The 108,917-nt window shown below is 47.5% G+C and overlaps 1 protein-coding gene and 1 long non-coding RNA gene across 9 annotated transcripts; one reads left to right on the top strand and one right to left on the bottom strand.

Moving 5' to 3' along the window:
- Window positions 1-3,850: 3,850 nt before the first annotated feature.
- Window positions 3,851-96,781, top strand: PPFIA1 (PTPRF interacting protein alpha 1). Of its 8 annotated transcripts, none has more exons than XM_059932269.1 (30): window positions 3,851-3,976; window positions 5,233-5,496; window positions 40,358-40,459; window positions 40,982-41,146; window positions 41,579-41,653; window positions 42,010-42,111; window positions 42,334-42,555; window positions 44,918-45,064; window positions 46,476-46,610; window positions 47,505-47,579; window positions 47,956-48,039; window positions 50,133-50,264; window positions 51,474-51,536; window positions 52,614-52,693; window positions 56,373-56,508; window positions 59,360-59,583; window positions 66,775-67,006; window positions 69,125-69,154; window positions 72,086-72,222; window positions 73,035-73,207; window positions 73,616-73,709; window positions 80,659-80,740; window positions 80,833-81,033; window positions 87,537-87,715; window positions 87,814-87,911; window positions 89,635-89,810; window positions 90,530-90,598; window positions 91,822-91,987; window positions 94,570-94,638; window positions 95,307-96,780. In XM_059932269.1, exons 2-29 carry the CDS (start codon window positions 5,233-5,235, stop codon window positions 94,626-94,628), a joined length of 3,702 nt encoding a protein of 1,233 aa, XP_059788252.1. In that variant the 5' UTR covers window positions 3,851-3,976; the 3' UTR covers window positions 94,629-94,638; window positions 95,307-96,780. The 8 variants fall into 8 exon arrangements, with proteins under 8 accessions (XP_059788252.1, XP_059788256.1, XP_059788253.1 ...); XM_059932270.1 differs by having other exon boundaries at window positions 3,852-3,976; window positions 87,540-87,715; window positions 95,307-96,776; XM_059932273.1 differs by lacking the exon at window positions 94,570-94,638 and having other exon boundaries at window positions 95,307-96,781.
- Window positions 93,069-94,811, bottom strand: LOC132371068 (uncharacterized). The gene is made up of 3 exons (XR_009504742.1): window positions 94,526-94,811; window positions 93,923-94,238; window positions 93,069-93,826 (listed from the first exon to the last, which is right to left on the bottom strand). It is a non-coding gene; the product is annotated as an uncharacterized LOC132371068 (long non-coding RNA).
- Window positions 96,782-108,917: the final 12,136 nt, after the last annotated feature.

Here is a 108,917-nt window from a genome sequence, read left to right on the forward strand (position 1 = left end):
AGAAAGCCCTCGCACAGAAACGAAGACCCAACACAGCCATAAATAAATAAATAAATAAAAATTTAAAAAAAAAAAAAAAGAGACCATTCCTTGCTCACAAGCATAGCGAGGAGATCAGCAATTAGGACCCCCCGTTCACTCAAGGCTCTAGTCCCAGCTCTTCCCAAGTTAGCTGGGTGCTGCTGGGCCAAAGCTCTTTGCATCTCTGAGCTTGTTTCCTCCTCTTAAACGGAGAGCCACATCCTCCATCACCCACCCCCAGCTCAGACCTCTCCACCCCACCCCACCCCCGAATAGTATTGTCCCACCACCATTCATTAGGTTGCTTTACATATTCCAGTAGACTTGGGACACACGCAGATCTCTGTGATAGAGGCCAGGCCACATTCTAATCTCACCTCTCCTCCCGGGCCCCTCACCTCTCTAGAAAGGGGAGGTGGCCCAGGCCACGCTCAAGGTTGACAGCTACATCATCTGGAGAGTCAACGCTGGTGGGCACATTTGTGAAAACACAACTCTGGGCGCAGTAAAAAACACTCTACCCCCAACCTGTACTCCCATATTTTATCTAGCCTTTAATAGAAGAACTGGAGGGAAAACATTTCTCACGTTCATTGTTTTCCTGACTGAGCCTCTGAAATATTTTTCAGGTGAATACTTCTGGGAAAGAGTTTAGTTGCGTGATATAGATAACTACATCAAAATGTCATCTTAGCTTCCTGAAAGCAATGTGCCATGGTTTGTTCTTGCCTAGGTTTTACTGAAGTAACATTGGTGGGTTTTTTTCCTCTAATGATAAAAAGAATGCACATTCATGATAAAGTATCTGGAAAGCACAAACTAGCACAAAGAAGAAAGTGAAAACAACCCATTGTCCCCCTCAAAGACAACCCCTGCCAACAGGCTGACATTAAGTCTTTCTAGGAGTATCTCTGTACATACATGTATAGAGAAATGTAAGAAACTAACTGAACTCAGTAACAATGTTTTCACATATAGACATACATGTTTTTCTTTTACAAATTTGAGATTTAAAATTGAATTTCACTTTTCAAAACTATTTCATTTCATGTAAAACTCATTTTATTTAAATTGTATCACTTTGATTAATATCAGTAATATTTAAAAATTTTCAGATACAAGATAATAAATTTTAGATAATACAGACTTCATCTAAACACAAACTTTTCTTTTCTGAATTAGGGCTCACACTCTATATACTTGTGTGTAACTTGGTATTTTTTTAAGTTTCTTTTCCCATTAAAAAAATTAGGTATATATTGATAAAATAGATAACAAGGACCTACCGTATAGCACAGGGGACTATACTCAATCATTTTGTAATAACCTATAAGGGAAAAGAATCTGAAAAAAAATAGATATATATGTATGCATAGCCGAATCACTTTGCTATATACCTGAAACTAACACAACATTGTAAATCAACTGTACTTCAATTTTTTAAACTTAGGACACAATTTACACATTTATGTACAGTTCTGTTAGATTTGACAAATGCATGCGGTCATGTACCTACCACCACAGTCAGGATAAAGAATTTTGCCAGTCATCTAAAATATACCTCTAAAATACGTCATCAAGCTTTCTGTCATTTGCAGTGCAATGATTTAACCAGACATTTTTTTTAAAATTTATTTATTTATTTTTGGCTGTGTTGGGTCTTCGTTTCTGTGCAAGGGCTTTCTCTAGCTGCGGCAAGCGGGGGCCACTCTTCATCGCGGTGCGCGGGCCTCTCACTATCGCGGCCTCTCTTGTCGCGGAGCACAGGCTCAGTAGTTGTGGCTCACGGGCCTAGTTGCTCCGCGGCATATGGGATCTTCCCAGACCAGGGCTCGAACCCGTGTTCCCTGCATTGGCAGGCAGATTCTCAACCACTGCGCCACCAGGGAAGCCCCTAACCAGTCTTTTTTTGTTGGCCATTTGAGGTTGCTTACAATTTTCCCCTTAACTGATGTTGCAATCTGAGGGAATGAAATGGATGCATGAAAATGAGTGAAATCTGGGATTCTCATTTTCCTGCCGCTATACCAAATGGGCTTCTCCCTTCTCTACTTGGAAAACTGCTCATCCTGAGACCCAGCTCAGATGTCATCCCTCTGAGAAGCCCCTGTGATGCCAATTGCAGAGTTGGTTCCTCCTTCCTCTGTGGTCCCAAGGCACCAAGTCACACGCTGTGTATAGGACAGACATTGGAATAGTCTGTTTCTCTTCTCCCCTCCAGGCTGTGAATTGGGGGAAGTTGATGTCTTTCGCAGTCCTGTGTTCTCCAAACCTAGGCCATGCCTGGCTCACAGTGTTCTATAAATGTTCATGAAATGAATGAACATTCTACTCCGTTGAACACAATTTTATTATTGTGCTGATTTTTTAGGAGGCAGGTACTTTCTGAGCATGGCGCCAATATGGGCTGGATGAATTAAGCTGGTACACTTGAGGAGAACTGGATGTTTTCCTCTGCTCCAGACCCTGGATCAGGGATGCAAATTCATATTTACGTGGAGTCATTCAAATATTTATTGAATAAACAAATACGTGGATGAAAGGTGTGGTCCTGGACTTGGGAGGTAAGAAAGCCAATCAGACATAGCACCTGTTCTTGGTGAGCTCACAACTGGGAATCAAGGAATCTACCTTGGAAGGCTTCACTCCCCTCCCCCGCCATGCAGCCTTTACTTAGACTTAGCCAGACAGCGGCCAGTGTCACTTGGCAACAATGCCTGGACATTTTGTTTTGCCAAGAGTTTGTGATCCAGGAGTCAGACCTTGAGTGGGGAGCATCTGCTTTAATTTATTAAAGGTGTATTTATTAATCTCTGCATCTGCAAGATATAGCACAGGACTTGGCACATAGCAGGGGTTTTTAAAAGTCTGAGCAAGGATGAAATACGGATATGAATAAGGATAACAATGTTGAGAAAGATAGAAACGACCACCATTCGCTGAGTACCTCCCCAGCCAGGTCCTTGACTAGGTGCTCCCTACACATCCTGTTTCTTATAACAGCCCTGGGGTAAGTCTGTATCACTCTCCCTTCTTACAAGTGGGTTCCCCCGCGGTGCCCAGGCCCACACCGCAGGGAGAAGTATCTGCTGGAAGTTGAACCAGGTGTGCCTGGCTCCAAAGCCTGCCTTCTCGACACAGCGCCCAGGAGCCTCAACATCAAATGCTGCCCATCTCTGCCTCCCCAGGTACTGCAGGTAAAGGTCGGTAATGGGTCTTGCGTAGAAACCGCGTCCTTCCGAGTCGTGCAAGGACCGGTTCCTAGGAGGCTCCGGAGGCCACACCGCAGGCTCCGACCAGCTGCGAACAGGTGACTTGCACTGGGGCGCGCTCCCGCGTTAAGGTGTGTAGCCGTGACCTTCGGGAAGTGTCGGGCTCAGAACCTGGCACCCAGTAGACGCTCGATAACGACCTTCGGTGTCCTCCGCGGGTGTAAGCGGAGAGTTGGGGGCAGCCCCCCAGGTGGAAGACGCTGCTCGGGACGAGGACCAAAGCCCCGAGCCCAGTGTCGGAAATCTGGAGCGGCGACTCGACCGAGGCTCACCCACCTGGGCGGGGCCGGGGCGGGGCTTCTACTGTATCCAGTCAATCGGCGTCTGGGAGGCGAGCCCGCCCCCCTGAGGAGGCGGTGCTTGCACACTCGGCCGCCCCCGGGCTCCTCCCCCGGGGGAAGGGGCGGGGCGTGCCGGCGGCGCTCGGCGCTGACGCTGCGCCGACGCGCCCGACGTCGGGCACGTTGACGCCGGTGACGCGCAGCCGGGCCCGCTCCTCCTGTGCTCTGCCAGTGTCCGGCCGCGGGCCGGCCTTAGTGACTGGGGGCGGCGGGCCCGGGGCCGCGGGCGCGGGGCGGGCGGCGGGCGCGGGCTGCCTTCGTCGGGCCCCGAGCTCGCCTGGAGCGAGCAGCCGCCCGCGAGCCGCCGCGGAGCCTCCTCGCCCGCTCCCGCCGGCGAGCAAGGTAAGAGATAGGGGGACTGAGGCAGGGTTGGGGCGGAGCGGGGCCCCGGGCGCCGGCGCCCTCCCCGCGGGGGCCGCGCGGCTGGTGAATGTCAGCCCCGGGGGAAGGGTGCGCAGCGGGGCCCGGGGTCGCAGGGGCAGGGGGCGCTGCCCGCGGGACCCCCGGCGAACGGGCTCTCGGGGCCGTGCGCCCCCCCCCCCTCCCTGACCCCAGCGCCAGGTGACCCGCGCCCCCGGTGACCCCAGCGCTGGGCGCGGGGGCGAGGACCTGTGGCCGCAGGAAGTCCCGAGCCAGGCTGGGTTCCCGTGGTGAATCGTTCTCGCCACCCTGGCGTCCGGGCTGCTGCAGCACCGGGTGCGGGTGCGAGCGGGGTAGAGTCGTTGTCACTGTCAGGTGCGTGGTACGCGGTCCTGGGCATCTCCGTCCCGGGGGTCCGCCGAGCCCGGAACACAGGCGGCAGCCTCGGGAACCGGCCCCCTGCCCCTCGTCCCGTCATTATATTTGAGACACTTAGTAGCCTCTCGTAATCTCACCTTTCACTTTTCCTTCCTTACTAGCCGTGTGCGTCTGTCTCGACCTGCTATATTTCCATTGTGGAATTTTTTGGGGGGGGGGGTCTGTTAATTTACGTAAGTTAGGTTGACTGACCAACCATTGCAGCCGTTGAAAAACACCTCTCGCCGCCCTTAAAGAGGCCAGTTCCGTTTATCGCTCACCAAATCCAGCCCAAGAATTCAGGGAGCCGTCAGTCTTTCCTAGGAGCTGACTGCACACATTCCTCCAAGATGCCTGATGGATTTTGTACTTGTCAGTTTTACTGGCTGTATGCTCCTTCTGTGCTTTTCCTGAAAAATGATTGGGTGGCACGTGTTTTGACTTTCTCTCCCCCACCGGGAAATAGAAGGGAAAAAAAAAAGGTTACAGAAGCACACTTGTTTTCAACAGCTAGAAAGTACAGCTTTGCAAAGAAAATGCCACAGGGTTTGTTCTTTATGTGAGGGTAGTCTTCTTTGGTCTTTACCACTTCACTGGACTATTGTCTGTATTAAATGTCTTCATCTTGTGTGTTCTGGGCACTTTGGATATGCATGTGTATGTTTTCCCAGTTTTTTTCTGTACAGAGCATAGCAGTCAGATCTGGGAATAATGAGGCTGTCAGCCTTTCATTTATCAGCTACAGATAGCTATAAGGTTGCAGCTTTGTGGAAGCCTTTATTTTGCACCTGATGACTATGGTCTGGGTCTTTCATTTCAAGATGATGTGCGAGGTGATGCCGACCATCAGTGAAGCAGAAGGCCCCCCAGGAGGAAGTGGGAGCCATGGGTCCAGCTCCCCTTCACAGCCAGATGCAGATTCACATTTTGAACAGTTGATGGTCTCCATGCTGGAAGAGAGGGACCGTCTCCTTGACACTCTGAGAGAGACCCAAGAAACGCTGGCATTAACCCAGGGGAAATTACACGAGGTTGGTCACGAAAGAGATTCCTTGCAGAGGCAGCTCAATACTGCACTTCCACAGGTAAGGGTGATTTTCACCTGAGAGTTTTTTCTAAACGCTTTTTTACGGTGTTGAAATTTTTAGATGTGTATTTTGCGTAATCACTTGTGAAATGGTGGTTCTGTTACTTGCAAGTCCCGTATAGATAAAATTCCTGAGGATTAAACTTCTTAGTGAGAACAAACTCTAGTGTACCATAAAGTTCTGTAAAAACACCTTATTGCTCTGTTCCCCTTTGGGGCGGCAGAAGGAACTGCCTAGATTTGGAAGAGTGTTCCAGAGTTTTTGAAAAAGGGCCATGAAGTAACCAAGCTCTGTGGTGCCTTCCGTTTTGCTGTCTTAAGCTATTCCTTGCCTAAATGTGTATTTCCATGGGTTGTATTATGTATTTCCAATTTCCTAATGAAATTTACTGGACAAATAGGATTGATGTCACAGGAAAAATATTTTTACAGTCCACCTTTCTCAGAACACCGGTGTTTTGTAAATCAAGTTTGTTTTAGGGGATAGAAGACTGAAGATGGATTCCTTTGGAACTTTCTCTTTGGCAGATGAGAATTATAAAGCTTACAGTCACACTGAAGTTTTTCATCTAAGGATATTGTGTTTGGAGCAGTGTTTCAAGGCCTTTTCTTGTGGGGCTGAGTGAGGATCTAATGATAGGAGCAGGGAGAGGGTGTCAGCTAGAAGAGTGTGCGCTGGGGGGCACAGAGCACAGTGCAGTGGGAGATGTGTATGTCACTTGGGTGTTTATGAGCTGTGTAGGTGCCATTTTACCTATTCATAATAGGTGCCTTCATGGTGCTTTCAGGTGGACCTGAATAAGCATGCATTTATTCTCTCAGGATGGGTCTGCAGTGGTAAATTAGTAAATGAATAATTACTAGCCTTAATGCATTTCTGGGCTTTAGTCAATTCTCCTGAAAGATTGATAAGCTAAACGTTTGGATTTCCTTTTTAGCAACAATAATTTGATGTCGGTGCTGTAATGTTCCGTCTTTGTCAATTTGAGAATCATTAAGTTTTTTCTCATTTGAATCTTGTAAATTACCAAGTTTGTTTGGGTCAGATTTTATTACCACAAGCTTAGAAGGATTGGCCAAATTATGTTTTACTGGGATTTTATTGTAGTATTTGTAAATCTTTTCGGTACTTTGGGGTTTTCTTTGTTTTTTTTGTAACTGTATTTGTCTTCTTGTAATTTGAGGTACATACACTGAAGTGTAGTTTTTTGAAAGGATGAGCACGAGGGATGTAACAAGTAAGGGACAGGAGTTTTGTAAAGTCCAGTCTCATGCAGTGGAGGTTGTCACACCAGCCAGTGGGACAGTTGCTCAATGATTTGTTGCTAGCTACTGCTCTGTGTTGTAGCCTGGAAATGCCTTGCTGAGTGGAGAATGTGATGACGTCACCAGCTCACACCACCTGAGCACCTGAGTCCAGCGTTTTAGAAACACAGGAACCATTAAGTAAACACTTTTTGGATCCTTCCCTTTCTTGGCATTAGTCTTCTGTTTCGTGGCTAATTGTGTGACCAGGTAGGCGTGTGAATAAACTCCTGCCAGATTATGTAGGCAAGTAATAGCGTACTTAAAAAAACTTAACTGTAACAGAACATACGTCAGAAAAATTCACAAATCATAAGTGTACATCGCAGTGACTTTTTCATTAAGCGAACACACTCTTGTAACCACTGCCCAGACCAAGAAATAGAACATTACCAGGCTTCCCAGAAGCCCCCTCCCACCCACTCCCAGTAATTGTCTCCCAAAGCTAACTGTGGTCTTGACTTTCTGCCGTTGATTAATTTGGCATGTTTTTGACTTTATGTAAATGAAATAAAGTAATGTGTATATTTTATTTCTTGATTCTTTCATTCAACATTATCTTTGCGAGCTCTCTCCATGTAGATTTGTTCGTTCTCATCTGCTATTTAATAACCCAGTGTATGAATGTACCATAATTTATTCTTCCTATTGTTCATGGGTATCTGGGTTGTTTCTAGTTTTTACAAATGCTGCCCTGAATGTTCTTACTTGCTTTTTGGTACAGATACGTATGCGTTTCTGTTGGGTGTGCTCAAAGGAGTAGCACTGCCAGGTGACGGGGTACGTTCCGCCTTAGTGGGCTCTATCCAAGGTGGTGGTCATGACCACTGTCCTGCCCCCCACAGTGTGCGAGCCGCTGGTTGTTCTGACCCTCGGTATCGCCAGTTCTTTGGTTGTAGCTGTCTGGTGGTGGTGAGCGTTAGGAGCTCAGTGGGGTGGGAACTTGCTCCCTGATGGCCAGTAAACATCCCTGGCGTTTGCTGGCCATTGGCTTACCTTCTTGGATGAAATAATTGTCTTTTGCCCATTTTTTGATTGGGTTGTCTGTTTTGTTTCTTACTGATTTGAAGGAGTTCTTTTTATATATTCTGAGCACATATATGTATGGCAGGTTTTTTTGGGGGGTGTGTTTGCCTTTTCACTTTCTCAGTGGTGTCTTTTAAAAAGCATAGTTTTTTATTTTAATGTACCCCAGGTGATCAATCTTTTCAGTAATATATTTAATGCGCTTTGTGTTCATTGAAAGATATCATCACGAAGTTGCATGAAGATGTTATCCTGTAAAAGCTTTATTGTTTTATCTTTTACATTTAGATCTGTAATCCATCTGAAACTGATTTTTGTTTATTGTGTGAGATAGGGGCCAGGGTTCCTTTTTTTTTTTCCTTTAAGTGTATGGCTATCCAGTTGTAATTTATTAAAAAAAGCATACTTTCCGCAGTGTGCTGCAGTGTCATCTCTGTTGTAAATCAAGTGACCGTAAGCGTATGGGTCTGTTTCTGGACTCCCCTCTGCTCCATTGATCTTTTTGTCTCTTTTGCACAAATGCAACACTATCTAAATTACTGTAGATTTAGTCAGTCTTCATATCTGGTAATTTAAATCCTACACCTGAGTCATTATTCAGTATTACCTTGGCTAATCTTGACCCTTTGCATTTTCAGATAAATTTTAGAATCCACTAGGCTGTCTTTCCCCAGAAAATGTGTTGGGATTTTAATTGAGGTTGAATTTAATTTGTAGACCAGTGTGGGGAGAAATGACGTCTTTTTAATATTGTTCTTGTAATCCATGAACACAGTATATATAGTCCTCCATTTATTTAGATCTTCTTTAATTTGTCTTAAAATTTTAGTTTTCTGTATGTCTTATGCATGTTTAATTAGATATCTCATATTTTTGATGCCGTTATAAATTACTAGTATGTAGAGATAGAATTAATTTTTCTGTATTCACTTGCTAAATCCATTTATTTCTAGTAATAATTCTTGTATTTTCTATGTATACACAATTATGTCTGCAGATAAGTTTCTTTTTTTTTCTTTCCAGTTGCTATAACCCTTTTTCTTTTTCTTGCCTTATGGTACTGGCTAGGTTCTCCAGTACAGTGGTGAACAGAAGTAATGAGAATAAATATCCTTGTCTCATTCCCAGTATCAGAGGAAAAGCTTTCACTATTTCACCATTACATATGATATTTACTGTAGCTTTTCTTTAATTTTTTTAAATATTTATTTATTTTACTTATTTATTTATTTATTTTGGCTACTTTGAGTCTTCGTTGTTGCGTGTGGGCTTTCTCTAGTTGTGGTGAGCAGGGCCTACTCTTCAATGCGGGCTTCTCACTGCAGTGGCTTCTCTTGTTGTGGAGCACAGGCTCCTGGCGCACGGGCTTCAGTAGTTGTGGCACGCGGGCTCAGTAGTTGTGGCTTGTGGGCTCTAGAGCGCAGGCTCAGTAGTTGTGGTGCATGGGCTTAGTTGCTCCATGGCATGTGAGATCTTCCCGGACCAGGGCTTGAACCCGTGTCCCCTGCATTGGCAGGTGGATTCTTAACCACTGTGCCACCAGGGAAGCCCTACTGTGGCTTTTTTGTAGATATTTTAATCAAAATATGAAAATTTGCCTCTATTCTTAGTTTGCTAAGAGTTTTTTTAAATCATGAATTAAAATTATTACATTAAATTTTCTTAAGTATGTTTTCTGCAAATTTTAAAACAATCAAGTGATTTTTCTTCTTTTTTTTAAAATTAATTTATTTATTTTTGGCTGCTTTGGGTCTTAGTTGCTGCATGCGGGCTTTCTCTAGTTGTGGGGAGCAGGGGCTACTCTTTGTTGTGGTGCGTGGGCTTCTCACTGCGGTGGCTTTTCTTGTTGCGGAGCATGGGCTCTAGGTGCACGGACTTCAGTAGTTGTGGCTCACAGGCTCAGTAGTTGTGGCTCGCAGGCTCTAGAGCACAGGCTCCGTAGTTGTGGCACGGGGGCTTCAGTAGTTGTAGCGCACAGGCTCCACAACATGTGGGATCTTCCCAGACCAGGGTTCGAACCCGTGTCCCCTGCATTGGCAGGCGGATTCTTAACCACTGCGCCACTAGGGAAGCCCCAAGTGATTTTTCTTTTATGCGATGGTTTAACTTTTTAAAAAATTTTGTGATTCTAGAATAATCCCAACCTGATCTTGATGTATTCTCCTTTCGTTGGATTTTATTTGTTAATATTTTGTTTAAGATTATTGCATCTGTATTCAAGATCTGTAATTTTACTTTCTTATGCTTCTTGTCCTTGCTGGGTTTTGGTATCAAGGTTATGCTAGTCTCATAAAACAAGGTGTAAAGTGTTCCTTTTTTACCCCTGGAAGAGTTCCTGTGAGATTGGTGTTTTCTTTCTTAGATTTTTGGAAGAATTGATTGGCAAAACCAGCTGGTGTAGAATTTTCATTATGGGATGGCTTTTAATTTCAGATTTAATTTTTTACATGGAGATAGAATTTTTCTGATTTTATATGTCTTCTTGTGTCTGTTTAGGTAAAACATTTTCCCCCTGCTAGGAATTTATTCAGGCCACCCAAACTTTCCAATTAGTAAGTGTAAAGTGGTTCATAATATCCCCTTTTAAAAATCCTTGATACTGGTAATTTGTGCTTTGTCTCTTTTTCTTAATCAGTCTCTCTAGGGGTTTATCAATTTTATCAGTCCTTTCAAAGAACCAACTTTTGGCTTTATTTATTTATTTATTTTAATTTCATATTTGTTTTCTATTTCCTTATTTTCTGCTCCTTTTCTTCCATCTGCTTTGTGTTTCGTTTGCTATTCTTTTTTCTGGTTTCTTGGGATAGATGCTTAATTGATTTTTAGCCTTCTTTCTTTTCCAGTATATGTGTTTCAGGCTATAAGTTACCCTCTAAACACCATTAGCTGCATCCCACAAATTTGAATAAGCCAGATTTTCATTTATCTTTTATGTAAAAGTATTTTCCAATTTTCATTGTGGTTTTTAAAAGTATTATTTATAAAGTTTTTAAAGAAGTATGTCGTTTAACTTCCCAATGTTTGGGGAGGTTTTTCTAGTTATCTTTTTGTTGACTTCTAGCTTAATTCCGTGAAGATCCCTATCTTAGTCTTTTTGGGCTGCTGTTATAAAATACCATAGACTAGCTGACTTATAAACAATAGAAATTTATTTCTCATAGTACTGGAGGCTGGGAAGTCCCAAGATCAAGGTGCCGGCAGATTCCATGTTTGGTGAGTCCTGTTTCCTGGTTCCTAGATGTCCAGCTTCTTCTCACTGTCCTCACCTGGCAGAAGGGGGCAAGGGAGCTCATTGCACTTAGGACCTAATCCCTCCCAGAGTCCGTGCCTCCTAATACCATCACCTTGGGGGGGGATGAGTTTTGAAGGGGCATAAACTGTCTATGTACTGCAATCCCTAAAGATACCCTGCATTATTTCAGTCCTTTGAAATGAGTTGAGCTTTCCTAATGGCCCAATACACATTCATTTTGTTAAGTGTTCCTTGGGCACTTGAAAGCAGTGCGTATCAGCGGGAATGCAGTATTCTGTGTGTATCAGTTAGATCAGGTTTGTTAATCATGTAATTCAGATTCTGGTAGCCACATTAAATAAAGTAGAAATAGGTGAAATTAATTTTAATATATTTTATTTAACACAGATATCCAAAATATTATCATTTCAGTGTGTAATCAACATGAAAAAAACTAATGAAATATTTTACGCTCTTTTTTTCATACTAAGTCTTTAAAATCCGCTGTGCGTTTCCTGCTTGTAGCACATCTCAGTGTGGAATAGCCACGCTTCAAGTATCACTGCCTCATAGCTGCACGTGACAGCATACTGGGCAGCCCCCTTCTACTGAGAGATGCATCTTAACTCTTTTTTTTTTTAATTAATTAATTTATTTATTTATTTTTGGCTGTGTTGGGTCTTCGTTTCTGTGCGAGGGCTTTCTCTAGTTGTGGCAAGCGGGGGCCACTCTTCATCGCGGTGCGCAGGCCTCTCACTGTTGCGGCCTCTCTTGTTGCGGAGCACAGGCTCCAAACTTGCAGGCTCAGTAGTTAGTAGTGGCTCACGGGCCCAGTTGCTCCGCGGCATGTGGGATCCTCCCAGACCAGGGCTCGAACCTATGTCCCCTGCATTGGCAGGCAGATTCTCAACCACTGTGCCACCAGGGAAGCCCTGAGAGATGCATCTTAAAGGCTCCCACTGTGATGATGAATTTGGCTGTTTCTCCTTTTCTACTTCTATCCGTTTTTATGTATTGATATTTTGAGATTATGTTATTAGGTGCATTCAGATTAGCATTCTCCTCGCTAGATTGAACTTGTATCATTATGAAATGTTCCTTTTTATCTCTAGTAACGCTTCTTCAGACACTATTTGACAGTGATATCTGCCACATCAGTTTCCTGTTAGTGTTTGCCTGGGTATCTTTTCCTTTCGCCTGATTGTGATCTTATATCTTAACGTGTACCTCTGTGAATAGTGTATAGTTTTTATTTTAATCAGTTTGACAGTTTTTATCTTTTAATTAGAGTATTTGCTCTATTTAAATGTAATTGCAATATTTCAGCTTATAGGTACAGTGTTACTATTTGTGTTCTGTTTGTCCCACCTATTCTGTGTCCTTTCTCTCTTGCCTTCTTTGAGAAGTATGAAGTGTTTTTAACTCGATGTTCCTGTGTCAGTTGTCAGATATACACTCGCAGACACAGGGTGTGTTTTACAGTTCAGCCTAGGTTCGTGCCTGCCTTTACTGCCCCCTTGACACTGCTGTTTTCTTTGACACTCAAACTGCCCTGAACGCCCTCCCACCTCCTGTGCCACTGCTATCATACTTTAAAATTTTAGATATATTTTTGGCATCATCATCATTGTTTTGTACAGTTAATATTGTGATTTATTCTCATAGTTACCCTTTTTGTTGCTTTTCACTTGTATTTTCATATTTCTGTCAGAGACTTCTTTTTCTCAAAGAACTGCTTTAATATTTTTTTAGTTCATGTCTGTGGGTAATGAGTTGTCTCATTTTCATTTGCCTGAAAAGTCTTTATTTTGCCTTCACTTTTTTTTATATACATTTATTTATTTATATTTGGCTGTGTTGGGTCTTCATTGCTGCACGCGGGCTTTCTCTAGTTGTGGCGAGCAGGGGCTTCTCTTTGTTGTGGTGCGCGGGCTTCTCATTGCAGCGGCTTTTCTTGTTGCAGAGCACGGGCTCTAGGCGTGCGGGCTTCAGCAGTTGTGGCACACGGACTCAGTAGTTGTGGTTCATGGCAAGTTGTGGCTTAGTTGCTCCGCGGCATGTGGGATCTTCCCAGACCAGGGCTCGAACCCGTGTCCCCTGCTTTGGCAGGCGGATTCTTAACCACCGCACTGCCAGGGGAGACCCTGTACATTAGATCTTTTTAACAGTGTCCTGTGGTGTTTTTTGCGCTCCTTGGATATACTTTTTTTCCTCTAACTTCTATTTTTTTTTTAAACGAATCCATCCTTCAGTTCATTGATCCTCTCTTCAGCTGTGTCCGATTTGATGTTAAGCCTATAGATTGAGTTCTTAAATTCAATCACTGTTATTTTCAATTTCTAGAATCCGTTTTGATTCTTGGAAAATTTTCCTTTTGTCAAGTATATTTTTGAACAGTTGAAGTTTGCAGCTGATAACTGTAGTGTATGGGTCCCCTCCGGATCTGTTTCTATTTCTGTTCTTTTTTCTCTTGGTTCTATTTGTTGTTATGCCCGTTTTTGTTTTTTTAGTTGAGTGTTGGACATTATGTATGAAAAACCATAGAGGTTCTGGGTGATGCTGTCTTCCTTCAGAGTTTCCTCTGCCGCAGACCCAGAGTAGGGTCACAGCTCTCAGTTCAGTCGGGGACTGAGTGACTGGAGGCTGGGAGTCCTTGGAAGCCTCCGTCTCAGCTGCCTTCACCCACCTTCCCACCCACCCCAGGGTGGAGCCCTTCAGGGTCTCCATCTGGAAGCTTCCCACGGCCCCTCCTTGGCAGGTCCAGAGCCCGGTTTTTGTCTCCTGAGCACCATGAGGTTACTGCAACTCAGCTGCTCAGCCAGTTTGTGCAGAGTGTTGGGCTCATTTTTTGTGCCTCCCTTTTCTCAGGGAGCTTAGTCGCTAAAGTCCTGGCTGACTTGTCAGGCCTGTACTAGAATTTTTGTCTTCCCAGCCTATGGAACTGTCCAGAGCTCTGTTAGCTAGTACCCTCTGCTTGACTTTTCACTGCGTTTTCTTCCCAGAGCCAGCATGGTCAGATGCCCCGAGGGAAGGAGCGCCCCTCTCAGTCTCCCGCTCCCTCACTGGGCTTCCCTTTTCTTTGGAGTCTTGGACCCTCCAGTTTTGGCTGCCTCAGTACCTCTTTGATGCCTTCAGACAGACTTTAAAAATGTATTTTATTTAGCTTTTCTAGTTCTTGGCGGGCTGACCTACAAGCTGCTCACATACATAACTGGAAGTGGGGGAAAACTGGTGTGTTCTCGCCATCTGAAGCAACACGTAATAGTAAATATATTTGAGCATCTTTATTTGATGCAGGAGAACAAGAACCACTGGTCCTTGCTTAGTCCCCACTATGCCGTTTCTAATCAGAATCCCCAGGTTGCCCATGCTCGGCCACTTGAACTCGGAAAGAGGATGGAGCAAGCGGCCCACGCCCCCTGGAGACGGAGGACCTGCACTCTGGCTCCTCTCGCGGCCGTTGTCCCAGCCCCGCACTGGTCTCCCCTCTTCCCCTTGCCCTGTGCCAGCCTGGCGGTGATGGCGGGCTGGCGGTGGCAGAGGAGAAGGCTGAGGAGGTGGGAGGGGTTATGTGACCTTCGTTCTGTGAGTTGATCACATGTGGGTTTTCTTTTTCAGTGTTTAAAAAAATTACTGCTTTTAGTCTTCCTTCCAGTTTCATTTTAAAGTTGAAAATGAAGATTTTATTCTTAAAGTTGAGTGCAGTGATTTTACAGTCTTTTTGGAAGCAACAGTTGAGATTTTAAAAAGACATCTCAGAGAACTCGAATATATAGAACCGAGAAAAGAGAATGTGTTCAGGTTGAATTGTGGGCAGGACCCCAAGCTGTGCCGCTGTGTCTCCCAGAGTCTGCTGATTCCTGAGACGGGTGGATATAGGACTCCAAACGCCCGAAGGACCAGGGTCCTAAAATCACCACTTAGTCTGCCTGTGTCGGGAGTGATAGTTGTCGCAGCAGAGGTTTGGGCTGAGCGGGGAGCAGTGTAGGCTGTGCCGGGGGATCGGAGCGCAAGGAGGGTGGACGTGGAGCCCGGCCAGGAGGGTGAGGGGATGGGAGACGATGCGGGACAGAGGAAGGGGTGACACCTGGTGGGGTCTGAGGGGCTGTGGCTCTCAAGGCTCGGGCGGGGGTGCTCCTGAACGTCTGCGACGCACCCGTCACAGCACCAGTTATCTGGCGACCAAGGGCCGAGGTCGAGAGGCTCTGGTGGGAAGAATCCCCAGCCTGTCTCAAGTACCGCTGCGTTCACAGCGGGGTCCAGCGCTCCACTGGGGGTTCACTGTCAGTGCCCTTAGCAAGGTTGGGTCAGCACTGCTGAGCCTAAGTGAGCGAGTCAGTTAGGGAGAACTGACCTCAGAATCAGAGTGAGGTGAAATTAGCTCAGTGACTCCTCATCCAGGGCAGGTTCTAGGGATGCCCTTGACTTTAGGTGGGGCCCTTCCAGTGAGCGTCACTGGCGGCTTTTTTAGTAGGAGGAGGTGGCAAAACCCCTCTCAGAAGACCATGGGTATTTCTAGTGTTTTTGGTTTCTGAAACAGTTAATGCTGTTCAGTACTACTTTGAAACAGTGCCCTTTCAAAGTAGTGTTTGAGCACGGGCGCCTTCCCTCTCCGGCACACGCTCGCCGCACCGCTGAGCAGAGCCATCCGGTCTCCGTGGAGCCCTTGTGACTGAGTTGGTTCCGGGTTCTGGGCTCCTGGGAGACTGGCAGAGGCAGAGCTATCCAGCCATTTCGTCTCGAGATAGCGGTCATAGTGGTCATAGTGGTCATAGTGGTGAGAGTGGGATAGGGGTGATAGTGGGATAGGGGTGATAGTGGTCATAGTGGTCATAGCGATGATAGTGGGATAGTGGTCATAGTGGGGTAGTGGTGATAGTGGTCATAGTGGGGATAGTGGGATAGTGGTCATAGTGGTGATAGTGGTGATAGTTTTGGCCTCAGTGGGGAAGGATTGACACCATCTGGTTGAAGGTTGTAAGAGGTCTTGCTGGTGCTGCGTGGAGGATGGGTGGGGTGGGGCCAGAAGGGATGGGGAAGAAACCACTGGCGGAGGAGTCATTGGGGTACATGGGTTAAGCTGTAGAGTCAGTACTCTAGGCAAAAGTTTTAAACCCCTTAACATCACCCATCTTACAAAGCACAGAACAATGTATGTAATATTTTAATGAAGTATACATACTGCTTATGTGTATAATGTATACACTAATATTTTCAAATATTCACTGAGCGCCTGTTCTGTGTCAGGCACTGTTCTAGGTGCTGAATACTCAGTATGTGGGAAGGGTCACGTGGCCCAAGATCTCTTTATCTGTTCAAAGAGAAATAGAATGAAAGACTCTGTGTAGTTCAGTTTGACCAAGTTTGATGCGTGGACAGAACCGCAGCAGAAGCAGCGGCCGATGCTGGGTGTCTGCACAGGAGGACTCGGCCCGGCGGCTTTCCTCACGTTTCCACGACCCTCTGCCCTCCCCACTCTACTGCTTGAGCTCACACATCCTCACCTGGCACACCTCCATTTGGGTGGACTTTGGGCCTCTTGAATTCAGCATGGGCCCAAACGAGCTTTTCCCCACGTCTGTCCCTCCTCCTGAGATGGTACAGTTTTCTACCTAGTCAGGTGGTCAGAAAGCAAGGAGACAGCTTGTCTCATCCTCCTAGTCTCCAGGCCCTGTAGGAGGCACCTTTCCTGTCTCTCGGAGGCCGCCTCTGAGGTCCACTGGCGAGATCCGGACCCTCTTCTTCCACCAGGTTGACTCAAGGAGGGGTTGACCCCAGCGACCTCTCTGTCCCCCGCCCCCTCTCTGTCCCGCACCAGCCATACTGGGTTGTAGGTCATTCTTCACAGGAGATGTTTTGTTTTCCTGCAGTTTCTTTGTAAATATGCTGTTCTCTCAGAGAAGAAGGCCCTTCTTCTTACCCTGTCTTCTGCTTGCTAGCTCTTAGTGCTAGCTACTGCTAAGTAATTTGGTAACTAACTCTTGGAGAACCAGTTTTGCCCTGTGTATAAAGATCCTCAAAAATGCTCATATTCTTCTTTTTTTTCCAGATTACTCTTTTATTTATTTATTTTTTAACATGGATTTTGGGGCTAGACAGGTCTGCATTTTACTTCTGACTACAAATTAACTGCCTGCTGTTAGGCCAGTTGCTTATCTCTTTTTTTTTTTTTAATTAAATTTATTTTTTATACAGCGGGTTTTTTTGTGTTTTTTTTTTTTTTGAATTTATTTTTTGTCTGCGTTGGGTCTTCATTGCTGTGCGTGAGCTTTCTCTAGCTGAGGCAAGCTGGGGCTACTCTTTGTTGCGGTGCGCGGGCTTCTCATTGCAGTGGCCTCTCTTGTTGCAGAGCATGGGCTCTAGGCCCGTGGGCTTCAGTAGTTGTGGCTTGCGGGCTCTAGAGCGCAGGCTCAGTAGTTGTGGTGCACGGGCTTAGTTGCTCCGTGGCATGTGAGATCTTCCTGGACCAGGGATCAAACCTGTGTCCCCTGCATTGGCAGGCAGATTCTTATCCACTGCACCACCAGGGAAGCCCAAGGAAATGGTTCTTATCTGGAGGAAACTTATGCATAATGATGTTCACCATAACAACTTTAAATATGATTTACATTTTTTACTGGTTAGAAACTTATAAGAGCAATACACCAGTTAGAAACCATTTTAAAGTATAAATGCTGTGTAGTTCGCATTCCACAGGGGTTTAACGTCTCACTTTACCTCCCAGCCTTACCTCATTTCCCCCACTTTTGCCCTCACTTTGAGAGGGAACGATTTCTGGTGGTCCCGTTCTTGTGGTGGGAGGTGGGCTCACTGGGCTGAGGCGGTGATTTCTTTTTTTTTTTTAAAGTTATATGTTCCTGTTAGGGAATGTAAATTTTTTTTTTTTTTTTTTTTGGCTGTGTTGGGTCTTCGTCTCTGTGCGAGGGCCCTCTCTAGTTGTGGCAAGCGGGGGCCACTCTTCATCGCGGTGCGTGGGCCTCTCATTATCGCGGCCTCTCTTGTTGCGGAGCACAGGCTCCAGACGCGCAGGCTCAGCAGTTGTGACTCACGGGCCTAGTTGCTCTGCGGCATGCGGGATCTTCCCAGACCAGGGCTCGAACCCACGTCCCCTGCATTAGCAGGCAGACTCTCAACCACTGTGCCACCAGGGAAGCCCTGAGGCGGTGATTTCTGACCCCTCTTTGTCTCTCTCTCTGCACTTCCTCCTGCTCCCCAGGGACCTTCCTGGTCACTAGGGGACTTCCTAGGACCTTAGCATCCGTTTGGTGTTCCTGCCAAGTCACTTCTTTCAGTGGAAGTTGCAAAGTGGTGATTTCTCCCGACTCTCGGTCCTCCTTCGTTTATTAATTGACACTCCTCTGTAAAGAGCACCCCTTTTTACTCTCTTTCTCTCTCTGTCACTGTGGACACTGGATTGGTATTTATTCGGTGTATTATAGTCAGTTATCATTATTCCTTAGATGCTTATATTGTCCCCCTTGGATTGGCTCCTGTGGCCTTTGGCAAGGCCCTATTAGTCTTTGAATGTTTCCTTGTTTTCTGGAACAAAAATTTGTCCCAGGCCCACTTTGTGTTTTTCCTGCCTCAGATCTGAAATCATTCCTCTGAGGAGCCCTGGTTCCTTTTCGTGCGGAAGTATTTAGAGATCAGTATCTGGGGTCAGGTGTGCCCGTGTCACAGGGGTTGGCATCTTTTAGCTCCTCCTAGGGAACAGAGCTAGACAAAAACATTCATTTTTTAAAAACCGTGGATTTCATATTGATATTTCCTTAACAAATTAAAATGGAGTCTTTCCCCTTAATTTATTTTATATTTATAATTCTTGTCTTACACTGTTTTGATTTCTAATGATATTAGCATTATTTTCTTTATCCTATGATATACATGAAATATTTTCAACATTTTAATACCATATTATTATAATCATCCTATACTGTATGAAGTTTTATAATTTCTTTGCAATTCTTTTGGGTCTTAGAATAAATAAATGTATCTTAAGAATATATAGTTAGAATAATGGGTTTTAAAGCAATGTGAAGTAACATAACCGCGCAAATAAAATTTGATATACAGTTAAGTTCATTTGTTTCTGTTTATTCTTTTTTTAAAAAAATAAATTTATTTATTTTATTTATTTATTTTTGGCTGCATTGGGTCTTCGTTGCTGCGTGTGGGCTTTCTCTAGTTGCGGGAGCAGGGGCTACTCTTCGTTGCGGTGCACGGGCTTCTCATTGCAGTGGCTTCTCTTGTTGCGGAGCACAGGATCTAGGCACGCGGGCTCCAGTAGTTGTGGCATGTGGGCTCAGTAGTTGTGGCGCATGGGCTTAGTTGCTCTGCGGCATGTGGGATCTTCCCAGACTAGGGCTTGAACCCGTGTCCCCTGCACTGGCAAGCGGATTCTTAACCACTGTGCCACCAGGGAGGTCCCTGTTTATTCTTAATTTTAGGGTTTGCATTTTTCTTTTGGAGTTAATTTTTTTCGAATACATAAAGTATTTACATGGTTCAAAAATCAGAACTATAGGAAAAGGCATTCTCAGAAATCTTTCTTCTCCTGTCTCTGTCCCACCCAACCCTCACAGGTGGGGTGACCGTGCCTCCTGGTTTGCGTGAGATGGTCCTGGGTTTTGCCTGTTATCCTGAGCAGTTAGCAAGTGTTCCCTTTCACTCTCAGAAATGAAGCACAGCTGAAGGTTTGTTGCTTGCTAATGCTAATTAGAGATGTGACAAAATGTTTCCACTTCGTAGGTTTTCCCTGTAGCTGGAAGTGAGCTCTTGGTCCACTTCTGCAGGCTTGGATAGCAGGTCCTTGGCAGGGAAGGTCCACCCAGAGAGTTCTTACGCTTGGCTTGCAGAGTCTCAGTGTTATTCTGAGGGGGAAATTTCATTTTGCTCTGAAAATAAATTTGGGAGCTTAAAGCATATCTTGCATTTCCAAGTTTTTCTGCTTTGCAAATGGGCTAATTACCCCTTCTGCCTGTGTAATTTTAAACCCTTGTCAGTAGTAACATAATCATTGATTTCATGTGGTGGCATGTCAGTATAAAAGTTTAAGTTCTACTTGAGACTAATCGATATTTCCGAGCCATTGATCTCTCTTGAAATCGGAAGGTGCTGATAGAAGCTAGGGCCTGCTCTTCTCCCCACCTTGACAGTCTTTCATGGGGAAACGTGAATGCCAGGTGAGGTCAGGCATCCTCTGTACCCCAAAACAGAAACAGATGTGGCGGGGGAAGAGTATTTCAAATAGTCTGAGTATTAATTTGAATAGTCTGATGTGGTATTTGTTTTCATGCAAATTAAAATCTAAAGGACTTTATTTGTGACTAAGTGTGAAATCCAGTTGAGGCCAAGGGTTAAAGAAGTTCTGTATAGCACTTTGCTGCTTTGTGGCTCAGCTCCTTTCCCTCCACTGCAGACACATGCTGACGGGAGACTGTCAGCACACTGGCGTTTCACCCCTGCACTGTCTGAAGGCATTTTACAAAAAAATAGCGCAGCTCCCTCCTCAAGCCGACAGTGACTTAAACGAAGAGCTTAAAGCAGGCCTGCGGGTGTGCACCGCATCTCTCACTCGCGGGCCTGTCTCCCCGGGTAGATTCCATCCCACGCCTGCCCCACCTTGGACCCCAGGTCAAGGTGCGTGCATCTTCCAGGAAAGCAGTCTGTTAGGCAGAGTCGGCGGACTTGTGGGCCAGCCTTCCTTCCCTGGTTGCTTTTGTCACTTTCCTCAGAGGTGAGCCTTCGGCGTTCTCATCAGTCAGCGAGGGGCCGTAGCTCTTTGTTTTTATTCAGCAGGTGTTAGACTTAGTGCCCCCGTGTGTTAGGCGCTGTCCAGGGGCCGCATGGATGGATGTTCAGGGGGATTAAATGCGATAATAACCAACATGTATTGCCTCTAAGCCTTGTTTTTTTTAAGTGAAGTACAGTTGGTTTACAATGTTGTGTTAGTTGCAGGTGTACAGCAAAATGATTCAGTTATACATATATATATATATATATTCTTTTTCAGATTCTTTTCCCATGTAGGTTATTACAAAATATTGAGTATAGTTCCCTGTGCTGTACTGTAGGTCCTTGTTGGTTATCTATTTTATATATACTAGTGTGTATATGTTAATCCCAAACTGCTAATTTATCCCTCCCCCATCTTCCCCTTTGGTAACCTTAAGTTTGTTTTCTATGTCTGTGGGTCTGTTTCTGTTTTGTATATAAGTTCATTTGTTTCTTTTTTTTCTTTTTTGGGCTGCGCCAAGCAGCCTGTGGGATCTTAGATCCCCGACCAGGGATCGAACCTGTGCCCCCTGCAGTGGGAGCACGGAGTCCTCACCACTGGACCGCCAAGAAATTCCTGTATCATTTTTTTTTAGATTCCATATATAAGCGATATATGATAGCCTCTAAGCCTCTTTATGTGAATTATCTCACTGAAGCCTCATAATGATACTATAGAGTATACGTTATTTATTTATTTTTGGCTGCGTAGGGTCTTCATTGCTGCACGCAGACTTTCTCTAGTTGCGGCGAGCAGGGGCTACTCTTCATTGCAGTGCACAGGCTTCTCACTGCGGTGGCTTCTCTTGTTGCAGAGCATGGGCTCTAGGTGCACAGGCTTCAATAGTTGTGTCATGTGGGCTCAACAGTTGTGGCTCGCAGGCTTAGTTGCTCCGTGGCATGTGGGATCTTCCCGGACCAGGGCTGGAACCCATGTCCCCTGCTTTGGCAGGCGGATTCTTAACCACTGTGCCACCAGGGAAGTCGCCTGTAGAGTATACTTTAAACAGTACTAGAAAGCAGGATGCTATTATGTACCCCATTTTATAGATGAAGAAATTGAGGTTGGGGAGCTCCCCAGAGCCCCGTAGATCACAAGTGGTGGTCAGCGTTTGCACCCAGGCAGTCTGCCTCCAGGGTTCCTCCCTGCAGGAGGAGATGGGGCCGGCAGGATGCCCCCAATGCCCGTGGGGGTGGTCCTGTGAGCGCCAGGGTTTGCTTCTTCAGCAAAGGGTCTCTGTCCCCATCAGCTCTGCCTGTGGGCGGCGGGGTAACCGCCCAGAACGGGAGCCCTCCGGTGGTCCCCACAGCACCTGCCGCTGCCCGCGCCGCTTGGCCCCTGGTGCTCAGCACAGCACCTGTCGCCCTGCAGAGCCTCGTGGAGCGAATACGATGGTTTCCTGACACCGTCAGTTGGTTTCTGTAATGCCCAGAATCTTTAAAGTCATCCGTTCTTAGATGTCTTGTCTAATTCTGCTTCTGACTGTTCTTGCGGCTCTTTCACTTGACGAATCCAGGACGTTTAGAGTTTCTCTTTTGTTCTTCATCACCTTCCCCAGAAGCTCTTGCCCGTAGTGTGTGCCCAGGGGTCTGTGTGTGCTGTGGACGGCGGCCCTGGAGCGCGCGTGTCCCTCAGCCAACTCTCGGCCCCTGGTGAGAGTCACATGCACTGAACTGCGCCAAGTCTGGGTGGATCACTGCAACAGTAAGTGAGGAAAGAGCTGTGGCTTTGGAACGCAACAGATCAGCCGGCAGTTTGCATGTCAGAGTGTGCAAGGCCTGTCTTCTGTTGCTGTCTGTGATGCAGGTAGCTGGGTGGCAGCGTGGCAGAGCCCTGAGACAGCTTCTGATCTGGTTCTGTCACCGGGTCACCTCTTGGAACCTCTGGTCGCATCGCTATAGAATGGGGGGGGGGGGGGACTCGACCCTGTAGTTCACAGCCTTATGGAAAGAAGCCTGTCTCTGGAGGGTCTCCGAGGGGCCGGCTCCCCAGGGAGCACGGTGCCGCCTGGAGCCTCATGTGCCGAGACCCTGCGGCCACACGGGGGTCCGGGGAGGACGGTTGGGAAGCCCTGGGAGCTAGATGATCTCCATGTCCCTTTGGGTACTGTGACTGTCAGTGTTCTGTAGCTCCTGCACAGCCTTTTACTGTAAGTGGGCGGGAAAGCTCAACGTTTGGCTGTGGTTTTCACCGCAGCTGGGGCCGAAGAGTGAGGAGTGATGCTGGGGGCACAGCTGGTCCTGAGCAGACGCTCTGCCCCTCCGGACGTCGGTCTCCCTGGGCCAAGACGGCGTCCTTTAGCCACTCAACGAGAAACATCCTGGTGCATTTGGATGGGATGTGATTCCTACCATGAGTGTAAGAATGGAGGTTTTGTGAGAAGGGCAAGGAATCCAATGATGGGAGGGAAATTGCAAGGACTTTCTTCACTGTATTTGTTTTTGCCTGTGTGGAGGGAGCCGCTTTTTCTTACTGTGTGATTTGGAGGCCATGCTTAACTAAGAGCGTGGGCTCTGGGGCTGGGCCCTCACTCTGCGGCCTGCGCGGAGAGCTGCTTCACAGGCTGCGGTGACGCCACCCTGAGCGCGTCCACGAAGCCCTCCCCAGAGCGCCTGGGCTCCGAGGAGCGCGGGAGGCGGGAGCCGGTGTTCTGCAGAGTAGTATCAGGGAGTGTGGCCGTGATGAGGAGTCCTTTCCTTTCGGATCCCAAAGTTAATAGGGGAAAAAAGGAGGACAGTGAAAAAAAGAAAAGTTCAAACAAAAGTTCAAACAATATAAACTGTAAGATGCACACAGTAACAGTCTCTACCTCCATCCGGTGTGCCCACGGTGTGGGGTGATATCAGAAAGGCAGTGGCGTGTTTAATGCTCATTCACACTTCTCACTGAGGAAAGTGGGTGAAGTTCTGCGTTGAGTAAAATAAGCATGCTACGTTGAGGGGCTTAGTTACAGACTGCCTGGGTGGTCCATGCAGAAAAATAAATGACTGTGCGCACTCTGAGTAGTTCCCAGCGTCTCGGGGAAGGTGGGGGGACCGGCCTGGAGGCCACGAGCCCTGTCCTTCTGTGCGAGGCTCTGGTGAAGCTGCTTGTCTGCAAACTGCACCTGCACTGCCCACGTCATCGCCCGGAGCCTCGGGTGAATGACCACCTCTGGACACTGCTGTTGCTTCCCGTTCGGAGTCTGGGCTCCAGGCCTGTGATTGGTGGGCCTGGGGCTGTTCTGCACTGTCCCCAGATGTGGGAGAGGCCGGGAGAGCAGGTGGCTGGTGCTTCTGCCTCCTCCTGTGGGTCACACACATGCTGTTCCTCAAGGACAGACCACTTCCCAGCCGTAGGAAGGGGGCTCCGAGGCTGGGTGGCTAAAATAGAAGCCATGTGGCAACAGTATGACCATGCGTGTTGACAGTGTAAGAAAGCAGTGCAGGGTTTGCGTAGGTGGCAGACAGCGAAGACTGCCTGGCTGGGATTTTCCCGGACAGTCGCCACGTCCATCTCTCCTCCGCCCCGACCTCCTGCTGGAGAGAGAAAAGAATACAGTAAATAGAGATTGAAATTAGGTGTTCCTCCCGGCAACTCTTCTATTTTATCACAGTCTTTTGTTGTTTTTATTCCTGTTCCTGATTATCTTTACTCCATTTCAAGGAGAAAGTTTCACAAACCAGAAGTGCTTCCTTTTTGGTGTGTGTAGCAGGGTGCCTGAAGATGACCTGAGCGGTAGAGAGGTCCATGGGGGGAAAGGTGGTGGGTGGTTAGAACAAAGGGTTTAAGTTGGAAAGAATGTACATTCCAAGATTGTTTTCTTGTGCAAACCAGAGAAATACTTGGTCCCAAAAAAGTTTAACGATGAATTAAGAGATTGCTTGAAAGCACATTCCTGCTGATAGGTTCTGCGTGCTTTGTACAAACCCTTGAATGTCCGGTGCTTTCCTCTTTGTTTCCCCGCTGTGTTTTCACTATTAATGACTGTTATTAAAGGGGCCGGTGCTGCCAGGAAGTGAGATGTTCTCTGGTGTGCCTGCAAGCGCTCAGGCTCTAGCCTGTTCAGTAAGCGACTTCCAGGCTGGCACCTCATCCCGCTGCCCGAACGGTCGCATTACTCTCAACGGAGAGATGAAGTTCTTTGGTGTTGACTTGGAATGCATGTTTCCTGTGCCTTGAAACACTACTGGTGTTGCTTCAGTTAACTTCATCTTAAGATTCTCTCATTGGAAGTTTTATAGTAATACTACAGAAAAACAATCTGACACACATAATCCTAGTTTAAAGTAACTTTAAAACTTGTCAGTAATGTAGAGGGAGCTCGTGCTCTCGTCTCTGTGTATTTCCTGTGCTCACTGGCAGGTGTCAGGTTCTTTTTTTTTCATGTTCGGAAAACCTCTGTGGAAAGAATTGAGGGAAAGGAAGCACTTGCTACCCAAAGATAGTTGGATAATTACTTTCATTTTATCCTAGTCATGTGCTCGTGACTAGGAAATACATTAAAATCCTAGCCTTCTGCCGCTTTTCTGTAGTCATCGTGCAGACTCGTTCACTTCTGTGGGCTCGGCATCCCCCTTTTGAAGGTGACCGCCACGGTTGTGTCTTCAGCCCCAGGTTCGTGATGCACCTTTCACGCCCCAGCCCCAAGCTTTGTCACATCCTTTAGATGCGACCCAGGCTCTCCTGCTGCATCTCGTATCCAGAGTTGCGCTGTGCTTCCTCCTCGCTCAGCCTTCGCCTCCCAGCCTCCCCTCCCAGCTTTCCCTGCATCGCCTTTCCTTCCGTTCTCACCCTCCAGGACCACTCAGCGCTGTTGCGGTTTTTCTTTCCTAACGTTGTTTTTATTTTCCTCTGTGTCTGGTATCGCTGCTCGGGCCCTTCATGCCTCGAGCCTCCGTGATGCGCCCTCCCCCCTTTCCAGTCCATCCAGCACACCTCACGCGGCTCCCAGGTTCACCTGAACCTTTGCTGTGCGCACGTTTCTGCAGCACCCATCCCTGGCAGCAGAGGCAAAACCTAAACTCGTTGTTTGGCACGCACAGCTCCACGTTCTGGCTTTCTTCAACTTTCCCACAGCATTTCCCTCTATAAATACCCCTTCATTCTAGCCACACCAGTCTTTTTGCTCCCCTTCCCTCACACCTTGGCCTACACAATTCCCTTCTCGTGGAGTCCCTTTCCCGCTCCCTTTTTTCAAAACCCCACCTGTCTCTCGAGGCCGAGGTCAACCCTGTGAGGTCTGTTCTCACACCTCCAGTTCCTACTGGGATTCAGGGTCTGTCCCATCTCAAGGAGAAGATGGCGTCTGATGCCTGGGGCCGGTTTTACTTTTTATTCCTTTTACCTTTTCTTCAGCTTTTAAAAATGTCATCAGCTTGAAGAAAAACAACAGATAAAGTAGTAGGATTGGGTATATATCAAGGTCATTCTTGAGGGGGGCAAAAGAAATCACAGAAAGATATCCTTTTATGTAGCTGCCCTCTTTCTTTCCACGTGGTGATGGTGGTGAAGTTACTGGTTGACTGTAACAGTCCCTTCCTTTTCACTAACTGCTGAGTGATTTTTTTCTTGTCCCCCCCATCTTTCCTTCTCTCCACCCCCCTCCACACCTGTTTCAAGTCTTCGATCCTCTGCTTACTAACATGTGGCCTTGGTTTTGATACTTACTGTGTTATCTTCCCCTGAAGATAACATATCATCTATATTGAGTTCTCAGTCCCAAGCCACTTATTAACCGAGTGACCTTTGCACTTCACTAACCTGCCTGGGCCTGTATTATAATTTGCAAAGTGAGGTAATTATGAGTACCTTACTGGGTGGCTGAGAACAAAATGTGATAAAATATGTGAAAATACTTTGAAAACCATAAAGCAGCAAACAAAAATAGCGCTATTGCCATTAATATTTACATCTCCGTGTACTTAGAATAGCACCTCAGAAATTGCTGGTGTTGTCCAGCTGGTGTTGTCCGGGGCTACTCATCCTTAAGCCTGTGTTTCTATCCTACTAAGCTTACTCGAGCCACAGAGGAACCCTAATAAAGTACCTTCAGTTATGGTTTTGTAGCTGGCCTTTGATTCATTCTCAGGTGTCTTCTTGTTAAATTAGAGGGTAAAACGGTTGTAACAGGGGGCTCTTGTGAGACTGGTTTGCAAGACATGAATACACAGACCCACAAAAGGTTAAGAAGGTTACAAAGTAGTAATATTTGCTGTCAGAGGTAGTATGTTACTGATTTGTTTCCGTACATAGCTATTGCCTGAACACTGGTGTGTTGCCAGACTCTTTGGGGGGCTGGGGTTTCAGTAGTGAGGGGCACGTCTTTCCCCCGAGTAGACTGGGGTCCGTGCAGTGAAGCGGTGGCGGAGGCCTGGGGGAGCCTAAGCGGGAGATGGGTGGTCAAGCCCAGCCCGCGACCCCGTGTTCAGCCTGCGGGAGGGTGTGGGGCTGGGCCGGCAGGTCAGCAGGTGGGGAAGGAGGACGGTGATGGGGGTGTGGCCCTGACACAGTGTGGGGATGGTCCTTAACGCGGGGGTGGGAGGAGAACGGTTGACAAAGGCCTTGAGGGTGTGGCTCCCGGGGAAGTGGTGACCAGGAGCAGAGCTGGTTGTCTGACAGCTTCTGGGGGAGGATGGTGATGGACGGGCAGACTCTGGACGGGCAGAGGGGCGGCCTGCAGGCAGCCGAGGCATTTTGTTGACAATCAACCCTTTATCTGTATCATTTACACCAATCAGCTTTGTGGTCTTCTAGTAGGCAATGTCATTCTTGTTATGAAAACTGCATGACAGAGAATCAAAAGCCTTTTTCAAGTTCATTTGTACTTATTACTTTCAGCCTTAGCTATATGGCCTTAAACACTGCAGCATTTGTGTTTCTTTGACTTGCCAGCAGATTTTCAGGAAATGCTATAAATGTAGCCGTAGATACTCTGAGACTACTCATTCTTAAACTTGTATTTCTATTGACCAGGCAGAGTGGAGCTGCAAGAGGAAACCCCTAATAAAGTACTTTCAGTTATGGTTTTATACCGAGACCTTTGATTCACTCCGAGATATCTGTCTTCCATCTGGTGTATCAGGAAAGCAGCCCGCTCGGTTGTCCCTGGTCTACTGTGTGCTGAGGCTTGAGCTTTCGGTCGCGATCCCCCGTGTCTGTTAAAAGGCGGCCACGATTCCCCATAATTGTTTCTTGAGTTCTTTCAGAGTCACATTGTAGCTTTAGAGCAGAGTCAGGTGCAGTGTTAGCTGACCCTGTTGCGTGTCAGAGAGCTGCTCTTCAGTAGTACCTGCTGGGAATTTGGTGGAAATTTCTCTTCCTGTCGACAGTGCAGTCTCACAGGGCAACAGAGTAGGTTCTGTCTTATAACCCTTTCTTTGCAGTTGTGTTTGCTGATACTGTGAGGGCCCTGGAAGGTGGGGTCCGAAGGCTCCCACACCTAATTTAACACATCGAGGATGTTCTAAGTTAATAAAGGTCATGAAGTAATTTCACAGAGTGCTTAATCACATGTAAAAGAGTTGATTGTGGCTTTTTGGTTTTTTTTTTTTTGCAAAATAGGGGTGCTACTAGGAGCTAATGACAAGCCTGAAATATTCGAAAATTGTGACTAAATCAGAAAAACCAGGAGCACACCATAAGGTTTTTCAGGAGACTTGCTAAGCTGTAAACTGTACGGCAGTTCCCGAGCGGTGCCGAGGAGAGCAGCATGATGTCATCTTACTAGAGGAGTGGAGATGTTCCTCAGGTGTGCTGTCCTTTCTGCAGGAGGGCATTGGCTTCCTTCTCAAATTCAGCGTGCCTCAAACCCTGAGGGCACCCTCCCATCACTCCCAGACATTTCTCTGTCCCATGGTTTTTTGTGTTTTTTTTGGGTTTATTTATTTATTTAATTTATTTATTTATGGCTGTGTTGGGTCTTCGTTTCTGTGCGAGGGCTTTCTCTAGTTGTGGCAAGCGGGGGCCACTCTTCATCGCGGTGCACGGGCCTCTCATTATCGCGGCCTCTCTTGTTGCGGAGCACAGGCTCCAGACGCGCAGGCTTAGTAGTTGTGGCTCACGGGCCTAGTTGCTCCGTGGCATGTGGGATCTTCCCAGACCAGGGCTCGAACCTGTGTCCCCTGCATTGGCAGGCAGATTCTCAACCACTGCGCCACCGGGGAAGCCCCTCTGTCCCATGTTTTGATGGTGCCACCATTGCCAGGAGGCTGCAGCAGGACCACCAGTGGTTCTGGAGCTCAGCTGTGGGAGTGACGGGGCAGTGAGCCACCTGGTGTCCTGCAGCTGGAGTGCGCCGTGTTGCTTTCTTAACGTAGGTGCTCGGGGATGCCCACGTGGTGGTTGGCGTCGGTGATTCCCAAATGGCTCCCCAGAAGGTGCACCACTGTTGTCCCAGCAAAGAGAAGAAAACATAGTTAAAGGATCTCTCAGAAATGTTTTAAGTCCATGTGATGTGACTGTAGGTAGAATATAAGCATATTAGATATACTAACTTAGCATGCAACTAGAATAAGTAGTTTTATCTATTTATTTTCATAAATATGTAGGACTGAGCCTGAGTCAGAGTTGGCTGTTTAATCTGCATTCCTGAAAGTGTATGTTAAAATGGCCAAAAAACTTTTGGCAGTTGTCTTAATGGGAAACTAGGGGGATTGAATTTTACTTGAAATTGCCTTACATTTGGGCATGTATGCTATATATGTAATATTTAAATAAATAATTTGGATATTCAGGTAAATAATCATAGGTTTGCGATTATTTTTACTGTTATATAATAGCATAATATTTTAATTTGCCCTTTATTGCCATGGGGAGGTTAGAAAAGGCAAAGATTCTAAGTGGAGAAATTGTGGTGACATTTGAACAAAATAAATGCTTTAAAAAAATTTTTTTTTGCAAATAATGTTTTATGTTTAAGAAGTAGTAATGCAGTCCTCACCTTGCCCAGGACTGTGAAGGTGACCATGCAGGCTGAACCTGTGCAAGCAGTCTTCATCACCAGTGGACATAAGTATAGTTGTTGTGATCTTTACTTCTTTTTGTCAGGGCATCAAAACCCTGTAAATTATAAAATATACAAAGAGATGTCAAAAGCAGTGAAACTAACATTTCTTTAGTAAGCTGTAATTTATAACATTAGAAACACTGAGAATTAAATTACATAACCCTTTGACCCAGCAGGTCTGTTTCTAGGTGTGTACCTTAGAGCAATACAATAGCTCCTTTTTACAATATTTTAAATTATAATCTGTGCTATCATAAAATTATATCCATTTAAAAATCTACCTGAACACATGATTTTAAGAAATCAGTACAATACCCTAATTGTAATATAAAGTGAATTTTAAAAAACAGTTTACAGTAGAGTATTTTGTTATGTAAATGTTTGGGCACGACTGCACTAGAAGACATAAGTCAGGTGTTTGTGTTCCAGCTAACGGATGTTTCGGTTTAAGAGATGATGATCCGAAGCCATTCTATAGAAAACGATAGGAATGTCAAGATGTATCAGGATAAGTGAAAAACAGACCAATCTCACTTGTATTTGATCCAAGAAAAATAAATAACAGTAACTGAAATAAGGAAAATGTGCCATTCGTGTTACAGATTGTCAGGTGAGAAAATGAGGACGTGTAATAACCTCACAAACAAGCTGAGCCTTCTTTGTAAGAGAAATGTCAGCGTAGTTCCCTGGCCGTGAGAGGGTCGGGGGAGCCAAGGAGCGCTCTGGAGAACGTGTTACCTCTAGCTCACACCAGGTGCCCGGGCTTGCATTCGGTGTCTCACATAGAAAAAGGTTTTGGAGACTTTTATGTGATAGGTGAGAGGGAAGGAGGATATATCCAAAAAAGAAAAATTGACACCGAAGTTTAATAACACCCAGGATGGCGGGACTATAGGAAACATATTTTCACACATTGCTGGCCCGTGAGGAACAATTTAACAGTATATTTTAAAATTATCAATATCCTTTGACTCAGAAATTCTCAGATTATCCCACAGATATATTTGGCACACATGCAAAATGATATATGTGCAGGATTATTTGTTGCCATGTTATTTGTAATAGCAGAAGATTGGAAACACAAACAAATGTCCATCAGCAAGTGAATAAAAAATAAAATTAGGGCTTTTGAATTCATTGGTATATGCAATCATTGCAGCTATAAAAAAGGAAGAGGACATCATGAACTGATACGGAAACATCTTCAGGTTATATCCTTAACTGAAGAAAAGCAAGGGGAAATGGATGTATTTATTGGCATATATATATATATATATATATATATATATATATAATTCTAGATAAGCAAGAAACCCATGACTTTAATTACCTATTGTGTGGAAGAGCAAACTGGGCTGGAAGGGAGACTTTTCTTATGTATACCTTTATTACTGTTTCAAAAATATATATATTTTTTGAAGGTTTGTGTTAAAAAAGCTCTGTCCTAAGCCCCCTTCCATTGCTGCTGCTATTACTGTTTTTTAAGAGTTTGTTACAGCTGAAAAGAAACATCTCTGTGGAAATATGGACTTTACGCTGTTCCTAATGATGGTTTAGACAGTCAAGGTCAGACAGGCAGTTTCTGGTCTCATACTTTGAAGACAGTTGCTTTATGATTCAGTAATGTCTTGGCACATGCATAGATCTATGAAATGAAGTATTTGAAGATGAAAACTGCTTTATACTCTAGTAAGCATGAGTAGTGCTGAAAACCACATAACCGGCTTTATTGGGAAGTTTGAAACATTATATAAATATAAACTGGATGTTAACATACTTCATATTGTGTTCTCATTTTGTTATTTTCCAGTGTTTTAGAACTCAGAAGGTACTCACTCCTATTTGAATGAAGGATTTCTGCCCTTGATTTTTTTGCTTCATTGGTTTGATTCTACCTCAACCCCCAGGCTCAGTTTTTTAAATTTAATTAGAATGTTTTCGCCTGTGATATTTCACTAACATTATACACTTGTTTCTAAAACATATGAAATATGCATTCATACTTATATTTCAGGTTGTTTTGAAATACACATGTGCATTTATTTTTCAGATTGTCTTGACTAATTGTAAGAAATGATGTGTGTTTAAATACTGAAATGCTAATAACAACCAGAAACATTTTGGTTTGCTCTTTAGCAGAAAGATAAAAATATGTGAAGCAAAACTTATAATTACTGTCCATGAGGGAATCCCAATTTTTGCCTAAAAGAAAATACATTCCAGAGAAGAAAGGAGTGATGGCTAAGATAGCTGGATATTTAAATTGGAATTTAGAAACAGAAATGGAACAATTCACTCATTTACATTGTGAAGAAATATGTCTACTGCTTGGTATGCCCACAAACCAAAGTATAAATCCACATAAAAACTTGTGCAGGAATGTTCATAGTAGCATTATTCATGATAGTTAGAAAGCACAAGCAACCCAAATGTCCATTAACCAGTGAATGGATAAACAAAATGTGCTACATCCACATAATGGAATTATTATTGAGGCACAAAAATGAATGAAGCACTTGACACACACTGCAACATGGATGAACCTTGAAAACATTACACTGAGTGAAAGAATCCAGACACAAGAGGATAAATATTGTACAAGTCCGTATGTGTGGAACATCCAGAATAGGCAAGTTCCTAGAGACAGAAAGCAGACTGGTGGCTGCCGGAGGTTGGAGGCAAGGGGTAACTCGGAGTGACTCCTAATGGGTCTGGGTTTCTTTGGGGCAGAGAGGCACGGCAGCCCAGGTGGAGGAGGCGGCGGCAGCGGCCAGTCTAGGAGATCCAAATGTGAGGTCGAATTAGCAGGCCCAGCAGCTGGCAAACATGGAGGAAAAGGAGGGAGGCCACGTGGTCTCCTCTACTCTGGGGGCCAGGAGGAAGATGATGAAGTCCTGGAAGACAGCCGAGTGGAGGTGCATGGGGGGCAGTTGGCCAGTGGCCCAGCGTCGGGGGTGGAAGCCTGACACAGGTCAGACAGGCATGGTGTGTAGGGTGAACAGGGGACCTCGGGCAGAGCCCCAGGAGCACCAGCCGTTATGAGATGAGCAGAGAACAAGGGACCAGGACAAGGGGGAAGAAAGTGGGAAGGAGGGGTCAGATGCTCCCCCGTAGGACGGGTTAGGTGAGCCCTGAAGCTGGACTGGATTCAGTGGAGACCAGGGTGGTGCTGGTGTGTCAGCCAGAGCTCGTTCAGTGAGGCTGGAGGCTGAGGCCGCCTCGCAGTGGTGAGTAGGAGAGCAGGAGAAAGAATTAGAGACTGAGATACGGTGACTTTGGGGGCAAGTATCTGGACAAGTTACGTCCACGTAGGCGGCCTGTATTCTGCTCGTGCCCTGTAGTTTTAACATTGTTTAGAAAGGAAAAAGGAAGTGAAGATTGGCCTTTTTTTTTTTTTTAATAAGTTGGGCTAATGATTTCATTCTTTTTATTTTAATTTTTAAATTTATTATTATTATTTTTTTGGCTGCGCCACATGGCTTGTGGGATCTTAGTTCCCTGACCAGGGATTGAACCCAGGTCCCAGCAGTGAAAGCACTGAGTCCTAACCACTGGACTGTCAGGGAAGTCCCTGGTCTTTTTTTTTTTTTTTTTTTTTTTTTTAAAAACAAAGCGAGTACGTACTTAATTGAAATTAAACAGGAATATAAGTTAAAAAGAAAGACTCATTTCCAGCCCACTTTCCCATCCATAGTGGATAATCTGCATTAGCAGTTTGGTGGGTGTCCATCTATATTTTATATAAGAAATACAAGTTTGTGTTTGCTTTTAACCAAACTGAGATCGCATTGCAATACTGCTGTGCACCATGTTTTGTTAGGTTCACAGTATACAATCTCGATTGCTTAATTGCCAAATGCTAAGTATGAGCATAAATTTTGTCAGTATCTATTCTTAGAAACGAGAAAAAATAAATCAGATATATTGGGACTTTTGAACTGCTTATGCATTTTGCTCTGTTGCTTGCAAATAATCAGTGATTGAAAATCCAGTGCTATTGCATTCACGGCTTTAAATATGGCTAGTGAGTTCATGACTCAGATTTTGCAAAGGTGTAAAGTTTGTCTTTTTTCCTTCTGAGTGTCCCTCTGTCCTTCTTCTCCCATCATTAGGTCGCAATATAAATAGATAGTTATACATAACCTTTCCAAGCATATTTTAATCAACACATTAGAGTTTCAAATATGATTTGCTGATTCATTTTAATGTATAAACTTCTAATTTTCTTTCAGTTCAAAATTTGACATGCTTTTAAACATAAGACTGTGGCAAATATCAATAGCTTCTGTCAGAAGATAAACTAAGTCAGTTCTGCAAGTCAGTTTTACAGGTGTTCATTTTGGTTTGCTAAAAATTAGACCCCATTTCCATTCTTTATTATACTTCGTATCCCTACAGTAAGAGGACATATACTTTTTGCCTCCAGCGAAGCTTTAGTCTTGTTTCAGCAGGTTAGCAAAAATAATGAAACGTAACTTAAAAATAAAACAGAGCTATTGGTGGAGATTATAGAGAATAGAAGATGTAGAACTGTAACACGGATGGTCAGGTAAAGAACACGGGAAGGGGGTCGGGACCACGTGAGGGTAGGAAGTGGCCAGACCCTGCTGCTTCCCACTTCCCTTGGTGTCTGGGAAGAGAGAATGGTCATCGCTTCTAGAACCAAATGTTGCATCTGATCCATAGGACTTACTTTTTTTTTTTAATAAATTGGTTTATTTTTATTTATTTATTTTTGGCTGTGTTGAGTCTTCGTTGCTGCACGTGGGCTTTCTCTAGTTGCGGCGAGCGGGGGCTACTCTTCATTGCAGCGTGCGGGCTTCTCATTGCGGTGGCTTCTCTTGTTGTGGAGCACGGGCTTTAGGCGCGTGGGCTCAGTAGGTGTGGCTTGCGGGCTGTAGAATGCAGGCTCAGCAGTTGTGGCGCACGGACTCAGTAGTTATAGCTCGAGGGCTCTAGAGCGCAGGCTCAGTAGGTGGCACAGGGGCTTAGTTGCTCTGTGGCATGTGGGATCTTCCTGGAGCAGGGCTTGAACCCGTGTCCATTGGCAGGCGGATTCTTAACCACTGCGCCACCAGGAAAGTCTTGATCATGGGCGTTGTTCAGTCATGTCTGGTTCATGTAATCTGATCCTATTATCTAGATCCAGAAATGATAAGTATCGGCATTTTCAAACATTATGTGAAATCAAGTTCTTAAATTGATTTTAGTGGTTGAATGTTATTTTCCCTCGTCTCAGTCCTAGAAAATGTCAAATGGAAATACCAATCTGTATTGTGCAGACTTATATTTTAAACTGAAAATATTCCAGTGATTGTTGTATCTGTTCAGTTTCAAAGAATACTTCAAACTTTAATTACAGTAAATAGAGTGTCACTTTTAACTGGCTTACAGTACTTTTTAAACAAACATTTTTTTCTAAAGAGAAAAAAATTTAGATGCTGACAATTAGGTTCCTATCATGGTAAAAGAGTAGATCGTTTATTGCACATATTTGGGATTTATTCAGGCTCTACTAGTTTTTTCTCCAATGATAATACAAACACAGTGCACATATGAACATGCTTTTGGAATCTTAAACTTTGGAATTTCCTGTCTAATGTTTATCTAAACTCCTAAGTTTAAATTTGCTTTGATACTTTTTCAGTTAAATTCTTTTGAGCAAAGAGAAAGGTTTTTCTTTAAGGAGTAAAAATAATTGTGAAGTTCTGTAAATTTGTTTTCTACCATATTCAAAGCAGTATATCATAGAATGGTTTTAGCTGTTGAATTTATTGTAAGAAACACTTACATGTAGCCAAAATGATGGGAATTAAATATTCTCTTAATAGGTGAATGAAGACAGTTTGGAGCTATTAGGAAAAACTTAAGGAAACTTTGTATGTAAAAGGCATAGGCTTGCTTCTGGTGATGAAAGAGTTAAAGGAAAAGTGAATATGGAAAAAGGCTTGCATATGGAAGTGGGGCTAGATGGTGGTCCCTTCTATTTCCAAGGTGGGTGAATCTGTGAATCGCTAATTCCTCGTAGCCAGCGTGTATTGGAGTTTTCAAGCTCCTCCCACCCCCGCCCCCCCCCCCACAGACTGGCAGTGTGCACTTGTTATGCTTTGATGCCATATTTCATTTAAAGGCAGTGAAATGTATTCATGATAGATAGTAGGACTTTGAAAAATAAAACACCGAAATTCAACCCTGCTGGGGCCACAGGCTGCGACCCTACCACCTTGTTGTGGTCCTTCGCCCTTCCCACGTCTCCCCTGTCGTCTTTACCCACGGAAATTCCGTGGTCCATTATCATCACACTCACACACACACACACACACACACACCACACCCTACCTCACCGTACTCGGAAACCTGCTCCCGTTAAGTCCGTTCCCCGTCCGTGGGTGTCGCTGGCAGCCTGCAGTGGACCCAGGTGCCCACGGTCATGGTACTGGTGTCCGACCCCCTCTCTGCTCAGTGGCTACTTGGTGCCCTCCCCTCCTCCCCTCCCCAGTGCACCACATGCACCCTTCCACTCAATGCAAAGGCATCTGTTTTCTCAGAGAGATTGGAAGAAATTAGAAGAGGACTTGCAGAAATTCCCACCACACATCTCCCTGTGTGTCTGGATCTGTGCCTACGTATTCGACTGCCTTTCCCTTGACTGGGTGAGCTGGGCGCCCCGGGAAAGGCACCCTCTGCACGGGCCCAGCTGACTGATCTGGTCTCGGCTGCTCGGGTGGTGGCCATTGGCTCCCACCTCTCCCCTGGCTTCTGGCCGTCAGCATGCGAGCCCCCCGTCCCCTCCTGCGGCAGGGCTTTCTTGACCCCGGGTGTCCTTTAACCCCTGCCCTATTTCCCTTCTGCTCTGAACTCAGAGTCCCTCAGAAGAATGAGTGTGTGCTCACTGCCGTCCTCCTCCTCCTCCTCCTCCTCCCATCCTCTGTTGCCCTCTGTCCAGCCAGGCTGTCGGCCCTGCCAGGGCTCCCGACCTGCTCTGGTCGTGGTCACCGCTGGCCTCCATTTCAGCAGACCCACCCACCAGGGGCCGGTCAGATGACTCCCGCTCCCAGCAGCTGCTGACCCTGGTGACCACTGCTTCCGGAGCACCGGGCTCCGAGGTGTTCCCCTTCCCTCCTGGCCCTCCCCGGCCACCCTTGCTGACGCCTCTCGTTTCCCAGCCGTCCAGCGTTAGCTTCTCACAGGGCTCAAGCCTCATCGTATATCGCCCACACTCAGTGCCTTGTTGGTCCGCGTGGAATGAGATCCCTCTCCCACCTCGGCCAGCATCCCCGAGAGGTCCAGACCAGGAGGTGCAGCTCCGCCTGAAAGCCTTAGAACCTCTCCCGTTAAGCTCGTCCGAAACTAAGCTTTTAGACCGCCCTTCAAAGCCTGCTCTTCCCGTAGACTTTCCCTTCTCAGAGAATGGGGCCTGCATCCTTCCCTCGCTCCTGCCAGAATCCTTGGAATCGTCCTGGACCCTTCTTTCTCTCCGACTTGTTGGATCTGTCAGCAAATCCTGCTGGCTCTACTCTCCAGCGCGCCCTGCCCCCCAGCCCCCCGCGGTGTGCTCACTCGCCTGGCCCTTCCTGCACTGTCCCAACGCCAGGCTGCCTCCCCACATCTGGCCTCACCCTCTTACAGGCTCTTCTGAACACAGCATCCAGAGGACCCTTTGGAAGCTGATGACGGCCACAGCAGGGGGCACGTGGGATCCTTGCATTTCGCCCTGAGAATTCTTTTATGTTCTGCGTCTCTCTAGTCTTGGTCTCGGGTCAGACCCTCGCTTCTCCCCGGGGTTCTTGCTGTGGCCTCAGCTGGTTTTTCACTCTTTTAACCTGCTCCAGCCCAGCTTCGGCCCTGCTCCCGGGGACCTTTGTTTACCCGGCAAACCCATTTTGAGCACATCCTTTGTGTCAGGCACTGCCTGGAACTTTGAGCAGTCTTGCCCCTTCCCTGTTCAGGGCCCTCAAAGTCTGTACATAGACAGCTCCCAGAGCCTTCAGGATGAAGCACAGACGCCTTACGGGGTGCGCAGGACCTTCACAGTCTAGCCTCTGCCCACCTCCAGCCTCACCTTACTCCTGCCTGCGGATGCCCTTCTCCACCTCCAGTGCCTGTACTTTCGTGACGAGGCTCTTGCCAGCTGGACAGCTGGGTCCTGCTTGCCACTCAGTGCAGGCGCCATCCCGGCAGCCAGCCTGTGGACACGTGCGCCCACCTCCCATCCGAGGTGGCTTCCACTCTGCTCCACGGTGGCCTGGGGGACTCTCATGCAGAGCACGGACCGCACGGGGGTCGTTGCTCGCTTGCCTGTCTGTTCTGTAGGAGCGCCCGGGTGGCGGTCAGGCTCGCCTCCTGGTGTTCAGCCAGACTAGGTGCGCAGCCATTTCTCGGATGCGTTGTGACTTCCAGTTAGGATGGCAGCATAAACTCATGCTTTGACATATCTCTTCTCCAGACCCAGCAGTGAAAAGATAAATTTAAACAGAGAAACATGAACCAGAAAATATGGCCAGGCCCCCAAAAAAGAAAAATACCCTTAAGGATAGAAATGGGATACCCAGTGTGGGGAGCTTGAGCTGGCTTGATGCCCTGGCCTGCGGTGCTCCAGGCCCTGAGCTGGTGGGGGCACAGGAGACATGGCTCCCGTGGGTTACGGTGATAGGAACCAAAGTGTTGAGGCGAATTAGAACTAGATTCAGACTCACTTTCTGAAGCTGGGATTGGCCTCAGTGTAAAGAGGCCAACTGCCCTCTATACATTGGGGCTTTATAGGAAGTTGTGGGCCCGGGGAGGGTAGAAAGCAATACCTGGAAGGCACGGCCCTGTCTGGTGGTTGGTTCTCTAAGAGGATCTGCACTGTAATGGAAACAGGCGGCAGGGGCGCTCGGTCACCATGGAAACGTAGTTCTGGCCTGAGGCCTTGGGAGGCTCAGAGGGGCAACCACAGGACCCTAGGCTGGGTGGGGGGAGGTCGGCACCAACAACATCACCTCCTACTCGAGGGGAGCTGGAACCCAGGTCCCACAACACGAAGATCTCACACTGAGAGACCCTCCCAGAGCCAGCTCCTTACGCAGCCGTGCCTTTACTCCAGCTGAGATTCGCGGATGGGGCCTGGCAAAACTGTCAAAGAAGTGTGCTTCAGATGCTTCAGACCTGAGCTAACATCCATGAAAAGCAACTAGAAATCATAAGACAAGAAGAGACAAAAATGAAACAAGAGCAGGAGGGCCTGGCCAAAAAACAATTTGAAATCTAGTCAGTGAAAAAAATGTTAGGACGATAAACTTTGGACTGGACATAATCAAAGACAGATTTAGTGAATTGGCATTTTCTTCATGAAACTGACTCAGATTGCAGTGCAAAGGGGGACGGTGTGATCAAAGAAAAATCCAGGGCCCTGAATTCAGACGAGCTTAGCGCCAGCCCTGCCTTTGACCCTCACGTGTAGTAACTGCCTCTCAGCCTAGGCTAGTCTGAGTCAGGCTTTCTCTCACCTGTAGCAGGAAGAGTGTTTCTCAGACAGGATCTTAGTAATTAGAAGGAAACCTCTCCCTGATGTTAGGCATTAGATGATCTGACAGTCAGCTAGTTATTTACCAGAGGAATCAGCTATTCAGTATAATTAACATGGGCACATCTGAAAGAAATCTCAGAAACTCAGGAAGGGAAACGAGCTTGCTGGGAGGACATGGAGAGGAGACATAGTCCACGTGGCTGCCCCACCCTCCCTGCTTCCCAGCCGTAAAGCCCAGTGCCGATGCTGCCGGCCAGGTCTCTGAAGATGTATCTTCAGAATCTTTGTCAGGTTTGAAGACACATTGGATTATTTCTCTCCAGCGTTACTGGGATGTCTTCGTGTTTGCAGGTCTGCGCTGAAGTACTGAAGTAAAGAGTTGTTCACATTCTGTAGCTGATTGATGCTCTCAGGAGCAGCCTTGTCTCCAGAGAGCACCGTGTATACGTGTGTGTGCGGGCGCACCTGTGTAAATTGTGGTAAAATATATATGACATAAATTTACCATTTTAACCAGTTTATTGACTGGCTGGATGACTTCAGTGGGGTCAGGCTAACAGACTGGCCTTGGGGTACTGTTAGCCTTTTTTCCGGGGGACACTCCAAAGCCTGGTGGCCTTCTAGACCTTTTTTATTTACTCTCCCCAGTGGTTCTAGGTCACATGTCTGTGAGTCATTTAAAAATATCTTTATCCACTTTGGTATTAGGATTTATGTTCAGGAAAATATCTTGGACTTCCCTGGATCTTGAGAAGGCAGGCTTGGATTCCCTTCCCCGCCGTGTGCGTGCCAGGGTCAGGGGTGGAGGGGTGAAGGTTGGTCTGAGTTACGGTGTTCTGTGTGGTCTTGGGCTGGTCGGTGGACCCCTCGTTCTCTGGAGGGTCAGAGAGGTCCCGCTTATCTTAGGGCGGGAGTTGCCTTTGTGTGAAGCCTGGAGAGGCTTGATGGGAGTTGGTCTTTAGAGACTCTCTCTCGCTCTCTTTTGTATTTATATTTATGTCTATTTACTTATTTAACTGTTTTCTAGGAGTTTGCAGCACTTACTAAAGAACTAAATGTATGCAGGGAACAGCTCCTTGAAAGAGAAGAAGAAATCGCTGAACTGAAAGCGGAAAGGAACAACACCAGGGTTAGTAGGGGATTCTCTGGGTTAACATTTGCCTCGGGGTCACGACTGGGCTCGTGTTGCTGTCTTTAAACTCAAAAGATGATCCACTCTGTCTGTTTTTAAACACATTTTCGACATTTTCCCACTGAGTGGACTGAGGTTGATCAGTTCAGGGTTCTCATACCTTGCTTGAAATTTATGATGAGAGTTAATGCAATTTTAATACATTCGAGGGGGAATTTCTCTAACTTTATTTATTTATTTATTATTTTTTGGCCACGCCGCATGGCAAGGGTGGTGGGGGTGGTCTTAGTTCCCTGAACAGAGATCGAACCCACGCTCCCTGCAGTGGAAGCGCCGAGTCCTAACCCCTGGACCACCAGGGAAGTTCTCTCTGACTTTAGACGGGACCGGAGGGATTTCAGACCTGTCTTCGCACGGTTTTGGCTTTAGTGTGAGATTGAAAGGAGTTATTTGCCCCAGATTCAAATATGAGATTGCAAGTGCTCCGTAAACCGTGCTCACCTTGGCCTTGCCGTGCAGCTGCTGCTGGAACACCTGGAGTGCCTGGTCTCGCGGCACGAGCGGTCCCTCAGGATGACGGTGGTGAAGCGGCAGGCGCAGTCCCCAGCAGGCGTGTCCAGCGAGGTGGAAGTGCTCAAAGCGCTCAAGTCCTTATTCGAGCACCACAAAGCCCTGGATGAGAAGGTACCGCCGCCACACGGCAGTTCCGGGTTTGTGCACGTGCTGCGCTATTTGGCGGACAACGCAGGTGTTTGTGCAACTTCAGTTGACTTTTGAGCTTCTTGAATTCTTGTAAACAGTTTTTCTATAAGAAGCCAGAGTTCTATATGGTTAAAAAGTATTAGTTGGCATAAATGTCTCAAGGTGTATTATATTCTGTGTATCAACTGGCTGTTAAGAATTGGGTAAAAGAATTTATTTAGGGTGAAATTTTTTCTCAAACTTAAAGTTTAAAGCTATTAGCAAGCAGGTTTTCTTGACATTAAGATCAACGAAAGACATTAAAGGTATTCTATTATGTTATATTACACTAACAGTCTATTAGGATAGCTATGCAGTAAGAATTAAATTAACATATATACACACACACACTAACTGAATCCCTTTTCTTTTCAGGTGAGAGAACGGTTACGAGTAGCACTTGAAAGGTGTAGTTTGTTAGAAGAAGAATTAGGTGCCACACATAAAGAGGTAAGCTTGATAAATCGTCATACAGTTTCAACTGAGGGTTCCTAATTCTTAATCCCTTCATTTTAAAAAAGTATGAAGATTGTAGTAGTAGATATCAGATGTTATTTATCTTTCTGATTGAGGACCAGCCCATCTGGGTCATTTTAATGATTAGTAAACTAGACTTTTATTTCAGAGTTGCAGAATCTCTTTTAAGTACCCATGTCTCCAGTAGAAGGTAAATTCTGACTTTAGTGACCTGGTTATATTCAGAATGGATAACATCACCATGTATTTTCTTTTCAGTTGTGTTTTTCCAAATGGAGTTTTGCTGCCTTTACTTATTTCTTTACTCTCATTCAATTTTTTGGTTTTAGCTAATGATTCTTAAAGAGCAGAATAACCAGAAAAAGACACTAACGGACGGGGTGCTTGACATAAACCACGAGCAGGAGAACACGCCGAGTGCGAACGGAAAGGCAAGTCCCTGGTCCCCTCGGTCTGGTTCTCGTCTCACCCGTCCAGTCTGTGCACGCGTGTTGGGAACCTGTCGCCAACGCACCGCTTCGGCCTGAGCGGCCGAGAGAGTCATGTGAACCCACAGCGTGCAGAAGGCAGCTTTGACCTTACTGATTTCCCAGAAGTGGTTTATTTCCTCCCTCATCAAACAAGGCTGTTTAAGGGTTCTTTCCCCCCATTAGAGATCTTCTGATGGTTCTCTAAGCCACGAGGAAGACCTGGCTAAAGTGATCGAGCTCCAGGAAATCATAGACAAGCAGTCAAGAGAGCAGAGCCAGATGAAGGAGCGCCTGGCCGCCCTGTCTAGTCACGTGACAGAGCTGGAGGAAGATCTGGACACGGCCAGAAAAGACCTCATCAAATCTGAGGAAATGAACACAAAATTGCAGCGAGATGTTCGTGAAGTGAGTGACAGTCGCCATGTCAGTGTTGTCATGGGGTTGGACGTGTGGGCTGTTTTGGTTTGTCTCTTATTCTCCCAGTTACTTCAACCTTTGGATGACTGTATAAGTAAGAGCAAAACAGAACAGTGCCCTGAGACTTTGACTGGCTGCTTCCCTATTTCTGTGTCAAGGTCTTTAAAGGTAGGGGAGGCCTGGTCCAGCTGGTCCTTTGGCAGCAGAACGGACACGAAGCCAGCCCCTCCTACTGTGCTGCTGTGACTGTAATGCCCTGGGTGTGGACTCCTCATTTCTATAAGTTCTAGGCTGTCGAATGTATCCTGATAATGCTCAGATTTCCTTCTGATACACTTGAGCGAGTGCGGTTACATCTGTGGTGCTAGTTCTCTCGGAGAGACACGAGCATGGGCTGTGGGCTCTGCCAGGGCGGCATTATTGGCTGTGTTTCTAGTTTTCTGATGTTCCGCTCCTTGAGGGGAATGTACGATATTGATATTGGTGGTCAGACAGAGTGGCATTTGTTCACACTTGGGTCATCAGGCTCATGCTGTAAAAAATAACGTAGAAATGTGTGCATTTCTGGCAGACGTTTCTGCATGTATCATGATTTATGAGAAACTAGCTAGCTGTCACTGTAAAGGCAAATGAACGCTGGGTGCTTCTCTGGCACCTCCTCCTGTTAGCGTAACCTCTCCTTTGTAAACAGACAGCTCCTACCCACTCCCCCGCCACCCTGTGAGACCACCGCAGAGAGAACCCCTTTCACGTGTATGTAGAACAGGTGTACTTTCTGTTTAGTAGCTTGGTGTGAGTAATTTTATGTAAGAATTCAAAACAAATATTTGCATGTATTTATATAACCGATTTACATTATTCTTTGGCAACAGGAGGAGGTGAAGTGGCAGAGTTTAATATGCAGAGAATTTTGAAAAAAAATTTTTAAGACTTGCCACTTTTAATATTAAGACTTTGCTAATATTGGTTACTTAGTGAACAGGGAGGGACCTGAAGCGGATTTTTAGCTGGGGGACAGGAATTGCAGTAGCAGAAAGTTCAGGTCCTAGTTTCAGCGTTTGATACTATGTAATATAATTTTGCTTTAGAAGAATTAGGCTTTAGAAGGCTGCTTCCAGTTGTATTAAACTTTTTTTGTTTGTTTGTTTTCAATTTTATTTATTTTTGGCTGCATTGGGTCTTCGTTGCGGGCTTTCTTTAGTTTTGGCGAGCGGGGGCTACTCTTGTTGCGGTGCATGGGCTTCTCATTGCGGTGGCTTCTCTTGTTGTGGAGCACGGGCTCTATGTGCGAGGGCTTCAGTAGTTGTGGCGCACAGGCTCAGTAGTTGTGGCTCGCAGGCTCTAGAGCGCAGGCTCAGTAGTTGTGGCTCACAGGCTCTAGAGCGCAGGCTCAGTAGTTGTGGCGCGTGGGCTCAGTTGTGGCTCGCAGGCTCAGTAGTTGTGGCTCTCAGGCTCGGTAGTTGTGGCGCACGGGCTTAGTTGCTCCACGGCACGTGGGATCTTCCCGGACCAGGGATCAAACCCACGTCCCCTGCACTGGCAGGCAGATTCCTAACCACTGGGCCACCAGGGAAGTCCCCAGTTGTATTAAACTTTGAGTTCTGTTTCCATTTGTTAATATTATTACTTTAATTCTGTGGTAATTGGATGAGATTTCATCCAACTTTTACCCAAGAAAATGAGACACATATCTCAATGTTGTATCTGTTGAGAGGCTGCTCCCAGTTGTGGGTGCAGCCCACCTGTACCGTGAGCCAAACAGAGGTCCTGTCTTCCTGGCAGATACCTTCCCCTCCTGGAATTCTTGCAATAACAGGATATTTTATTATACTTTTTTTTTTTTTTTTTTTGGTAATACTATGTAGAAAAGGATGAGCTTGGTAAACTGAGTGGCCAGACATAGCATTAAGACAGATGAGTGCTGGAATTTCCCTGGTGGGCCAGTGGGTAAGACTCCGTGCTCCCAATTCAGGGGGCCCGGGTTCGATCCCTGGTCAGGAAACTAGATCCTGCACACCGCAACTAAGAGTTCACATGCTGCAACAAAGATCCTGCATTTCGCAACTTAAACCCAGTGCAGTCAAAATAAATAAATAAATAAATATTAAAATAAAAAAATAAAAAAGACAGATGAGTGCTAATTACTTGGTGAATATTTATGATATTTGAGGTAGGTGCGTTTTCATTCACATCGGAGAAAACTGGCATGTCGATCAATTTAATTTTGAGGACAGTAATTTTATATTTGATTTGAAACTTAGGATTCAGCCCAGTTTATTCTCTCTCTGAGTGCACCCATGTGTTACGTATTGGTTACTTCCCTTCTCTCCCTCTGAAATGCCCGATGTAGGCCATGGCCCAGAAGGAAGACATGGAAGAGAGAGTCACTACTCTAGAGAAACGCTACCTCGCAGCACAGCGTGAAGCCACCTCTGTGCACGACCTCAACGATAAACTGGAAAATGAAATTGCAAATAAGGAGTCTATGCATCGACAGGTAGTGGTTTTTATCAAATTTTGCCTGGCTTTTATTAATTAATTACTAATGAAGGGGGGAAGACCTTTTCCTGTGACTTCCATGTTGGAAATCAAGTCCCAGCGTAAAGTTTTTATGATCTTAGAATATTATGTTCAGAAGTGTGGTGTACATTGTAAATCAACTGTACTAGAATAAAGTAAATTGTTAAAAAATTGTGGGTGACTGCAATTTACAGGTTTTCATTTTTTAGGATTTGGTTTAACCATTTTGTGGAGCTACACTCCTGACTCTTTTGTTGCTTGTTAGCATTTTTACCAAAAGAGCAGAGAGTGGCAAAGAACTTCAAGGCAGCTGGCTGCCTGTTGGTAACTGGGGTCGGTGTGGTAAATGGCAGATGGAGAGACGCAGTCTGAGTGGTGAGGTTTGTGCCTCCTGTGGTCTGGGTAGCCTCACTTGCTCCTGTTTCTCTGTGGTCTCAGATAACCAAGAGTTAACCAGGGAACCAAACCTGGCTTCTGAAAAACAAACTGAGTTTGTCTGGTGTGTTATGAAGTGCATCATTGGCCCCAAAATAAAAATAAAATACTAGAAAGCCATTAAAATTTACAGTGTGGAATGCTAATTAAGAGCATTAAAGTGTTCAAATTAATGACTTTAAAAGGCAGATCAGAAAATACTACGTACCATGTGCTGTTATTTTCTGAGGGTTTTAAAGCATAATCTATTGTTTGTATATGTACATAGAGATATATGCACACAGAAAACAGAAGAAAGCTGCATGGAAACAAGGGTTAACCTCTCAGGAACTGAGCTTATAGATGTTTTAACATTTTCCCTTTTTTAAAGAAAGAAAAATCTGTCTAAATTTTCTACATTGAAAATTTTTCAGAGTAAGAGGATTTTCTAAAAGAATGACCCTACGTTTACAAAGCTAAAACTTGACCAGTATTCCCTTAGGCGCACTCTTAGCAGGTCTGGGTTTCAAAGGAGATGAAAGCTGTGTTTTGGCTTACGTGCCCGTGGCAGCCTGTTGTCAGTAGGGTTCCCTTCAAATGATGATTCTGACGATGTTTTAAGAAGCGTTAGTACTGAACCCTTCTTTCCTTAACTTGTCAGTAAGAATAAATAAGCTCCTACAGAAAATGGGTTTGCTTTAACGTATAGGAACTTGTGTGTGTGTGTGTGCGTGTGTGTGTTTTAAGACTTCTTTGGGGGTATTTAGGAAGAGCAAATACTTTGGCAAGAGGTGTTTTGCACATTGAAATCAAGCCCAAGAAAGTGGGTGTGCGCTCTTCACAGAAAGAAAATATTCACTGTGAAGCAGCTGCCAAAACAGCTGTGCTTCCATCAGAACTAATTTAGTAGACTATTAAAAATGGAAATGGCTGAGCCATTTGCCCCGTTTTGACGCTTTGCTCTCCCTATGTAGACGGAGGATAAGAACCGCCAGTTGCAAGAACGCCTGGAGCTGGCTGAGCAGAAGCTGCAGCAGACCCTGCGGAGAGCGGAGACGCTCCCCGAGGTGGAGGCGGAGCTGGCCCAGCGGGTGGCCGCGCTCTCCAAGGTGCTGCCCTGGGTCTCCTCGCGGGCCAGACGCCAGAGTTTGGCCTTGAGGATGATTTGTTCATGCTCCTTACCGTTGTGGTCTTGTCAGGGCACCTAAATCCACCAAGCAGCTCAGACTTGTTTTCAGTGCTGTGCTGTTTGAGACTGGAACAGTTTTGAATGTCAGACGTTATCCCTGCTTTTGTGTCATCCCTACATTATCTTCCCTCCAGTTTTGTCAGATGTGTTTTGTGTGTCCCCAGGGTGCTTCAGCTCAGAGTCACTGCTGCTTGGAGCTACTTAAGTCAGCAACTCCAAGGTTAGGATAGAAGCTTTGTGTAAGAGCAGGATAGTTTTTCTCAGACATAGGAAAACCCCATTCTCTTTTGAAGACTGCCAAAGTAACTTTGTAATAAACAAGTTTTTGAGTCTTTATTCATTCGCTGGTTCAACAAATCATGGTGGGGCATGTGCAAGACCCGGTCCCTGCCCTCACGGTCCTCACCGTCCCCGGAGAGCCGGCAGATGAGAGGCGGTGTCCGGGTGATGCAGCGGCGGTGGGGGCGGCTCGTCCACACGGGGGGAGGAGGCGCACGACCAGCCAACGGCCCGGCCTTTAAGGCACGGTCCTGCACTGCCAGTAGGCACTGGCCAGGCACGGAGGCGCGGGCCCTGGCCTGTGCTGGCGCATCCGTCAGGAGTTTTGTGTTGCCTGCCTGGAGCTCAGTGAGCTGCTGAGGGGCCGGGCAGACCCGGGGTGGGCAGATGGCGTCAGGTGCTCGCAGACCTTCCTTAGAGCGAGTTCATTGCTGACAGCTGTAACAGAAGCACTCTTTTCCCTTCGTGATCTGCATTTAAAGTCTCGGTTTCTTTTCTCCCCTGTCATCTCTCCTGTCCCTGGTCGGCCTTGTAGTCTGACCTTTTGTCTTCTGGAAACTCTGCCACTAAGGAAGCTAAACTGTTCGAACTTACTTCCCAGCTTAGGAAGGTAGAACGTGTACATGGCTCTTACTGTGCTTGCCGCTTCCTGCTTCCCACGCTGACTCACCCAAAGCAGTCTGAGGCTGGGGCGGAAACACAGCCCACGGGTGTGGGACCTGGGGTGGGGGGAGCACGTCTTCTCTCACAAGTCGATCGCCAGCGCCAGTCACGCCCCGGTCACCTGCCCGAGAGGGTGGATTGCCTCGCAGTGTCACGCATGAGGCCGCGCAGGACGTGTGAGCCGATGCCAGTGCGTGTCTTCCACGGAGCACGGGGCGCGGAGTCCCACAGAGCGCGCCCTGCTTGCTGCTGCTGCGGTCGTTCCCGCGTGTTGTCAGGAAGGGGCAGCTGTGAGCTGAATTGACACCATTCTTTGCTGACAGGCCGAAGAGAGACACGGCAACATCGAGGAGAGGCTGCGCCAGATGGAGGCACAGTTGGAGGAGAAGCATCAGGAGCTGCAGCGGGTACGTGTCCGGGCGGAGAGGCCGAGCGCCGCGCCGGGACCCGGGGGACGTGGGGGATGCGGCTCGAGCAGCGCACGGCGCCCCCTTTCTCTGCTGCTCCCCGTCCCCCTACCTGCCGAGCGTATTCAGTGCGTGGCCTCATCTGCGCGCTGTCTGCTGGTCGGTGCACCCACCACGTGGTTGCCCGCAGGCGGTGTGTCGGGGGGCGGGGGCTGCCTGCCGCTCTGACCAGCCTGGTGTGGGAGCGGCTCCAGGTACAGGTGGGACCTTACAGGCCCCCCTCAAACAAGCCTGAGGTGCCAGCCCGGGGTGCCCATGGAATTTAAGGCACAGCGTCCCAGGTGTTGGGTCTGCTTGCCTGGGGTGTGGCACTGGAGTCCCAGATTCAGGTCACGGGCCTGATCTCTGTCCTGAATCCCAAAGTATTGTTCCAGACACAAAGGTAGACGTAGGGATGGCTGTTCCTGAGCAGGAGGAAAACCGTAGTTGAGCTGGGATAAAAAGGAGCATCAGGAAAGTGTGGTGGTGGAGGCTCACGTCAGCTGAGTCCTGAGAGAGTTTTCCTGGAAGAGTTGGTCACACGGCGAGATGGAACATCCAGGAAATAGAGCGAGTGGTGGCCCCAGATCCAGGCGTGCGACATCAATATTGTCACCAACAGGAAGCGGCGTTCCTGGGCCTGGACTGCAGAGCATCAAACGTGAGCTTCCAGGAAGGAGAGCGTCTGCCTCCCATCAAGAGAGCCGCATGCCAGGCGCCCCTGCCCCCGACACAGGCACACGCCCTCCCCTCTTAGGCAGAGAGAATTCGACTCTCACCGCTTGAGGGGTGCACTTCATTATTTCCAGAACTCGTTGAGATAGGGATGCTGTTTATGACTAAGGCAATTCAAAGCAAACTTTTAAGTGGTTTTGCTTTAAAAATATTTGAGGGACTTCCCTGGTGGCGCAGTGGTTAAGAACCCACCTGCCAGTGCAGGTGACACGGGTTCGAGCCCTGGTCTGGGAAGATCCCACGTGCCGCGGAGCAACTAAGCCCTTGTGCCACAACTACTGAGCCCGCGTGCCACGACCACTGAAGCCTGCGCTCCGCAACAAGAGGAGCCACCGCAGTGAGAAGCCCGCGCGTCGCAACCAAGAGTAGCCCCCACTCGCCGCGGCTAGAGAAAGCCCACATGCAGCAACAAAGACCCAATGCAGCCAAAAATAAATAAATTAATTAATTAATTAATTTTAAAAAAAATTTGAATGCTGACAGCCTTATCGTACGGTGAGCTGGGTCTCTTCTAGATGATGGTGGTTGCTGTGTTTTGGGCGTGGTTCTGAGCGCTTTGTACTTAGTGCTTCCAACAACCTAGGAGAAAAGGGAGACCCGCCGAGGGGACCCGCCCTGACGTGTGCTGTCTGTCAGCACTCTGTGTCCCCTCCCCTTTTCGTCTGTGTTCGTTCAGGGTGTAGGGTGAAAATAAGCTTTTGAAACCATGAAGTTGATGCTAGTTTTATAAAACACAGACTTACCAATTTTATTACATTTAAAAATTACTTGCGGTAATTATTTCTAGTTTTTTAGTATAAATTATCATTACAAAGAATTCAGGTGATGTTAAGAGTATAAAGAAAAACATGTGAAAGTCTATCTCCACTGGTTTTTTTCCCAAAATGAAATTTTTTACCTTTTGCTTTATAAGTTGAATTCATTTTACCCCCTTAATCCAGATTCAAGCTTCTGTTCACATGCTGGGAAGTTCCCCCTCCAGTGTGTATGTAAGCTGATCCCCTTTAAAATATGCTTGTTTTCTGCATATAAATCTGCTCCCTGAGTCCATCTGACAGCTAATGGCTGGTGACACTAATGAGGCCCCCTGGGCGCTGTGTTGAACAGAAGCAGTGGGAGGGGCCTTTCTCTGCACCTGCAGTCAACTCTGGTGACCGAGTGGGTTCTGGTGGCGGTGCAGAGTCCACCGGAGACGGCGGCGGGAGGGGCAGCCTGGGCAGCCGGGGCACAGGCCGGCCACGTCGCCGCTCCTTGGCGCTTTTAAAACAATGACCATACTTGTTCTTGAAGTTTATAAGTTTTCGTTTTTCCTGTTTCAGGCAAGGCAGAGAGAAAAAATGAATGAAGAACACAATAAACGTTTATCAGACACTGTTGACAAGCTTCTTTCAGAATCTAACGAGAGGCTTCAGCTTCATCTTAAAGAGAGAATGGCAGCTCTGGAAGATAAGGTGTGCTAGCACAACGTCCCTGAAGGCCCCTTTGCAAAAGGGGCGCCAGTGGTTATGTCCTTGCCCAGGCTGTGCGTATGGGAAATTGCCTATCGTTCTTACTCTCCAGAACAAGAGTTGGAGAACTGTTTCCAGAGAGGGCCAACCACGTAGTAAATATCGTAGGCGTTTACTCATTGTGAGTAATTGAGTAGAAGAAGTTCATGCTGATCAATTAAGTAGCATGAAAGCAGCCACAGGCAATCCGTAAAGGAATGGACGTGGTTGTGCGCCACTGAAACTTAGAGGAGTCGGCAGCGAGCTGGATCTGGCTGACCGGCCGAGTTTATCAGCACCTGCGCCAGAATTTTCTAGGTCCACCCTCACCCCTTCATTGCTCTTGCATTAGAAGTTTATTTCTGTCTCTTTTGTGTGGTGTAATATAAAAGATTTAACCATCTAAAAACAAGCATTCTCATATTCCACCTCCAGCCTTCTCTCTTTTCATTTGGTTTGGAAAATGTCTAAGCCCGGAGTCTTGCTACTCTCATCATGGAACTACTTTAGCTGTAACCAGAGTAAAGGAGTAGCCGAGAATCTATGTCAGAGAAGCTCTGATGGGTGACACTTTGGTTCAGGTTTGATAAAAAACCTGTCCCGTCTGCACCAGTGCCCTAAAGATGAGGCCCAAGAATCTTCCTGAGATTGGCACCTGGGGTGATGCTTGTTTGGGAGAGACCAGTGATTACTACTAATTATGTGGCACATTTTATTTTACACAAACCCATGATGAAATGCATTACTAGAGACCACATAGGGCAGTTACCTCACTTCCTCCCTGATCTGCGGGCCGGCCCTAAGGTAGGAATATTTTTGTCTCAGATTTGAATTTTGCATGTGAAACTTGTGCCGGTTTCCCGAGTGACCACTGAACTGCAAAAGCTGAAAGCCGGTATAAACCAGTTTAACTTACCCCATGAACTTGACCTCCTTATGTCTAGAAAATCAGTCTGTGAAGAAGGAAATTTTATATGTACAAGTTATTATTAAAAGTTGTCATCTGGCCTCGTGGCTGGCATTTTACTCTGGGAGCGTGATCTGCCCACTAGTATGTTCACGTGGCCCATTCCTTCCCGCGGTGCTTTACTGTTTGAAACAGCTGTAGCCATCATATAGTACATGGAACATTTTTAAGAATTAACACTAAAAGGCTATTTATATCTTTTTCAGAATTCCCTCCTACGAGAAGTTGAAAATGCAAAAAAGCAATTAGAAGAAATGCAACATGATAAGGTGCTTCAATCTCTAGATTGTTTAGAAATCTGTTAAGAGCTGAATTGAGCTGGGTTCGTTGTTATTATAATTACTACAGCTGTTCAGCAGAAGTTGAGTTACACTTTCTTTATGGCTAGGCCACTGCTAATAACATGTACAGCACTCCTGGATTTGTATGTGGAACGCGTTTGTATTTTAGATGGATTTAGAGTCCAGCAGGTGCGTGTGGTTCAGAATTCTGAGTCCTTTCTCGGTTCATTTGAAAGCTGAAACAGAGCAGGAGCCTTTCATGTGGAACAGTGCCGTCCATCAGAAAGATAATAAGAGCCACATATGTAATCTAAAATTTCCTAGTAGCCACGTTTAAAACAGTAGAAAGAAACAGGTGAAGTTAATTTTATTGTATTTTACCTAATGTAGTCAGAATGTTATCGTACAATTGCTCTAAAAACGAATGAGCTACTTTACGTTCTTCTCTCCCCCTTGAGTCTTTGAAACCTGCGGTGTGGTTTCTGGCCACAGCGCTTGGCGCTTTGGGGTGGCCCATCTCAGGCGTGCTCAGTAGCCACGTGAGGCGAGTGGCAGCTGTGGCCCACAGCGCAGGGCAGGACGGCTGTCCCTTGACTCAGAGACTCTGGCAGTCTGCCTTGTTGCTTTGCCCTGTGAGGAAGTGACGTTGGGAGTAGAGATGGCACGTGAGTGGATGTGAGCTTGGTGTAGACAGCTAAAAACAATGCAGAGGAGCGAGTGCGATGGAGAGTGAATCCTGCGTGTGTGTCCCCCACCCCTGCCCCAAGTTCAGCTTCTCTCAGAATTCATTATTGTTAATGGCTTGGTGTTTCTCTTCTGAGAGCTTTTCGATGACCAAGATGTAACTTTTTGTTCACTACGGTTTATAAAGTTAATACTGGTCTGAGCGTTTATGTTTGCTATAGGACTCTTGGAGAAAATTTTCTCAGAATTAAAATGTTTGGAATTTATAACTGCTAATGTAACCTGTTATGGTTTTGTTCAGCATTGGAGCACACTTTGATGCAAGTCATTTTACATCCTGAAAGCAATAGGTGCAGTGTTATGTCATTTGCTGTTTTGTAGGATCAGCTCGTACTAACCCTGGAAGCCTTGAGAGCTGAACTGGACCAGACGGGGCTGAGAGGGGCTCCCCTACACCACGGGTAGGACGTTCCCCAGGTCACAGCTCTGCTCAGCACTGTCGTGTGTATACAGGGGCGTGTCATGGCTGTGTGGACCGTATAACTGGGTGGGTATAGCTCTTGGTCGCGCCTCAAGGAGCCTGTAGCTTAGTGGCAGGCTAGATGGAAGAGTAAAACATCATTCCTAAGGTTAGAACTCGGTACCTGGGAGAGTGGCAGTCACATTACTGACAAGACTCAAAACCACAGGAGGCGGTTTGGAAGGGAGGGGGGGTGGCTCGTTAATATTTGGGTGTATTCATCTGAGGGACCTGACAGACTGTGACACTGGTGTTTCTTCAGAATCGCAGAAGGTTAACGACTTGTAGTCATTTTAAAATTTACTGAGACGTGACGTGGCGTTGGCTGCCGTGGGAGGAATCACCTGGCTTGTGAATGAGTTGAGCAAATTACTCAGCATCCTGATTTTTTTCTTACTTGTCATTATAGGGGCAATAATTCTTATTAAGCTATTGAAATTTTTCTTTGCTTTCTTTGTGGAAAATGGTCATCAAGTGAGAGTTAAACTTTAGCAAAAGTTATTGAAGAGCTTAACTGGTGACATTCATTCATCTGTAGGAAAGAGACTCCTGCTTGAATCGTGATTTAGGAGACAGTTTGGAGCCTATGCAAATATTTCTGCATTTGCAAACGTAGGGGACCATCAGGGTCTAGGGTCCCTGCTGAACCTCCTTCTAGAAAAAAAGAGAAATCAAGGAAGATAGAGGCAGAGCCAGAAACTTTCCCTGTCTCCAAAACCACCAGGGGGGTAGAATTTCAAGGAGAGTGTGTGTGCTTACAGACGGAGGGGTGGGGGGGTGGAGGACGGCGGCATCGCTGGACTTGCTGGCTAAGGGCCTCTAGGGTGAGGTCAGAGGTGGAGGCAGACCCCTGCTTACGGGGTAGATGAGGCGAGTGTGAGGAGGACCGTGCGGGTACCTGGAGGAGGAGGAGGTGGACACAGCCTGTTACTCTTTTGGGACTTTGAGTAATGAAGGGGGCGCAGGTGCCAGAACCGAAGGGCTGGCACGGTTGCGGGGGTTTTCAATGGAGAAGCCTTGGGCATGGTCACCAGAGCCATGTGTGACAGTGCAAGTGAAGGACGAGGAAGCAGCTCTTGCTCTGATGGTGCAGGGGGGCGGGGGGGGGGCTCTGTACTTTGATGGCGCGGGGGGGGGCGCTCTGTGCTCTGATGGCGCAGGGGCGTGTGGGGGGGGGCTCTGTGCTCTGATGGTGCAGGGGGGCGGGGGGGTCTCTGTGCTCTGATGGCTCAGGGGCGTGTGGGGGGGGCTCTGTGCTCTGATGGCGCAGGGGGGTGGAGGGGGGGCTCTGTGCTCTGATGGCACAGGGGGGTGGAGGGGGGGCTCTGTGCTCTGATGGCGCAGGGGGGTGGAGGGGGGGCTCTGTGCTCTGATGGCGCAGGGGGGTGGAGGGGGGGCTCTGTGCTCTGATGGTGCAGGGGGGTGGCAGGGGCTCTGTGCTCTGATGGCACAGGGGGGTGGAGGGGGGGCTCTGTGCTCTGATGGCGCAGGGGCGTGGGGGGGGGCTCTGTGCTCTGATGGCGCAGGGGGGTGGAGGGGGGGCTCTGTGCTCTGATGGCACAGGGGGGTGGAGGGGGGGCTCTGTGCTCTGATGGCACAGGGGGGTGGAGGGGGGGCTCTGTGCTCTGATGGCACAGGGGGGTGGAGGGGGGGCTCTGTGCTCTGATGGCGCAGGGGGGTGGAGGGGGGGCTCTGTGCTCTGATGGTGCAGGGGGGTGGCAGGGGCTCTGTGCTCTGATGGCGCAGGGGGGTGGAGGGGGGGCTCTGTGCTCTGATGGCACAGGGGGGTGGAGGGGGGGCTCTGTGCTCTGATGGCGCAGGGGGGTGGAGGGGGGGCTCTGTGCTCTGATGGCGCAGGGGGGTGGAGGGGGGGCTCTGTGCTCTGATGGCGCAGGGGGGTGGAGGGGGGGCTCTGTGCTCTGATGGTGCAGGGGGGTGGCAGGGGCTCTGTGCTCTGATGGCGCAGGGGGGTGGAGGGGGGCTCTGTGCTCTGATGGCGCAGGGGCGTGGGGGGGGGCTCTGTGCTCTGATGGCGCAGGGGGGCCGCGGGGTGGGAGGCTCTGCTCTGATGGCGCAGCAGGGGCTGTAGGCGGACTCTGTGCTCTGAAGACAGTGGGCTGGAGGGGCTGGGTACTGTGGGAGGGGATGTTTCAAGGAGGCAGCTCTAGAGGTGTAACGTCAAGTGGCTTAGCAGAGAGGTGGTCAGGAGCTGTAGAAATGGGAAAAGACGGATCACAGCAGGTGGGGAGTGGGGCCTCGGGGTGCGGAGGGAGGACTGAAAAGATGGCTCGTAGGAAGGGCAGGCTCGGCTTGTTTGGCAGGACTTCACAGTGAAATCGGTCACCTTGTGTCTGAGATCTTCTGGGAGGAAAGCCAGCCTCGGTTGACGAGTGGGGGAGAAAGATGGTGGGTGGGCTCCGTAAGGAGACTGGGAAATGACTGCCGCGGGGCGACAGAACCCGGGGGCGTTTGTGGACTTAAGAGGATCCGCCTGCCACCAAAAGCACGTGTGGGATTTTGTGTCGTAGCTTTCACCCGATTTCGAAGTGTGCTGTGGCCCCCAAGCAGTTGGGTAGAAGTCATGCTGAGAAAGAAGGAGCAGTTTCCTTAGGAATGAGGCCAGAGGGTATGGGAGAGACAGTTGCGGTTCAAGGGAGATTCCAGACTTTGATCTCCTGCAAACAAGGGATAAATCCTATGCAACACTTGAAGACGTTTCTTTTAAAAATGTCGAGCAGTGCGTGCACCAGAGGTGGCTGAGCTAGCACGTGGTCCTGGCCCGCTCTGCAGGGGGTGTGAGGAGCGCTTACTCTCCTCAGGGGAATGGAGTCTGTTTCCCGGATTTCAGGACTCCTGCAAATGAAGGCGCCACCCTTCTTCCCAGAGACAAGGGCCGAGCAGCTCCTGGGCTGGGCCCGTGGTGCAGGTGGGCCCACGGTCAAGGCTGGGCCGCGCCTCCACTGACCGGGGTGTCTCCTGACACCCACGCCAGGTTTCTGTCGTCATGCTCAGGGCCCCAACCACCTGTTCTGGGACTTCTTCAGCCTAGAGTCTTGATCGTTAATCTAATTACACCCAGGACTCTGCTTTCGATTCGGAAACACCAGTCCATCTAAGCTCTAAGCCGTGGTTCAGAGGGGTTTCTGCTGCTGGTTTGTCTGAGGTGCTGTGAGCGGTATAGACGGTGTTCCAGGTAGAGGAATGTTTGTGATTGATGGGCTTCACACTGTGGATCTTGGCCCAAACAGTAAAGGAGAGAACAGCTGAAGGCCAGAGGGGAGGTGTGGATGTCAAGGAAGAAGCAGAGCAGGTGCCGGGCCCAACACCTTGACCTGAGGGCGGGTTCCCAGGTGGACCACAGACCCCTGTACACCACAGACAGCTGGATTCCGTCGCTGTCACCTGCATGTCCTTGTGTCTGCACTGGTTTTCCTGGATGTGGAAGTTTTCCAGCTGGTGGGGCAGGCGGTGGGTTGCTGTTGGAGCGGGAGAGCGGTGCCCTCCTGGGTGACCTTTTCCTGTGACATCACGTATTTTCCAAGTTGACAGGTTCTGGCTCGGCCAACAAAGTGAGGTCACTTTTCTCCTAATAATGACCTTTTTCTTCCCCCGTGTTTCAGCCGACCCCACTTGGGCAGCGTCCCAGATTTCAGGTTCCCCGTGGCAGACGGGCCCTCGGACTCCTTCAGCAGCAGTGCGGTGTTGCGACGCCCCCAGAAAGGCCGGCTGGCAGCGCTGCGCGACGAGCCTTCCAAGGCAAGGGCCCCCACCCCCTCCCCCGCCCCCGCCCCACCCCTTATCCCAGGGCCTGTGCTCTGTGAGATACTTGCCTCCTCACCCTATGGTTCTGAGACTGTTTTGAAACAAAGCTTGATGGGTCTCTTTCTCTCTTCCCCTCCCCCCATTTTCCTTTTACTGGCTAAGAGTTTACTTTTAAGGCAAGCTTTTTTTTTTTTTTTTAAGAACAAATTTTGATAACGTGCCCTACTGTAAGGCACAGCACAGCGCTGATTAGCACAGGTTTGAGGTCGTCCTTAAGAGTAAACGAATACACATATTCATCGTCTTGTAGTGAGAAGAATTCTCATTTGGAAGTTCAACTGCCTTCATATTTTTGTCCGTTTCATGGCATATATTTTTTATATACGTCTCTGTATTGTGAGCTCCCATATTCAGTGAGCAGCTAGTTTGGGCCAGGCATCCTCAGACCTAGGGCTCCAGCAGAGAATTAAAAACAGACAAAATGCCTGCACACACACCCCCCCCCCCCAACATGCACACCCTAGTGAGAAGAGAGAGGCAGCAGTAAATGGAAAGTAAAATAAAATATGCTGTGTGTATTCTTTATCTGCTGCTACATAGCCAATCACTGCAAAGCTTAGTGGCTTCACAGTGAACATTTAATAGTCCACAGTTCGTGTGCATGTGGGAGCATCTTAGTGGGATGGGCCCGGCTCAGGGCCTCCTGAGGTCGCCGCCACCGGCAGGCTCCCCCGGGGCTGGGTGGCACGCTTTCAGACTCCCTCACCTGGCTGTTGGCGAGAGGGCCCCGGTCCGTGCCGTGTGGACCTCTTCATGGGGCTGGCTTTCCTCAGAACTCCCTCTGCGAGAGCGCGGGGGAGAGGCCTTGCATGCCGCCGTCTCGGGAGCTGCACACCTTTGCCTCCACTGCGTTCTGAGCATTAGAGTGAGCTGCGAAGTCCTGCCCTCCCTCACGGGGTCGGGGAAGAATTGCCCTCTGCCTCTTGAAGGGAGGAGGCTTAAAGAATTCATGGACGTATTTTTCAGTCACCACAGCCTGTCAGATGGTAATAAGCAGGGAAAGGAAACCAAGGGTACCCGAGTTGCCAAACAAGGAGGGGAATCATAATTTTTAAACAGGGTGGCCAGCGAGGGTCTCCAGGAGGGTGGCGTTCGAGCAAAGACCTGAGGAAGGGAGGGGAAGTAGCCATTCGGAGGTAACGGTCGTGCCAGCAAGACGGGCCGGTGCACTGGATGTAGGCTACGGGGGCGGGGGCGGTCCAGGAGCAGCTCAAGGCTGGGGTCTGTTTCCTGCTGTGAGGAAGATAGCCGGGTCGGGGGAGGCTGGGATCTGGGCCTCGGTCCTGTTCAGGTGGACAGGCCCAGCACATGTCCAAGGGGATGTGTCAGGTCGGCAGCTGGGTGTTCCAGCCTGGACCCGGGAGAGCTCTCAACCCGAGGTAGACTTGGGGTCATGGGCGTACAGGTGGTATTTAAAGGCATGAGCCAGATAGAGTCACCCGGTGGGTGCCTATGGAGCGAGAGATGAGGTCCAAGGATAGAGCCGTGGGGCACCCCAGATTCAGAGGTTGGGAGGTTGAGAAGGGGCGGCAGGAGGGTGAGGAGTAGCCCGGGAGGGCGGGGCCCGGTGAGCCAGACGCTCCGATGCTCTGCTGGGGCAGCGTGGGGGAGGGGACTTAGTCCTGCGGGCCCCATGGAGCCCCCTGGAGCCACAGCTGCTTGCAGAGAGTGGGAGACGGAGGAGGGAAGGGGCGGAGCAGAGGCTGCCCTGGGGAGCTTTCAGGGAAACGCAGTGGTTGCTGGAAGGAGCCGTGGAGGGAGAGTTCTGTGGTTCCTGTTGTGTGCTTTTAAGGAGAGAGGAGGGAGTGGACGTCCTGAGGCTGTTGGGAATGAGCCCCTAGGACGTGGATTAGCCACAGGGAAGGAGGAGTGATGGCAGGTGATCCTGGACCAGCTGAAGGGGTGGCCCGGCCCTGGGGAGGGTCAGGGAGGAAGACGGAGTGCGTGGGCACAGACAGGCCCCAGGGGCAGGGGGCCGGGGAGCCTGCGTCTAGAGGCTGCCCCGCGGTTACTATGAGGTCGTGTCTGGGAAACGGGAGGCAGGACCCTGGGCTGAGCGTGGAGGTGGGGATGGGGGGCGGGAGGAGGTTTGGGGAGGGAAGGGATGTGAGACGGCCCCAGAGGAGAGGCAGCACAGAGCCCCAGCGAGCACGCTGCTTCCGTGCATGTTCTGATGACAGCGTCACCCTCTCCGTGCACAGAGGTGCCCTTGCAGCGGGAGTTGCGGCTCCCTAGAAAAGCCCCGCTGCGGCTCCCTGCGCCCTGAGGGCTGTCGGGGGCTGGCTCTCCCGTCGCCCTGCTGCTGCTGCGGCTGCTCGTGTCTGCGCTTGTTCGGACCAGCCTCAGAAGCGGGAGGACGAAGGGACCTCCGAGAACCGTGTTACTTGGTGACACTGGTAAAAGTTATGGCAGCTGAGGTGAACCCAGCGGCTTTGGATCTGATGGACTTTTTTTTTTACTTCCCTTCAGCCTGGCTGATGGTGGCACGGAATTAATTTTTTTTATTTTCGGTTTTTGTTTCTGACTCGGTCGCCTCAGCCTTGTGAAAAACGTCATAGGATTGCCTCCCGTCCAGGCTAGGACGTGAATGTCGCCAGGCCGTCTAAGAAATAGATTCTCCTCCTGCCCACTTCTTAAATACTGCTCACTTAGCAGATGTCAGTGGCTTCTAAGCGTGACCCATTTTTCCAGAATCTTCTGGGTGTCTGTGTAAAATTGTTGTAAGTTTTCGGTAGACCGCAGTTGCCGTGACCGTTGCTGTTGAGACGTGGCCTCTCGTGCACAGGTGCAGACGCTGAACGAGCAGGACTGGGAGCGCGCCCAGCAAGCCAGCGTGCTGGCCAGCGTGGCCCAGGCGTTCGAGAGCGACGCGGACGTGTCTGACGGCGAGGGCGACAGGGACACCCTCTTCAGCTCGGCCACCCTGCTGTCGCCCAGCGGGCAGGCCGACGCCCAGACGCTGGCCATGATGCTTCAGGAGCAGCTGGACGCCATCAACAAAGAGATCCGGTGCGTGCGCCCGCGCCTGGCTCCCCGCGAGCACGGTGTCTCTGAGGGGTGGTCGCTACGTAGAGAAGCCTAAGTGTCCCCTAATGAGAAAGCTTACTTCGTAAGACTTTGAAGTCCTGAGGCCGCCCTTGATTATAAAGCTCAGTTACACAGAGCATCCTCCCCACAGCTGTGGTGTCAGCACACCGTGTGAGACGTCGTGGAAGGGGAGAGGCGTTCAGCCCCTGCCCCCGGAAGCTGCCGACACATCTGGAGAGAGAGGGCGGGGTGCAGAGAGCCGAGGCCATGTCCGTCCGGGGTGTGGAGCGGAGACATGGCGCCGGGGCATCGGGGCAAAGTCGGCTCCCTGGATTCCTTTCCCGGGGCAGGGCTGGGTGACGGGGTGGCCGACCAGGAGAAAGGCCAAAGCTCGGCGCAGGGGCAGGTGAGGGTGGGCGTGCCGCAGGAGGTGAGGGCACCCTTCATCAGCCTCTGCCAGCCGGCGTGTCCCCCCAGCTCTGAGCCCCGAGGTGCTGCCCCCCTGCAGCCCGTGCGCCCTCCGGCACGGAGGGGTCGCCCTCTTGTGCGTCCCTCGGAGCCTCGCGGATTCTGCGGTGTGTCCCAAAGCCACCGGGGACAGAAAAGCTGGGGTTTTCGGGTTGGCAGACTCCCACCTGGACTTGCGTTTTGCTTTTAAATTAACATAATGTGAAAATTGGTTCTTGTAAGACAGTGGTCAAAGGATGTGTGTTTGAGTATTTTTTAGTCTCATCAGTATATTTAAGATGTTTTCTTTAGAAACTGTCTTAGCAATTATAATAGTTACTTTGCAAAACAGGGAATAGAATCCAAAGGACTACCTTGTAGTGATCAGGAGGCCTTAGGTCTGGGGGCAGCAGTGTGACCGGGTACCCTGAGGCCTGCCCGGTGTCAGATCTGCCATGGCCACACCTCCTGTCCCAAGTCCACGTGCAGAGCGGCCCCAGGCCGGTGACCCTGTGGTGGACCCGGTCAGAGTTGCTGCTCAGATTGCTCTTGTCACATTAACACAGGCAGAGGTGCCCATTCCCACCTGCAGAGGACGGGGGCCAGAGAGGAAAGGCCGCAGAATAAATGGCAAAAATGGCAAAAGTAGGTTGTGCTGCCTGCACTTTTGACTTCATAGACTGACTTCTTTGTGTGCCGTGTTTGAACCCAGATGAGCTCTGACAGACTGTCTTTCCCCATCCCTGCGGGAACTATGAAACAATTATATACTTTTATTTTTATAGCATGTTGCCAGGTAAAAGTGATTTTTTCCTCATGCAGCAGGTTGACCTGATATAAATGGTAAATTCTGTCCATCGACTTGTTATCAAAACTGAGAAAATACTTTCAGGATATGTAAGTAGAACTTAAATTGGAAAGGTTATGACAAGGACCCGGTATTTTAATATCAAAATAATTGTATTTGCATAATCAAATATTTAGACTGCTATTTAACCATCCAGTACACACTGGGGGAGAAGAACATTAACCTTGAATTCCAGAGTAATGCAGCATGGTTGACATGAACCCAGAAACTCACATGAGGGACTTGCCTGGCGGTACAGTGGTTAAGACTCTGCCCTTCCACTGCAGGGGGCAGGGGTTCAATCCCTGGTTGGGGAACAAAAAAAACAAAAAACAAACAGAAAAAAAGAAACTCACGTGAGACTGGTAGAGAACTTTATGAAATAATACTTTTGTTCAAATTCAACCTTAAAAAAAAATCAACTCAGCATTTTCATCTGGTCTAGAGACTTGTGTTTAGAAACTCCAAATTGGTAGATAGCCTCAACCACCAGAGGGCAGACAGCAGAAGCAAGAAAAACTACAGTCCTGCAGCCTGTGGAACAAAAACCACATTCACAGAAAGATAGACAAGATGAAAAGGCAGAGGGCTATATACCAGATGAAGGAACAAGAAAAAAAAACCAGAAAAACAATTAAATGAAGTGGAGATAGGCAACCTTCCAGAAAAAGAGTTCAGAATAACGATAGTGAAGATGATCCAGGACCTTGGAATAAGAATGGAGGCAAAGATCAAGAAGATGCAAGAAATGATTAACAAAGACCTAGAAGAATTAAAGAACAAACAAAAAGAGATGACCAATACAATAACTGAAATGAAAACTATACTAGAAGGAATCAATAGCAGAATAACTGAGGCAGAAGAACGGATAAGTGACCTGGAAGACAGAATGGTGGAATTCACTGCTGCGGAACAGACTAAAGAAAAAAGAATGAAAAGAAATGAAGACAGCCTAAGAGACCTCTGGGACAACATTAAACGCAACAACATTCGCATTATAGGGGTCCCAGAAGGAGAAGAGAGAGAGAGAGGACCAGAGAAAATATCTGAAGAGATTATAGTCGAAAACTTTTCTAACATGGGAAAGGAAATAGCCACCCAAGTCCAAGAAGTGCAGAGAGTCCCATACAGGATAAACCCAAGGAGAAACACGCCGAGACACATAGTAATCAAATTGGCAAAAATTAAAGACAAAGAAAAATTATTGAAAGCAGCAAGGGAAAAACGACAAATAACATACAAGGGAACTCCCCTCCCATAAGGTTAACAGCTGATTTCTCAGCAGAAACTCTACAAGCCAGAAGGGAGTGGCATGATATACTTAAAGTGATGAAAGGGAAGAACCTACAACCAAGATTACTCTACCCGGCAAGGGTCTCATTTAGATTTGATGGAGAAATCAAAAGCTTTACAGACAAGGAAAAGCTAAGAGAATTCAGCACCACCAAACCAGCTCTACAACAAATGCTAAAGGAACTTCTCTAAGTGGGAAACACAAGAGAAGAAAAGGACCTACAAAAACAAACCCAAAACAATTAAGAAAATGGTCATAGGAACATACATATCGATAATTACCTTAAACGTGAATGGATTAAATGCTCCAACCAAAAGACACAGGCTTGCTGAATGGATACAAAAACAAGACCCATATATATGCTGTCTACAAGAGACCCACTTTAGACCTAGCGGCACATACAGACTGAAAGTGAGGGGATGGAAAAAGATATTCCATGCAAATGGAAATCAAAAGAAAGCTGGAGTAGCTATACTCATATCAGATAAAATAGACTTTAAAATAAAGAATGTTACAAGAGACAAGGAAGGACACTACCTAATGATCAAGGGATCAATCCAAGAAGAAGAAGATACAACAATTATAAATATATATGCACCCAACATAGGAGCACGTCAATACATAAGGCAACTGCTAACAGCTATAAAAAAGGAAATCGACAGTAACACAATAATAGTGGGGGACTTTAACACCTCACTTACACCAATGGACAGATCATCCAAAATGAAAATAAATAAGGAAACAGAAGCTTTAAATGACACAATAGACAAGATTTAATTGATATTTATAGGACATTCCATCCAAAAACAGCAGATTACACGTTCTTCTCAAGTGCACACGGAACATTCTCCAGGATAGATCACATCTTGGGTCACAAATCAAGCCTCAGTAAATTTAAGAAAATTGAAATCATATCAAGCATCTTTTCTGACCACAACGCTATGAGATTAGAAATGAATTACAGGGGAAAAAATGTAAAAAATCACAAACACATGGAGGCTAAACAATACGTTACTAAATAACCAAGAGACCACTGAAGAAATCAAAGAGGAAATCAAAAAATACCTAGAGACAAATGACAAAACACGACGATCCAAAACCTATGGGATGCAGCAAAAGCAGTTCTAAGAGGGAAGTTTATAGCTATACAAGCCTACCTAAAAAAACAAGAAAAATCTCAAGTAAACAATCTAACCTTACACCTAAAGAAACTAGAGAAAGAAGAACAAACAAAACCCAAAGTTAGCAGAAGGAAAGAAATCATAAACATCAGAGCAGAAATAAATGAAATAGAAACAAAGAAAACAATAGCAAAGATCAATAAAACTAAAAGCTGGTTCTTTGAGAAGATAAACAAAATTGATAAGCCTTTAGCCAAACTCATCAAGAAAAAGAGGGAGAGGACTCCAATCAATAAAATCAGAAATGAAAAAGGAGACGTTACAACAGACACCGCAGAAATACAAAGGATCCTAAGAGACTACTACAAGCAACTCTATGCCAATAAAATGGGCAACCTGGAAGAAATGGACAAATTCTTAGAAAGGTATAACCTTCCAAGACTGAACCAGGAAGAAACAGAAAATATGAACAGACCAATCACAAGTAATGAAATTGAAACTGTGATTAAAAATCTTCCAACAAACAAAAGTCCAGGACCAGATGGCTTCACAGGTGAATTCTATCAAACATTTAGAAAAGAGCTAACACCCATCCTTCTCAAACTCTTCCAAAAAATTACAGAGGAAGGAACACTCCCAAACTCATTCTATGAGGCCACCATCACTCTGATACCAAAACCAGACAAAGATACTACAAAAAAAGAAAATTACAGACCAATATCACTGATGAATATAGATGGAAAAATCCTCAACAAAATACTAGCAAACAGAATCCAACAACACATTAAAAGGATCATACACCACGATCAAGTGGGATTTATCCCAGGGATGCAAGGATTCTTCAATATACGCAAATCAATCAATGTGATACACCATATTAACAAATTGAAGAATAAAAACCATATGATCATCTCAATAGATGCAGAAAAAGCTTTTGACAAAATTCAACACCCATTTATGATAAAAACTCTCCAGAAAGTGGGCATAGAGGGAACCTACCTCAACATAATAAAGGCCATATACAACAAACCCACAGCAAACATCATTCTGAACGGTGAAAAACTGAAAGCATTTCCTCTAAGATCAGGAACGAGACAAGGATGTCCACTCTCACCACTATTATTCAACATAGTTTTGGAAGTCCTAGCCACGGCAATCAGAGAAGAAAAAGAAATAAAAGGAATACAAATTGGAAAAGAAGAAGTAAAACTGTCACTGTTTGCAGATGACATGATACTATACATAGAGAATCCTAAAACTGCAACCAGAAAACTACTAGAGCTAATTAATGAATTTGGTAAAGTTGCAGGATACAAAATTAATGCACAGAAATCTCTTGCATTCCTATACACTAATGATGAAAAATCTGAAAGAGAAATTATGGAAACACTCCCATTTACCATTGCAACAAAAAGAATAAAATACCTAGGAATAAACCTACCTAGGGAGACAAAAGACCTGTATGCAGAAAACTATAAGACACTGATGAAAGAAATTAAAGATGATACCAACAGATGGAGAGATACACCATGTTCTTGGATTGGAAGAATCAATATTGTGAAAATGACTATACTACCCAAAGCAATCTACAGATTCAATGCAATCCCTATCAAATTACCTATGGCATTTTTTATGGAACTAGAACAAATCATCTTAAAATTTGTATCTAGACACAAAAGATCCCGAATAGCCAAAGCAGTCTTGAGGGAAAAAAACGGAGCTGGAGGAATCAGACTCCCTGACTTCAGACTATACTACAAAGCTACAGTAATCAAGACAATATGGTACCGGCACAAAAACAGAAACATAGATCGATGGAACAAGATAGAAAGCTCAGAGGTAAACCCACGCACCTATGGTCAACTAATCTATGACAAAGGAGGCAAAGATATACAATGGAGAAAAGACAGTCTCTTCAATAAGTGGTGCTGGGAAAACTGGACAGCTACATGTAAAAGAATGAAATTAGAATACTTCCTAACACCATACACAAAAATAAACTCAAAATGGATTAGAGACCTAAATGTAAGACTGGACATTATAAAACTCTTAGAGGAAAACGTAGGAAGAACACTCTGACATAAATCACAGCAAGATCTTTTTTGATCCACCTCCTAGAGTAATGGAAATAAAAACAAAAATAAACAAATGGGACCTAATGAAACTTCAAAGCTTTTGCACAGCAAAGGAAACCATAAACAAGACGAAAAGACAACCCTCAGAACGGGAGAAAATATTTGCAAACGAATCAACAGACAAAGGATTAATCTCCAAAATATATAAACAGCTCATTCAGCTCAATATTAAAGAAACAAACACCCCAATCCAAAAATGGGCAGAAGACCTAAATAGACATTTCTCCAAAGAAGACATACAGATGGCCAAGAAGCACATGAAAAGATGCTCAACATCACTAATTATTAGAGAAATGCAAATCAAAACTACAGTGAGATATCACCTCACACCAGTTAGAATGGGCATCATCAGAAAATCTACAAACAACAAATGCTGGAGAGGGTGTGGAGAAAAGGGAACCCTCTTGCACTGTTGGTGGGAATGTAAATTGATACAGCCACTATGGAGAACAATATGGAAGTTCCTTAAAAAACTAAAAGTAGAATTACCATATGACCCAGCAATCCCACTACTGGGCATATACCCAGAGAAAACCGTAATTCAAAAAGACACATGCACCCCAATGTTCATTGCGGCACTATTTACAATAGCCAGGTCATGGAAGCAACCTAAATGCTCATTGACAGACAAATGGATAAAGAAGTTGTGGTACATATATACAATGGAATATTACTCAGACATAAAAAGGAACGAAATTGGGTCATTTGTAGAGACATGGATGTACCTAGAGCCTGTCATACAGAGTGAAGTAAGTCAGAAAGAGAAAAACAAATATCGTATATTAACGCATATATGTGCAACCTAGAAAAATGGTACAGATGAACCGGTTTGCAGGGCAGAAGTTGAGACACAGATGTAGAGAACAAACGTATGGACACCAAGGGGGAAAACTGGGGTGGGGTGGGGATGGCGGTGTGCTGAATTGGGCGATTGGGATTGACATGTATACAGTGATGTGTATAAAATTGATGATTGATTAAAAAAAAAAAAAAACTCCAAATTGCTTTGTGAATTGCTTTTTTGATTATATCAGAGTTCCCGATTTCTAGTTGAAAAAATTGATAGACAGGTATGCAGCTTTGCTCTAAAAACAGGGAAGGTAAAAGTTGTAAATTTTAAATATCTCATTATGCAGTGAGAGTTGCCACCCAGCCCCCATCAGAATTTTAGTGTAAATAAGTAAAATCAAACGTGAATGATCGGAAGCAACTTTGTAAGATTCAGTGGTAAGTCGTTAATCGTAATACAGAACACAAACCCAGATTTGTTATCTAGACACGTTCCTCTGTTTTCTGACAAAGGCAGGTGACGGTTTTATTCTGTTTTAGGTTGATACAAGAAGAAAAGGAGAACACGGAGCAGAGGGCGGAGGAGATTGAGAGCAGGGTGGGCAGTGGGAGCTTAGACAGCCTTGGTCGTTTTCGATCAGTGAGCTCCATCCCCCCGTACCCCGCTTCCTCTCGGGCCAGCTCTTCCCCTCCCAGCAGCGGGCGGCCCACCCCTCGAAGGGCCCCGCACAGCCCGGCGAGGGAAGTGGACAGACTAGGCGTCATGACTCTGGTAAGTGTCTGCCTTCTCCCTGCTGCACCCTCCCCCAGCACACCTGGTTTGCTTGCTTGCTTTCTTTGTTGACCTAGAAGAAAATCAGGTACATTTGCTATGCTCAGAGGTTCAAGATTTTTAAAGCCAGCTAGTATTTAATCAGTCTCCCAATGAATGACAAATTAATTTTAATGTTTGGGCGACCAGCTTAGCATGTCATCATGAACTCATCCAAAGTTCTCCTTTGTGTAACATTGGGCATGGCCTCTGCAAGGCACAGCAGCTACAGGAAAGTTTTTGTTTTTCAGGAATAGACAGCTTAGCAAGAGTAAACATAGGCAGCCCTAATGGCATCTCGAAAACTGTACAGAGAGTCAACGCTGTCTTCCTTTACACTAGGGATGCCTCACTGGAGGGGGCAGGGCATGCGGTCAAAACAAAACCAAAAAAGCTAAACTGGTCCTCTTGCTGAGGCACCTGGCCGCGCGCTCACGCCGGCTCTGCGTGTGGAACCAGGTTAAAAGCTGGTGCCCCGCGGCTCCCAGGGAAGCAGACGGGCCTCCTCACGCTTCCTCATCTGGAAACGCGATGACCGTGTGGTGACGGTGTGCAGCTCTGAAGCACACGTTACAACTTTCTCGTGTATGTAGTTTAGGTTTTGTGAGTGCATTGCTGTTTACCACGTGAAATCATATTTACAATATTCTGCTTTTTAACTGCACTTGTATTATACTTTTTTTCTGTTACCGCCCATTTTCATTTTAGCTGCATTGTTAGCCAGAGTATAATTAAATCAACTATGAATCATTTTAGTGACATGGGAAGTGGTAACTAGTCCATTTTGTGGTATTTTGGCATACTGTTTTTATAATTTACATCATTAGTTAATCAGCTGATATTTAAAACTCTTTGATGATTTCATTTGTGGTTTCATGCTTAATTTCTTTCAGAGAATTTGGAAAAACAGTTCTGTGTATTTTTTTCCTTGTTATATGGTTCTCTGTACTGGCTGACGATGTGTCTGCTTCTGTCATTGGTGTTGATTCCCTGTATCATCCTTTGTTTTATCGTTGTTAATCCAGACCCCAGCCTCCCCACCGCCGAGTCTGTAGTTTACCATCCAGCTCCCCTCCCCGTCCACCCCACTCTGTTATAAGTCCCTTCCACAGCAGCGCTGTGGTCCACAGTGTGTGTCTGTGCTTGGTCGTGGCTCTTTAGTGGGGTCTCTGCGTTATCTTCGTTTCTCATTAAACAGTGTTTTTCCCCCATAGCGGTAAGTGTTATGTTGTGTATCACTGCGTAATAGGTATGGCTGCAGGCCTGATGTAGATGGATCAGAGTGTTTTCGCTCACACTGTACAGCATGCGTGTAATTCACAAGTGAGGTGTTGCTTATGTAAAGAAATGACCCATTAAGTGTAGAATTAATGACACAACGTACTTTCTGGTTTTGGTGCTTGTATTATTTAAGACGGTAAATCTCATCAGCTTATTAAACATGCACAGTTAATGTCTTTACTAGACTATTTTTAATTAAATTATCTTCTATAAATCATAAAATGTAAAGACTCTATCTGCTATTATGCTAGCTTTTATTCTTACATATTTTCACAGGGTACCTGCTTTAATCAATAAATTTATTTTGAGAAGTTTTAAATCAAATTCTAAGTAAGGATTTTATGTTAATGTCCAATAGGTGGTTAGATTTGTTCAGTGTTAAAATAGGTATTCCAATTACTTCCTCATCAGTTAGGTTGCTATTTTAAAGTATAACATGTTTCTTATTAAGAAAAACTAAGTTATAGAGAAGTTTGGCTTAGAATAGACAACTGTTAGGGCCCTTTGTTATACAGAATGCCATATTATAAGAAATTGAGTATGTTGTAATAGAATTATATCTTCCTGAGGAATAATTTATAGTGTTTCTCTAGGAAATCTTGAATAGCTTATTATATTTAACTTTTGTGGTCAAAAAAATGTTCTATTTCCAGTTACATTTTCTCTAAATCTTATCTCACTTACATGTGTTCTGTCATTTTCTTTTTAATATATTTGCCTGTACTGATCCTTGAATTTTTAACTTCAAAGTGTGCAGTAAATCTGGTTTCTCTTCATTTCTTTGCATGCATCTGTCAGCCTAGTGATTTAAGGAAACATCGTAGAAAGGTAAAATATTTAGTAATTTAGCATGCCTTTGTTTCTTTGTGAAGTATTGAAGAGTCCCTGTCGTTTTACGTGAATGAACACTATGTGGTTGTGTACTGGTGAATGATTGACGTTTTAATGGAAGTGTTGAAACTCACCCTCCACTTAACATATGCTGCTGGTTCCACTGGAAATAGGTCGTTCACTGGGACAAATGTAAGAGTTTGCCTTTCTCCCGCTTGTTTGCCTTCTAATTGTTGCACGCTTATTTATAATAGACATAGTGTTTTTTATTTTTTGTTACTATTTTTAAATTTTATTTATTTATTTGTTTATTTACTTATTTATTTTTGGCTGTGCTGCGAGGCTTGCGGGATCTTAGTTCCCCAACCAGGGATCGAACTCGGGCCCCAGGCGGCGAGAGCGCTGAGTCCTTAACCACTCTACCGCCAGGGAATTCCCCATAGTGTTTTTTAAAAAGAAATGATGGAAGCGGAGCATAGATGCTAGATTTGGGGGAAAGCAATTTTAACAGTCACAGGTAGTAGCGTTCGGTAGGCTGTTCCTTTGTGCCAGGCATCGTGCTGAATGCTTTACGAGTTTGTTCCCTAATCCCACAAACACCCACGTGAGGTCCAGGTGCTGTTGTTATCCCCATTCAACAGACGTGGACGCCGAGGCTTAGAGAGGCCAGGCGCTGTGCCCAGGCTCGCACAGTCCGTCAGCAGCGCAGCGTGGATTTGTCTGATTTCGGAACCTGGACCCTCAGCCCCGGCGCCGTGCGGCCCGCTTTTCCACCAGGAGCTCTTGTCTCCTTCACAGCAGTCCTGACGGAGGGCGCTCGGGGCTTCTTCCTCTCAGATAACCCTGGACTGAGCCCCCGTTCTTGGAGGGAGTACGGTTGCTGAGGGCCAGATCTGTTGACCACGATGCCTCCCTCCCTCTCAGGCTCACAGCCCCCCCGAGCGTGCGCTCACCGCGCAGCCCTGCAGGACGCGGGCAGCCGTCCTGCGGCCCAGCCCCCCAGCGCACCAGAGCCCCCCTGCCAGGCCACAGCAGCGCGGCAGTTTAAAGTCCCGGCTCTGTCACCGATTGGTTGTGACCTGGGTGAGCCGCTCATCCGCTCTGTGCCCGGCTTTGCCCGCCTGTTAAGTGAGGACAACGAGAGACCCGTGCCCCTCGGGGTGACCGCGCCCTGCTGCCCGTGCACAGTCCCCAGGCCGGCAGCGAGACGCAGTTGTGCTGTGTACGTTGGTAGTTTTCTCGGTGGCAAGACTTTCTCAGTAAAGGTAGCAGCCTGTTGATTACATCCCGGCCGGGTGGCCTGGTCTGTTGCGTGTGGTAGCTTGAGCTCGCTGACTGGCTACTTAGGGGGGCTTGTTCTAGGTTTGGCGTCTGTGTGCCCAGAACCAGCCTCCGGCGGACCCGTCTCCTCCTCCGCGTCACTGGTGGATGCCGAGATGCCTGCCCGGCTTGTGTGCAGCCGCCCGTCCTAGTCACGTGGGCGCGGTGGGGTGGGCTCTCATCCCGGGGGAGGTGCAGTCCTAGTCACATGGGCGCAGTGGGGTGGGCTCTCATCCCGGGGGAGGGGCCGTCCTAGCCACGTGGGCGCGGGGGGGTGGGCTCTCTTCCCGGGGGAGGGGCAGTCCTAGTCGCGTGGGCGCGGTGGGGTGGGCTCTCTCCCCGGGGGAGGGGCGTCCTAGTCACGTGGGCGCGGTGGGGTGGGCTCTCTCCCCGGGGGAGGGGCGTCCTAGTCACGTGGGCGCGGGGGCGTGGGCTCTCTTCCCGGGGGAGGTGCGGGGGGAGAGGCAGGCAGGCTGGGTGGGCCCGGAGCGCTTCCTTAGGAAGAGGCCCTTGGGAAGGCGCCTGTCGTGTCAGCTGGGCTTCAAAGCAGCGGTTTGTCTCCACGGAGTCCATAGTCGGCTCAGCCCTGCGTCACTTCCCTGACCCGTTTGATTTTTACAAAGGATTGTTTTAACTTGAATTTGAGATCGATCCCTGTTAAGTTTCACACTGATGATTTCTAGCCTTTCTAGCCTTTTGCTGTCTGATGACTGTAATTAGAAATCAGGAGAGGACACAGAGTTTATCCAGCTGTCGCTTAAATGAGTTCAGCTGTATTTTGCCCTGGATCACTTTGTTGTCACCAAGCCACTGAGGGGCTGCAGTGGATCAATATTCTTTACAGAATCCCGTTAAAAAGGCACAGGTCGGTTGCTCACGTCTCATTGTTTATACAGATGCTTGCCGTGCATGTTTCATAAAATCTAACCTGGCTTAACCACAAAACCCAAATTTATAAGGGAGATCTGCCTGGAACCTGAAGGGGTTAATCTGTTCCCCATACCGTAACCACCACCCTGCTTCCCATACTCACATCCCATGACAAGCCAAAAAGCTGGGAGTCTGGAAGAGATGATCTTTTGATGAAGACCTGGAACAAGCTATTTCCTTTTTCCTCTCAAGCAGAAAGGTCTGGACAGGTTTGCCTGAGAGGCTTCTTACCCTTGCTCGTGTCTCTGTTGGACGGCATCAGGAGATGAACACAGGCGCCCTCTTCGTCGGGGCGGTTACTGCCACGCGTGGTTCATGGTGGTGCCTTCAGGCGGGGCTCAGCTCTCTGCTGCCCCTGCGGGGCCGTCCGGGTGGCCTGGATGCTGGGGACGGCAGGCCACGGGAGGCCCCCCGTCCGGTCGGGTCTCCGCGCTCATGCAGGTGCAGGCCAGCGGGAGTCGGCTCTGCTCTGTGCTCCCTCTGCTGACAGCCTTGCTCCTCATGAACAAGACAGCCCTTTAAGACGGCATTAGGCTAGAGCAAGCCTTTTTGTACAGGCAGAAAGCATAGCTAATAGGTTTTCAATTAAGTTTCTGGTTACAATGTAAAGCCTCCGTGATTTCCTTTATTCGTCACAGTCTGTTGTCACCTAGTTTTACACTTATCTCAATCCCGCAGCTGCCAGCTTCACGAGAAGAGGTACGAGACGACAAGACGACCATCAAATGTGAGACCTCGCCCCCCTCCTCCCCGCGGTCCCTTCGGCTGGAGCGGCTGCACACAGCCAGCCACGAGGACATCAGGGACGCACGCAAGTAAGGGGCCTGCTCTCCTGTTCCACTTCCGGGAAGTCTGTTCATCTTCTCTTGACAAACACGTCAGGATGATGATTTTAAAGAAATACCACTCAGTTCAGCGTGTTTGTTTCAGTGATAGACTTAGGGTGCCGGCCCCTGCTCTGGGCGCTGTAGTGAAATGTGGCAGGAGGTGCCTTCCGTTTGGACAGAGTCAGCTTGGCAAGAAAAGAGTTAAGTGATATCAGCAATTTTAGAAACACTTCGTTTCTTCAGATTCTACAGATTAACTCCTTTGGGAACTTTCTTCCTCTTTGGCTGGAGCCTCCGCCCGGCGCGGGCTGTGTTTCTGAGCGTTACTCCTCTGTAGGACGCTCCGTGGCTCTCGGATGCGTTCTCGTCCTTTCCGAGCTGTGAAGTGTCCCACCCCATCCTTCCGTGCTCCCCGAGTGCCCCCTCTCAGGAGACCGGCAGTCACGGTTCTGTGACGCTGGCCTTGGTCAGACCGCCACCTGCTGAGCCCCTGTCCCGAGCCAGGCAGCACTCAACACACGTGCTCCTCTCTCCAGCGCTGCCGCCCGGCGGGGAAGGTCACACTCAGGGTGGCGGGAGGAGCCGCCCTTCCCCGGGGGCCTCTGCGCCTGCCGGGCGGCCACCTGGAGGAGCTCAGGGTGCGCTCTGCCCCGCGTGGTCTGGATCCGGGCCCCGCCCTCTCGGGAGGAGAGCTCGCGTCGGAGCCTCGGCCCCTCGGGGGCAGCTGCCCGTGCAGCAGAGCCTGCGCCTCTTGAGCGCAGCGAGGCCCCCCGGTTAAAGGTCGTTTTCTGTCCCCAAAGCTCGACAGGCTCGCAGGACGGCCCCGCGAGCAACCCCAGCAGTAGCAACAGCAGCCAGGACTCGCTGCACAAAGCCCCCAAGAAGAAGGGCATCAAGTCCTCTATCGGCCGCTTGTTCGGCAAGAAAGAGAAGGGCCGACCTGGAGCCCTTGGCAAGGAATCGCTGGGACAAGGTGGGTGGTTTCCAGCCAACTCTTCAGTGTTCGGAGCGGGCAGGGGGCTGCACGTGCCCCTCCGCGCGCCCCTCCGCCACCCGTCGCCACCGCGTGCTTCCTCTCACACGAGCTGGGTGTCCTCCGGGTCTGTTTCCCCAGTGGGTCCCCACACGGCCCAGAGAGCACGGAGCATCTCCCAGGCGTCAGCCTTACTGCCTCTTGAGCGTTTTCGTGTGTGTGTGTGTCTGTGTGTCTGTGTGTGTGCGCGTGTGTGTGCGTGTATGCGTGCGTGCCATCTGGTCGGAAAGTTCGCCTTTAGAATTTTCTTCACTCTCCCTACAAAAACTCCTCCACCTGTTTACAGAAACACCTAACTCGGCCGTGTTGATTTTCTCTCAATATTTCGACCACTCTGCTTCCTCGTAGCTGTTATTTCAGAGACAGAAAACTCATCTCAAGATGCCTTGGGACTCAGCAAATTGGGAGGACAGGCTGAAAAAAATCGTAAACTTCAAAAAAAGTAAGGTTTTTGTTTTTTGTCGATCTCACTGAACAATTTTCAGTTGTTCCTGATTTTTAACTAATGTTTATTGATTAAATGTGATATCCAGCTCTGTATATATATTATCTTCTGAAAGCTTAACCCAAAGCCTTTATTAAACCGCACTTCCCGGAGGACTTACAACATCTGTGAATTTGGGAAGGACTCGCGCATGGGTTCCTAGCCCACTTTGCAGAGTTCCCTGGCGAGGACACGGCGTGGGGCCGAGTCGCGCTCAGCCGCAGAGCGTTCGTGTCTGAATGCCGGCTCCTGCACAAGTCAGCTCTGGGGCGTTGGGAAACGTGGCTTTCCTGTGCTTCAGTTTTCTCGTCTGTGAGATGGGAGTCCTAGTAGTACATACCCCATGGGGCCTTTACGAGCGTTAGCTGTACAGATAACGTCTACGTGTACGTACACGAGGCTCCTTAAACAGTGCTGGCACTGGGGAGGACGCACGTGTAACCGCAGCCACTGCGGGGACTTGCCACCGGTGTTCAGAGGCTTGCTGCTCGCACTAGCGGTCAGTCAGGAAGGTGTCACTTACCGTGTTGCCTCTTTTTCCCTCCGCTGGTAGATTTTGTGTTTTTATCTTAAACAGACTCTCAGTTTTGCAATCTTATTAAATTTTAATTCTGAGTTGTCCTGATTCTGAAAATAAGCAATAACAGTAGGGGTGGTTTTCTACAAAGGAGCTCAGGCGTTGTGATGCCCCAGGATAGGCACAGAGGCACATAGCGTGTGCACGTGTCTCTGGGTCCAGGGACGTTTTCTGACCCAGGACGGGTTGTGTGTCGGGTGACCACATCCCAAACCAGCGCTAAGTAGATGACCTGGATAGGCGGAGACTGTCCCAGTGAATTGACAAGTGGGAAATAAGACGGAACGCTTTGTAGTCTTGGGTGAGCACGAACCTGAGAGTGGGGAAGGTGGTGATAAGGTGGTAATACTGGCCCTTGAGACAGGGGGAAGCTGGGTGGGCTCTGTGATAAATCTGACGATGGGGAAGGTCATCTGGCCACTGTCAAGCACCTTGAGAAACCAACACTGGTCTGGAATCCGGGGCCTGCAGGCACTGACCCCAGGACCACCCTTGAGCCCACGGGGACCCTCTCCACTAGAGGCCAGTTTGCCTTTAGCCCCTCAAGTTGCCTGTTGATTTTTCTTTTGTGAAATCTGCCTCATTTTAGCTCTCTTCTCAGAAGTCACAGTTATCTTGCCTGGCATAGTGTTGATTGCGTTCCGGGGGAAGTGCTGTCCGCTCGGTCATTGCTCACGACACCACAGGAACACTCGGTCTTTGGCTCCCCGGAAGTGGAAATCTGTAGAAACCACTCAGCAGCAAAAGCTGATTTGAGCGTTGCTGTCTTTGAACTGTAGAGAGTGTTGTACCCGAACTCAAGTAATTGCCGTTCGCTTATGGGGACTTAACGTCAGAGCCTTTTGCCCTTCTGGAGTCATGCCAGGACACTTCTGTGCCCTAGATTCTGCTGGGGCGTTTCATCTCACATGCTCCCGCTCAGCTGCGAGAGACCAGTAGGGGTTATGGCTGTGCCGCCCAGCCCTCCCACCCTCTGCTCCTGAGCGTTCGTGTTTCACGTAGCGTCAAGCGTAGTATGAATTGGCCAAAATGCGCCACTGTGTTTTCTCCACTTGTCCTGTAATTCTCAGGAGGAAGTCGAGTGGTGGGCTGCCTGTGGCAGACGTCGCTGGGTTACTTGCCCGGCGTGTGATGCAGGTCCGTGCGCTGGGGTGTGTGTCTGCTAGGCGGGGTCCTCTGGAGCTGGGGTGTTCGGGCGGAACTTCTGACTCTGTGTTACCGTGGCTGAGCGTGCACGAGCAGGTGTGCTCCGCTCCATCGTCACGCGCGGCAAGTTCTAACGTGTGCTGGCAACTTAGAGAGCGATGCAGAGTCCGAAGATCTTCTGACTGCAGTGGGTAATTTTAGTTCTGTCAGTTAACCAGAGATACAATTGACTTTAGGGAGAATGCTTTATTTATAAATGTGAAAAAAGTATTTTAGCTTTCCAGAAAAAATATTGTTTGAATATAGTTTAACATTTATGGCATTATCGATGGGAGAATCAAAACACGCTTGTCAGAAATATTTTCTTTTTATTAAGCCCCAATTTATCTCAGAGGTGCTCTTTTAACTGCTAAATTTACACAGCCAGTGCGTCCACTTTTTTAGAGAATTTTCAAGATTTGGTGAAGATGAGACTTTCAGGTTTCATGAAAGCTACATGAGAGAGCACGGCGGGCACACTTGGTGCTGGACATGCCTGGTGAGGCGTGGAGGCTGCAGCTGTCGTGGAAGTCGGCGTCCCTGACCGTCCACGCGGTGGCCTGGGCTCTAGATGGGCTCCCCGTGTGCGGGCACTTGCCCAAAGGCGTTTCAACTCGACCTCGTTAATAAGGACCTGGTGCTTTAAATGCTGTCTTTCCACCTCCCCTTGGTTGACGCTGTCGTGCGCTCACAGGGGAAGCTGAGTTGTCGGGTTTGCTGTGCTGTGTGTGTCCTGAAACCTTCCGCGTTGCCCGTCGCCCGCTACAGGCTCTGAGCTGCACTGCTTTTGACGGGAAGCAGCACCGCAGTCCTCCTGCCCGGGCCTCTCTCCGGCCCTGCGCCGGCCTGCGCGGCTGCGTCAGTGAAGTGGAGCCCAGTGAGCCTTTGTAGGAGGTGCCAGGGTGTGCAGAGTGTCAGTCTCAGAGAAATGAGGCCCTGTCTGTCTGGATGATGCCACTCATATGGTGTTTGATCAGCAGAAGCTCACACAACCATCTTGTTACGAAAGACAGCTTGACCGTGGTGCTTCTGTCCTAATTTAAAACGCACGTTGTCATTCACATATGACATGACCTTTCTCTCATAGGCGTGTCTGTTCCCCATAGAATTCAGCGTATTTCTGAACGTCTTTCTCCTGTGACTCTAATTCTGAGGTTAGGAAGTGTGCCACATCATTCGACTACTAGAGCAGGTATTTAATAAATCCCGCTTGGGGTCTAGAATTTGATCCTTGAGGGGGCAGATCAAGTCCCAGCCGAGTAGCCCCGCCCGCGTGGCCCGAGCCGGGTGGGCACGTGCTGACCTCGTCCCAGCTGGCCCGCAGGGGAGGCAGCCCCCTCGGGCTCGTGTCCGCAGTCCTCTCTGTACACTGAGGTCACAGATGAGAGTGAGACAGTGACAGCAGAGAGCGATGCAGAGGAAGGAAGTCAGTCCCAGCAGAAGCGGAGCGAGTCCTGTGTTTGCCTCTGGACCGTGGCTCGGGGCCGCGGGATCTCGGCAGATGGCACCCCCCTCATTCCCGCAGGGTGCTGGCTTGTAGCTCAGCTTCTTCAGAACAGAGCTGGGTGCTTTGGGCGGATTTAAGGCATTTGGAGTCCTGTCGCCTTAGTGCTCGTGTTTTAGGCTTGGGAGCTAATGACCGGAAGATTTCTTGTTTTCTAGAAGACTGACCTGTGAAGGAATACCTCCTTCCCTTGCAGTTAACTTAGCTGAGGACTAAAGCCTGTCATGTTTATTTTGGTAGCTGCAGTAAAGAAGGAAGAAAAGACGGTTCTGTTGATTATTAGAAAGTGGTCATGTGGGTGCATGGGCGAGTTGGTCGGCTCTACTTCGCATTTATTTATTTCTTTGTTCTTGATGTCAGTACTTTTTTTTTTTTTTTTTAAAGAAACACATTTGTTCCTAACTGAAGGACTGAAAAGATTTTATTCTGCCACTCAACAGTTTTTTAAATACCATTTTTTGTCATAAAGTCTTTTTCTCTTGGCCTTTTGTTACCGATATTCCATTAGCAGAGACCAGGCGTTCTACTTCTGGCAGAGGATTTATCGATAGCTTCCCAAATAGTCTCCAAATAGCTGCTTTCATCTCCTGGTTTCTCAGACTGTATATGATGGGATTCAGTGAGGGACACAAAACTGTGTGTGCCATGGCAGGCCCCAAATCTCGAACAGATAAAATGTCAGCAGTTGGTCGTGAGGCAGCCAAGAGCCCTGTGGTGCAGGAGAGCGTGCCAGAGAGAGGCAGTCGTGGGAGCAGGTGGGCCTCCCCTGAAGGGGGGTGTGAGCGTTCCCAGTTGAGAAGAACCGGAAACAGGAGAGAGTAGAAACAGAGGATCCCAGGGCACGTGGCATGTCGTTCGGAGCAGTCGCAGGTTCTGTCGGCAGCAGGCAGCAGTGGGCTCCTAGATGGAGTGGGAGAGGAGCAGTGATTTGTTCTGTGCCCCACGGGCGGAGGGGCGGGGGTGGGGGCCCTGCAGCTGATGCCCGCCTGCGGGTGTGCTTCCCCCAGCGCGGGACGGGCGCCTTGGGGGAGGGGGCTTGTGCTCCCAGGCCCTGGGCCGCCTCGCAGGGGAAGGCGCCCCGGGCGGCAGACCGAGACCTGGGCCGGCCACCCGGCCGGGGCCTCCTCGCCCTCTCGCTGGCTTCCCGCGTCTCTCAGCCGCGTTGTCCTGCCTCCGTCACCATATCCCAGTGTCATCAGGGCGCTGGACGGGAGCTCTAAAATCCCAGAAATACATCCATAGTAGAAAAGGTTTTTTATGAAAGCGAACGACTCTTGCCTGGAAAAGAGTCAGAACGATGTGCACCAATCTCCAGGTAATGGAATCAGTGGACTCTTTGTAACCCTAAATTTCTTGTCTACAGTGAATATCTGTTGCATATTAAAAAATGAGGTCTCTGGCAAAGTGCCAAGGATTCAGTACCTGTTTGGCTCCCTTCAGAGCGTGGGGTTCTGAAAGCCCCCGGCCCGGTGGGTGCCGCCCCGCCCCCTCCTGGCCAGCCTGGCCGTCCAGGGACCACACTCTAGAGCTCAGGCTGTCCCTGGGTGACCTGCCCAGGACTTGTTTGCATCGCAGAGGCTCGTATGGCTCCCGTGAATGTTTGCATAAGGTGTAGCTGCTGTCTTTGAGGAGGCGTCATCTTTAGGGAACAGGAAGTAGCATTTGATTCAGGGCGCTGATGGCTCATTCTGCCCGACAAGACCCTTCTTGCCCCCATTACTCCTTCCAGCGTTGGGATCCTGTGTCAAGATGATCACAATCTCACGTGGACTCAGTTTTTGTTTTTAATTTATGAATAGCTTTGTTTGTTTTAATTTAAAATGTTTACCATTTTTTTTACTGTGCTTGAGCTATTAAGATATGTGTTGTGTTCTCTCGTATAATTATTCCTGGATAATACAGTATTTACTATTCCCAGGAAACCTAAGGTTGACTTAAAGGAACACTTACTTGAAATTTTATGTGAAACATTTTGAGCTTTAATTGTACATAGACTTCACAGTCTTAAGTCTAATGCTACTTGAATATAATGAAAAGCCGCTATGTTTCTTTAGGGAGTTCCCTGGCGGTCCAGTGGTCAGGACTCCGCGCTTTCACTGCGGTGGCCAGGTTCAGTCCCTGGTTGGGGGACTAAGATCCCACAAGACGTGCAGCGTGGCCAAAAAAAGAGAAAGAGAGAAAGAAAGAAAAGCCACTAAGTATCTTTAGAAGTAAAAGATTCCGTGGTGTGATCTGCAGAAATTATTACAGAAAAATAACTAAGAACGACCTAGGAATTTTGCAGTGACTCAGGGATGTCCAGTCAGGTAAATGGACCTGTCCTTTCCACTCCAGTCCCATCTTCTCTCCTAGACTTTTCATTTTTAAAATAATTAGTGACTTTCAGAAAGGTTTGTAAGTACATAACTCAAAGAAGTACAATAAGGTTCATAAAGCTTCTTGTGTTATCATTTACATTAGGGTGTTATCCATAGACAAAATCATTTTAAAAGATGTTAACATTATGGTTTGGGCATTTTAAAGTCAGGCACACAGAACATTTCTGCTCCCATAAAGCAGCGGTCCCCAACCTTTTTGGCACCAGGGACTGGTTTCGTGGAAGACAATCTTTCCACAGGCCGGGGGGGCCGGGCAGGGGGATGGTTCAGGCCGCAGTGCGAACGATGTGGAGCGGCAGATGCAGCTTCGCTCGCTCCCCAGCCGCTCACCTCCTGCCGTGCGGCCGGTTCCTAACAGGCCACGGACCGGTACCGGTCCACATCCCGGGGGTTGGGGAGCCCTGCCGTAAAGGATCCCAGGACTCCTCGCTGCCTCCTGCCCTGGGGCAGTTGGCATTGCCATCAGGATCATAGGCGCACGGCCTGCCTTGTGTGCACTGGTAGAGGTTGTTGGCATTTAAATTTTCTGGATGTGAAGCTTGTGGGTTAAACCAAAGGATGACCCGGGAATTCCCTGGTGGTCCAGTGGTTAGGACTCTGCCCTTCCACTGCAGGGGGCCCAGGTTTGATCCTTGATCGGGGAACTGGGATCCCATAAACCGCGCAGCGCAGCCAAAAAATAATAAATTAAATAACCCCCCCTCAAAAAAAAGATGACCCAATATCTTAATTTAGCAGATACCTACTTAGCTAAATAGCAGTGCAGAATAGAAACAGCCAAAGTCCAGCCCTTTCCTTGCTAGCTATATTAGAGCGTTATTAGTGTTAAAGTCTGCATTGTTCTCTGTGTTTTGTTGTGAATGTTGAGCGTTTCTGGAGCTCTCTGAGGCAGGCTCCTCTGTTCAGACCCAGGTATGGTTTCCTCTTCCTACACATTCATCCTCCTTGCTTACAAAGGGATGCGTGATTATGTTTCGTGTTGAGTAGCCTACCTTGGATATGAAGACTCTGCTGGGTCTTTTAAAGTTGGTAGTAATTCTTTAATCCTGGAAGGAGATGATTCCATAGAGAATCGTGGAGGGTTTTTCAGCATTTCATTACTCAGGCGTTCAGTGTGATGTGTTCCAAACTACCCTTCAGTGGATGGTTTAGAAGGTTGAAGGACAATGAGATGTGTGGCATCACACTTTGGGGGTTTATAAAGAGGACACTTTGCCTGTGTGTAGTGTGGCTCTTGAAGGTCTGAACATCTGTCACCTGTAGGCATGAATTGCTCGAAGAAGCCCGAAGACAAGGCTTACCCTTTGCCCAGTGGGATGGGCCGACTGTTGTCGTCTGGCTGGAGGTGCGTATGCCCCTCTCCGAATCCTGGCCGAGTGTGCGAGCCCACCCGTACGCCACGCGTAACCTTCTGGCCCCCGTGTCTCCCGTCTCCAGCTCTGGGTCGGGATGCCGGCCTGGTACGTGGCTGCTTGCCGAGCCAACGTGAAGAGCGGGGCCATCATGTCCGCCCTGTCGGACACGGAGATCCAGCGCGAGATCGGCATCAGCAACCCTCTGCACCGGCTGAAGCTGAGGCTGGCGATTCAGGAGATCATGTCCCTGACAAGTCCGTCAGCCCCTCCTACGTCAAGAACGGTACGTTTCTGTAAAAAGAGTTCATCCCCTATGCGTGTTGCTTCCGCAGTTCTTTATAAACACATCCAGTGTTCCAGTTTAAAGGTTTAGCATTCAAAGACATGACAACTTTTAATTTGCGGCAATTGGCTTGTTAAAAGATACGTCATTAAATACTTTTATAACAGCTTGGCTACAGTGGCATTGTAATATAGAAATGGGAGTCTTTGAAAACGTAAAAAAGTAATCATCACAAATTTAAATATGAATTTAAAGAAAGTGAAGGAGAAAAAGCTTAGACCCCAGGTTGCATTGTAAGCAGTGGTTCCTGCGTTTGCCTTGTTCGGCCTGTTGGCGCTTTCCCTTTGGGGAGCTGTAGACCCTGGGATTTTAAGAGCCCGTGATCTGCAGGTGCGCTCCAAGTAGTGTCTGTGCCCATCCAGTTTTGCTCCATGTGGGAAGACCTTGGAAGTCCTTTCAGAGGGTCCTCCTAGTTGAAAGAGTCAAAAACTAACGTAATGAAAACGTGAATTATAATTGGGAGATCAGGGCGGGCCAGCTCTTCATTTCTCCAGGGCAGACTCTGTACACCGGCTCAGTTCCCACTCTGCTTTCAGTCTGTCTGCTCCGGACAGAAAAACTGGTGCGGAAACTAAGCCTCACAGACGTGCTTCCTCTGAGTAGCAGGTCAGCGCCCGATTCAGGGCTCACAGTTACTTTACACGAAAAGCGTGAAAGCTTTTCTGTTCGCTTGTCTTCCGTTGTTTCTCAGTGGGGGCGTCGTGGTGATGACAGTGGCCCGTGTCCTCACCTCTTGCACAGGCGCGCGTGATCTCAGTGTATCTGGTCTGCTCTGTGCCCAGGTGTTTCACCAGAGTCGCCTTTTCAGAAATGAAGGTGCTGGGGGTTTTCCCGCAGTTTTTATCGAGTATCTCGGTAAAGGGAGCGTCTCATGAGTTGAGTTTAATGGACGGTGAAGACGAACAGGCCTCCCGTGAGGAACCTGCCCACCGTTAGGCGGGGGCACCGCCCGCGGGGGCTCGGCCGTCTCGGGGCTGCGGGGACGCCCGGCGGTGCCGTCACTGGGACTCCGGCGGCCCCGCGCCCCGCCTCTGACAGAGGCCCGGTCACCAGCGGCCGCCTGCTCACAACCGTCTCCCCAGAGCCCGAAGCCGGACTTCGTCCTGTTCTTTGTTGTGCTTTGACTGGGTGAGACCGTCTTAAGTACAACGGCTTAACAGTTCCTCGAGAATCATTCGCCACTTTCAGAAGCACGCAGTGTGTTCCCTGCTCTTCAGATGCCACGTAGCTCAGGTGTCAGCGTGGCACAGGAGGCTCTAGGGCTGTCCTCCTCAAGAAGGCGGCGTCCTGCCCGGAGAAGGGCGAGCGCGGTGAGCGCCCGTGTCTCCCTGTGGGCGGCTAAGACGGGGGGTGGGTGGGGACGGCCTCTGCCCCACCCGCTCCCCTCCCGTGCCCTGGCTGACGTGTCTGCCGCCTTTCCCCTCTGTCACCGCTGCCCTTGCCCTGGATGTGGCCGGTCACGGGGTGCCCCTAGACCACAGGAAATGTCTGGTTAACACACGAGGAGATGGAGACGCTCACGGCCACGCCCCAGACGGTCAGTCCCGCCCCGTGCTCACCCCCACCCCCGCCCCTCCCCGGGCAGCCCCACCGCAGGTTGGCGCCGTTCTTGGCCTTTCTGTGGAAAACAGAAATGTCGCTTTACGTTCGATTGTTCTGGATAAGTATTTCCTTTAGGTATTAGTTAAATGTGTGAAACACAATCCATATTTCATCTTATTTTATATTTTTTTCAGGAACTTAAAGTTGGTAGACTTGCTCCATGTAGAATAGACTTAATTGCTGTCTTCTTTAGGGGAGACCTCAGTTCAGCCCTCTGGCCCTAGTTTTCTCCTCTTCTGGTTGTGCTTGCCGTGGGAGGTCCGCTCCTTGCATGAGACACGGGAATTGTTGGTTTTGCATGAGTTTTGCATGATGCTTTGATTCTGTGACCCTTTTCGCCCAGTTAAGCTGCACCTCCCCTGCAAAGTTAATTTGCTTGCGTCACTAAGCTCACCAATACTAATAGTTATGTTCTTTTGCATCCCTAACCACGTAACATCAGGAAGATGAGGAGGGAAGCTGGGCTCAGGTTGGAGACTTTCTATAATGTATTCTTCACTATATGTACAGCAACAAAAAGAATTGGAGTATGAAAACTTGTAATTTACTTTTCTTGACGTTTTTAACTTCTTGACATAGAATATTGTTAATGATTTGAAAGCATTAGCCAAAGAAAGCACAGGATTAAAGAGTACGTCTCATGGACAATTTTGAACATTTCTTGTGTGGTGCCCTCATAGCTAATTCTCATTAACATAAATTACTTTGTTTGACACGTGGTCTTTGCTACAAAGCCCTGTGGCTTCCGCAGCTCCTGAGATGATGTATTTCAGCCCCTGGTGGGGGTAGCGTTAGTTACAAGATCTACTGATGAGAAAATCGTGTTCTAATAAATTTCCAACACAAGAGTCCTGTAGAGACTCTACCTGTGCCGGCATTTACTACAGGGTGTCCTAATACAGTGTTGTTCCAAAGGCTTTCTTACCGATGGGATTCTCAGAAATTGAGCCCATTCTCGCTTAACGTACGTGTTGAATTGTTAGGTCCCCAGATCAACTCCAGAAAAGCTCTGTCACAGCTGTTCTGCAGCTTTACGTTGAGACCCGTTGATTAAAATCAGTGATTTCCCTACGTGTGATCCCACCGACATTGCCCTGTGACTCGCGACAAGTCGAAGCCTGCCGGGTGTGGCTGGAGTTTCCCTGAGGCGCTCACCAGTGGCACCTGTTCACGGACCTTGAGAGGATAACTGTTTAACCAGAAAGTCAAAGGAGTTTTAAATCAGAATTTTCCTGATCACAGGTTGTTGGTTGAAACACCTGCTTCCCTCTATTTGTACTCCTGAAATAAAGCCAATTATATCACTTTTTAACAGAAGAGGAAAAGCTATAATATGATTCTGTGAGCTCCACCCCCCCCATTTAGGTATTCTGTGCCACTACTCCAGATAAATATCCTCATTAATTTTTTAACCTAGTCACTAATGACTATCAGTGAATTTGAAAGAGTGCATTTCATAATTACTTAAACATCAGTATATTTTACACTAAGAAGCAGAACTTGGTGAGCACTTGAATATAAAATTCCCTGCGTCATGGGGCACGAAGTGTAAACTAAATAAGCTGGATGTTTGCTTTTCGCAATGGAAATATAAACGAGGATGAGCCCTGCCGATGACACCAGCATTGCCAACGTTCAGTCCTCAGCGTAAGCAAGGACCGCTTTCACTCCACCCCTCTCCCAGAGGAGAGGAAAGCAAAGAGGCTTCCTGGTGTCCGTGAATCTGCCAGGGGCACATGGCGTACAGTGCATATTCCCTGTGGTATTAGCACAGTGACCAACTCCTAACCCAAGGGGAAGTTTGAGGTGCCCTTGGGCACTCAGGGGAAGAAGACATCAAGGTGTTGTCAAAGCTTTGGATGCCTTCATTTAGGAAGTAGCATCACCCAGCTGTCCACGCGAGACTACGCTGCCCACCGGTGGTACAGGATCGAACAGGACAGCTGCATCCGTGCCGTCACTCTCACCTTGTACAGAGTTCAGAAAACTGATTTGTATGTGGTCGTTTCAGTGATGGAAAAATAGACCCTATAGAGTCTCTTCTATCCCAAATGTCCTCTGATCATGAGAGAGCCCCATTGTGTGCTTTTTTTCAGAGGCTGTGATGACAGCCTAGGAGGTGTGGGTCTCCCTGGGATCGAGCCTGATTTTCCCAGAAACCTACATTATCGACCATTTAGGTGTGACTAGAGTACCTAAGGAGTAAACAAAGATACGGAAGCTTCTGCTTCCATGGAATTCTCTGTTTAGAAATGTCTTTGCATCTTGTGTCTCTTTAAGAATACATAATCCGCAAGCAGGAAAATAATACCAGATATTCATGCTGTAAGTGTCAGGCTTATGAGATGAGAGTTGGGTTTGAAAGAGTGAAAAAACATGATACTGTGATGATGTCCCAAAAATGTTTGATGTTTATCTCCACTCACGACTATTTATAGAATTTTTTTTTTCTATTAGAAACATTTTTTTTTTCTATTAGAATTTGAGTGTTCTTGCTGGAGTCTGAGTCATTCCTTCCAGCTTCGTTGGTATAAATAATAGATTAGAGCCCATATTTTTGAGACAGACCATGGTGGTAGTCGAGAGATACTATTTCCGAGGATTCCATAAGGTACAGAATTCCTCTGAATATACCTTAGTCTTCTTGGACTGAAGAACATCAAGTACCTTTCTTTGGTATGTGTGTATATACATATAATGTGTTTATTTTTCATTGTGCAGACCTTGCACATATTCTGTTAGATTTATCCCTGAGGATTTCATGGGTTTTGATGATGTTATTATAAGTGGTACTTTTTAAAATTTCAATTTCCAGTTTATCTCTAGTATTTACAAGTATTGTGCGTTTTTATATGTTGACCTTGTATCCTGCAACTTTGCTAATAAACTCATTTTTATTCTTGTAACTGTTTTGCAGATTCATTTTCGACATTAATAACCAGGTCATCTGCAAATACCGTTTTATTGCTTTTCCAATTCATATGATTTTGATTTCTTTTTTCTTGTCTTATTACAGTGGCTAGGAGTTCCAATACAGTGTTGAATAAAAGTTGTGAATGCAGACATCCTTGCTTTGTTCCTGATCTTAGGGAGAATGCATTGTATGTTGTCAGCTCTACGTTTTTTGTAGATGCTCTTTATATGAGGTTGAGGCAGTTTTCTTCCATTCCTAGATTGCTGAGATTTCCGTGTATAAATGATGAATATTGTCAGATGCCTTTTGTTTGTCTTTCGAGATGATATTATGGTTTTTCTTTTCAGTCCATTGATACAGTGAATTTCATTGGTTTTTTAAATGTTGACCCAACCTTACGTTCTTGGGATAAACCCTACTTGTCATGATACCCTGTTCGTTTAATTGATTATTGATTTCCTGATAACTTTGTTAAGGAATTCTGCTTCTGTGTCTCTGAGGGATATTGGTTTGTAGTTTTCTTATTATATGTTTCTCTGGTTTAGGTATCAAGATAATTCTGGCCTCGTAGAATGAGTTAGGCGTTTTTTTCTTCACTATTTTGGAATAGTTTGTGTAGAATTGGTATTTTTTTCATAAATGCTTGATAGGATTCACTAGTGAAGCCATTTAGGGTAGAGATTTTATGTGTGTGCGTGTATGGATGGGTAGGAAGGTTCATAACTACAAATATGAGTTTTAATAGATTCAGGTTATCTGTTTCTTACTGAGTGGCTTTCATAAATTGTGTCTTTCTAGAAAGTAGACTATTTTATGTAAGTTGCTTAAAGTTGTTCACAGTTTACCCTTGTTGCTATCCTTTCAGTGTCTATAGGATCTGTACTGATGTCCCCTCTTTCATTCTTGATATTGGTGGTTTATGTCTTCTCTTTTTTCTTGATCACTCTGGTTAGTCAATTTTATTGATATCTATGAAGAAACTGATTTTAGTTTCATTGTTTTATTTTCTGTTTTTCTGGTTTCCATTTCATTGATTTCTGCTGGTTTATTTTCTTCTTTCTGCTTCATTGATTCCTAATTTAATTCTTTTGAGGTCAGAGAACATATTTTGTATGATTTCAGCCACTTTAAGTATGCTGAGATTTGTCTGTCTTGAAGAGTGTTCCACATCCCCTTAAAGAATGTATCGTGCTGTTGGATGGAGTGTTACATAAAATGTCAATTAGGTTAGGTTGGTTGATAGCGTTGTTTAAGGCTTCTGTATCCTTACTGGGGTTGGTTGGTTGTCTGTTTTGGCTTCCTCGTTCAATCAGTTATTGAATAATTGAGAGAGGAGGGTTGAGATCTCTGACTATAATTGTGCGTTTGTCTCTTTCTCCTTTCAGCCTATCAGTTACTGCTTTGCTTACCGCTTCTTTTAAAACTATTTTTTAATTCACTTGACTGACTTGGAAATTAACAGATGTCTTGTTAAGGAAATTTGGAAAACAAAGTGTTAAAAATAAAATTAAAGACAGCCAGAGATATTGTTAATGAGTAGAGTTCGATTGATCCTTCAAACTTGTTCATGAGTCGTGATCATTCTTTGCTGATGTATTATTATGTATAAAAGCTATTTCAGAAGAGTAATGTGTAGTCAGTTATAATTTTATCGTGGTTGTTAAATAGATTAAATTTACACACACAAGAGAGTCATAGAGTTTTAATGGCATAATTCCTTTTGTATAAAATTTTGCCAGCAAATTTATAAGGTAGTAAATAAGAGATCAAATTATTTTGAAATTATAAGCAACCACGTTGTCATTAGCTTATTAGCCTTTGAGAATATGTAACAGATTAAAAATCCAGTTTAAAGATGATATAAACGGTCTTTGTGGCTGCTTTCATGGGTTTATTTCCTGAACTGATGGTCCTTGATTATTGAAAGCAGACACTGGCGTACGGGGACATGAACCACGAGTGGATCGGCAACGAGTGGCTGCCCAGCCTGGGCCTCCCGCAGTACCGGAGCTACTTCATGGAGTGCCTCGTGGACGCGCGGATGCTGGACCACTTGACCAAGAAAGACCTTCGCGGGCAGCTGAAAATGGTTGATAGTTTTCACAGGTTAGTCGCCGCAAGTGGTTCTTACTAATTGGCTGAGAGATGTTTGACTATTGCCAGGTCTAAATTTTTTCTTTTTTTTCTTTTTCTCTTGGAAATAGAAACAGTTTCCAGTGTGGAATTATGTGCCTGCGAAGGTTAAATTATGACCGGAAAGAACTGGAAAGAAAAAGAGAAGAAAGCCAGAATGAACTAAAAGGCTAGTACAGTCGTGTTTCTTGCTTCCCAGTGTACTAGCAGCCTCAGTGATATCCTGTTTTAAAGAAAAAAATCAGGAAATGCTTTAAGTGGAGAAAACGTGTCTGGCATCATTACAGAGGAGGGAGTGTTTTTAAGATCCTCCTCTGTGGCCAGAGCACTTGTGCCTGTGTCCTTGCGCTCAGTCTATAGGTTAGCTGTCTCAAGGTAAACATTTTTCCCATGACCCTAGAGATTTCCTGTTACTATGACATGTGTCCTGTTTCACTCAGAAATGCTGCTACACACTGTAGATAATTCCAGAGCCGAAAAGAACAAGACCTGCTGTTCACTCATTTGATTTAAGTGTGAAAAATACTGCTCTGGCCATTTGTCAAAGGACTTGAGGAGCGCAGAGGAGAGCAGCGTGGCTCTCCTCCCAGGCTGGAGGGAGCGGGCCTCGAAGGTGCAGTGGGAGCTTCTTAGCCAGGGAGGAGGGCAGAGGCATTTCAGTTAGAAGGCGGGTGCGGAGGCCTGGGAGGATGTGGGCTGCCCAACTGGGAGATGTCAGATGCTTGTCTCCAAGGGGGAGCGTCTCACTCTGTGCGCCTCTCAATGATCAAGTATGATAGAGTGCTTTTAAATAAGGTGTTAGTGATTAAGCTCAATGTAAAACCTCCCAGAATTTTCAGAAAATAAATTAATAATATTAATAGTAATAATAATAGTAAGACTTATGGAACAAGTCCAGGCACTTTCAAAGGTTACTTTATTTAATCCTTACCACAGCACTGTGAGTATAAGTGCTGTTTTCATCCCCAGCTTTTACTAAGAAACAAACTAAAGGTAAAAATATGGTTGGAGAGACAGCCCATTTGAAGGATAGTTGAGTCGTGATTGAGTTAATTTGAATCATGAGAAAAGCCAGAAGCCAACATTTATATATTCTATACCTTTATCCAGAAAAGAGCATTGGAAATGAAATCTGTAAATCTGTTTCATTTGTTTTCTGTATGGTTTAAATGGTTTAAATCTTTTTACGGTTGACAGAAGCTGTCTTTGAAAGTAATCGGTGATCATCTGGATGTGTTTGTACAGAGTGGCTATTTTTAGCTCTCTACTAGCACAGATTTAATCATTTATGACTTGGCTTAATATGAAATCTCCCCCCTAAATCTCTAATATGCTGGAGAATATCTTTAAGTTTCTCTCTTTTTAACAAAAGAGAGACAACAAAAATGGCTTCAAGAAAAAAGCCTTCACGATTATAAGTGAGAGGTTGATGCTGAATTGAGCAAGGTGTCCGGATATGGTGCCAGCTCCTCCTTGGGACGGGAAGAAAGTACATCAAAAGACTCACAAGTCTGTATCTGAAACGTGTTCGTACCTGGTGGGCCTTCACATCCTTGTGTGTCCTTTTGTTTCTGATCCCCGGATCCTCGTTTTCTAGTCTCTAGAAATGAAGTGTACATAATAACTTCATTCCTCTTGGGTTCACTTGAAGAATGAGTTCTAACGGGACAGTCTCCATTAGAGTGGAGAAGGGCCGAGCCATCAGCGTCTCAGTACAGTAGGGGTTGGCTGCCCGCCTCGTGGTGTCTCCCAGCCCTCACGGAGATCGTGGCTTTTGTCAGGAACTGAAGGGTCAGTTTCACGGTAGGGATCTTTCCGCCGTGCCTGCAGGGTATGCGTGATGAACACAGCTTTCTGAGGCCACTTTTAAAACTGTTTTTATTCATCTGCAGATGTGCTTGTTTGGAGCAATGATCGAGTGATTCGCTGGATCCTCTCCATTGGTCTCAAGGAATATGCAAACAATCTCGTAGAGAGCGGTGTACATGGTGCCCTTCTGGCCTTAGACGAAACCTTCGACTTCAACGCACTGGCCCTCTTGTTACAGATCCCTACGCAGAACACACAGGTACAGCCCAGACGCCGGGCCTTCACTGGGGCGCAGTGTGTGGTCCGTTCTCCCCATGCAGACATGTAGCTGCCTATCTGAATGGAGACCAAACTTAACAACATCTCAGACCACTAGTAATCTCATTCCATACCAAATCCGTCATATAATAGTTCAAAATCCGTAATGCTTCATTCCTCAGTATTTTTGCCTATCGACTTTTCATTTTCCGTTGGAAGCATGAGAGTCTTACGGTAAACAAAATAAGGGGAACTTTCATTCAAGTCAATACTCTGCTAAGAGTGACGTGTATCAAGATTTAGTTCTTCCGTGGAAAGAGAAATAACTCTTGTGTGTCAGATGAAGGTTTTATTAATTTTGTTTCTACACGTAATTGCCCTGTGCAATTTTTGTTGACTTGTGGGCTCATTGGAGAATGAGGAAATTTTTTTATTCTTCTGCGGAAGATTGTATATCTTTTGCAAGTACCCCGATCTTCCCACCAGCACCAACCCCCAGAGCACACTTTTGTATATAATCTCCAAGAGGTCATGGATCCCTCTCCCCAGAAGGCCATCCATGGACTCCATGTTAAACCCCTGATTTAAAATACTATCATAGTTTGAGTTTTTTTGTTTTGTTTTGTTTTTAAAGTCTTGGTTTAAAAAAACAGTCCGGATATGCTGATATTCAAATGAGATTGTTGAAAGCTGTAGGGTGGTGTTGTTTTATGATTTCAGGCTCGTGCTGTCTTGGAAAGAGAGTTTAACAACCTTTTGGTCATGGGGACGGACAGAAGGTTCGATGAAGTAAGTTTTCAGCTTAATTTACATTAATGCAACTTTAAAAGTCATTATCTTATCATACTTGTATGAACCACGTAGTCAGGGTATTTCTTCTAAATGTGGAGACAATTTTACTTTACAAGTTAAGCTTTGCTCTTAAAAATTTGTTAACAAATGAGCTATTAAAAAATTAATATCTTTGGACTTCCCTGGTGGCGCAGTGGTTAAGAATCTGCCTGCCAGTGCAGGGGACACGGGTTCGAGCCCTGGTCCGGGAAGATCCCACATGCCACGGAGCAGCTAAGCCCGTGCGCCACAACTACTGAGCCTGCACTCTAGAGCCCGCGAGCCACAACTACTGAAGCCCGTGCGCCTAGAACCCATGCTCCACGACAAAAGAAGCCACCTCAGTGAGAAGCCCGCGCACCGTGACAGAGAGTAGCCCCTGCTCGCCGCAACTAGGGAAAGCCCGTGGGCAGCAACAAAGACCCAGCATGGCCAAAAATAAATTAATTAATTAATTTTTAAAAAATGAGTATCTTCAGTAAGATAGGGGTTTGTTTTTTTTTTTTAATTTTCGCTATTTAACTTTTGATACCCCTCAAAAGTATTTTTTTTATATCGTAAAACACTGGTTTCAGCTTAGGAATGGAATCTAAGTTGTGTTTTGGGGACCAGCCGGATGTCTTACCCTAATCCAGAGCCCCTGTGCTTTGGGGGACTGTTTCATAAGTATATTGAAAAGCACAAAATATTAATTTCCCCTTACACAAAACCGTGACTCATTTATTCCCACACTATTGTTATTCTCTTCATTGGACGTTAAGGAAACTTGAGTTTGACAAAGAGAGTAGAAGGGCACCTAAAGCAGCATTTCCTGGCTCTGTCCCAGCATGAGACAGAATTGTTTACAGCTCGAAAATTGTTTTTAAAGACAAATAAAAAAGTGTTATCTTATATAGCGAGAAGGTGATTCCTTCACGATAAGAAGTGAAGCCTGGTAATTGTCAGGAGGAACGTACACCCGGGCGGCCCAGGCAGTCCTGGCTGATGCTCAGTTAGGGTCCCAGCATCAGTGGTACCGGCCCCCGGCCACTCTCCACAGCTCCCAGCTAATCACATGGTTGTCACGAACGGGGTGAAATAAAGATGCGGTAACAAGCTCAGTCATTTTAAAGGGCTGGTAACTTTATGTTTTTGTCCTTTATTTTTAAATCTGTCTTGTTTTCTGTCCTTTAATTCACCAGGATGATGATAAAAGCTTTAGGAGAGCACCTTCTTGGAGAAAAAAATTTAGACCAAAGGATGTTCGTGGCTTAGCTGCTGGGTCAGCAGAGACTCTCCCCGCAAACTTCCGGGTCCCATCCTCTCTGTCCTCGCCCTCTGTGCAGCCAAAGAAGATGCAGCTGGACGGTAGGTGATGCAGTGCTGCCCCAGCCGCTGGTAGGCGGCTTGAGCAGCTCTGGGACTGGAGCGTTAATGATGATCTAGAATGGCCTACTTAATATGTTACAAGGCACTGGAGTACTGTTGCATGCCCAGGTGTAAATGTTTAAAATTCATCCTAACATCTGTTTATAAAAGTTTAACAGTAATACAGTCTTAATTCTTAAGTTCTTGTCTGGTTGAATATTAGCATACTCTTCTAACTAATAAAACTAAGAATCGCGTGTGTTCTCAGAGCGTTAGATCGACACCCATGCTCGTAAAGATGTGTGTGTGGCAGGCAGCACTCAGAAGCTGTTTCATAAAATAGCGTAGTAGCTTTCAGACCACACCAGTTCCCCCTCGACTTCTCTTCACGCTAGAAGGATGACTGAGTCCATTTGAAATAACCTCTACCTTCCTGTCCTCCCTCTGTCCTCACTGTTATTTGTCCCTTGCACGCTGTAGAAGGCCGGGGAGAAGGAAGAGGGTGAGGCCGAGAGAAGTCATCACCCGAGCACGGCTGGGCCCATAGTCATTTCACACCCAGCTCTGATCTTCCCTTTGACAACTGCTCTGCCAGAGAGCACCGCTAGTTAAGGGTGGGCTCTCAGTGCTGCTGTGTCCCCACTCGAGAGCAAAATCGAGAGACAGACGGCCTGGGTCCGAGTCTGGCCCTGCGGCCTAGGAGGCGCCTTGAGCACCGCGCCTGTTTCCCATCTGGGAAAGGGTCGTCTTGGGGCGCCCTCCTCCCCGGCTGGCTGTGCCAGTTACACAAGTGATTCACAGAGTGGGTCACGGCTCAGGAAAGCGCCTGGCGCGTCCTCAGTCCCGTGAGGGCGGAGCCCTTAGGGCCCCTGCGGCGCTGCTGTTACTTGGCTGTCCCCATGCCTGCCGTGGCGGGGCTGCAGGAGAGCGAGGGGTTTTTGAAGTGTGCTGACGGGGTTTGCAGTTTTCTCCTGTTGTCAGCCCTTCCCATGCGTAGGTTTGTAAGTTTTACTCTCACTTGCCTGTATGAAAACCAGAGCAAAGTACATTTAGGGACGCCTTTGCTAAATAAGCTGGACACTTTAGTGAGGGTGGCTTACAGGGCAGCATTTTTATTAAAAAGCTGGATCTCGGTGCCAGAATTCAATAATGTGCTTAACCCGGGGAGTGGGAGGGAACCCAGGGGGAACCCAGCAAATTTTTTTTTTTTTTTTAAATAGCATTTTTCTTCCAAGGAGCATGCAGTTCATTTTTACAGATTTTAACCGTAGCTTGGCCTTCAATTTATTGGATAGTCTAAATGAGTGCTTTCTTATTTTCCTCACTGCTTCATTTCCATTCTCCTCGTTATAAATCGCATTTCGCTGTTAAATGTTCACAGTGATGTTAACATTAGAGTTTTGATAAATTAAAAATACTCCTAGAAAGAGGTGTAGGCAATATATTATATGGGAGATGACTTTTTACCCTTGTGTAATAAGGAAGGCATAAACTGTTAAAATGGGTTGTTTTCATGGCTTTTGAAGGCAAAGTGCAGCAGGTCTCTGGGGTTCTTAGGATCAGAAGGATTTAGAAAGATGATCTGCGGGACTTCCCTGGTGGTCCAGTGGTTAAGGCTCCACGCTTCCAATGCAGGGGGCGCGGGTTCGATCCCTGGTCGGGAACTAAGATCCTGTGTGCCACGTGGCATGGCCAAATATAAATAAATAAAGTAAAATAAAACGTCCAAATCAATGGCTTTAAAAAAAAAAAAAAATCTGCTCCAATCAGCAGCACCAGCTGTCTTAAGCCCTTTCTGGAACCACGGCCAAATGTTGGTAAGATGTGTTCCTGCTGGACCTGTGGGAAAACGAAAAATGTTGCATTGGGAGCAGTGGATTTCTGCTAGGGGTTGTGGAAATTTCTTACTCAGATTGAAGCGGGGTGAGGGCTTACCTATTGGGCCCTGCAACCTGTTTCTTGACAAGAAAAAAAACGTCAATGGTGACATCCTTTCGGGTGGAAACTGACACTGGGCTTCCACTTTGTTAGCCAAGTCCCCGTCCTCTGCCCCCTGCCCACTGCCCGAGCCGCTGGGGGAGGCTCCCCGGGGAGAGAGAGCAGGCGGGTCCCCCTGGGGCAGCAGAGCGCGGGGCCTCCAGGCCGTCGTCCCCTTGGGGGGGCCCGTCACGTGGCCGCTGTTACTACTGCCCGAGTACCGAGTACCGTCCTCGCGGATACAGCGAAAGAGAAGTCCAGGCGCTCTCTGCATCTAGAGGGTTTAAGGAGGGACCACGTGGTCACGCTGAGTAGTCGTCACCCGCCGTGCAGGCGTTTCTCTGTCATCAGACTGCGGCTGCTGCTGTAGTGTGACCTCCCTGTGCCCCCCAGGGTGGCGGAGGTGAAGGGAACCCCCACGTGGTGGCCCTTAGGCTCCCTTTCTCCGGCTCGTCCGCCCCTCCCCCTCTAGAGGTTTCCCCCAGAGCCCTCAGGAGGTGGCCGCTGTGGATGTGAGTGCGTGTCCGTCCATGTGCCCCCGTGTGGCGTCCCACCACTAACCGCACGCTGTGTTTGCACGCTTCCTCCCGTGCTTGTCGGACCAGGCAGCGTGGCGGGAGCGCAGAGGCTGGACTCCGCTGCAGTCAGGACTTACTCCTGCTGAGCCTCCGCCGGTGAGTATAGGGCGGCCCGGCCCCGCAGGTGCGCGGAGGCCACGCCCTGGCGCCGGAGCGTCGGGGGGGCGGGGCGGCAGGAGAGCGGAAGGTGACCTTGGCGCTTAGCTGCCGCCGGGAGTGGTCAGTGTACGGCCCGGGTCTCCCTCGCGTTGCCCTGTGTGCTGGTGTCGCTCCCGCGTCAGCGGTGGTGCAGCACCGTGTCCTGCGTGCACGTTCTCTAAGGGAACAAGCCCCGAAGCATCAGGGTTCAAGAGGCTGCACCGCCGTGTGCCTCTCAGGCCAGATGCCCGTCTTTAAAACGAAACTGCGCTGGCATCTGGGGGCCGGCCGCTGCTGAGGGGCCACCCTTGCTTTGCAGGTGGTGCTCTGGGTGGCTGTGGGCCCGGGAGCCCAGCCCTCCCCTCGCTGCTCTCAGGGTTCTGTTGTCACGTCTCAGCTGGAATGCATGATTGGTTTTCTTATTAGCAGCTTTTAGATGTATGTCAAAAGAAAGTCAGTCAAGGAAAGGAATTCTGTCCTTGATCTGCTTGGTCCTTGATACTTACCTAAATTCTAAAAGCAGCCAAAGCACAGAAAGTAGGGCTTGGGGGGTCGTGGAGGGGTAGGAGCTCGGGCACTTGAAGCCGTCTCAAGACTGACTCGTTTGCTTTCATTTTATTTTCCAGTTTACCCACACTACTTCTACAGATGATTATGCAGCATTTTGAATCCAGCGAAGACTACATTTTGAGCTCAATGGAATCTTTAATCTGTTAATACTTGTTATATGGACCCTAAGATATTTTATTACAGAGTTTTTAATTAGCGAAAAATTCATGAATACCATAGAGAAAATATTTTAGAATTTAATGTTTCTTATATTTATGTAAACTTATGACTTCATTTATATAGTTACTTACTTTTTCATGTATATCCAGGCTATAAATATCCTTTCAGATCAGTTCATGTTCTTATATCTGATTTTAGTCTTTCAAAGGAATGTACTGTAATGCTTGTATGTATAAATCCTATGAACAAATATAGGGCTTTTGTAAATTATGCATTTATTGTAATTATTCTTGTTTAATTTTTTAATGATAAACCATGACAGAGAAAAGGATTTTACTGCGTTTGTAAAATCATCATGACACAGCGTGCATTATCCTTTACAAACTGTAACCTAGCCCTACAACAATCATTTTGAAAGAAGCCAACTTACTTTCAAGCAATTGTTGTTGTGTTTTAATGACTGACCTTAGCTATACTTTTTCTAGCAAGAAATGCTTTACTCTGTAGCGTGAAGAGATTAAAAATACGGGGTGTTAAATATCAGCTTTTAATCAAATTTGGACTGAAAGGATCATTAGAACACTATGAAAATCTTTTAGGACCGGTGAGCTCTTCCATAGCCTGGTCTCTGTGGATCCGGATACCTCGTCTTGGGTGACTGGCAGAAGCCACGAGCTGGGGGAAGAGCGACTCCGGTGGGGGGGTGGGGCCTGGGCCCCCCCCCGCCCCGCAGCCCGCCGCGCCCGCCCCCTTCCCCTTCCCCGCCCCGCCCCCCCCCCCAAGCCGGGTCAAGGGCGCTGACTCTTAGAGGACCAATCACGAAGCACTGCACTCACTGAGGAGACACTGGTGCGCGCGGAAGATAAAGGCACGAGATCCTGAAAATAATGTAGTGCAGCTCTAATCAAGGCCTTATTTTTCTGATGTAAATCATCCTTTTACATTTGTCTGTAAACATGTTTAAAGAATGGACCTAGTCGTACATTTTTAGATTTTGACGATATAGCCATTTTGGATTCTATAAGTAGCAAATGTAACTTTTACTTTTTAAATGGCATATTAAAAAGCCAGCAAGAGATGTGTTCAGATCATGGTGCATTATTTATTACGCAGCTGATGTACCGGTAGACAGAGATGGCGTGTCTTTTTACATTTGGGCTCTGCCTTTAATTTACTTGTACAGTTCACTGTTACCGTTCTGTTTTTCTATTCATCTTTTGTGAACTTCCTGATTATGTAACAAAGTATGTACAGTCTACTTTTGAACTATTTTTATCACAGTATTATTTATTGCTTTCTTTCAATAAAGTACTGAAGCAAAATTTTCCACTGCCAATAAAGAGTACCGAGGGTAAGCTGTACTCCTACTGAGAATTGACCGCAGCTGTTGTATCTCCCGCTCCAGGCCGACTGATTGGAGCCAGTGCCGTCATATGGAAATTCTGCTATAGGAATGGATGGACAGACTGAAAAGGCTGGACGATGGGAGTGTAGGGTCAGGTGTCCCCCAGAGGGTGACCAGGTAGGTGTTCGTGCCCTCGGTTCTGGAGACCAGAGGCGCCGTCTCATCAGTACCTACGGGGAGCCGGGCCCTGGAAGCCTCTGCTGCCACAGGCACCGGGCCGATCGTCGGAAACAACGTGGAGATGCGTAGGCCCACCTATGGAGTCCAGGGATGGGGCGGCCGAGGGCAACCCAGACCTGGACCCGAAGGAGGAGACCCGGGGGGGGGGGTGTGTGTGTGCACATGCATGTGTATGGGTGTGGGTGCTTTTTAATTTTTTTTTTTCAGTCAACAAATTTTATTCACATATTCCATAGAAACAAGAATGTAGCAAGGGAGTTAGGGAAGTATGAAAAAAGATTTTTAATGCAGACTCATAATCACAGCTCTGGGTACATCTGGGAGCAGGCTCTCCCCCCCGCATCAGGCTTCCCCCGCATCAGGCTCCCCCGACATCAGGCTCCCCCCCCCGCATCAGGCTCCCCCCCCCCCGCATCAGGCTCCCCCCCGCATCAGGCTCCCCCGGCATCAGGCTCCCCCCCCCGCATCAGGCTCCCCCCGCATCAGGCTCCCCCCGCATCAGGCATGGCAGCCACACTTGTCCGATGCCCCTGTGCCGCCACAGCCCTGGGCACACTCAGGGCAGCCGGAACAGCAGCTCTTGCAGGAGGTGCGTTTTTAGGAGCCACCGGTGGAGCAGGAGCAGCTGGGGTCTGTTTCCAGCTGAGGTGAGGCCAGAGCCAGCGGCAGAGAAGGGGCACTCGTGCTGGTGGCGGCGTGTGTGCGCGCGCACGTGCCTCAGCTCCGCTTCCTCTGTGCAGGCTTGGTCTCCTGCTCTTCCCACGTGGCCACACAAGGGTCCCAGGGCTGTGTCCTTCCAGATTCATGGCCTCTGTGATAGCTCAAGCCAAGTCCTGGGTCACGTCCGGGTTCAGTGTGGCAGAGGGGTGGGAACACCCAAGCTGGAGGGCTGAAAGTGGATCCCCAGGGGGACAGCCGGGCACTAGTGGGTGGCAGAGTGGGTGCAAGTGACTGCTCACAAAGGGCCACTGTGGGCGGCACTAGGACGAGGGCACAGACGCCTCAGCTCCCTAGGTGACGTTTCCCGCCCTCCCCACCGCGAAGGTGTGACTGCCATCAGGCCTGGGGATGCAGGAAGCCCGGTGACTGACACCACCCTACTTGGGCCCTGTTGGGTGGGCACTGCTGACCGTGGCCTCGGTTTTCATTCCTGTCCCGACTGTCCCTCCAGGGCTGACAGGGCTCCCTTTCTGAATGGCACCTGTTTTGTTTACGTGGATGAATGCATTCCGGCTTGTTTCTGTCGGCATAGCTGTCAGGTCATTGTGTGTTTCCCTCTTTAGAGCCTGTGCTGCTCATCTTCCAGTTTAACTTAGGAGCAGGCTTGTTTTCTGCATTTCCTGGTTCTCAGGGTTAACTTACACGTGAGATTTAAAGCCACAGAGTGCTTTCCTCATCTCACATTCCATTTTTGCCTGACCAAAGCCAAGCGAGCCTTGAGTATCTGAAAGATTCTGGAAACAGAGTCATGCATGATTCATAAGCTGCAGGTGTTTTATGACAACTTGTTTCATTGATTCCACTTAGGCCTTTAAAAACAAGTGTCAATGGAGAAATACCCAAAGAAAGCAGTAAGGAGATGTTTCTGTAGTTTTGCTTCTCTTAGAACACTCGTTAGCCATGCTTCTTAGGTCTGCTCCCTCCACAGCCAGTGCCCAGGGCTTGCGCATCACGGGGATGGGAGGGAAATCAGTCTGCAGTCCAGGTGTGGTCACGTTAAAGAGGATCTTGACTCTTTCCACCATTAAAACTCTTTGTTAGGCTACGTATCCTACCCTTAAGGGTCTCTCTTTAAGTTTCACGTCATGCATTTTTTAGGTCACTGTGGTTTCGGTTTTTGTTCTTTGCCTTTTGCTAGCTAAGTCCTCTCCTCACCCAAGATGGGTTTCCGGGGTATCCGGGAGAGTCCGTCTTTCCTGTGTTCTTGCCAGATAGATGAGTAGGTGCATATCCAAGTGCTACCACAGCTGCTGTTGTAGCTACCCACGTGTCATTCGGTACATTTCTATAAATTTGTTTGTTTATTTTTATTTTTGGCTGCATTGGGTCTTCGTTGCTGCGTGCGGGCTGTCTCTGGTTGCGGTGAGTGGGCTTCTCATTGTGGTGGCTTCTCTTGTTGCGGAGCACGGTCTCTAGGCACGCAGGCTTCCGTAGTTGTGGCACGCGGGCTCTAGAGCACAGGCTCAGTAGTTGTGGCCCACGGGCTTAGTTGCTCCGCGGCATGTGGGATCTTCCTGGACCAGGGCTCGAACCCGTGTCCCCTTCACTGGCAGGTGGATTCTTAAACCGCTGCGCCACCAAGGAAGTCCTCAATACATTTCTAAATATCGCAGATCCTTTTGTTTCTTACATTTCCTTGGCTTAATCCCTTGGTGAGAATGGGTAGCCAGTGCCTTTGCTGTTTCATGTCCTGGACTCAGCGGGGCACCTTTTCAAGTACTGCTGTCTGAGACCAGCACTGTGTACAGCCCTACGCCCGGCGTGCAGGTGCAGTGGGAGAGGAGGTGGGCCAGGTCCTTGCGGAGGCTCGAGGGGAGGGTCCATTCTCTCTTCCAGTGTTCGGTGGTTGCTGGCTTCCGCAGCCATGGCCGCGTTCCTCCAGTCTGCTCTGTCTTCACGTGGCCTCTCCTCTGAGTGTCTCATCTTCTGTTTCTTTAGAAGAACACTTGTCATTGGCCCATGCAGGTAATCCAAGGTGATCTCATCTCAAGATCCTTAATTACATCTACAAAGATCACTTTGCCAAATAAAGTCACATTCACCAGTTCCAGAGATGTGCATAGACGTATCTTTGTGGGGCCACCACCATTCGGCACTCTGGAGAAGACCCTGCCGCCCTGGAGATACCAGGATGGGTAGAACTGGCCCTCCCCAGGGACCGCCCTCTAGTGGGGACTGGACCCTCGACATCCCACGAAGGGCGCTGTGAGCAGAGAGCAGGGGGCTGGGCTGGGACGTGGGGGGAAGGAGCGTCCAGACGGCTCACAGTGACCTGGCAGGTGCGGGCAGAGACTGGACAGGAAGAACATGGAAAATATTTTTAAATAATCAAAATGACCCGTGGCTTGCAAACCAGGTTTGACTGGTAGGAGAGGTATTCTTCCAACTGGAGTGTGTCGAGTGTCCCTAGCTGCAAAGGTAGACGGACGGGCTCTGCTCTATTAAAAAGTGATTTGGGGACTTACCTGGTGGCACAGGGGTTAAGAATCCGCCTGCTAATGCAGGGGACACGGATTTGAGCCCTGGTCCGGGAAGATCCCATGTGCTGCAGATCAACTAAGCCCGTGCGCCACAAGTACTGAGCTTGCACGCCACAACTACTGAAGCCTGCGCACCTAGAGCCCGTGCTCCGTAACAAGAGAAGCCACCGCAATGAGAAACCCGCGCACCGCAAAGAAGAGTAGCCCCCACTCGCTGCGACTAGAGAAAGCCCGCGTGCAGCAACAAAGACCCAATGCAGCCAGAAATAAAATAAATGAAATAAATAAATTTATTTTAAAAAAAAAGAAAACGTAACTGAGGAATTGTAGTATTACATTACCTATAGGGCCGAAGAGATTTTAGTCATCAATTCTCCAACATCTTATTTTCTTTTTTTTTTTTTTCATTTAACATTTATTTATTTGGTTGCATCAGGTCTTAGTTGTGGCAGGCAGGCACCTTAGTTGCGGCAGGCAGGCTCCTTAGTTGTGGCATGAAAACTCAGTTGTGGCACGCATGTGGGATCTAGTTCCCGGATCAGGGATTGAACCCGGGCCCCCTGCATTGGGAGCATGGAGTCTTAACCACTGGACCACCAGGGAAGTACCCACCTTATTTTCTTTTTAATGTTTTATTTTAATCAGAGTAATAAAGTGTATATCACTTAAGTGAAACCCCAGCGGCCCCACTCTCTGACTTCCCCTTCTCTGGTCCATGTGCAACTGGGTTAACTGTTTCCTCTAGTTGCTTCCTTACTCCTAAATAATTTGTGCTTAATGTGGCCTCTTGATTCACCAATTTTATTTATATATTTTTTATAAATTGATTTATTTGTTTTTATTTTTGGCAGCGTTGGGTCTCTGTTGCTGCGTGTGGGCTTTCTCTAGTTGCAGTGGCTTCTCTTGTTGTGGAGCACGGGCTCTAGGCGCGTGGGCTTCAGTAGTTGTGGCTCTCGGGCTCAGTAGTTGTGGCGCACGGGCTTAGTTGCTCCGCAGCATGTGGGATCTTCCCGGGCCAGGGCTCAAATCCGTGTTCCCTGCACCGGCAGGCGGATTCTTAACCACTGCGCCACCAGGGAACCTTGATTCACCAATTTTAGACTTTGCAGGTGGCAACTCTTTATGGTAGATGGGAATTTTAGCATTCCTCTGCCCTGCCCTATCCTCTCCCAACACAGTTAAATCAAAGTTGGTTGAATCCATGTCCACTGTTTCCGTTAATAAGGCTGTAAATATTATTTATTGCCAAGCCAAATGGATTACTATGATTACAACAAAAAAGGCACGTGGAAAGACAGTATTCCCCAGTATTTACAGATGAAATAATACAGTGTCTGGCATTTGCTTTAAAATAACCCTGGGGCAGGGATAAGTCAGGATATGGATCAAACAAAATTGACCCTCTGGGGAGATAACTGTTAAAAGATGGGTGATGGAAGTGTCCATCGACAGATGAATGGATAAAGAAGATGTGGCACATACATACAATGGAATATTACTCAGCTATAAAAAGAAACAAAATTGAGTTATTTGTAATGAGGTGGATTGACCCAGAGTCTGTCATACAGGGTGTAGTAAGAAAGAGAAAAGCAACTACCGTATACATGTATTCCATATATATATATGAAATCTAAAAAAAAAAAAGGTTCTGATGAACCTAGGGGCAGGACAGGAATAAAGATGCAGACATAGAGAATGGACTTGAGGACACCAGGAGGGGGAAGGGTAAGCTGGGACAAAGTGAGAGAGTGGCATGGACATATATACACTACCAAATGTAAACTAGATAGCTAGTGGGAAGCAGCCACATAGCACAGGGAGATCAGCTTGGTGCTTTGTGACCACCTAGAGGGGTGGGATAGGGAGGGTGGGAGGGAGACGCAAGAGGGAGGGGACATGGGGATATATATTTATGTATAGCTGATTCACTTTGTTATACAGCAGAAACTAACACAACATTGTAAAGCAATTATACTCCAATAAAGATGTTAAAAAAGAAAAAAAGATGGGTAACGGTTTCATGAAGGTTTATTATATTAATCTATTTTTGCATTCGTGTGAATTTTTTTAGCATAACAAAAATTTTAATAGTTATTTTAGGGACATCCTCCGTGTGATAAACTGTCTCAGTCTGGACTAGATGTCTGGAAATTGCTTCTTGGCTCTCACTTTGGAATGTAATTTAGCCTAGTTTTGAACTTCTAAGCAACCCACAGTGGAAAACATTTTACACCACAGCTCAGCATGTATACAGTACATTTCATCAATTTTATTATGACCGTTTTTTCACATTTTTTTACCCGTGAAGTCAGGATGTGTCTTACAAGCAATGACATCTTAGAAATACAGTGTGTGACAAAATACCACCTAGGCTGCAGATTCTTTGCTGCTCCTCTCATTGAGAGGTGGGGTCTTAATCCCCCCATCCCGACCTCCTTAAGCCTGGGCTGGCCTCACTGACTTACCTCGTTGACCAAAAGAATGTAGCAGGTGTGATGTTCACGGACCTCTGAAGCGAGGTCAGCAGAAGCCTTGCAGAAATCAGCCACCGAGTAAGAAGTCCAACTACCCAGGCCCACCATGCTGTAAGGAAGCCCAAGCTGGCCCCATGGAGAGCTGTGCAGAGCGAGATCCTCACGGCTCCTGCCAGCCTATTGGAAGTGAAGAAGCCAAGTTGGACATTCCTGTTCCTGAAGACATTATGGGGAGAAGAAATGAGGAACGCACCCAGCAGACAGAGCCAAGGCCCCAGACATATGGCCCTAATCAGTTCATCTAGCCACAGCCAAAAATTTGATCTATCACAGCCAAGGCGCCATCAAAAACAAAGATAAGCCATCCCCTGCAGTTTCCAAACTCCTGATCCATGAAGTTTCAGCATAAAATGGTGGTTGGTTTTCACCATGAACTTTTGGAGTGCCTTATTACACAGCAATAGACAATTGCAACTATTATGTATGAAATGAACTCATATATTCTATTCTGCCGTCTTATATACTTTTTATGCTGTTTTCCTCCCCCAGAAAATTGATTTCACAATTCCCTGAAAGATGACCATCTGCTATCTTATCTGTTGCTTTGTAAAAATCCACCCCAAAACTTAGTGGTAAAAACAATGATTTCTTGTTTCTCTTGATTCGGTGGACTGGCAGTCTGAGTGGTTCTTCTGCTGGTCTTTCCTGGAACCGCTTACGTGATGGCAGTCACCTGACAGCTCTTGTGGGGCTGGAAAGTCCGAGGTGGTCTCAGTCAAGTACCTGGAAGCTGGTGCTGGCTTTTGGCTGGGAGGCCTGGGTTCTCCTTCATGTGGCGTCTCTCACACTCTAGGAGCTTCTTCACAGCAGTGTAGTCTCAAGTTCCAAGATTGCAAGACCAGAAGCAGCAAGGCATCGTAAGGGCTAACATCGTAATGTCAAGGATCCTTAACATTATATTTAGAATGCATACAATGGGACTTCCCCGGTGGCCCAGTGATTAAGACTCCGTGCTTCCACTGCAGGGGGCACGGGTTCAATCCCTGGTCAGGGAACTAAGATCCCACATGCCATGTGGTGTGGGGGGACGCCCCCCCCCAAAAAAATAGAAGTCATACAATGTCATTTCTGCCACGTTCTATTGATCAGAGTGTCACAATGCCAGTCCAGATTCAAAAGCTTGGAGAAATAGACCCCATCTGTTTCCTGATAAGCGGAACAGTTATGTCACTGCCGTGGACTGAATGTTTGTGTTCCCCCCGCCAATTCATACGTTGAAACAAGGCCCAGTGTGGTGGTATTTGGAGGTGAGGCCTTTGGGAGATGCTTAGGTCCTGAGGGTGGAGACCTCATGAATGGGATTACTTTTCTTATAAAAGAGACCCAGAGAGCTCGCTCGCCACGTGAAGACACGAGGAGAAGCTGGCCGGCTCTGAATCAGGAAGCCAGCTCTCACCAGACACCAATTCTGCTGGCACCTTGATCTGGGACTCCCAGCCTCTAGAACTGTGAGAAATAAATGTATAAGCCACCCAGCCTATGGTATTCTGTTATTATAGCCCAAACCGGCTAGGTCAGTCACACGACAAAGAGGTGTGGACACGCTGAGGGCTGTATGAGTCTGCTCCGCCTGCTACAACACAATATCACACACGAGGGGCTTTAACCAACAGACATCACTGTCCCCAGTCCTGGAGGCTGGAATCCCAGAACCAGGCGTGGGCAGGGCTGGTCCTCCTGAGGCCTCTCTCCTCGGCGTGTAGACGGCCGTCTTCTCCCTGTGTCCTCACGGGGACGGCTCTGTGTGTGTCTGTGTCCTTTTCTCCTCTTCTCATAAGGACACCAGTCCTGTTAGGTTAGGGCCTCACCCTTATGGCCTCATTTAACCTTAGTTACGTCCTTAAGGGCCCTATCTCATCTCCAAATACAGTCACATTCTGAGGTGCTGGGGGTCAGGAACACCATTCAGTCCATAATAAGGCTCATTATTATAACATTTACAACACACTCTTGGAAATACTCTATCACATTCCAGATTGATGGTTATTTTCTCTCAACACTTCAAAGATATTAGCCCACTGTCACCTGACACCCTTTAGGCAGAGGGCATGTCTGTAGTGGGGCTAATTGTCATCCTTTTGCAAACCATCTGTCTTTTCATTCTGGTAACTTTTATGATTTTTGATTCTTGAGAGTTTGCAGTTTTACTGTATTTCTTGGTGCATAGGTGACCCTTGAGCCACTCAGGGGTTAGGGGTGCCAGCCCTCCTCAAAGTCAAAAATCTGAGTATAATTTAGAGTGGGCCTTCTGTAGACGCAGTTCCTCCACATCCACAGCTCCACAGCTGAAGATTCAACCAACCTTGAACCATGTGGGTCTAACGCATTTACTGTTGGAAGATAATCCACGTGTAAGTGGACCCGCAGCCTCAGCCTGCTCACTGCTTTGCACTTCTGTTCACTTTTGGTCCACAGAGATATTCACCTTGGAGCATGGCTGTACCTTTTTGCTTTTCAAAGTTTACATCGGTTCTATAGTTGCTAGGTGGCCAGCTGGTCTTTCCCACACCCTCCTGAGGGGCAGAAACAGTGCTTCAACGGGGGAACCTGCCACACCTTTTCCCCAGAAGTCACTCTGAAGCATGTCTGTCCTCCCCGTAGCAGCCAGAGTGGTCTTTGTGTGTCACAAAGCTCATGCCACCTTCCTGCTGACCAGTCTCCTGGGAGCATTGGTTATTCTAATCTGGACAATGGAAGCAGTAATTCCAGCTCATTGAATGTGGCATATGTATTATATAATTATGTAATATAATAAATATTAAAAAAATAATTCCAGCTCATTGAGAGAAAGCAGATGAGTGGTTGCTTGGGGTGGGGTGGGGTGGGTAGGAATTGATCACTAACAAGCAGGGTCTCCTCTTGGGGGGATGAAAATGTTCTAAAGGTCGGTTGTGGTGATGGTTGCACTGAGACAGGCTGGGACCTGGGACCCTTTGCTGCAGTGCTTACATATGAACAAACGTCTCCTTGAGCAACAAAATACAAAGAAACTTTAAGGGACTAAAAATAACTGTGTGCATGTACAGTTGGGGCAAATTACAGACAACAAGATACAAAAAGCCCCAAAACCCAACTGCCACTTCTGAAGAGCCGGGAGCAAAAGCAGGGTCCTGCGCATGCCCGCTGCACAGAACACCACCAAAGGGGTGGGCAGACCACCTAAGCCACGCCTCCAGCCCGACCCGAGGACACACCCCTACCCTCAGGCCATAGAAGGAACCAGCTCGCCCCACCTCGGGAAGTGAGCACGGGAACCTCTTGTTCTCACGCCCCCCTGCTGCAGCGGGAGCCCGAGTACAGCCTTGCCTGAATTTCTTGTCTGGCCTCTGATCCATTTCTGTTGATTAAGGAGGCCAAGAGCCCTGGAGGGTAACAGCACCACCTCGTGACAATACTAAAAAACCACTGAATTGTATGCTTTAAGTGGGTGTGTTGTATTTTATGTACTTATAGCTCAATAAAAACTACTCTTAAAAAATAATTTCAACGCATAAAGCTGTTTTGGGGGGAAAATGAAATATCCTATTGGTGTTCTGAGACTCCACTTCTAATGTCGGGGTAGTTCTCCACCCCCCCCTCCCACCAACAAACAATTCTCAGACACCGGCGGGGCGCCTGAGAATTCAGCTCACTTCTCACGCTACCTGCTCCGAGGTGGCGTCAGAGCCTGCACGTTGCAGATTCAGTCGCACAACTCCCGCACACCCACTTCAGATGTCAACTGCAAGTCTAGGTTGCTACCTGCGCTTCTGACTCACCGGCTACAGACTGGAGGTTCCCACGACCTCCTCCTTGGACTTCAGACACCAGCCCCAAGTGCAGGTTGTCACCTGTGCTTCTAAGCCACTGGCTATAAATCAGAGGTTCCCAACCCTCCTTGGGGTTGATGAATTTGCTAGAGTGGCTCACAGAACTCAGAGAACCTTGTTACTTACTAGATCACGGGTTTATTTTAAAAGGTTATGAACTCAGGCACAGCCAGATGGAAGAGGTGCACAGGGCGAGGTGTGGGGAAGGATTCAGAACTTCCGTGCTTCCCAAGCAGCAGTCGCCCCAAATCTGCACACGTTCACCACCTCGGGAGCTCCCAGAACCCCGTCCTTTTGGCTCTCTACGGAGGATTCATTACACATGCATGCCTGATGAACTATTGGCCACTGGCGATTAATTCAACCCGCCGTTCTTCACTTCTCCCCTCCCCAGAGCTCAAGGGTGAGACTGAAATGTCCAACCCTCTAGTCACTTAGTTGGTTCTCCTGGCAACCAGCTCCCATCCTTAGGTGCTTTCCAAAAGTCAGCTCATTCATATAACGAGACACATTTATGCTTCTAACAGTTAGGAAATTCCAAGGGTTTGGGGAGCTGTAAAACAGGAACCGTGAATGAAGATCAACTGTATATAAGAAATATACGTTTGGTCATCTGAATGACCAAAAACAAACTTCTTTCTAAAAAATTTTTATTTTGGCCGTGCTGCGTGGCTTGCGGGAATCTCAGTTCCCCAACCAGGGCTTGAACCCGGGCCACAGCAGTGAAAGCCCGGAATCCTAACCACTAGACCACCAGGGAATTCCCAAATACATATTGCTTTTTATTTTTTATTTTTTATTTTTTTGGCCGCAACACGCAGCTTGCCAGATCTTAGTTCCCCAACCAGGGATCAAACCCGCGCCCCCTGCAGTGGAAGCGTGGAATCCTAACCACTGGACTGCCAGGAAAGTCCCCATATTTCTTATAAATCACAATATCACACTTAGACTTTAAAAATCTCACAGTGGTGTCTGACAAAGCCAGGCTGTCCCCAGATGTTAGTTCCCCTACTTCCAGGTCTGGTATTTCCCTCTGCCTCTACAAGGATGAAGTCATGGGCCACTGCGATCACTGACCTTCAACCTACCCTGAAAGGAGGTCAGGGTGGAGATCAGGAATGAGGTGCTCTGTACTCTGGGAAAAACTGGCAGAACAGGTCTTCAGATAGTTAGACATTTTCAGGAGATTTTCTGAGCCCAGTTTCTTGTGTCTTCTCATACCTAGAAAAGCACTAAAATTATTAACAGGGACATCTGCACCTTGTGACCAGCAGAAGCCTCTGTGAGAATGTGTGTTTGACTGCATGTACCCCTCCCTTCTCTAAAATCATATGTATACTGACCCCCCCCAACTCCACCTCTTTGGAGCAGTTCCTCAGAGCCATCTGAAAGGCTGTCTCTCAGACCGTAGTCCTCTTATGCCCCAAATAAAACTTAACTCACAACTCTCACGTTGTGCATCCTTTTTCAGTCAACAGGGCCAACACTTATTGGGCACTTTATGCCGGGCCCTGGGCTAACCAAGCAACACGGGACCTGCATATTACAATCTCCAGGAGACAACAGCTAGCTGCACAAACGGGGAGACCGAGGCTCAGAAAGACAGAGTGACTGGCCACGGCCACACAGCTAGTAGGCCTTGGAGTTGGGATCTAGTGTCAGATCCTCTGCCTCCAGAGCCTGAAGTCCTGTATCAAAAGGGAGCTTCCCTTAGTCCACCAAGCAGTTAGCTTGATGCCTGACTGCACACAGCGCCGCACTGTCGGTGGTAATGATGCGAGTGAAACACTTCGATTCTACCCATCCGACCTCAAGGTTTTCTGTGCGGACCCCCTTCTTTCCCACCTCTGTGCCTTTGCTGCAATCCCTCCCTCTTCCCGGGATGGCCTTCCTACCTTTTTACGTCCTTATCCTGCTTAGTCTTAAAGCTCCTGCTCAAAAGCCATCTCTCCAGCATCACTTCGTGGACCTCATTTTGACTTGCGACAGGCCCCTCAAAGGTACCAGGTCCACAAATGTATCCTCACTCTCCCACCGCAATCTTGGTGCATCTTCTCCCCCACCCTCCAACCCTCATTCCCTACCCTGCCCATCTGCCCTGTCTGAGCATCTACTCAGATACTAGGAGTCATTCTTCTGTAAGGAAAAATTCCAGACTTTAGAATGGGCAAAAATGATTCTTAGATATTCTTTTAACAGAATGCTGGAGCCTCTGATAATCATGATTCTACAGGATGTGTGTCTTTGTTATTTTTGCCTAGATTATTCCGTACCTCTGTAGAGGTAGATGTTAACCTGTAGAAAACAGACAGCAATGCAAATAATTTGCATCCACAGAAAGGCAAATTACCTGTGTCCAATGAAATACAACTGACATTGC

Source organism: Balaenoptera ricei, chromosome 8 (genome assembly GCF_028023285.1).
Source record: "Balaenoptera ricei isolate mBalRic1 chromosome 8, mBalRic1.hap2, whole genome shotgun sequence".
Taxonomy (NCBI): domain Eukaryota; kingdom Metazoa; phylum Chordata; class Mammalia; order Artiodactyla; family Balaenopteridae; genus Balaenoptera; species Balaenoptera ricei.

What these genes read in the sequence shown, in the direction of transcription:
- PPFIA1 (XM_059932269.1), top strand. Translation starts at nt 5,233, where the DNA reads ATGATGTGCGAGGTGATGCCGACCATCAGTGAAGCAGAAGGCCCCCCA. An exon ending in CGGAAAGGAACAACACCAGG is followed by an intron (nt 40,460 to 40,981) that starts GTTAGTAGGGGA and finishes CTTGCCGTGCAG; the next exon opens with CTGCTGCTGGAACACCTGGA. An exon ending in AGCATCAGGAGCTGCAGCGG is followed by an intron (nt 48,040 to 50,132) that starts GTACGTGTCCGG and finishes TTCCTGTTTCAG; the next exon opens with GCAAGGCAGAGAGAAAAAAT.